This window comes from Pelophylax lessonae, assembly GCF_965119305.1.
Source record: "Pelophylax lessonae genome assembly, chromosome: 4".
Taxonomy (NCBI): domain Eukaryota; kingdom Metazoa; phylum Chordata; class Amphibia; order Anura; family Ranidae; genus Pelophylax; species Pelophylax lessonae.
The window spans coordinates 97,335,183-97,466,334 of NC_138771.1; the positions used below are offsets into that span (position 1 = coordinate 97,335,183).

General features: G+C 44.2%; 1 protein-coding gene across 2 annotated transcripts; it reads right to left on the reverse strand.

Moving 5' to 3' along the window:
• Positions 1-7,863: 7,863 nt before the first annotated feature.
• DNAAF4 (dynein axonemal assembly factor 4) lies at positions 7,864-69,761 on the reverse strand. 2 transcript variants are annotated; one of them, XM_082256958.1, is made up of 9 exons: positions 69,579-69,761; positions 66,424-66,571; positions 62,850-62,983; positions 58,800-59,007; positions 53,936-54,060; positions 50,165-50,274; positions 22,099-22,252; positions 16,006-16,111; positions 7,864-8,020 (listed from the first exon to the last, which is right to left on the reverse strand). In XM_082256958.1, the coding sequence occupies exons 1-9, from the start codon at positions 69,699-69,701 to the stop codon at positions 7,908-7,910; spliced, it is 1,221 nt and encodes a 406-aa protein (XP_082113084.1). In that variant the 5' UTR covers positions 69,702-69,761; the 3' UTR covers positions 7,864-7,907. The 2 variants fall into 2 exon arrangements, with proteins under 2 accessions (XP_082113084.1, XP_082113083.1); XM_082256957.1 differs by having other exon boundaries at positions 53,936-54,063; positions 69,579-69,760.
• Positions 69,762-131,152: the final 61,391 nt, after the last annotated feature.

Consider the following 131,152-nt stretch of genomic DNA (forward strand, 5'->3'; position numbering starts at 1 on the left):
TCTCCTTCGATTTTAATGCTAGCACTACAGGCAAAGTTTTTTCTTTTTCTAAATTGAATAAAATTATTGATCAGCTGCCTATCAATTTTATTTCACAGATAAAAAACATGTCTTCCTTCAAAGGCCAAACACCAGCTTCAGAAAGTGGCAAAGAGCTGACCAAGGCAACTTGTACAAATCCTGGTAATCCGGTATTCTCCTGTACAACAAATCCAAAGATTTCTTCCAGCAATGTATTCCAGGCCAAACCAGCGAGCATCCTGTTCAAAACAACCTCTGGTCAATATGGCGCCCTGCGTCCCACCTATGAGATGGCTCCATGTTATCACTACCCTGTGTCTCAGAAGTTTTCCGAACACCTGGGTACTTGTGGGATGTACCGAAATAACTCGTTAAACACGGCCGTCGATAGGAGCAGAGTACATGACTGTATCAACCTGCACAACACTTTATAGCAATGTGTTATAGCACAATACCAAGATTGGCGATTGTAAACCTAAATACCAAGGAGTATGAAATATAATAACCAAAGAATGACTTCTGTAATAAAACATTTTGCTATACCTCACTTAGTTTGTCAATTTGATTGGAATAGGGAATGGTTAAAGAAATGTCCCTCTTCTTCCTGTCCTGTAGACACAACAAGAAGTGAGAGGAAATCTCTGGTGTCCCCATTGGAATATAAACCTTTTATTTCTGTTCTGGTGATAACTCAAATTGTTGGATTTCTCTCACTTTTAATGCTATTATTAACAGTCACCAGGCAGGGCCGAAACTTGGGAGGGGGGCAGGTGCCCCAGATGCAGCATCTAGAGAGGCGCCACCGGATGTGCCACCCCACCCGCACTGGGTGCCATTGCTCTATGGGTGCCACTGACAAGGCCCTAGAGGGGCGCCACCGGATGTGCCACCCCACCTGCACTGGGTGCCATTGCTCTATGGGTGCCACTGACAAGGCCTGCTAGCTACACCACTGTCACCAGGGCAAACTGAAAAGGTGACTCTCCCTAGGCAAAATGTTTTGGCTTTAGTTATATTTTAAGGGGTTTACTTACAAAACAAAATTGCTGTGTGAATGCCTTAGCATTCACACAACTCTCATGAATAATCACCCTTAATGTTTCTAATTTGTGTATTTCCTATGATCCTCAACTCCATCTATTGGCCATAGAGCAGTACTTTTCCGAAATACCACAATCAGGAAAATATTACATTATGGCCACTAGATGGACGTAATGATCCTAAGAAACTTGACACTTAAACCCATTATGTGGATTATTTGTGACGGCTGTGCAAATATTCACTCTTACCTGAATGATTTGAAAAATAAGATTGAAATGTAAGAGGAAACTGGTGTTTCTGTTTGCACCTGGGAACTTATTTACATTGGGATAGAGACGGGATAGCGTTCTACTGCACCCTGCAAGGCCTGCACCCACATGAAAGGAGAAAGAAGCTGAATGGATTACGTCCGAGTTTGTTCCTTCACCAGATGGGACCCCCCCTGCAGTGTTTTTTAAAGGTAAACTTTTTTTATGCAATTTAAACAATACATACAACCAACTTTGAGAGAAAATACAGAATCCATTTCTTGTAAAACCAAGAATAGGAGCAACAAAAAAAGAACAAGGAAATAAAGAAAAACAGGAATTAAAGAAAAACCCCAGTGTTTAATAGAACCAAAAAGCATGCGCTCCTTCCTCAGGCCTATATGATATAGGCCTGAGGAAGGAGCGCATGCTCCGACAACGCGTCGCCTACGTCATCACGCCCACGCTCTACGCCCAACCCGGAAGTCCTCCGCCGGAGGCGTTGCAGGTGTCCTCGGGGTCCGGATACTGCTCACTCCCGCAGTCGGACAGATCTGTTTGGAGCACATCAGCCCCTCCTCGCCCAGGCACTGGATTAATGGATCTTTTTACATACGTTCACCATGCTTTTTAATCGTTTATCTTGTGAGTACCCAGCATTATTAGATGTCAAATAAAGTATTGGTTTTACTGCACTTAGAGTGGCGCTGTTCTTATCTTCCAGTATATTGCAAGTTCCTTCTCGTCTTGAGAATCAGCAGCCTTCTGGAGTGCACAGACCGGTGCTTCTTATGGACTTTTTGGACTTTGCCACACAACATCCAGGTCCGTGCATCTTCCCATTAATATTTTCCTAGGAGGTTATTGAGGTTCATTTTGAGTCCTGTTGCGCCAGTTTTTTATGTTTATTTTTGGAGCTCAGAAGCCTGCTGGCTTATATGTTCAATATTTACAGAATTGCCCTCTTTGCAGCTTTACCTACATATCAGGGATAAGCTCAGGTGTGATTTGAGCTATCCCACCAGGAATCTGTCACTGCATTGTACTGTCAATTATAAGCGGCATAGGCATTCTCCAACCTGCACATAAACAAAGGCGTGCATACATGTGGCTGCGGGCAGGAATGATTGGCATAGTGCATTGTCAGCTTCCTGCCAGTCCTAATACAATGGGCATGCAGGTTCTGATGATTGGCCCTTAATGCAGACAGTATATTAGGACTTTAGGACCAATGGCTATGTCTGTGCAGCTGCTGAATCCTAATAGACCTCAATAGGCTGCCTGCACACAGCATCTGGAGGCTAGAGAAGCGCTGACAAAATACAGCCCGTTCATGGTATGTGGGCCTCAGCGCCATGTGAACAAGGCCTAAGTAACCTAACCTGGTTTGGTTATTTATGTATTTTATGATCTTACAACTACTGTGTTTTTTTGTATAGTTTTATTTTCAAATCTTAAATATGATAATGAAGTCCTACAGCACAAATTGGGAACCTACTAGCTCACACTTATAATTGCGGCAGAAGACTCTGAAACAACCTAGGCCCCCAAAACGTTATACAGTGTTCACACTATCGCCCAGTAGTATATCTTCTTTCTGAAAATAGCATGCACCTTGCTCAATGGTTGCATTAAGTGTACTGACATTTGATTGCTGTTGCAAAGTTACAGCTTGCAGAAACTGTATGGGAATCCCCAGGTGTACAAATGGGCTTGTTAGATGGATCACAAACAGAAAAATCAGCGCAAGGGACATAACTTACAGTCAGTGAATGTGTTCTTTGTGCCGATTCATGTTTTGTTAGTAAAAATCTTCGTCCATACTATTAGCCGCCGTAATCTTATCTTCTGGTGCAGCGGGGGTTAATTCAACTAAAGGGCTGTGAAACGCTCTCATCAAGAGAGCCAACTATGCAAGTCATACCATTCATTGAAGCCATACTACAGGACGGAGGAAGATTGTTACTAGCAGAAGAGGAATCAGCACAAGGGATATATCCTACTGACTGTAAGTTACGTCCCTTGTGCTGATTTTTCTGTTTGTGATCTTAGCTGCACTTAGGCCTTAATATGGTTGCACTTACATGCATGTATGATCCCGTTCTACAGGCTTGTACTGTATATCCTATCTCTATTTCTCTCCCTCTCTCTCTGTTTGTTCCTAGTACAGTAGTGACCAAATCTAAAGTGGAACTAAAGTCTAACATTAAAAAAGGAATCTGCATTGGGCAAGGTGATGATGCTGGAAGTTTTGTTTGGTGCCATTCCAATGAAATGTATGAAGACGACTGCCTGAAGAAAACATGCAAATTTCCACAACCATTGATGATATGGGGTTTGATGTCAGGTAAAGGTACGGGGGAGATTACAGTCATTAAAAAGGCGTTTCAGCTGGGGGAAAAAAAATGCTGTAGCTGCTGACTTTGAATATATAGACACTTACCTGTCCAGGGAGCCCGCAATGCTGGCACCCCAGCGGATTTTCGGATCAGCTGCCGAGTTCTGCTGCCGCCATTCTTTGCAAAGGAAACCGGCAATGAAGCCTTTCGGCTTCATAGCCGGTTGTCTACTGCATATGTGCGAAGCACACTGTGCTTTCTAATTGGCCCGGCATAAGTTTATATTGAGATTTTGGACACTTTTCTTATTCCATCAATTGAAAGGATGTTTGGTGATGCCATCATTTTTCAGGATGTAATCTGATGCAGATGTTTGTTTTAGAACTGCAAAGTACATGGTGATTCCATAATATTTTCCTTTGCTTGGTCTGCAAAAACCAAAATTGATCTCACCAAAATTGGAAAATAGAAGATTGGAAAAATATTGTCTCACCAAAATTGGACAATAGAAGATTGGAAAAATATTGCCTGGTCTGATGAGTCTCGATTTCAGCTGTGACATTCAGATGATAGGGTCAGAAGGATCCATCCTGCCTTGTATCAATGGTTCAGGCAGGTGGTGGTGTAATGGTGTGGGGGATATTTGCTTGGCACACTTTGGTACCAATTGATCATCGTTTAAATGTCACGGCCTACCTGAGTATTGTTGCTGACCATCCCTTTATGACTACTGTGTACCCAACTTCTGATGGCTCCTTCCAGCAGGATAATGCACCATGTCACAAATCTCAGATCATCTCACCACTGGTTTCTGAACATGACAATGAGTTCACTGTACCCCAATGGCCTCCACAGCCACCTTAAATCTATGCCACGAAGAATTAGGGCAGGTCCGAAGGCAAAAGGGGGCCCAACCAGGTACTAGCAAGGTGTACCGAATAAAGTGGCCAGTGAGTGTGTGTGTATATATATATATATATATATATATATATATATACACACACACACAACACTGAAGAAATGAAACTTTGCTACATTGTAAAGTAGGGAGTGTACAGCTTGTATAACAGTGTAAATTTGCTGTCTCCTCCTCTCTGAGGATCTGAAAAAAAGTATTGTTGCTCCAAATAAAGATGGCCTAGGTTATAAGAAGATTGCCAAGACCCTGAAACCTGTCATGGTCTGGGGCTGAATGAGTTCTGCCGTCAATGGGGAGCTACAGTGGTGATCGAAAGTTTGGGCACCCCAAGTAAAAATTTGTATTAATGTGCATAAAGAAGCCAAGGAAAGATGGAAAAATCTCCAAAAGGCATCAAATTACAGATTAGACATTCTTATATGTCAACAAAAGTTAGATTTTATTTCCATCGTTGACACTTTCAAAATTACAGAAAACAAAAAAAATGGCATCTGCAAAAGTTTGGGCACCCTGCAGAATTTATAGCATGCACTGCCCCCTTTGCAAGGCTGAGACCTGCCAGTGTCATGGATTGTTCTCAATCATCATCTGGGAAGACCAGGTGATGTCAATCTCAAAGGTTTTAAATGCCCAGACTCATCTGACCTTGCCCCAACAATCAGCACCATGGGATCTTCTAAGCAGTTGTCTAGAAAACTGAAACTGAAAATAGTTGACGCTCACAAAGCTGGAGAAGGCTATAAAGATAGCAAAGCGTTTTCAGATGTCAATATCCTCTGTTCGGAATGTAATTAAGAAATGGCAGTCACCAGGAACAGTGGAAGTTAAAGCAAGATCTGGAAGACCAAGAAAAATATCAGACCGAACAGGTCGCAGGATTGTGAGAAAAACAATTCAAAACCCACGTTTGACTGCACGATCCCTCCAGAAAGATCTGGCAGACACTGGAGTTGTGGTACACTATTCCACTATAAAGAGATACTTGTACAAATATGGTCTTCATGGAAGAGTCATCAGAAGAAAACCTCTTCTACAGTTCAAAATCAGCCTTTGAACTTTGCAACATATAGACAAGCCTGATGCATTTTGGAAACAAGTTCTGTGGACCAATGAGGTTAAAATTGAACTTTTTGGCTGGAATGAGCAAAGGTACGTTTGGAGAAGAAGGGGCACAGAATTTAATGAAAAGAACCTCTGTCCAACTGTTAAGCATGGGTGTGGATCAATCATGCTTTGGGGTTGTATTGCAGCCAAGGAACATTTCACGAGTAGAAGGAAAAATTGATTCAATACAATTTCAGCAAAATTTTGGATGGTAACTTGATGCCATCTGTGAAAAAGCTGAAGTTAAAGAGAGGATGGCTTCTACAAATGGATAATGATCCTAAACACACCTCAAAATCCACAGGCAATTACATCAAGAGGCGTAAAATCAAGGTTTTGCCATGGCCTTCACAATCTCCTGAACTCAACATAATTGAAAATCTATGGATAGACCTTAAAAGAGCAGTGCGTGACAGACAGCCCAGAAATCTCAAAGAACTGGAAGACTTTTGTAAGGAAGAATGGGCAAAGATACCTCAAACAAGAATTGAAAGACTCTTGGCTGGCTACAAAAATCGTTTACAAGCTGTGATACTTGCCAAAGGGGGCAGTACAAGATATTAACTCTGCAGGGTGCCCAAACTTTTGCAGACACCATTTTTTTGTTTTCTGTTATTTTGAAAGTGTAAATGATGGAAATAAAATCTAACTTTTGTTGACATATTATAAGAATGTCTAATCTGTAATTTGATGCCTTTTGGAGATTTTTCCATCTTTCCTTGGCTTCTTTATGCACATTAATACAAATCTTTACCTGGGGTGCCCAAACTTTCGATCACTACTGTACAGTTCATTGAGGGAACCATGAATGCCAACATGTACTGTGACATACTGAAGCAGAGCATGATCCCCTCCCTTCGGAGACTGGGCCACAGGGCAGTATTTTAACATGATAACCCCAAACACACCTCCAAGATGACCATTGCCTTGCTAAAAAAGCTGAGGGTAAAGGCGATGGGCTGGCCAAGCATGTCTCCAGACCTAAACCCTATTGAGCATCTGTGTGGCATCCTCAAACGGAAGCTGGAGGAGCGCAAGGTCCCTAACATCCACCAGCTCCGTAATATCGTCATGGAGGTGTGGAAGAGGACTTCAGTGGCAACCTGTGAAGCTCTGGTGAACTCCATGCCCAAGAGGGTTAAAGACAATGCTGGGAAATAATGGTGGCCACACAAAATATTGACACTTTGGGCCCAATTTGGACATTTTAACTTAGGGGTGTACTCACTTTTGTTACCAGTGGTTTAGACATTATTGGCTGTGTGTTGAGTTATTTGGAGGGGACAGCAAATTTACACTGTTATACAAGCTGTACACTCACTGCTTTACATTGTAGCAAAGTGTCATTTCTTCAGTGTTGTCACATGAAAAGATATGATAAAATATTTACAAAAATGTGGAGGGGCGTACTCACTTTTGAGAGACACTGTATAAAACATTCCCCATAAAAAAAATGTAAAAATCAAATTTTTTTCATCATTTTAGGCCAATTTGTATTCTCCCACATATTTTTGGTAAAAAAAATCCCAATAAGTGTATATTGATTGGTTTGCGCAAAAGTTATTGCGTCTACAAACTAGGGGAAATATTTTAATCATTTTTATTTATTTCTTTTTCCTAGTAATGGCGGCAATCAGCGATTTTTAGCAGGACTGCGAAATTGCGGCGGACAGATCGGAACACCTGACATTTTAAACACTTTTGGGGGGACCAGTGACATTACTACAGCAATCAGTGCTAAAAATATGCACTGTAACTGTACTGACACTGTAACTGTGCTTTCTAACTGTGTGGGGGATGGACTTATGGAATGAACACAGTGACTTGTGTTCCTAAATAGGAGGAGCCCTGTGTTGATTGCTGACAGAAAGGGGGTCTGCCGCGTTTACAACGGCAGACCGCCATTCTGTCTCCATGGGGAGCGATCTCAGATGCCTGGTGGCAATCACAGCCGCCGGCCCCACAGATCTGCTTCCCCTCTGGTGAATGGGTGCAGCACGTGCCTCCACGATACGGTTACATTGTTTCGTGGGAACCTGCCGCCGCATATCTGTGCCAGCTGGTCGGCAAGTGGTTAAGATGAAACTGAAAGATTTTTACGAGCCAATGCTGAGAACAAATATACAAAACAGCAGAAGTTTTTATTACAAATTAATTAGGAGACATACAAATAAAGAAACTAGCAATTAGTAAAAAGAAAAAAAAAAAGGAAGATAAAGCGATACAAAAATTTAATTAGTCCGGATCAGAAATAGAGCCTTGGATAATGTGTCGAATCTTTTGAGCATCAGATTTCAGAGTAGGGTTGGCAGGGTCAATCTTCAGAGCAGCTTCATAGTCTTCTAGGCCTGTTAGATACAAAATGACTGTTAATTCAACTTCCTTTACTGTGTGCCTTAATCCACAATGTAACAGCAGCACAAGATGTGACCAATATGTACCCTGAATAGCAGACTGATTTTCCCCATGTATAGACACAGTTTGTGACATTAATTATTTTGCAGTCTTAGATTATCAGTGTGACCGGAGGGCCACATTCAGTCTACTGTAAGATTCTATCTGGCCCACAGCAATTCTGATGTGAAGGGGGGTTTGTTGTCATTACTCATTTAGTTTAGTTTAACCAGTGGGTACGAAAAGACTCCCGCTCTCTGTCCCGATCTACAGCATGCTGCAGATCGTGACAGAGAGCGGGAGTCTTTTCATGTTAACAAGCCAGGTAATCAACCTCTTGTTAACATAACTTGGGCAGCTCCCGCCCCTCAGTCTTGATCTGCAGCTCCTCCCAACCCCGCCCTCTTTGAAGATAACATTGGTGGCCGAGCTGGAGGCCCAGAGAACCTCCCTGGATGATTAGTGCCTCTGCCCTGCCAAAAGTACCATAGGATGTGCAGGGGAGGCTTGCAAAGTGGCACTGTGTTGTGTTAAGTTGCGCTGTGTGGTGTAAACGTGGTGTAAATGGGCGCTGTGTGGTGTAAAGAGGGTGTAAAAGGGCGCTGTGTGGTGTAAAGGGGGTGTAAAGGGGCACTGTGTGGTGTAACAGGGGTGTAAAGGGGCACTGTGTAGTGTAAAGGGGCACTGTGTGGTGTAATGGGGTTGTAAAGGGGCACCGTGTGGTGTAAACAGGTACTGCCTGGTGTAACAGGGGTGTAAATGGGCGCTGTGTGGTGTAAAGAGGGTGTAAAAGGGCGCTGTGTGGTGTAAAGGGGGTGTAAAGGGGCACTGTGTGGTGTAACAGGGATGTAAAGGGGCACTATGTGGTGTAAAGAGGCACTGCCTGGTGTAACAGGGGTGTAAAGGGGCACTGTGTGGTGTAATGGGGGTGTAAAGGGGCACGGTGTGGTGTAAAGGGTTGCTGTGTGGTGTAAAGGGGGTGTAAAGGGGCACTGGTGTAAAGGGGCACTGCAAGGTGCAACGGGAGTAATAAAGGGGCGCTGTGTGGTGTAAGGGGGTGTAAAGGGGCACTGTGTGGTGTAATGGGGGTGTAAAGAGGTACTGCCTGGTGTAACAGGGGTGTAAAGGGGCACTGTGTAGTGTAAAGGGGCATTGTGTGGTGTAATAGGGGTGTAAAGGGGCATTGTGTGGTGTAAAGGGGCTCTACGTGGTGTAATGGGGATGTAAAGGGGCACTATGTGGTGTAAAGAGACACTGCCTGGTGTAACAGGGGTGTAAAGGGGCACTGTGTGGTGTATTTGGGGTGTAAAGGGGCACTGCCTGGTGAAATAAGGGTGTAAAGGGGCACTGTGTAGCGTAAAGGGGCACTGTGTGGTGTAATGGGGGTGTAAAGGGGCACTGCGTGGTGTAACGGGGGTGTAAAGGGGCACTGTGTGGTGTAAAGGGTTGCTGTGTGGTGTAAAGGGGCACTGCAAGGTGTAATGGGAGTGTAAAGGGGCGCTGTGTGGTGTAAGGGGGTGTAAAGGGGCACTGTTTGGTGTAAAGGGGCTCTGTAAGGTGTAACGGGAGTATAAAGGGGCGCTGGGTGGTGTAAGGGGGTGTGTGGTGTAAAGGGGCTCTGCAAGGTGTAACGGGGGTGTAAAGGGGCGCTGGGTGGTGTAAGGGGGTGTAAAGGGACACTGCATCATAAAGGGGGGGCAGTGTTGTGAAGGGGAACTGAGGACACTGTGGGACTGTGATGTAAAGGGGACTGCGATGTGAAAGGTACACTGAAGAAGATGATGTACGGGGGGGGGGGGGAACTACGATGTGAAAGGTACACTGAAGAAGATGATGTACGGGGGGGACTACGATGTGTGAGTACTAATGAGATTCGGACCTCTGCTGGAAGGACATATTGCTGACCAGACCTCTATAAATTTTAAATCAAGACCCCTGCGTCAGCAAAATCAAACAAATGTTTCAAAAATGAATGGACAACTTTAAAAACTTCCAGCAACAAACCAAAGTATTTGGTTTCTCTAACAGACTATCACGACGCACACTTACTATTGTAGAAAGAATCCAATAAAATGCTTTCTCTTTAAGAGCTGTCCTTGATGTATTAGAGCTAGCAAAAAAACTTCAGATAATCAATTTATAATTACTTTGTACTGTCCTTCAGTGATTAACACATGTCTGATTCTTTTATGTGTCATCAAGTACAAAGAGCAAAATTAAAAGCTGCTATGAAAGTTTTTCAGACTGCTGAACTGTCATTGTTCCAGTGTCTTCTTGAAATTTTCTCCACTCTACTTATTGCCTTGTCTAGTGATAATGGCTCCATTGTACTAACCCATCTCGAAAAATGCAGAGAAAATTGCTTTATTCAGGAAAGGCTTGAACCATCTTGTGTTTTATTTTACTGAATGTCAAATGCTCTTGAGCTTAAGCTATTTCTTGTGTCACCACTTTCTATGACAAGGAATTCCAAACATCAAAAATAAATAAGAGTGACCTTTCTGGAAGAATAAAGCTATATAGGTGAACAATATATCCTTTAGTTGGCTCTAAAGCTCTTTTCATACTCTCTTTATCCCAGATTCAAAAAGATTGCCCACACCAATCAGACAATTCAGAAATGAAAACATATTTTAATTAAAAAAAAAAAAGATACCACTGATTGAGTATGAAGAGACAATTACTTTGCTAAATGATATTACTTTTGTGCCAGTGAATCAAAGCACCTGATTTTGTAACAGCAATGTGTATTCAGATAAATGTGAAGAATCTCTTCAATTACTTTAAATTGCTCCTAATGCTGTTTCAATTAAAGGTCATGTAACCTTATAACAAAAAAAAAAACTGTGCACATCAAAGAGAAGAATAGTTTAAAAACTATTCTTCTTCTATTCTAACCATTACTTTTATTAAGAGGACAGAGGAGACATTCCACCCATTCATCTCTACACCTGAGACAATGGACCTTACATACCAAAGAGAGAAAAACCTATCCCTAACCGTAGATAACCGCTTGGTGTTCGGCTAAATGCAAACATTGATTACCGCGGTCAGCCTGTCAACACTTTGCTGCTATTCACATGCACCCGTCATTCCAACCACAAGAATCCGCTGATTCTTGCCGCTGGAATCTGATGTATGTGGCCAGATGGCCACATGAAGGAGGCCTTAAGCCAGCCTGTAGGGAGGTGCAGCGTAGTACGGTGGCAGTAAAAACCCAGAGTCCAGTTGTAGAGTGTGACAGACCCAACTGGGATAGAGGCTTTAAGAGGGTAGCCTCTTGCCTACTGACTATGGGCCCTGGCATTTGAGAGAGCTACAAGCATTGAGGAAGATGGCCTGGGATATAATGCAAGATGACATTATAACATTTAACAGTCAAGGAAGCCATAATGGTCTCTGCCAACTTAAAACCCTGTGAGAAAATGTGTGTGAAATGAAAGCGGGTTCATGAGATTTGGACAGTCCTGGTTCTTCTTGAATACTGGTGCCGAACTGTCTAGGTGGCCACTGACCTAAGTCACCTAGGCTTGTCTAGGTGATTAAAAGCAAAACTGTAGCGCTAAAAACCCTTGGTCATGACAGTCCCACTTGAAGATGTGAATGAAGCAATATGATGACAGTCCATATGAATCCAACTCCTCATTCAAAAAGTGATTTCTAGGATAGAAAACCGCCACCAGACAGCACTCCAACACCAGTAATTCTAACTTCTTACCAGAAGCTGTTGATCCCCATGACAGAGATCAAAAATTGCGCATAACCAGTGGTAGGTGAAGGCTTCTCCAGTGTGTTCCTGATATGCTCACAGTAGAATGCAATATGCAGAGAGAGAAGGAACATCTCATAGCGTAGACTGTTTAAAAATGCTTTATTCTAAAAAGAGGTATGGTACTCACAAACATCATGATGCATCTCGCATGTAGTATTGAGCATAGAGACCTCCAGATGTCTATAGGGCGTCCTGTCCGTGGACCACCAAACCTATGGCCGTCCTGTCTCCTCCAGGGATTCCGGCACGCGCTACCCAGCACGCCACCCGACGTACGTTTCGTCCGATTGGACGTCGTTTCGTCCAATCGGACGAAACGTACGTCGGGTGGCATGCTGGGTAGCACGTGCCGGAATCCCTGGAGGAGACAGGACGGCCATAGGTTTGGTGGTCCACGGACAGGACGCCCTATAGACATCTGGAGGTCTCTATGCTCAATACTACACGCGAGATACATCATGATGTTTGTGAGTACCATACCATTCTTTTTTTTAGAATAAAGCATTTTTAAACAGTCTACGCTATGAGATGTTCCTTCTCTCTCTGCATATTGCATTCTACTGTGAGCATATCAGGAACACACTGGAGAAGCCTTCACCTACCACTGGTTATGCGCAATTTTTGTTCTCTGTCATGGGGATTAACAGCTTCTGGTAAGAAGTTAGAATTACTGGTGTTGGAGTGCTGTCTGGTGGCGGTTTTCTATCCTAGAAATCACTTTTTGAATGAGGAGTTGGATTCATATGGACTGTCATCATATTGCTTCATTCACATCTTCAAGTGGGACTGTCATGACCAAGGGTTTTTAGCGCTACAGTTTTGCTTTTATTTTATTTTAATCTGCTACAATTCGGATTAGTGTGGCTGCTGGACCCAACTATATTTGCTGTTTTTACAGTTATTTCATTTTTTCTTTAGCGCAGCAATTTTATTATTTTGTCTAGGTGATTAGTTGTTAATTAGCTTACTGTTTAATTAGATTACGGTTTATGTTTACTCTTCCTTAGATGTGCTAATGATATTACGGTTTGCAGTTTGCATTGTTTAGGGTAATGTGATCAAGTTCGTACCTGATTTTGTGTGGTATACAGTAATTCCGGAGAGCATTTACAGCGCTTCACTTTTTCCACATTTTGTTATGTTACAGCCTTTTTCCAAAATGGATTACATTCATTATTTTTCTCAACATTCTACAAACAATACCCCATAATGACAACTTGAAAGAAGTTTGCTTGAAATATTTGCAAATTAAAAAAAAAAAAAAATTAAAAAATCACATGTACATAAGTATTCACAGCCTTTGCCATGACACTCAATTGTGCTAAGGCGCATCATGATTCCACTGATTATCTTTGGGATCTTTCTACAACTTGATTGGAGTCCCCCTGTAGTAAACTCAGTTGATTGGACATGATTTGGAAAGGCACACAGTTAAAATGGCTTTTCAGAGCTAAAACCAAGCCATAAAGTCCAAGGAATTGTCTGTAGACCCTTGAGGCAGGATTGTATGGAGGCACAGATCTGGGGAAGGGTACAGAAAAATTTCTGCAGCATTGAAGGTCCCAAGGAGCACAGTGGCCTCCATCGCCCATAAATGGGAGTAGTTTGGAACCACCAGGACTCTTGCTAGAGTGGATAGCCCAGCGTTTGAGGGAGAAGGGCCTTAGTTAGGGAGATGACCAAGACCCCAATGGTCACTGTGACAGAGCTCCAGCATTTCTCTGTGGAGAGAGAAGAACCTTCCAGAAGAACAACCATCTCTGCTGCACTCCACCAATCAGGCCTGTATGGTAGAGTGGCCATACAGAAGCTACTCCTCAGTAAAAGGCACATGGCAGCCCGCCTGGAGTTTGCCAAAAGGCACCTGAAGGACTCGCAGACCATGAGAAACAAAATTCTCTGGTCTGATGAAACAAAGATTGAACTTTTTGGCTTAAATGGCAAGTGCATGTTTGGAGGAGACCAGGCACTGCTCATCATCTGGTCAATACCATCCCTACAGTGAAGCATGGCGGTGGCAGCATCATGCTGTGGGGATGTTTTTTAGTGACAAGAACTGGGAGACTAGTCAGGATTGAGGGAAAGATGAATGCAGCAATGTACGGAGACATCCTTGACAAGAACCTGCTCCAGAGCGCTCTGGACCTCAGACTGGGGTGAAGGTTCATCTTCTAACAGGACAACGACCCTAAGCACGCAGCCAAGATAACAAAGGAGTAGCTACAGGACAACTCTGTAAATGTCTTTGAGGGGCCTAGCCAGAGCCCAGACTTGAAGCCGATTGAATATCTCTGGAGAGATCTGGAAATGGCTGTGCACCGACGCTCCCCATCAAACCTGATAGAGCTTGAGAGGTCCTGCAAAGAAGAATGGGAAAAACTGCCCAAAAATAAGTGTGCCAAGCTTGTAGCATCATGCTCAAAAAGACTTGAGGCTCTAATTGGTGCCAAAGGTGCTTCAGCAAAGTATTGGGCAAAGGCTTTGAATACTTTTGTACATGGGATTATTTTTGTTTTTTATTTTAAATACATTTGCAAAGATTTCAAACAAACTTCTTTCACATTGTCATTATTGGGTATTGTTTGTAGAATTTTGAGGAAAATAATGAATTTATTCCATTTTGGAATAAAGCTGTAATATAACAAAATGTGGAAAAAGTGAAGCGCTGTGAATACTTTCCGGCTTCACTGTATATTCTGTGTGAATTTACAATAAAGTCAGTTCCAGTTTGCTCCTAAGCTAGTGTCGTCTAGTTCTCGGGTGCAATGCTCAGCTACAATACCTGGTTCCTGGTTCCAGAGTGGAGGAACCTGTATCTTGCCGAAAGAACCCAGACCGTTGCCAAGTGGTCCATTAAAAACAGAGGACAGAACTTGTATTAATGAAGAATCCAGTAAATCACAACAAACCTGGCAGGAAGGCAATCGACCAGTAACACCCATGGTATATAAACAGCAGCGTGTAGTGGGGCAGGTCTCAGATGCGCTGACAACATCTGTATTGAGGGGGGGAATGCGGCCTGGCCGATCCGTGCCCCAATAAGGAAGTTTCCAGGAAAGATTGTGTGTCCCTATCCTTTCCTTACTCATCTAGAATCTCTCCCTGTCGCTAATCACTGTCCCTGTGAGATGGTTTACCTGTCTCTACACTACCCACACGTGAAATGCGCGCCAGACCCGGGAGCCAGGGACTAAATAGACTCTGCCTGACCCAAGATGGCCACCCGAGTCCCATGGGGCGGCAGCATCCAACCAGCTTCTACGTGACCCAGGAAACCATTAAGGAGCCATGTTTCTCTTGACTTCCTCTCCACCTGCAATGCCGCTGCATTGAAGAAAGTAGACTGCACCTGCCTACAAACCATACACTGATAGTTTTTTGGGTTTTTTTGTTACGCCATCAGGCAGCAAATAGAAAACATATTCCTCTATTCACTCAAACTGATCAGTGGTCGTTGATCAAAAAGGGTTTTCCAGCTCGTCCCTCAACAGAAGTCTTTAAGATGATTGACTTCTGTTGAGCAGGGACATCTACATACTGATCAAAATTTGTCCGCTTCCTTGCTGAACCAGCCAAATTTCGATCAGTGGAAGGCCATCTTAAGCTATGCAGGTATAAAGTAGATCAAACATTTTCTACCATTTTAGACCAAGTAAGGAACAGTTACTCAATCAAAAGGAATCCAGAATTCAGTGCAACACTAACACCTAAGGTTATGAGTAAGTACTAGTTACAGCGTGAAACGCGTCAACTTTTACTGTACCCCACACTGTCTGTGATGCCTCTTGTATGAAGGATCAATAAGGATTTCTTTTGATTGTGTATCTGCAGATAAGCTGTGCTGGCACCTTCACTTATTCACTGGCTATGCTGTCGATGGATGGCTAATGTGGAAGAGCTAGCAGAAGCTATCCTGCGTAAAAGTACTTGTGTCTGGATGTGTACAGCGTTTAGATGCATAATGACCCATGTATGTTTGCAGATGTAGCTGTGTTTATTGCCCCATTGATTACTATAATGTCAGATTCAGATGCATACAAAACCATACAGTGAACACATCTAAGTGCAGCGTTTGAGATGAACCATAGATTTACGTCAGCTGCCGTCAATACGATTAGATAACTCTTCATTGATCTTTGCATCTGAGACAATATGAAGATTCTTTACCTTGCACGTAGAGTTCTAGCTCACAAAAGGCAGTTCCTCGCCTCACATAAGCCTTGAGTCTGGCAGAAGCATTGTCAGGAACAGGTGGCGTCAGCAGCTCCAGAGCCTAATATAATTCACATCAATAAGAAGTTAATTTAAAAATCGAATGACAAGTACAGTACAAATAGAAAATGACTCAATTGGTTGAGAACTAAACTCACTGTGCACAGTGGTAAAAAGATGCAAATACTGAAAAAACTGCTCTTTAATATTTGTATGACGTTTGCTGCCTGACACCCTCATATCTCATCACACATTTATGGTTTGTAAACATTCAAATCTAAAGCAAAAATTGGTGACAATCTAACAAACACTAATCAAAAAACTTTTCTTGGAATAAAATTGCCATTCTTGAGTGATGCAAACACCAGATTTTAAAGATTGCTCATTTAGATGCCGATTAGTCTGCCTGTCAGTTAACAGTCTATGTCAGGGGTCTCCAAACTGCGGCCTGGGGGCCAGATGTGGCCCTTTGCTTGCCTTTATCCAACCCTTGGTGCACTTTTCCTTCCACCAATACAAGACCCTATTTCTCTCACTGACACCAACAAACCAACAATGGGGTAATATTTCAACAACTGACATCAACAATTAGTGCAACAAATCAGCAATTATTCAAATAGTACTGTGGTCACCTAAAGTCCATCTCAAGGCACCTTGATTTTTACACTTTTTAAGCCTTTAATCATTTCTATACCAGCTGTTTAGTCTTCAGTCACATCAAATCACAATTTTAAAGCCGCATGTCAATGTGATTTCGGGTGCGACTTGGCTAGCATCTGTGCGATTTCATGCACAGATGTCCATGCACCTAAAATCGGCAAAAATAGAACTTCTTTTTCAAATTGCTGCGGCACTGCAAAATCACCATTGCACCTATTTGAACATTTCTATTACTGACAATAGGGTGCAACTTTTCATGTGATTTGGACCTGTCAAATTACATGACAAGTCGCACCGGTGTGACTGGGGGCATAATCAATAAATGTTTGCTTATTTAATCGTTTTCCGTAAGCTTCATTGAACTTCTGCCAGAAAGTACTGTATATGACAGACAGCAATTCTATTGGTGTGCCCTTTCATCTCTATGCATGAACAGAATTGTCAATCAAACAAGCCGGGAAATATACTAAAAATTATGTGCATTTCTTGACTGCATGTTTTAGCTCTTAACCATGTTGAAAGTGAATAACCGGAAATATAATCCATAAATATACTGTAAATAAGACCTATTTCACACTGTAGGAACACGTGTACAGGTTTCATGGAATGAGCAGCATATGCAAGTCATGGTTCACTGACTATATGAGTGGAAAAAGAAGTATCAACCAAATGGAGTTTCCTTTCATCTAAGTGAAACAGAATCATAATTTCTGTCACTCCAGAGACTTACAGTGGTTGTAAAGGCTGTTTTTAAAATAATATGTATACTTACCTGCTCTGTGCAATGGTTTTGCACAGAGTGGCCTCAAACATCCTGTTCTGCGGTTTCCTGCTAGCTCTCCTGGCTCCTCAGGTTCTCTGTGTGCCCCCAGCTTGCTTTAGAGCAGTGGCGGCTGGTACATTGGGGGTGCAGGGGCGCCGCCCCTCCTGTCCATGCGTCTGGCCCCCTAATCTACATGCAGGGGGCTGGACGCAAGGAGTTCAATGGGGCTTTTTTTTTTTTAACCATGTGATTAGAGCCAGAGGCTCTAATAGGCTTAAAAAAAGGGTAGGCTTGGGGTGCAGAGCGCTGCACCCCGAGTCCACCCAGTTGTGTGACAATAGCGAATAAATATTCGCTTTAGTCACACGGATCCTCCTCCTGGCCAATCAGGAAGCGGGTCCTGAGACCAGTTTCCCGATTGGCCGAAAGGAGAAGGAGGAAGAGGGAGGAGATGCAGAAGACTGAGGGGGGAAGAAGCCGGAGCTGCTGTTGCTTGCCGCTGCTGCACATGTCCAGATGTCCAGGCAGGGTAAGTGAGCCGGGGGGGGGTCCTGCTGTGGTCCTGGGGGGGGTGGGGGGAGAATGGTGTGCGGCCTGGTGTGGTTCGGCAGGGGTGTATGGTGCGGCCCGTCTGCCACCCCCCCCCCCCCAGCCCATGGAGCACCAGCCGCCACTGCATTAGAGTCCATCGATCCCAAGGTTGTGTGTGTCCATAGACTCACACAGCGTTGCTCAGCCCTGTCCCCGTCTCCCTCCTCACTGGAGTTAACTGACAACAACAGGAGCCAATGGCTCCCACTGCTTTTAGCCAAGCTTGTACGAGCATGGAAAGGGGAGAGAAGAACTAAAACCAGGCACAGCACTGGATCGATACAGGACTAAGGTAAGTGTTTAAGGGTGGGCTGGGGGGATCCTTTTATATTAAGATTGTTTTTACCTTAAAAGGGGATGTAAACCCTCACATATACCCAGTGAAGTGAACAGCCTCAGATGATATAAAGATACGATTTGTATATCTGCTGTCTTCAGCTTTCTACACTGTTTAGAAAGTAAACATCATGTTAGAATACTTTCTTCCTGTTCCAGCACTGGGTGTGAAGTCTTGGCATACACTGTGTGACAGCTGATTGGAGGAAAGGCACATTGCCCCTCCCCCCCTCCACATAGGCAGAGGAAGGAAGAAACATGCAGAGCTGTGCTGTGAATAGACAAGCTATCAGCTAATCTATTTCTATGCACTCACCCCGACGCAAATTTCCAGCTGTTTTTATCTCTTGTAGAAGAACTTGTCAGAGGTTATCATGCTGATAACAGAGAAATGGAGCAGCAGAAAGACACAGCACTTAGGGCTTTGGAGAGAGATAAGTAAACACTACAGATATAGGATAAGCCAGATTTCATGAATGGGGTTTACATCCACTTTAATGCAAAGAATGCATTAAGATTGAAAAAAACTTTAAAGTTAATTTCTGTCCAGATCCTGTACACTAAGATATTTGCATAATCTGAACAATCAGTAAAAGCACTTTAAAACAAGCCCTTATTTATCTCTGCATCTATACGCATGGTGGAGAAAATGTGATTTTTGTACTCACCATAAAATCCTTTTATTGAAGTCATAGAGTCTTTAACCTTTGATTTATACTTCAGTCTACAAGAGGATTGGACACTGGCAAAACAATATAACTGTAGGCCAGTCCAGGATCATCCTTCCAACTACCACCCTCGATTCGGTCTTAAGACAGTGCCAAGAGCATGATCATAAATATAAAGGGATGCGGACCCACGTTCTTCAATGGATTCCAACAAGAGTACAAAAAAAACTATTTTATTTCTCAACCATTAAGGGATACAGAACGTCTTTAAAGCCTAACTCCATGTTTCATTTAACTTTAAATTCCGAGCAGACTTTTTCCTTCACATGAGCCTTCTGAGAGTGCTCTATGAACTGTATGTAGCATAAGCTTCACACAGTATACAACGCTGTGTACCAGCAGTGGTGCAGGGACCTCCTGTCCCATTCCCAAAACAAAATAGAGTCAAGCTGAGCACTGCTCAGCCATTCACAGGAAGCCTTGTATTTTTATGAAGGAATACAATGCTTCCTCTGAATGGCTGAGGTGGAGAGGCGGATGGATGACTAACCCTTTAACCTTCGGGTAATACTGCCACCTACAGGAGGATTGGACACTGGCAAACAAACTGCATGCCAGCCCAGGAAAAATCCTCTTACTACTGGCATACCTGATTTTTTTTTACTAGTGTGCTAGGAGGATAGTAGCTCTGCTGTGTTAAGGACTAACCGGTTTTTGGAGTGCCATGTCTGGACTGCGATGGAATGGACAGTGCAGAGTTTGCTGGGGAGCGCTTTCCAGGTTCAGAGCCACTGGCATTCCCTCAGTGCCTGCCCTGTCTCTGAAAATTCAGCTACTTCAGTTACATAAGTCACTGGGCACCTTAAAAATTCCTTGTTTCCTGTCACTTTTTACTGTAAAAGGTTTAACCGCGTGGGACTGAGCACGGACATCTGCTGGGTGGAGTGTTGCGCATGCTCCACACTCTCTTTCCCATCACACAAAATTGAAGACACATCTCCATACTGCTGTTCCTCCTTGCAAAGAGACACATGGAACCTCAATCTTCATTCCTGCTGCCCTCCTTCAGTGGCTTTGGCCATCCAACACTAACCTGCTATTAGTCGACTGGGTTTTATGTGTACCTGAGGCATTACACTGGTTTACCACCACGTGGCTGCAACATGTCTGATTTTAGTCAGTCTGTCAATAGGCTGGCCTGCTCAATCTTTAAGTGTTGGGAAGGCCTTTGCAATGTCCTGCCATTTAAATTAAAAGTTCTGAACAAAAAAACTGCGCATGGTGCAAATTCAAACCTTATGTGAAAATAAAAATAAAAAAATGTGTATGTGTAACACCTGCACATCCAAATACCAATGTGTATAAACATATAAGAACAAAATGTTGTGCTGTATCATCAAATTGTCCTAAGTCATGCAATCATACATTTTTAGCAATGAAAAAACTAGCAAAAAAATTAGGTCACTGTGCCTGTAAAATTAAAGTCCACTATGTGTCCATAACCATATATGTGCAAAAATAAACAAATTCATAAACATCCACCAGTGGCGTGTTAACTTGATCAATAGCTTTCTGGGGAGTTATACCACCATTGACAAAAATATCTGCCTCTCACCAGAACCCAAATTATAGGAGGTCTTGTGAACGCTCAATACATCCAGGCTAATGTCAGCCACAATCTGGTCACACAGCCCTGCATAGTCCTGGTATTCAGAATGAATAAAGGGAAACCACACAGCTTACCAACAGGGAGAATGGCTCAACACTGGCAAAAAAGGATCACAAATGCTCCATAGTGTAAAACTGCTAGAAGTATTTATTAACTAAAGGAAGGTACTCACTTGGAACAAACATGAAAGAGCTTCACACATCACAGACACGTGGCCAGTCGGTCAGGTGGTGTGATAAAGTCAGCATAAGCCCCGCCCCAATGCGTTTTGTCTAAAGAGACGTTCCCAAGGGGATCGGCTCAAGCTTGGCTGATCCATTTTCCCTATTGGTGAGCTGTGTGGTTTCCATTCATTCTTTCTGCATACCAGACCTATGCTGGGCTGTGTGACCAGATTGTGGCTGACATTAGCCTGGATGTACTGAGCATTCACAAGACCTCCTATAATTTGGGGTCTTATGTTTTGGTAAGAGGCAGATTTTATTTGAATGGTGGTTGAACTCACTGGTATTCTTTGCACTTATCTCACAAATGTAACAAAGCATTGCAATCCTATATTTACCAGACCTAAGGAGACCAAATACAGGAAGTTAGCTCTTAGAGCCGGTTCACACTACCGTGACCAGAAAGTCGCCCCATGAAGGAGCGACTTTTTAGCCGACTTTGAAGAAACTTTTGAAGAGACTTTGAAGAGACTTAAATGATAGGCGACTTTGTCTGTGGGTAATGCCTGGGTAATCTTTTTCTTCTTCCTAGAAAGTCTGATCACAGTTGCTTGAAAATAGATAAGGATCCAACTTAGAGGCGACTCCCATTGAAGTCTAAGTGCACAAGTCGGATAGAGGTCGCCTTGAGTAGTACAGGAACCTTTTCTGAAGTCGGAGCGACTTCAGTAGTGCATATTAAGATGGCTCTCATTCATTTACATTGAATTTGTAATGACTAACGACTTGGGGCCATTAGAGGTTGCACAAGTCGCGTCCCAAGTCGAAGTAGTGTGAACCGGGTCTTAGGGTTTAACACTACTGGCCATTCCCTTCATAAATAAAAAAATAATAATTATAAAATATCTGGGATAAGATATTCTTTAAAACATGAATTGAAAGTATTTCTTTTAAAGCCAGAGGGGATACGTAAAGAAACATTTGTAAGAAAATCATTAGCAAAGAACCAAGCAAGAAGTTGCACTCATCAAAGATAGGAATGCAATCCATAATACAGCAGAATAAAATTAATTAAAGGTCATGAAAGGTTCACGCTACTGACTTCAGTGTTTTGTGCTTATACAATAGTTCCACATTCTCCCTGCTGTGCGCAATAAACAAACATTGAGAAATATGCAGTGTGTCGCCTAGGTTTACCTTGGAGGCATCTTCAATGGTTTTATGAAGGTTCCTTAATTTAAGATGGCAGGCTGATCGATTAAGATACAGTCCAGGGATCTTGTCATTTAATCGTATCCCCAGATTCAAAGCGTCCACAGCTGCAAGATAGTCACCCGCAGAAAACAGCTTACTGTAGCCACAAGAAACAAAAAGAAAAATGAATAAGAAAAAATTACATTGAACATCTTTATTACCTGTAATTAGTCATTTTGTAAACTCCATAATTGCAGTAGACACAGATAACATTTCAAAATTGTTTTCTAAATTTGTACGTCACAGAAACAGTTACTATATGATTTATTAATTGTGAGCCAAGTTTGAATAGCTAAAGTCACTGAACGCAAATCTACCTTCGACATGATATACCTAATATACAGTTCCTAAAACTACACAAAGGTTCACTAATATTAGGGAATTCAGTGACTGAATGAACGTTCTTCGAAAGCACTTCAAAACTTTTGTTTTCTTTTAAAATTTGATTTTGGAAAGGATGTCAATCTTTGAATGAAAACCACATATGCTGTCAGAAATTTGTTAGTTTAAGAAAAAATGTCATCCTTCTCCTTCGAATCTTCTTGTCATTGAGGTAAAAAAAAAAAGTAAAAAAAAAAAAGTGGATTTGACCAAATAATGCTTAGAAATTCAAATATGAACATCGGTCTCTGCTAAAAATATATATATATATATATATATATATAATGTTTGGAGGTTCTGAGTAATTTTCTAGCAAAAAAAATGATGATTGTAAGAGAATAATGCTAGAATTCGCCTGGTATGGAAGTGGATAATTAAATGTTAGTAAAAGTTACCCTTCCATTTTAATCTGCAGAGTTTTATATTTATTATGGAAGTGTTCTGTACATGGTGTACAGAATGCCTTCAAAAATGTAATTTGCTGCTTATGTAAATGTCTCACTGGTTTTGCCTTAAGTTTGCGCTAAAATAAAAGACAGATTTTAGGCATGCTCTGCAATAGAAATTACATTTTTGGTAAGATACTTCCTAAGGGTTAATTACTTCTAAGGAGGATGCAGACACGGAGAATCTCCTCATTTCCTAGAGTGCATCAGGTGATTATAAAGAAATAGACCCTTACATTCAGAATCAATCCCCAAAGGACATGGTCGAAATAACAGTTAGCAGAAGCAGAAAGGAATCTGCAACAATGTTTGGAAAAATCCCGAGTATTCACTAGAACTGCAACAATGTTTGGTAACACCTTTGGGATGAAATAGAGCGGAGACTGCGAGCCGTCCACATCAGTGCCTGACTTCACAAATGCGTTTCTGGAAGAATGGTCAAACATTCCCATAGACACACTCCTAAACCTTGCAGACAGCCTTCCCAGAAGAGTTGAAGCTGTCATAGCTGCATAGGGTGGGTCAACTCCATATTGAACCCCTACGGACTAAGACTGGAATGCCATTAAAGTTCATGTGCATGTAAAGGCAGGCGTCCCAATACTTTTGGTAATATATAGTGTACCTCTCTACTAGAGATAACTGAAAATACCAGTTTTCCTTTCTCTTATATTTTAGCAAAATACTTCAGAGTCCAAACTGAGACCCTTTGCTTGCTTTTATCCGCCCCTTGGGGCACTATTACTCCAACTGACACCCACAATGGGGCATAATTTCTATCACTGATACTAACAATAGGGCACTATACCTCCAGCTGACACCAACAGCAGGACATTATTCCTCCCACTGACACCAGCAGCAGGACATTATTCCTCCCACTGACACCAGCGGCAGGACATTATTCCTCCCACTGACACCAGCGGCAGGACATTATTCCTCCCACTGACACCAGCAGCAGGACATTATTCCTCCCACTGACACCAGCGGCAGGACATTATTCCTCCCACTGACACCAGCGGCAGGACATTATTCCTCCCACTGACACCAGCGGCAGGACATTATTCCTCCCACTGACACCAGCAGCAGGACACTATTTTTTACACCGACACGAAGGATAGGGCACTTTTCTTTCTCTTGATACCAACAATGGGGCAATATTCCTCCCACAAATAACAATGATGGGGAATTGTTTAATCCCATTGACACCAGGACATTTTCTACTTTCTTTAACTACAGTCTGCCCCCTCTGAAAGACAGTAAACAGGTCCTATGTTTGGAAAGTTTGGAGACCCCTGCTTTAGGTCATGAACACAGAACTTCTTACAAAATATTCATGGAAGTTCCCAACTTAAAGCGGAGTTCCAGACATTTCACTCACCTGTCCAACGGTCCAGCGATGCGGCCGCCCGAAGCCTCGATCCTCTCCCTCGGCATCACTGCTGTGGGCACCCGGCTGTGACAGTTTGCGGCTTCACAGCCGGGTACGCACTGCGCATGCGCGAGTTGCGCTACGCGCTGTGATTGGCCGGCAATCTTCTGGGACCTTTGACATGTCCCAGAAGATTGCAGGGAGGGAGGGGGAGAGGAGAACTTCCGCTCAGGGCGCCGCGGCGCTCCGAGCGGAAGTGGGAGCGGGTACATGTCAAAACTAGGTACCCGCTCCCCCCCCCAAAAAATGACATACCAAATGTGGCATGTCAGGGGGTTAGGACCACCTAAAGCGGAAGTTACACTTTTGGGTGGAACTCCGCTTTAATTTGAGTGCATGACTGACAAAATAGCAGCCGGCATCTTGTATTGGCAGCTCTTATGATTTTAAATTATAAATAAAAGGCAAGACTTTTTCTTTTTAGTTTTGAATATAGTGATGAGAAATTAGAACATCTGTTAGGGTGAATTTCAATAATGGGGGTACAGACAACAATAAAACCTTTTTCTACTTACCATTGTCACCGAGAGTGAGAGCGAGGGTAAAAGAAAATGCCAAATACTGGAGGACAGTAATAGAGGGGAAATCTTCCAATGGGGACACTAGATCTGGTGACAACCAGGGATTCTAAAAAAGGATTCCCTCAATACATAGTTATGTCCTCTCACTTCCGGTTTTAGTTATGGGACAGGAAGTGAGGGGAAATCTCTCCAATGGGAAACAGATGGTGGGTAAAAGCTCACAGGGGTTGCCAGACTCAACCACCTTACCAACCCTTTTGTGTCTGCTAATCCTGTCAGTGGCTTCTGCTCACCCAACAAAATAAATTCAACATACTAACAACTTACAGAGCCTTCCACAACTCGGCCCCCATCTACATCTCTAGCCAAATCGCAAATTACCAACCAAATCGTTCTCTTCATTCCTCCTGAGACCTTCTAATCTCTAGTTAACCTCCACCAATGCTCGACTCCAGGACTTCTCTGGAACTTCTTCCCATCCTATGGAACCCCTACCCCAATTTGTCTGACTATCTCCTACTGTCTACTTTTAGACAATCCATGAAAATCCTCTTCTTCAGAGAATCCTATCCTGTCTTGACCCAACAACTGTACTTTTATTTTCTCCATCAGCGTATCCCCCACAGTTAATACCTTTAGTATCACTTGACCCTCCCTTTTAGATTGTAAGCTCTAACGAGCAAGGCCCTCCGATTTCTCCTGTACTGAGATATGTTATGTTGTAAAGCACAAAAATGTTTGTGCTCTATAAATACAGTGTAATAATAATAATACCAACCTTCACACTATCCAAAATGTAAAAACAAAATGTGACTTTAGTTCTACTATAACTTTTAAAGTACCGTATTTATCGGCGTATAACACGCACTTTTTCCTCCTAAAAATGGAGGGCAAAACACCAGTGCGTGTTATACGCCGATGTATTAAAAAAAAAAAACAGTCCAGGCAGCGCTGGCAGGGCAGAGGAGGGGGGCAGGCCGGTCCGAGTAGAAGAAAGGACGAGCGGTTGCTGTCATAGGAAGTTCCGCCTCCTATGATAGACAGCACAGTGGCCCAATGCCGGGACGCGGGACCTGTGATGTCTATCATAGGTGCCAGGACTTCTGAACACAGCGGCCGCTTTTCCTCGCTTCTCCTCGGTCCGGTCCGCCCCCCTCTGCCTCTCAGCCTGTTTTTTTTAAATACCAGTATATCGCCGCTCTGTGCAATGGCGCTGGTGAGGATACTGTTGCTGTTACCCTGCATTGGTGGACACTGCACTGGCAAGACTGCATTGATGGACATGGCGCTGGTGAGGCTGCATTGGTGGACACTGCACTGGCGAGACTGCATTGATAAGCACTGCGCTGGCGAGGCTGCATTGGTGGACACTGCACTGGCAATGCTGCATTGGTGGACACTGCGCTGGCGAGACTGCATGAACCCTGTGCTGATGAGGCTGCAGGCTGCATGAACCCTGTGCTGATGAGGCTGCAGGCTGCATGAACCCTGTGCTGATGAGGCTGCATGAACCCTGCGCTGATCAGGCTGCATGAACCCTGCGCTGATGAGGCTGCATGAACCCTGCGCTGATGAGGCCGCATTAAAAACTGCGCTGATGAGGCTGCATTCACGGGCATGGGTAAGACTGCATTTGATAAAAAAGAAAAAAAAATGTTCTGAGTTCAATGCTGTTTATTTCAAATTTAAGCTTTTTCCTAAAATGTCTCTCCTAAATTAAAGTGCGTGTTATACGCAGATGCGTGTTATACACCGATAAATACGGTATTACAATAATTGATGGGTTTGCTCTAAAAGAAAAACAACAGGATAAATAAGGGACCTATTAATGATTAACTAAATTGTAAATAAACCCATGGATTTATTTGTTTCCCAAAAACAGTTACATTCAAGGCATCCCATGAAAGTCAGCGTGTTCCCGCATCGCATCCGCACCCCTGGCAATTCACACTGCCATATGCGATACGCTGGGGGTGTCAATTAAAAGTTAACGACACCCCCAGATCAGATCGCATATCGCAGAGCGATCTGAAAGTTCGCACAGAATCGGATTGCACTAGTGTGAACCACCATGCGATCCGTTTCTGCTGCGGACCAAAAAAAAAGGGTCCTGTGCGTGTTTTAGTGTGATTGCGGTGCAAATTCAGCCATACAAACTGTATGGCTGAATTTGCACCGCACAGATATCACATGTAATTCTAGGAGCAGTGCGCTCCGAATTACATCCCATCTCTGTGATCGCACAAATGTGAACCAGCACTGAATGAGAATGGTCACAGTTGCTTGTGCTCTTAACCAAACTGTCAAGCCATCAAATGTCATGTCATAACTTACTGATCACATGTGCAGCACCACGGCAACTGCTGACCATACAGAGGCTAAGGTGGCATATCCCTTGACTTTAACCACTTCCCGCCCGCCCTATAGGGAATTGACGGCGGAAAGGTGGTTGTATTATCCTGACACGCCGCCATCCTTGGGGTGGGTGCCACTAGAGCCACCGGGGATGCCCACCCATGACCCCAGGGAAGCCCACCCATGACCCCAGGGATGCCCACCATGGCCACCAGGGATGGCAATCAGGGCTCAGGGAGCCCGCCAGTGCCCTCCCTATCAGTGCTGCCCGACAGTGCCCTCCCTATCAGTGCTGCCCACCAGTGCCCATCATTGCAATCTATCAGTGCTGCCCACCAGTGCCCATTATTGCCCACCAGTGCCGCCTATCAGAGCCACCTATCAGTGCCCATCAGTCCCGCCTATCAGTGCCCACCAGTCAGTGCCCATCAGTTCTGCCTATCAATGCCCATCAGTGCCGCCTATCAGAGCCACCTATCAGTTCTCATAAGTCCCGCCTATCAGTGCCCATCAGTGCTGCCTATCAATGCCCATCAGTGCCGTCTATCAGTGCCCACCAATGCTGCATATCAGTTCTACCTATCAGTGCCACATATCAGTGCCACCCCATTAGTGCCTCCTCATCAGTGCCTGTCAGTGCGGCCTCATCAGTGCTCATTATTGCAGGAAAAAAACATAACTGTTTACAAAATTTTATAACCTAAACAAAAAAACTTTTTTTTTTTTTCAACTTTTCTGTCTTTTTTTTTTTGTTTAGCAAAAAAGAAAAAAACCTTGCGGTGATCAAATACCACCAAAAGAAAGCTCTATTTGTGGGGAAAAAATGACATAAATTTGGTTTAGGTATAGTGTTGCATGACCGCGCAATTGTCATTCAAAATGCAACAGCGCTAAAAGCCATAAATTGTCCTGGGCGGGAAGGGGGAAAAGTGCCCGGTATTGAAGTGGTTAAAGGTGCACTTTAATATTGTGGGTGTAAAGTCCAAAGATGTAATTATTGTCCTTCCTTCACTACATGGTAAGAACCTGACTTGGAACAAGCAAGTGCATCAGACGCCATGACACCTTACTTGTTACATGCTTTTTCCAGGCCAGTGGCTGAGTTCTTAGTCTGACAAAGGTAAAACAGTTCCAAAGCCTGAACCTTCAAAAACAAGTCAGCAATGGCAGCTTATATACATCATATATATATATATATATTTTTTATATATAAATATATGATATATTTATATATATATTTTTTTTCAAGCAAGGATTTCTTTATAGATACACACTGCAGAAGTAACAATTACACTAAACAATGGTATGGCTATAATGCGAAAGTAGAGATTAATAGGTATATCAGATTCTCATAATGCACCTCATCCCGGTTAATATCATGAATGAATAGAAAAGAAGGGGGAGGGGGGCTTTCAAGGTGCTTGCAGTATTAACAAAAAAATATATATTAAAAAAAAAATATGTACAGCTTTTAAAACTTCATATTTTTATTACAAACAAATAGTAAAAAAAAAAAAGAAAAAAAAAAAAGAAGGACTAATACCTCCTTAAGAGGATACAAAAAGAAATGATTGGATGTCAGACTGTACATAATTAGCCAGCCACCATACATCTACCCCACTAGTATATTACAGCAATAAGCTTATACGTAACCATATTCCGCTTTTTCAATGGGGAAGATGAGAGTATGACTTTGGGGAGATGTATTGTCCCAACGCGTTTCACTTGTAGAGCTTCTTCAGGGGTTCTAGGGGTGCAGAACTGAATTAATCATCCAAAGAATATACAATTATCGCATAGGTGTGCAGAGGCCCACAGGGAACGGATCCAGCAAAGAGTTTGGTAGCAAGTCAGACAAAAGAGCCTAAATACGGTCCCAGTAGCAGGGCCCCAGGGAATCTAATGAGGAGGAACACCAATTATGTCTAAAAAAAGTGGCAATACCTATACAAGCTGGGCATTACAAGAAAGAGAAAGCCTTTATTAATCCATCTAATTCCTGTGTGCGGTAAAGTGGGTAAATGTCGGATCCTCAGCAACAACCAAGCAAAAATGAAAATCCCATTCACCCTTCTTTTCTTTAATGAGAAAGCAGCGAACATGACATACTACAAAAAGCATTTTTCATATTTTGTATGAATTAGTCAGGCAAAAAAAAACAAAAAAACATCTTTTCAAATAACAAAAGAGCAGTGAAAGAACAGTTCAAAATGGACAAGGAAATGGGAAAGAAAAGGGAGGTGAAGGAAGGAGGAAAGGGCACCAGGGAAAGTAATAAGGTACCAGCAGGCCCAAAGAGAACCCATATCCAATAATTACTGAGCTGTCCAAGGCTGCCAAACCTTATAATATTTCTTAGGAAATTTCTATTAATTTACGTCAATTTATACAAAGGTTAAACAGCACTGATCGACGATTCCCAAGAGTTCACTGTGTTAGTAGGGGTGAGTTCCATCCACAAATTGTTTCATTGTTGGCGTAATACAACAAATAAGTAATCAGCAATTTAGTGTGAGGAGGTCTTTGATCATCGTCATATATACCAAGTAAAGCCAACTCAGGGGACATTAACAGGTTCAGTTGCAGACGGACATGGATAAGATCAATTATTTCCATTCAAAACTGGCACACATTGGTACAAGTCCAAAACATATAGAAGTACATACTGGGGATCACCTGACATCGGGACCAGGCCCGCGATCTCTGGGAATAGATCCTATGTCGGTATCGTGGAGTATAGTACACTTTGTGTAAGAACTTAGTCTGGATTTATTTATTCCTAGACAAGATAATAAACTTAGCTCCCATATTTTAAGGGTTCTCAGGTATGATGTGTCACAGTAATCAAGATAAGTAACTTGTCTTAGCGTAGTTTATATTTAACCACTTGCCGACCAGTCACGTTGACTGTACTGTGGCAAAGTGGCTCGTTATCATCTGGCGACGTAGACCTACGTCACCAGACATTCCCCTCTCTCGGCAGCGCGCGCGCGCCGCCGTAGGCTCGCTCCCGCTGTATTCAGTTACAGTGGGAGTCGGGCCAGGGGAGGAACGGCGGTGATCACCGCTGCTCTTCCCCGATCGTCGGGGATCAAGTGTGGAAATCCGCCCGCTTGTGTAAACAAAGCGGGCGGATCTCCTAAGTGACAGGCAGGGTCAGATTGCAGGGTTCAGCTTAGCTGAACCTGCGATCTGTCCCTGTGTCACACATTCACCTCCCCCCACACATGTTAGTAAGCACCAGGCATACATTAACTCCTCCCTCTCCAATAAAAATTAACCCCTTCCCTGCCAGTGTCATTTTTACAGTAACAGTGCATCTGTATAGCACTGATTACTGTAGTAATGTCACTGGTACCCCCAAAAGTGTCAAAAATGTCAGTCAAGGGTCCAATCTGTCCGCCGCAATGTCGCAGTCCCGCCAAAAAAAAAAAAAAAAACGCAGATCGCCGCCATTACTCGTTAAAAAAAAAAAAAAAACACAGAAATCTTTCCCTTAGTTAGTAAACGCAATACCTTTTGCGCAAACCAATCAAAATACGCTTATTGCGATTATTTTTAGCAAAAATATGTAGCAGAAAACAAATTGGCCTAAAATGATAAAAAATTTTGATTTTTACATTTTGGGGGGGGGGGGGGGGATTTCATATAAAAAAAAATTTGAAAAATATTGTTATTTTTTCAAAATTGTCGCTCTTTTTTTGTTTATAGCGCAAAAAGTAAAAATTGCACAGGTGATCAAATACCACCAAAAGAAATCTCTATTTGTGGGGAAAAAAAGGACATAAATTTAATTTGGGTACAGCGTTGCACGACCGCGCAATTGTCCGTTAAAGTAATGCAGTGCCGAATCGCAAAATATGGCCTGGTCAGGAATGGGGTAAAACCTTCCGGTCATAAAGCGGTTAAAAGTACGCTCATTGAGAATTGTTTTGTCAAAGACATGTAGCTAAATACATTTTGGCCTAAATATATGACAAAAATTGAATATATTGGATATTTTTTAACTGTCAAAGTAGAAAAATATTGTTATTTTTTAAAAATTTTCACATATTTTTTATTAAAATCGCAAAAAATTAAAAAGCGCAGAGGTGATCAAATACCACCAAAAGAAAGCTCTGTTTGTGGGAAAAAAAGGATTTAAATTTCGTTTGGGTACGGCATTCAGGGGAGGACTGGGCTAGGGGGCAGGGGGGCAATTGCCCCCCGGGCTGCTCTAGTGCCATGGAAAAAGGCTGCACAGCTTCTGCCACTGATATGCCTGAAGGATTCCTGCTGAAGAGAAGTAAAAATTCCACACTGCTGACCTACTGACTGCGGGATGAAGACAAGGACAGAGTGTAGGCCTCCCCCCCCCAGCATGGATGGTGTAAACTGTGTCTGTGCAGAGGCCGGTTCCATGCCCCACTGGAGACTCTCCTCACCCAGCCATCCCTGAGTTCGCCCAATGAGCAGAGAGAACCTGGAGTGGAGCTTCAGCCTGGAATAGGATTCAGAAGGAGGCCAGGAAGAGGGAGAGTGGGAGGGGGGCCGAGTCGCTGCACCATGGGCCTCTGGTTTGTACTTGCCCCCTGGGCCGAAAGTTGCCAGTCTGCCCCTGACGGCATTGCATGACCGCGCAATTGTCAGTTAAAGTCACACAGTGCCGAATCGCAAAAAGTGGCCTGGACGTAAGACAGCAAAATTCTCCGGTGGTAAAGTGGTTAAAATGTTCACTTTTATGCACATATATTTCTTAGCGTGAGTTTAGTCTCATCTAGCTAGCAGTGTAGCAGATGCTCTTGTCACCAGTGTCTCATGCTGCCCTGCACCTAGTTGGCAGTTGGACTTGAGCTGTAACGGTAACGGTTTCTGTTGACCCCAACCTCCATCTTCACTTCATGACCACTCTTCAGTGTCAACTGGCTTGATAAATATTTGCTGCACGTCCTCATTTTTGGGACACTCCAGTGACAGGAAGCTCGAGTATTACTGAAGAGATGCATTACTTTTCAGCGATGGAGAAGAAATCTATACTTGTTGTATTGGCTGCAATCCTAATGCTTTTTCTGCTGGCACCACTATCAGAGACTGAATTCAGCACACCAACAGCAATGGAGGAAATTTTCACCACCAAAGAAAATAATACAGCAGGAATGGAAGAGTTTTTTGCCAACATTGCAGATAACACAGCGGAGACTGAAGGCCACACTACAACTTGTGAGCTTTATATGTTCACAGCTGAAGCCATTCATCTGATACTCCTTACAGTAGCAATCTATTTTTATGGACAACCCTTCTGGGATAGATAATGGTGAATCTATGCTCAATATGGAGGAGACGACACACATCCAAAAAGGTATGAATAGTCTCATGTTCAGATTTTTCAACTTTTATTCTGTTATTGATACCTCTAACTTACTGTTTCTAACAGTAATTTATACTACTGTATATTTACTTAACCACTTAAGCCCCGGAAGATTTTACCCCCTTCCTGACCAGGCCCTACTTTGCGATTCGGCACTGCGTGATTTTAACAGACAATGGAGTGGTTGTGCAATGCTGTACCTAAACAAATTTGACGTCCTTTTTTTCCCACAAACAGAGCTTTCTTTTGGTGGTATTTGATCACCTGTGCGATTTTTTGAACAAAAAAAAGAGCGACAATTGTGCAAAAATAACAATATTTTTCACATTTTTTTATATGAAATTCCCCAAAAAAATGTAAAAATCAAAATTTTTTAACATTTTTGGCCAATTTGTTTTCTGCTACATATGTTTGGTAAAAAAAATCACAGTAAGCGTATTTTGATTGGTTTGCGCAAAAGTTATTGCGTTTACTAACTAAGGGAAAGATTTTTGTCATTTTTGTTGTTTTTTTTTTTTAACGAGTAATGGCGGCGATCTGCGTTTTTTTTGCGGGACTGCAACATTGTGGCGACAGATCGGACCCTTGACTGACATTTTTGACACTTTTGGGGGTACCAGTCACATTACTACAGTAATCAGTGCTATAAATATGCACTGTTACTGTAAAAATTACACGGGCAGGGAAGGGGTTAACTGTATTGGGGAAGGAGGGGTTAAGTGTGTCCCTAGGGGCGTGTTTCTAACTGTGCAGGGATGTGGCTTTACATGTAACAGCACAGATCAATGGTCCTACATAGCAGGACCGTATGATCTGTGCTGTTACACAAGGCAGAGTGACAGGCGGCTTTGTTTACATTACCCGCCTGGCTTTCTCCCTTCACAGCGGACGATCGCGAGTGACCGGCGGACATCAGGTCCGCCGGTCACTCGCACGGAGGCGTCCGTGAATGAGCTGGGGCGAAAGCGCGCCTCCGGCGGCGTGCGCTCACCCCCTATTGGCTTACAGGCTAGTGACGTACCCATACATCACTTTGCCTGGCCGGGGCTGACCGCCGCAGTATATGTACTTGCGGCGGTCGGAAACAGTTAAAGCAAGTGAAATGTTAAAAGTAGAACTATAGACAAAGCTTTTTTCTTTCATTTTGGATAGAGTAATGCCCCATACACACGTGCAGATTATCTGAAGACTTTTGTCTGCAGACTTACCAAAACCATATAATATGAGGTCAAACCTAAACACTTTCAATTTGTATGCAATCCGGCAGGCCCTTGCACTACATAGAAAAGGTAAGTCTGCAGATAATCTGTCTGTCTAACCCTTGTCTGTTTTTTTATCGCCATCTGTGTCCCAATGCAGAGATTTCTCTTCACCTTCTGTCCAATAGCCAAACAAGAGGTGAATGGAAATCCCTGCAAATTAAAGTAAAACTAAAGGCAAAACTTTTTTTTAGCTTTAGATAGAGTGGAGAGGGATTAGAACGCTTGTTAGTTTGAAGTGCTGTTTTTGCCCTATTTGTCCTCTTTACCGTTATCGCTAAAATTGAAAGTAAAAGAAAATAACAAATTTTGGGTTGTCCCCAGAGTAATAGAGGGGAAATCTTCCAATGCATTCTATGCATTAAGATAAAAAGCCATCTGTGTGTAACAGCCGCCCCAGCACCCCCTAATACCTATTTCTATCCAGTGATGTCCATGAGTCCCTCGGCCATCCAGGACTCTCCCTCCTGATTGGCTGAGACACAGCAAAAAAAAAAAAAAACATATAACCCTCCCTTCTTTTATCCAAAATGAAAATAAAAATTTGCCCATATAGATATAGTCCTCCTCGAAAAAGCTCCAAATGGAATTTGGCTAAATGCAGTGATGGGAGAATGAAGTAAAGGTAAGTATATGCTGCTGGGGGTAAAGCTTCACCCAGAATTAGGACAACAGAGAGAGTGGATATAGTATAAGAACAGCCAGTGATAAAGTATAGGTGGGGAGGGACAGTTAAAATTAGTGTCAGATTGTGGGGGATTAAAAACTCTGTCTCCTTTCGTGTGGTCCTGGTGACTGGTACCAAACAAAACTAGAAGTTAGAGAAACCCCCCTATAGGAACAGGGAAAGAGAGAACTAAAACACAATTGTAAATTGTGCAAGGAAGAATCAGAACCCTTGTCAGGTTTTAGCTGTTCTCTGTGTACCTTTGATGGCTGCTCAGACAGAAGAGGGGAACAAAGCAATATACTTAAACTATAACGAGCAGGGCCCTCTAATTCCTCCTGTATTGAATTGTATTGCAACTGTACTGTCTGTCCTCATATTGTAAAGCACTGTGCAAACTGTTGGCGCTATGTAAATCCTCTATGATAATAATACTTACCAAAAATAGGGATAACAGACCAGCATCATATAGTAGAGCAGGGTTTCTCAACTCCGGTCCTCAGGGCACACTAACAGGCCAGGTTTGCAAGAAAACTGAAATACATAACAGGTGATATAATTTGCTGCTCAGTGATTGCAGTATTCTAGTCTGCATCTCCCCAAGGTAATACTTAAAATCTGGCCTGTTAGTGTGCCCTGAGGACCGGAGTTGAGAAACACTGTAGTAGAGGAGGCAACAAAAAGCAGGAAAATGTTATGTGTTAACAGGATTGGAGTTATATGACCATGGGGGTAGAGGAACAGAAGAGCCTTGATACAGGAGTGGATGGAGTAGCATAGTCAAGGTTATGAGATATTGTGGTTGATTTCATAAAGGAAAAGAGGCTGTTGTTCACTTTGCTAGGGAATGCATCCTAAAGCTTAGTAAATCTAGTGAAGTTTGACTCTGTAGGAATACCCAATCATGTGCAAGGAAAATAAAAAAAAATAAAAAAAAAAACAGAATTTTTACTTGCACGTGATTGGATGGTAGATGACAGCAGAGCCTCACTTCATTAAAGTGGTTGTGAACCCCATTCATGAAAGTTGAACTAAGCATGTATAACTGCAGTGTTTACTTCTCTCTCTCTCCAAATCTCGAATTGTCGTTTCTCTCTGGTGCTCCATTCCTCTGTTATCAGCATGAGTCACTTCTGACAAGTTCTGACACATGAGATAACATTAGCTGAAAATTTGTGTTGGGAGGGAGATTAAAGTGAGATTAGCAGGGAACTTGTCAATTCAGACTACAGCTCTGCATGCTCCTTCGGTCCTCTGCCTATGTGGAGGGGTGTGTTCCCTTTCTCCAATCAGCTCTCACACAGTGTAAGTCCAGTATCCCCCCATCCACCCTTATGTACAGCTGAAAAAAGGAAAAAATTTATTTTTGTAAGAACTTACCGTAAAATCCTTTTCTCTGAATTTCATTGACAGACGCAGCTCTGCTTAATCATAGAATATAGGATTATGCTCCTCCCACTAGGGATAGGCACTAGGCGGGAAAAAGGTTTGTCCACGCCTATAGGGGCTGTCCCAGCCGGCATAACCACTCAGGCTCTGCTATACTCAAACAGTTGTGTTGCAAGCAGTGACAGAAAAAGACCCCATAACTCAAAAGTAGAGGGACGGGTGCTGCTTCTGTCGAACTTCAGAGAAAAGGATTTTATGGTAAGTTCTTACAAAAATCCAGTTTTCTCTATCGTTTATTGACAGACACAGCTTTGCTTAATCATATACTATAGGGATGTCCCAAAGCAGTAAAAACAGGAGGGGTGGGAACAAGACAGGAACAAAAAACTTGAATGCCCCAATGGCTAAAATGTAGCCAACCAGGTAAAACAGAGCTCAACCAGAAAAAACAGGAGCTCCCCCGGAACAATGAACCCTCAAAGAGAAACCAAAAAAGGAGGTTTTCTCTTAAACAGTGAAAGATATAAAACTTCCGCGCTAGTGGTCTATTTGGTTGTGAATTTAGAAGGGAGGATAAGTGTACAAGATGTATGTGCAAATGCAAAACAGGTGTATCACCTAAGTGTGAACGTGATATGTATATATATATATATATATATATATATATATATATATATATATAGGCTGCAGCCTCCCCAGATAATAGTCCGAAGACTAGAACTGTGAATGAAGAAAGGAGGGATGGTGGCGCTGCCTATGAAAGAAAACTTAATATTAAGTGCAACAATGGAATGCTAGCAATGTATCCTCAGTGTGCAAAGATATAACTTATAAAGTGATTGATGCATATAACTGATATTAAACCATGTGATGCAATGTGGAAAATATCAAACAAAATTAGCAACCAACAGTATAGATATTATTACTAGCAGCAAACAATTATAGGTGCAATATCTAAGGTGCTTATCAAAAAGGGTATAAATTATAAAGTGACTGGTGCATATAAATAATATTGAACCTTGTGATACACTGTGGTAAATATCAAACGTAAATGGCAATAAACAGTATAAATAGCAGCAAGCTATTTAAAATATTATTACTTCAAATTGTAAAGTGCTTATCAAAAAAGTGCTCTAGTGTATATAAAACCCCAACTTTACCATATAATATGGTGTGGGGTTGAAATAAAGTGCCAACAACAAATGGTAATAAATATGCACACCAAAAAAAGCCCAATATAAGCGAACAGTCTCTATGTCACATGCAGTGACCAAATGCAGGTGTAAGATTCCAAATCAATATAGGTGACAACATTCTGATAGTGGTTTGTAAGGAGTGACCCCGTGGTGGGCGGTGAGGTGCTGGTTGATCCTTCTGGTAGAAAAACACACTTACCAGAAACACCCACCCCACACAGGGGTATATAGCGGGTGTGTAAAATATATACAGCGACCCAACGCTCTCGGTATCTCCACCTATTCCTGGATAAGGGCGTCCTACAGGAAACCTGGGCGGTCCTAGTATAAGGTATCCCTTAGGGTGTTGGTGGATCCTAATAGGCTCCTAGCAGCAGGTAAGGTCCGAGGTGCCCACCGGTATCACTCGAGGTTATATGCCAGGGAATAATCATAGACAAGGGACATAGTGTAATACCGTAGGATATTTATTCATACAAAAATGTAGAGAGGTACTCACAGGCTGCTGATGACGTATTTACTACGAAACGCGTACAGCGTGTTGCGTCACTTCCGGCTTTCACCACTTGAGATCAAGGCTTGGACCGCACAGCGCTCCTTATTCATTATATGCCTGTTTGATTCTCCTTATATGTGAGTACCTCTCTACATTTTTGCATGAATAAATATCCTACGGTATTACACTATGTCCCTTGTCTATGATTATTCCCTGGCATATAACCTCGAGTGATACCGGTGGGCACCTCAGACCTTACCTGCTGCTAGGAGCCTATTAGGATCCACCAACACCCTAAGGGATACCTTATACTAGGACCGCCCAGGTTTCCTGTAGGATGCCCTTATCCAGGAACAGGTGGAGATACCGAGAGCGTTGAGTCGCTGGATATATTTCACACACCCGCTATATACCCCTGTGTGGGGTGGGTGTTTCTGGCAAGTGTGTTTTTCTACCAGAAGGATCACCCAGCACCTCACCGCCCACCACGGGGTCACTCCTTACAAACCACTATCAGAGTGTTGTCACCTATATTGATTTGGAATCTTACACCTGCATTTGGTCACTGCATGTGACATAGAGACTGTTAGCTTATGTTGGGCTTTTTTTGGTGTGCATATTTATTACCATTTGTTGTTGGCACTTTTTTTCACCCCCACACCATATTATATGGTAAAGTTGGGGTTTTATATACACTAGAGCACTTTTTTGATAAGCACTTTACAAATTGCACTAATAATATTTAAAATTGCTTGCTGCTATTTATACTGTTTATTGCCATTTACGTTTGATATTTACCACAGTGTATCACAAGGTTCAATATTATTTATATGCACCAGTCACTTTATAATTTATACCCTTTTTGATAAGCACCTTAGATATTGCACCTATAATTGTTTGCTGCTAGTAATAATATCTATACTGTTGGTTGCTAATTTTGTTTGATATTTTCCACATTGCATCACATGGTTTAATATCAGTTATATGCATCAGTCACTTTATAAGTTATATCTTTGCACACTGAGGATACATTGCTAGCATTCCATTGTTGCACTTTATATTAAGTTTTCTTTCATAGGCAGCGCCACCATCCCTCCTTTCTTCTTTCTCTTAAACAGTGGCCTGCAAAACCTTGCGGCCAAAAGAAGCATCCGCTGACACCAGCACATCTACCTTGTAGAACTATGTAAAGGTATGCACAGACAACCAAGTGGCCGCCTTGCAAACTTGTAGCACCGACGCCTGATGGCGAAAAGCCCAGGAGGCACTCAGCACTCTAGTAGAATGTGCCTTCACTGGAAAAGGAGGAATCTGACACTTCAGTGAATAGGCCTGTACCACCGTCTGTCTGATCCATCTGGAAATGGTTGAAGTAGATGCAGCCAGTCCCTTACGAGGTCCATCCATAAGGACAAAAAGAGTGTCCGATTTTCTGAAGGATGCAGTGGTCTCTAAGTAAACCCTGATAGCCCGGACAACATCCAAAGAATGTAAAGCATACTCCTTAGGATGCTGAGGTTTAGGGCAAAGGGAAGGCAGTACAATGTCTTCAATTAAATGAAAATCAGAAACCACCTTAGGAAAGAACGACTGATTAGGTCAAAGTACCGCCTTATCTCTGTGAACCACCAGATAAGGTGAGCGGCAAGACAACGCCGCCAATTCATATACTCTGTGGGCAGAAGTGATCGCCACCAAGAAAGACAACCTTCTGAGACAAAGCAAGCAGCGAAATGTGCCGCATACCAGTCCCTCCTCCAGACCACAAGAAAATGGCTGCTATACATTCTCAATGGGGAATTTCAGAAAATGGATGCCCATACAAACTAATGGGAATACAGATATACCGGCAAAATTGTGGCCCCCATGCGTGCCATGTGGTCTCCGGGACCCCCAAAAGGGGTCCCAGAACAAAAGGCATCTAAGGGTACCCATTCAAGGAACCCCTCCGGACGATCCATCCCCCGCAAATATATGCCAAAAATCGGCCGCATTATTACTGCTACCCCCACAGTGAAAACCCACAAGGAGGGGAAGCAAGGGGTACGCCAGTTAGGCTTCCGGGGATGCCAGGGAACCAAGGGAGCCTCTAAGGTCTGATAATTCCAGGGAGAGGCTGGCGCCCACCCCGCGACCTCCAGGGGTAGTGGGGGGGGGGGGCAGGTTACTCACCAAACCGCGGTACCAGGCCGGCGCCACTCTGAAACAGATCACCTCCCACCCAGGATGGAGGTGCTGTTAGCAAATCGTGACTCAGAGCATTCCAGGTCATCTGCTTTCCGGCGAGATGATCCAGGCTCGTCTCCATCCATCGGGGCACTGTCATGGCGAGGCCCAGTACTGGACTATAACCTGCTCACGCTCGCAGGCCAGGTTGGGAGACCTTAGCCGACCATTGCTTGTAGTTGCTTGTAGTTGCTCTGGATCTTAGTCCTCAGGAACTAACTAGAAAAATAAAAAAAATCACAAACTTTCCCTATTACAGCTAAGACTGAAGTCCATGCAGGGAACTAGGTCCTATACCTGTCACTAGGCAGAACAAACTGTTTGAGTATAGCAGAGCCTGAGGGGTTATGCCGGCTGGGACCGCCGCTATAAGCGTGGACAAGCCTTTTTTTTCCCGTCTAGTGCCTATCCCTAGTGGGAGGAGCATAACCCTATAGTCTATGATTAAGCAGAGCTGTGTCTGTTGATGAACGATAGAGAAAAAACATTTTTTAACATGATCTGCACTTTCTAAACAGTGTAGAGTAGGGAAGGCAGCAGATATAAAAGTAAAACTTATGTAGGAGGATTGGTTTCATCTCTGTGTATCATCTGAGGCTGTTCATTTCATTGGGTATATGTAAGGGTTCACATCCACTTTAATTAGGCTCTGGAGCGAATTGTCTTGCAAAATTAAACAGCCTACTTGCCTTTAGTAAATCAACCCTAAGGCCTAGGAGCAGCAGGATACAGAAGTGTGGCAATAATACAGTGAAATGACTGTTGTTGGCAAAGTTACCAGTAAAGTATTTCATTAGTCAATATATTACCAACCAAGTGTGCTGGCTGCTATTAGGAAGTGTTTAGGGAGAAAGGACCCCCCCCCCCTCCCCCAAACACTCCCAAACATTAGTGTACTGTATAAGTTGTTAGACAGAACCATATGATGAGACTAATACTGATATTCTCTATTGATGTTTAGGGCTTCCTTTGTATTTTCTCCAACTGAAGATGAAGACCCATCTACTACAAGCTGAATATTCAACTCACTTGAATAACGTTCAGACTGACATTTCATGTTGCTTATATTTTTGTCTGTTATAAAAAAAATTGTTCAATGATAAAACTGACTAAATTGCCTCCAGATTTATAGAAAACGACTGTAGCTCCAGGCTCCTCTCAAATACTGTAGCTGCTGACTTTTAAAAATCAGGGCACTTGCCTGTCCAGGCATCCAGCTTAACTTGGCTATTGGGGGCTGGCGCCCCCATCTTGACTAAGGGAAAGCGGCAGATAAGCCTTGCGGCTTCACAGCCAGCTTCCTACTGCACATGCGTGAAGCGTGCTACACTTTGTAATTGGACCACAGTCTTCTGGAAGGTGTCCCAGAAGGTTGCAGAGGAAGAAGGGGCCGAAGGAGGGTCAAAACCAGGTACCCGCTCCCCCCAACCATCCCCAAAAGGTGCCAAATGTGGCAGCCGTGGAGGGGAGGAGGCAGACAAGCAGAGCTATCCCTTTTGGGTAGAGTTCTGCTTTAAGCCATTTTATTATTTACTTCTTCCTATGTCGTGCCTGAATGCTTTGTGTCCAACAAATATATATATATATATATATATATATATATATATATATATATATATATTAGTCCGTAGGGTTCAATATTGAGTTGGCCCTACCTTTGCAGCTATACCAGCTTCAACTCTTCTGGGGAAGCTGTCCACTAGGAGTGTGTCTATGGGAATGTTTGACCAATCTTTTAGAAGCGCATTTCTGAGGTTAGGTACTGATGTTGGAGAGAAGGCCTGGCTCGCAGACTGCGCTCTAAATCATCCCAAAGTTATACTACCGGGTTGAGGTCAGGACTCTGTGCAGGCCAGTCAAGTTCCTCCACCCCAAAATCTCTCATCCATGTCTTTATGGACCCTGCTTTGTGCCCTGGTCCAAATTATTTGGTGGAGGGGGGTTATGGTATGGGGTTGTTTTTCAGGGGTTGGGCTTGGCCCCTTAATTCCAGTGAAGGGAACTCTAAAGGTGTCAGCATACCAAGACATTTTGGACAATTTCATGCTCCCAACTTTGTGGGAACAGTTTGGTTGTGGCCCTTCCTGTTCCAACATGACTGCACACCAGTGCATAAAGCAAGGTCCATAAAGACATGGATGAGTGAGTTTGGGGTGGAGAGCTAAAGTGAATAAGTGCAAAGATATGGTAATGTGCTAATAAGGTGCCTGCTATATAAATAACAATATCCAAAAGATATTTGATATAAAGTGGCAGGTGCTTATTAAAGTGCTTAACAGTGTTAAAACAATAATATCAATTATAATATGTTAAATAATCAATCTATACAAAACTAAAATCAATATATTCATAATAGTGTACAATCTATCAGTGCAAGTGCAGGCAGTGCAAACCAGGAGTGAAAATAAATGAATATAAATATATGACAAGTCCATTCAGTAAAAATGTGCAAAATCAGGAAGATGAGGTGCTTGTCAAATACTTCCACACTCAGTGCTCGTGTGTCCACCACCACAACTAATGGATAGCCTCTCACTTTCCCACAGGTTCAAAATGCAGTCACAATACCGGTAGTAGTAATGCTTGGTAGGGATATCCTTATTATACTACTCCATCCAGCGGATTGTGTAAGCAATCAATGATCCCAATGGGAATAATCCTTGTGGGGACATCAATGAGATACTGCTCCTTGCAAGGATATGTGGAATACCCTCATATATCCACAGTAACTCCCAGTAAGCATGGAAAAAAAAACAACCGGGGATCTAATGCTCTTTGATATGGTGACTTTAATATAGTAAACACAAGAAATACACCTACAAGGCGAGCACAATCCACAGCTTGTGCTAGCTGATCGAACAAATACACAGTGCCTCTGGAGGAGCCGTGCTGCCGTGTCGCAGCTCGTAGTCTCCTCCCCTAAACGCGTTGCGTCATACGCTCCCACGTCACGACTTCCTGTCTAACAGTATGCGTTAAAGACAAACGCATGCAATGGCTGCAGGGCCACTTCACGGCACCCTGTATTACCTGCTGTCCTAACTCCTGTAAATCAATGAGAGTCTCCACAGTGGGAGCACATGCCTTCTAATGGATAGATAGGGGGCAGGTGGGCCCTGTTTTTAACGCATTCTTTTAGACAGGTTAATTCGGTTGGTAAGCAGACTGGTTGGTGAGTTGAGCTGGGAATTTTTCTGGATTTGCCTTAAAGGCATCCCAGTCTTAGTTGGTAGGGTTCAACATTCAGTTGGCTTACCCTCTGCAGCTATAACAGCTTCATCTCTTCTGGGAAGACTACAAGGTTTAGGAGTGTGTCTATGGGAATGTTCGACCATTCTTCCAGAAGCGCATTTGTGAGGTCAGGCACTGATTTTGGACGAGAAGGTCTGTCTCACAGTCTCCGCTCTAAATGATCCCAAAAGTGTTCTATCGGGTTGGGGTCAGGACTCTGTGCCCTCCATTCCAAACTCGCTCATCAATGTCTTTATGGACCTTGATGAGGAAAACATGTAACAGAAACCTAAAACTCCACATGCTGGCTGGACATAAGAATTCAATGTATTTCTATAATATGCTTCATATTTATCCAACCTAAAGTGGATGTAAACCCTAACATATACCTAGTGAAGTGAACAGCCTCAGATGATACAGAGAGGAGACAAATCTCCATACATAAATTTTACATGTATATCTGCTTTCTTCAGCTTTCTATATTCTTTAGAAAGTGCACATCTCCACTCCACATTTTTCTTCCGGTTTCAGCAGTGGGAGGGAAGTCTGAGCATACACTGTGTGTGAGCTGATTGGAGAAAAGCACACATCCCCCTTCCACATAGGCAGAGGAATGAAGAAACGTGCAAAGCTGTGCTATGAATAGACAAGCTCTCTGCTTATCTGTCTCTAAGTCCCTTCCCTGACACCAATTTTCAGCTGCTTTTATCTCCTTTGTCAGAGAACTTGTCAGAAGATATCATGCTGATAACAGAGAAAAGAAGCAGCAGAAAGACATGGGATTAGGGCTTTGCTGAGAGTAAACACTACAGATATATGTGCATAGGTCATATTTCATGAATGGGGTTTAAATCCACTTTAACCACCTCCGGACCGCCCACCGTGTATTTACGTCGCTACTTTGATGTTAAATACCGGGCTTATGGCAGCAGATAGTTGCCATAACCCCCCGGTATTTCTATACGCAGCCAGCGATTTTCTTTCACATAAAAAGTAGTCCTAGGGATGGAATTGCCGTGGGATTTTTATGGGCGGCAGGAGAGGTGCCAACCCCCCCCATCCTTCCACCGCTTCCCGCTGTCTTTTCCCGCTTACCAGAGCCATCGGTAGCAGGGAAAATGATCCGATTCATCCATGTCCCAGGCAGGAAGTCGAGTGAGGGCAAGATGGCCTCCACTCGACTCTATGGCCTTGGAGGACTAGAGCGATGTCATACGTCGCTTACTCCAAACGGCCTCAAAGGGCCCATTTTTTTTCTTGTTTTTTTTTTTTAAGGGTAGATGTGAGATCTGAGGTCCCTTTGACCTCAGATCCCACATTCAAGAGGACCTGTCCTGCTTATTTCTATTACAAGGGATGTTTACATTCCTTGTGATAGGAATAAAAGTGATTTTTTTGTAAAGGGACAGTGTGAAAATAAAAAATAAAAGGTAAAATAAAAAAGTTTAAAGCGCCCCGCCCCTCCGAGCTCATGCCCAGAAGTGAATGCATACACAAGTCAGGCCCACATACGTAAATGGTGTTCAAACCACACATGTGAGGTATAGCTGTGATCATTAGAGTGAGAGCAATATTTCTACTCCTACAACTACTCTGCATCTCTAAACTGGTAACTTGTAGAGATTTTTAAAGCGTTGCTTATGGAGAATTTTAAGTACCAAAGTTTGTTGCCATTTAACGAGTGTGTGCAATTTTGAAGCCTGACATGTTAGGTATCAATTTACTTGTCATAACATTATCTTTCCAATTTTTAAAAAATTGGATAACTAGACTAGATCATAAGGCACGAGACAAACATTGCATTTAAATTTACTTGGTGTATAGGGTTTAAAGAGCTATATTTTTTTCGCAAATAAAGGGTTTTTGTGACCCCCCCCCCCCCCCCCCCCCAAGAATAAATTATTATTTCTCTAGTAAAAATGGAAGAAACGAATTTGATAAATAAGGAGAGGGTGATCGAGAAATCATTACATGTACTGAAGAGCAAGATTTTGAAACATTGTGTCCTAAAGGCAAAAATTAAAGTGGAGCCCATTTCATAAAGAGCATCTAAGCTATGTTATTAGATTTAAGGCTTCAAATGTCAATTTATCTTGTCAAAAAAATTAAAAGGTGAATACTGTACAACCCCACCCCACACCTCTGGACATCCACTGTACTTGTTTTTGTGGGTGATAAGCTCTCATGGCTCACGCAGTTGGTGCAGTGGTGCGTGTGTGGAGGGGGGTGGGCTTGCTCTTCTTTTTCAAGGCTTCCAGGTCAGATCAGAGAGATGCTCTGTGCCAGCACTGACCAATCAGAATTGCTCTGATCTGTCCCAGAATCCCTGCAGAAAGAAGAGGGAAAAAAAGCGTTAATTTCACATCTCCGGACCTCTGTACTGTCTGGGTGGACACTGACAGCTCATCGCCCACGGAGTACAGCGGGGAGCATTTTTTCTGAAAAGGTTCAGTAGGGAATTCCAGTAGGTATTTCAGTAGGGAATTCCAGGTACATACATAAAAAAATGATGTAAGTACTAGAAAATTGTTATCTAAAATCAGAGAAAGATGTAAGTTTACCTTATTTCTAAAGATGTACATTGGATGAGGGACTGCTGCAGGGACTCTAGATGGTAACATATTATAGCCACATGACACGACACTGCATAGACCATTTACTATCCTACTCGTGTAAAACATTTGCTGTTCGCAAAAAACAATGAGATTCTTGAAGTCATTTATCTAGTGCAGCATGGAAAATAGATGAAATCACCTGTCTAGTTGCTACTGGTAACCAACCTTTATATAGGAGCCAAGCTGGGTTGTATGCAAAAGGTCTTCCATAGGTAACTTTGTGGGTACAGCCATGGCCAAAGGTTTTGAGAATGACACAAACACAAATTTTCATAAAGTCTGCTGCCTCGAGTTTTATGATGGCAATTTGCATACGCTCTAGAATGTTATAAAGAGTGATCAGATAGATTGCAATTACTTGCAAAGTCCCTCTTTGCCAAGAAAATGAACTTAATCCCATAAAAAACATTTTCAATGCATTTGTGATGAAGGCTTCAGGGCGCCCAAGAGAGTCCAACAAGCGCCAGGACCGTCTCCTACAGTTGATTCAGCTGCAGGAATGGGGAACCACCAGTGCATTGCTTGCTCAGGAATTGCAGAAGGCAGGTGTGAGTGCATCTGAATGCACAGTGAGGAGAAGACTTTTGTAAGATGGCCTGGTGTCAAGAAGGGCAGCAAAGAAGCCACTTCTCTCTAGGAAAAACAACAGAGACAGACTGATATTCTGCAAAAAGTACAGGGATTGGACTGCTGAGGAATGGGGTCAAGTCATTTTCTCTGATGATCCCCTTTTCCAATTGTTTGGGGCATCCAGAAAAAACCTTCTCCAGAGACGAGAAGGTGAGTACTACTATAAGTCCTGTGTCAAGCCAACAGTAAAGCATCCTGAGATCATTCATGTGTGGTGTTGCTTTTCAACCAAGAAAGTGGGCTCACTCACACCTTTACCTAAGAACACAGCAATGTTTGAAGAATGGTACAAAAACATGCTCCGGGAGGAACTTCTCCCACCCATCCAAGAACAGTTTGGTGAGGAACAGAGCCTTTTCCAGCATGATGGAGCACCTTCCCATAAGGCAAAAGTGATAACTAAGTGGTTTGGGGAACAAAACCAGGGGCGTAACTACAGGGGTTGCAGAGGTTGCAATTGCAACCGGGCCCCATGCTCCAGGGGGCCTGTGTGGCTCCCCTGTACACCTGGATAGGAGGGGGGGGGGGCAGGGGCAGCATGTAGAGAAGTCACTGTCCTCCTTTTTCCTCCAGTAGCTGCAGGAGGAAAATGGAGGAGATTGGTTCCTCTGTATGCTGCCCCCACCGCCCCTCCTATCCGGTAACTTGTGTTCTGCTGTCTCTGGGCCCCTGTGTGCTCCCCTGGTCCCCCCCCCCCCCACTGTGCTACCCCCCCACTGTGCTCCCTTCCCTCTCCTGCTGCAGGGGATGTGTCACAATAGAGAACCAGGAAGGGGTCGATAAATATGTAATTTACCAGCTCCTTCCTTTTCTGAATGGACAGAGTCATAGTCAGTCACATTGTAAAAGAATAAAATAAAATGATGAAAAATAATACGATTAAAATACCAAAAAAAAAAAAAACTACCGACACCAGTGGGTGAACTTCCAGGATTATAAAGGTCACACTTGCAACAGGGCCCTGGCATTCCACCACTACCATGGGGAGGCACCAAGATGGCAGGAAGGGGGCCCACTGCCGAACTTGTGAAAAGGTCCCGCTGCGGGACCGTAATAAAGGGTCCCGCAATGAGAGTAAAGGGTCTTAGGATCAATGGGAAGAGCCCCAGGCTTAAAGGGAAGGGCCCCGGCCAGCGGTCCGGGGGGCCCTTCATGGTTTCTTGCACCGGGCCCTGAAGGTTCTAGTTACGCCTCTGAACAAAACAACGAAATTTTGGGTCCATGGCCAGGAAACTCCCCAGACCTTAATACCACTCGAGAACTTGTGGTCAATCCTTAAGAGGTGGGTGAACAAAAATAACCCCACAAATTCTGGCAAACTCCAAGCATTCATTATCCAAGAATGGACTGCCATTAGTCAGAATGGGCCCAGAAGTTGATTGCATGCCAGGGCGAATTGCAGAGGTCTTGAAAAAGAAGGGTCAACACTGCAAACATTGACTATTTGCATAAACTTAATACAATTGTCAATAAAAGCCTTTAACATTTATGAAATGCTTGTAATTATACTTCAGTATATCATAGTAAAATATATATAAATAAAATTGCAGCGCTGATAAATATTAATGAAAGTCTTAACTGGGCAGTACTCATGCCCTAATTCAAGGAAAATCCGCACATAGTCCAAGGTATATACGACTGACCAAATAGAGAGTCCACAGAAGTAACTCCGGTGTCAACATGTGAATAAAAAAACCCGGGCCGGACCTCCTCCCGGGAATGTGACACAGGAAATGCACATTTCTTTGACTGTCAGATAAAGGGCACATTAAATGCATTGTGTTATGCCCCTGATGATCAACACTTGTTGGAAACGCGTTGGGAGTGGTGGCTAATCCTGATTGCGCTGCTGTGATGCTTACAGCGGCGTGACGAATGTGAGTTACCATGTTTTTGTACTTTCATTTTACCCAATAAATGGGATTTGCTTTTATGTTAATACTGGTGTCTCCTCTATTGAATACACGTGTGAACATTTGTGTGGAGTGTCTAAATGTAGGAGATGGAGCCATGATGACGGGGATTATGATATACTGGATATGCCTTTTTGGATTTTAAATTTGTTGAGTTTGCACTACATGTGGGGAAGAAGAAGATATGCATGTGGTGTTACTCTAGGACAGTGATGGCGAACCCATGGCACGCGTGCCACAGCTGGCACGCAGGGCCCTTTCTGTGGGCATGCCAGCTATACTGGGAAGCTGATGCCTGTGCTCTTTAATTCTCCCTCTCCCCGCTGTGACAAGGGGGGAAGCAAGCGTGGACTGTCAGTGTATTTCCCCGCTTGCCTCCCTTCTGTCAAGCAGCGCTGGACAGGGACAGCGTGGCACCTGCAGAGATTGTGCCACCTGCTCTGATTCCTCCTGCCTCCCCATTGGCTGCAGCCAAGCACCAATGAGGAGTTTGACAAGTGCACCATGGGACATTTAGTCCCAGAAGACTATGGGGAGAGAGAGAGAGAGAGAGATCGAGATAGTGAGAAAGACTGGAGCAGCACACTGTGAGCCAGGGGACAGAGAGGCTGTGAGGATACCCCCTCCCCCTGCAGTGCCAGTTGTGGGCCTTGCCACGGGCAACCGAGAGTGAGTGGACATCTGTTTGGAGGAAGTGTTGCTGTGTGGGATTGACGAGAGGCGCTTGCGGGCCATTATCTATGGCTGTTATTAATTGCAGTGTTGGCACTTTGAAAAAAATAAGTTGGTTTTGTGTTGCAGATTGGGCACTCAGGCTCAAAAAGGTTCGTCATCACTGCTTTAGGACTTCCATCACTGGTGTGACCTGGTCCCCTGCTCTATATATCTGCTCATCGCAATATCACACTATTGTGGACTTTGTTGTTTTTTTATTCACATGTTGACACCGGAATTACTTCTGTGGACTCTCTATTTGGTCAGTCATTTATATACCCTGGACTATGTGCGGATTTTCCTTGCATTAGGACATGAGTGCTGCCCAGTTAAGATTTTCATTATTATTTATATATATTTTTTATAGATGAGTGTTGGCTTTATCATTACTAGCTGCTTTTTCCATTAGTGTGTGCAGATTCTTCATTTTCCTAGATCATAGTAAAACCTGACAAAAAGATCTAAAATCCCTGAGGCAGCAGATCTTGTGAAAATTAAATATTTGTGTCATTCTCAAAACTTTTGGCCACGACTGTAATCATAGCTCATCTAGTGACACTAGACTGCTTAAAGCAGTTGTATACTCAGAAAAAAAAAAACAAACCCTGCAGGAGAAAGGCATAATGAGCTAATATGCATCGCATACTAGCTCATTATGAAATACTTACCTTAGAACGAAGCCCCGGCAGAGTCGTCTGGGCAACGCTGAGGGAGCTGACATGCTCCCTTGGCGTCTCTACCTGGTTCGGCGGCTCCGGCGCCGTGAGTGGCCGGAGCCGCGATGACGTCACTCCCACATGTTTCACTTTCTGGCAAGATCCGGCAAGGAACTCTGAAGGTCCGCCGGACCTTCAGAGCGCATGTGCCGCAGACGTCAGCGGCTGCATGCAGGTTGAATATCTCCAAAACCGTGCAGGTTTAGGAGATACTAATTGTACCTACAGGTAAGCCTTATTATAGGCTTACCATGCCATAGGCTTACCTGTAGGTAAAAATCATATAGCGGAGTATACTACCGCTTTAAAGCCAATAGCTGACTGGTTGCTATGAGAAACATAATGCCTTCTAACTTTTTTTCCATTTTAACAAATATTTCTCAAAGTGCAGAATTAGTTACTCTCTAACTTTGTATATGTCACTTTTCAGGAATAGCAGCTTTCATTAATTTCATAGAAAACTGTATAATAGACATACTTTGCTTTATCCTTCAACCATTCAGGGTTTTTTTCTTCTTCTTTTAAGTCTTGAATCTCAAGGCTCTCAGTGTTAATGGCTCTTCGCGCTGCTGCCTGCTTCTGCAACCACTATAATACAAATCAGAAAATGACCATGGCGTGATCCTTTACAGACAACATTCTTTTTTTTTTCATTAAAAGTTCTCCACTGCAAAAGAACAACTTTTAATAGACATCTTGAGTTTACAGAAATGAAGTCAGAGATAAGCCAGAGATTCAAGGCTTACTGTATTATGTCTGGTGACATTCTATGAAGGTGCTGTGTGAGCAATACGGACCAAAAGTGTCTATAGTGCTCAACAGAAAAAAAAAGTTCTATAACTACCAGCCTGTTTTATTCTGCCAACAATCCCATAATTACATTTGCTGAAATAGAAGTTATGTATTGACAAAGAAGCTTTTCATTTGCATATAAAGGCTGACATTCTGGACAGACAGTAGCTCATGGCTTGATTAGGGAGGTGTCAAGCAAATCAGGGACGCTCCAGAAAAACTTCACTGTCTTTTAGTGTATCAAAACTATTTAAATAGTTGCATGTATAAGCAACAAGGAACAGTTCACAAAGGGCAGTGCAGGAAAGGTGCGTTCCGTGTGCATTTCCCCTCACTGCACTCAAAACGTACTGCCTTTGTGGGTGTGCCAATGTAATGTTAATGGCACACTAAACGAAGATCTAAAACGCAGCGCCTTTGCGGGCACATAATTTGGTGTGGCGTGTTTCCTAAGTAGTGCCACGGGGTAAACCAGTTCTCTTCTAAAAAGTCGATCAATGTAGGTCCTGTTCATGGCACACCCAACTGGCAGACCAAGACTATCTCCCAGCTAGTCTTTGAATACTCCAGTGGCACTTTGACTCCTTGGTAGAATAAAGGGAATTCTGACTGCTCAGCCTACCTCCCCCACATCCCAAGCAGGATAAAGAAGATGCTTAGGATGAAGATGAATCGTGTTTTCCAGAGGATTTAATGGCTAGCAAAATACCTGCAGTTCTATAACTTATTGCATATCTTTACCCAAAACACAAAAATCTATTACTTTGCAGCTTACCAGTCCTTAGAGGTGGCATCTAAATTAGGTTTTCTTTTTTTCAAGCTTTTACCTTTTTTTTTTTTCATGGTGATCCAGTCAGTAGCACACTTCCTTCCTAGGGTGGCAATGCCCACTGTACAGTACTGCATATTTTAGGAGCAGTGTTGTCACCCTAGACAGCTCTATGGATTTGGACTACAAACATCTCCCCTGCATCTTATTTTCATTATAGTTTCACAGCATTAAACTGAATGGATGTGGGTCTTTTTTCAACCAGACTATGTAAATATAGGAGAAAAACAGCTAGGGAAGTCAATGGTGGAGAAGGATCTGGGTGTTCTTGTAGATCATAGGCTTAAAAATAGCATGTAAAGCCAAGCTACGGTTTCCAAAGCAAGCAAAATCCTTTTTTGTATTAAGAGAGGTATAGACTTTAGACAGAGATATCATTTTGCCCCTGTACAAATCATTAGTAAGACCTCATTTGGAATATGCAATTCAGTTTTGAGCACCAGTTCAAAAAAAGGATATTGGTGAACTGGAGAAAGTGCATAGAAGGGCAACCAAACTGATAAGAGGCATGGAGGATCTCAGCTATGAGGAAGAATTAAGGGAACTGAATTTATTCTCTCTTGAGAAGAGGAAATTGAGGGGGCATATGATCACCATGTATAAATACATAAGTGGTCCTTAACGTGAATTTGGTGTTGATTAATTCACTTTAGGTCATCACAGAGGACAAGGGGTGCTCTTTTTTATATTGAATGAAAAGAGATTTAATCTTAAAATACGGAAAGGTTTCTTCACAATAGGAGCTATGAAAATGTGAAATAGACTCCCTCAAGAGCTGGTTCTGGCCAGCTTAGGAGATGTACTAACATATATAGGTAAAATTGATCCAGGGAATATCCGATTGCCTCTTGAGGAATCAGGAAGGAATGTATTCTCCTGCTGGAGCAAATTTGATCATGCTTTGCTGGGGTTTTCTGCCTTCCTCTAGATCAGTGGTCTCCAAACGGTGGCCCAGGGGCCAGATGTGGCCCTTTATTTACCTTTATCCGGCCCTTGGGACATTTTTTCTCTCACTGACACTATCGATGGGGCATTATTCCTCCCACTAATGCCAACAGTGACGCACTATTCTTCCCACTAAAACCAATTATGGGGCACTGTTTATTCCCAATGATGCCAGGGCATTTTCTACTCCCACTGGGCACAGTTCGGGCCTCCTAAAGCCAGAAGGACAGTAAACTGGCCCTTTGTCTAAAACGTTTGAAGACCCCTGCTCTGGATCAACTGTGGGTATAGGATTGTGTATACAGTATAGGATTACAGTAAACCCCCGCTCCATCGCGGTTCAGTTTTTGCGGTCCCGGTATACTGGGTTTTTTTTTGTAATGTTATTTTACTATATAAATCATGAAATCATTAAAAATGAAATATTTTTGTGTTTTCCATAGCTCTTGCTATGTCTCTCAGTATCTTTTATGTGTTTAAATGAGTTTCTATTGTTTTAAAAGTGTGTTTAAAGACCTTAAAATGCTTTTACACCTACAATGCATTTTAATAGGGTTTTTCTATTTTGCGGATTTTCACTTTTCGCGGCTGGGTCCGGAAAGTAACCCCCGCAATGGAGGGGGGTTTACTGTATATAATTTTTTCCCCTTTCTATTAGTTGAACTGGATGGACTTGTGTCTTTTATCAACCAGACTATGTAACTATATATATATAAGAAAAGATGATATCACTATTTAAAATATCAGTACGGCTCCTGGGACAAGTTCACTATCTTATGGTACAGTTGGATACGCTATTCCACTTCAGAAAAGTAAAAAAAAACAGCTCCAGTTATAGATGCCTTGTGATTTGCTGGCACCGGGGCTCCCCTTGAAGCTTAAAGCTGGTGATTTATTTAATTTTTTTTCTCTTCACTTTTCTCCTCTGCAGAAGATACCTTGGCAACCCCTTTTTACACAGGGCGCCACCCGGGCATCTTGGATGGGCTCGCCCTGGCTGCCCTTGGAATCTTATTTTTACATGCCTTTTTCTCCCCATAGTTCAGGTTCTACAAGCTTGGACTCAAAACCGGATGGACCAAACTTATAGCTCACTCATTTTCTGATCTTCCTTTCCTCACTTTCTTCCCTATCTCTCCCCCCTCTAATTCTTTCACTCCTCTCAGTCCCTGATTATACCCCTCAGACTCCAGGATATAATCTTAATGTTTTTTTTTTTTATTTTTTTTTTAATACACATCTTTACAGTATTTTACTGTTGGCAAACACTCGGCATCAGGGCCTATGTTCATTATGTGAGTCTTAGCAATATATGTATTTTATCAGTATAACTCATGTTGAATACATGCTTGCCTGATTATATGTGATACAATGGAGTTGTTGATTGCTACCTTTTGACTCCTATACATTTTATTGTATCTTAGTTAAACTTCAATAAACATATATTCAACCTAAAATATCAGTACGGCGCACAAGAAGCTGTAGTGACACTGGATATCTAGCAGGATCCACAGGATCCTTTTCTCTGCTTCTACCGTTCTTACCCTGAAAGTAGGAAACCGATGGAGCCAACACATCTGAGAACTGGAAAGCTGCCAAATATTAAATTTTTTTTCTTGGGTTTAGAAATTCTTTAATCAGTGATTTGTACAACGACATCCTTCTGGCCATCTGGCTGCTTACCTCTTCCTCCTCTGCTAGGCGAGATTCCCTGAGAGCCGTGGGGAAAACACGGGGGGTGAACTGAATTTTTATACTGCCAGTTTTCCTGGTGGGAGGCAAAACTTTTTCACTGCTAGGTTTTTCAGCTGCTGAAAAAAAAGACAGAATATTTGGTTATTTCTTTTTTCTTACACTTTTATTTTAGCGCAATGGCCACATGAACCTGTAATTCATTCTGGCCTCTTCTGTTAAATCATGGTGTAAGGCTACATTCACACCTGAGCGTAGCGTTTTTCGCGCGTTTTTTACCGCGATTTTACCGCGATTTTTGCGGCGTTTTTTACCGCGATTTTACCACGATTTTTACCGCGATTTTTGTGCAGGCGTTTTTAGATTCAATAGAGATCAATGGAAAACGCCTGTAATCTGCCCAAAAAGAAGCTCATGTACTTTTTTGAGCGTTGGGCGTTTTGTATACAGCTTCAAAACGCTCAGATGTGAACAGGGGCCATTGAAATGAATAGGATTTGTCTTGTTGGGCGTTTTGAGAGCTGATCCTAGAGCAGAAAAACGCCCCAAAAACGCCCCAAAACGCCTACATGTGAACGGAGCCTTAAAGGGTAACTCAACTTTTGTGGGGGGAAAAAATAGCAAATAAAGAAAAAATAAAATACCGTATACAACTGAGACACAAAAGTCATATTGTAATTGAATGCTATTAAAAATTACCTTTTCAATCTGCAGCTCTGTTGTAATTTTCTGAAAATGCAATGCAATATGGCTACATGGAGGTATTTTGTACACAGAACGCCCCCCCCCCCCCCCCCCCGAAACATAATTTCCTCAAGAGAGGAGAAATCTGCAGGCAAGCAATGGTGTATGTGTGTGTGTCCGTATATGTATATATATGACACACACACACACACGTGTATGTGTGTGTTTGTCTGTGTGCCTCTGTGTAAATCCAGGAAGTGAACAGGCAGCATCTTCAGCTGCCCACAGTTAAAATGGCTGCAGCCAGACTTAATGGGGGAAAGTTTCTTCAGCATATTTGGCAAATACATATGCACAGTATATAAAAAATAATATGCAAAGTGGTTGCTTCAGAATGGCAAAAATGTTTGTATTACAAATTATGTACGCAGACTGCAGTTCCTCTTTAAACCAACGTTTCAGTTGCAAAATACAGTACTTCACCCTAGATATCCAAGCACATCATGCACTTGCCCCCTGGGCAGAAAGTTGCCAGTCTGCCCCTGCTTGTCAGACACTCTCATACGTGAATGCCGCCTCATCAGAAAATAGAAAACATATGAAATGTTTCAATTGAGAAAATGTACCAACTCTTTGGAATTGTAATGGTCACTAAGAGTTTAAAAAAAAATAGCACAACAGATCAAAAGATGAAAAATATCTGAGCGCTCATTTTAGGGAAAAAAGTATTAACCACTGAAAAAGTGTTATGATCTTAGTATACGGCATTCCTTTTAATTTTTACAGCATCTTAGAATTACCATCTGTATAGGCTAACTAGGAAACAGGCAATCTTCAAAATATACAAAACTTCATGGTGCACAGTTTCCTTGTGTACAGCTTCCATTTTGAGGATGAACTCTTCCATGTTTAAAGCAGAAGTATTGTCAAAGCCCTTTTGGCCATACTTTCCCCATGAGTCCCAAGAGTACACTTAGTACTGCACAGTCCGATGTTCCAGTGAGCACTGGAGAGGCAGAGCGGAGAGCCGGACCTGGGAACTAAGTGATCAGCGGTCTTTAATCGCTCAGTTCTCGGTGGCGAGCACAGCTACAGCTCGGATTGATGCTGCAGCCATTTAGGTTTTTATGCACGTTTGTTATTTTTCACTCCCGCACTTCTCTTTTAATGATTTTACTATAATCATGTAACATTTTATTAAAGTGTTCTTGATTTCACCACTAGAGGGCAAACAAAATCTAAATCCCACAACTAACTTGCCTGTAAAATTTATATAACTGTCATGTCATCATTTTAAAAACTCTAGGTGATTTTACAAACCGCTATTTGCTACAAACATGATAGACTTCTATTTATCATGGACATTACTAAGCACATGACCATGAAACATGCTAAATTAGTTGTGAATCTTTTCTTTAAACTTTATTTAGATACATTTTATCTCATATTTCAGGGTTGGAAATGTTTCCATGAATACATCAATGAATGGCTGCTGAGTAAAAAATGAAATGTAATGTACAGTCCCAGAAATCTTAATTAAAAAGTAATTGGAAAAAGTTTTTTCATGCAATGCCATGGCAAGAGCTAATACACACAATCTTATGTCAAAGCAATAATCACAAACCAGGCGCTCCTGGGATGCCTGTAGGGTGGAGGGATAGACGTAAGCCTGTGAGGCTCCCCAGCGGTTGTTCTGCTGTTAGCCAACTAATGGCACAGTAAAGAGATTCGCACCCAGGGCAGCCATAGGAAAAAATCCAGTCCAGAAGTCAAAGCAATAATCACAAATCTGGCACTCCTGGGGTGCCTTTAGGGTGGAGGGATAGAAGTAAGCCTGTGAGGCTCCCCAGTGGTTTTTCTGCTGCTCGCCAACAAGCATAGGAAGGGTGCTGATATGGACAAAAGTACATGAGGAAGGCAGCGCATGAACCACACCGGGATGCAATGGATAAAGAAGTCAGGTGAACATCCAGTATAGAAAGGGTTAACAGTTTATTGGTATTGATAACCGAAAAACAAAGAACATAAAATGCTTACATCCCCCTGGGCTGGAGTGGACAAGGGCACCTGGCAGCAAGCAACACGGGTGCGAGGAGGTCAGTCTCCCAGGACTGCTGAGCAGTGTGTGCACAAAGCCGGAAACCAGCCGGCGCAAGGATGAAAGGACTCCGCTGTAGTTCCGTAGCGGTGACATCAGCCGGACAGGCGTCACTTGCAGGGAAATACTAGGAACCAGGGTGGACCATAAGCTATATGGTTGCCATGACTACATGTTTCGCGCTATGCGCTTTATCAAGTCCTGTTAACACTTCCTATACTGGATGTTCACCTGACTTCTTTGTCCATTGCATCCCGGTGTGGTTCATGCGCTGCCTTCCTCATGTACACAACCTTATGTACCTGCAGAGACAGTCAGGACTGTTCATACTGGGAAATGTCTTCATTACTTAGCATGCTTCTAATCTGTGAGCATGAGTACTGATATCTGTCTAGGCAAGCCAGTCATGTAAAAAAGGTGACGATGAAAAGAAGCATAAATCCGTAACACTCTTTACTGCAGTACAGGTATAGGTGTCATGGCTTGCTGTTCTAGGTTAAAAGTGACACTAAACTCCGGTGTAAAAAAAAAATGTATTAAATTATGCATTATTTTTCTTTCTTTTTTCTTTTTTGCATTCTTAATTAAAAAGGACAAAAGGAAAAGGAGAGGTTTGAGACCTCACAGAGGACTTTACTAAGAGGCAGAAAAGTCCAGTAAGAAACGATTTCCTGAAGAACAGATTTTATAGGGCCATTAACACCAGAGCACTGTTGCTGTGGGATGACGTCATATGATGTCTTCCCAGAACGCACCTCTTGTTCGGCCATGCAACGGCGCAATCTGTCCACTGGACACAGCCGATGACTGATCACTGAACTGGCACGCTGCCAGTGTCATGTGATCGATGTGACCAATCACAACAGATCACATAACAATTGTAAACAATGGATTGCTTCCTTTAATGCCATCCATTGTATATAATTGTGTTGCTAGCTGTGATTGGTCACAGTAATCACATGGTACAGACTGGGCCAATCACAGCCCATATGTACCATGTGATTAGCTTTGCCCAATTACAGCTAATCACAACAAAAGACACTGAATGAACTAGTTTTATTCAGTAAAAATGGTTGCTTATACCAATGAAACTCATTGGTATATGCAATCATTATGTGTAAAAAAACAAAAAAAAAATCCTGATCACTTCCCTGAGTAGTTACTGTAGTAACTATGGTAACGCTGTGTTGCTTTGGTCCCAGTGTGTTACAAAAAAAATGTAGAAAAAAAAGAAAAAAAATTGAATAAAAAATATATATTTCTTTTTGTTCCACACTCTCACCAGTCAGACCAAACCAGTTATATGATAACACTATGCTACACTGCACTGCACTGGTGACAGTATGTGAAAAAAAATTTGAAAACATTTTTTTATTTCTTCATTTTCCAAATAATTTTGACGAAAAATTACAGCTTTAAAAAACTTGCCATGCCTCTTGCTAAATATCTTGGACTGTCTACTTTACAAAAAGGTGTCATTTGGGAGTATTTGTACTGTCCAGGAGTTTTTGGGTCTCAAGAAATGAGATAGGCCATCAATAAATCAGGATTGATCAATTTTCAGATATATATTCCATAGTTTGTAGACTCTAAAACTTTCCTACAGACTAAATTATACATGGATTTGGGTTATTTTCACCAAAGAAATGTAGCAAAATACATTTTGACCTTAATTTATAAAGAAAGATTATTTATTTGCAAAATGTTATAACCGAAATGAAGAAAAAGGTGTTTTTTTTTCCAAATTTTCCATTTTTTTTATTTATTTAGCAAAAAATAAAAAACCCAGTGGTGATCAAATACCACCAAAAGAAAGCTCTATTTGTGTAAACAAAATGATTAAAATGTCATACTGGTACAGTGTTGCATGACCGCGCAATCGTCATTCAAAGTGTGACAACACTGAAAGCTGCAAATTGGCCTGGGCAGGAAGGGGGTGAAAGTGCCCAGTATTGAAGTGGTTAAGTAGTGAGTGTGTATGGATTATTTATGGAGAATAAAAAAATAGTTCAGTGTCACTGTAACACAACATTTTATGTAGGTGATGGTCATGTATAATAATAGCCAGCTTACCTCGTGGATGGGGTTTTTGATTATTAGTATTTTTGGATTTGTTTATAGCATTTTTTCTCTTCTCTTCCTCTCTCGTCTGCTGCTCCTCCTGGATTCTCTTCTGCTCTTCTATTCTCTGCTGCTCCCTAAATCTTTCCAGCTCTTCACTTGCTTTCTGCCTCTCCTCTTCTTTAATAGTTTCTATTCGTTTTCTTTCTTCTGCGTCAATCTAAAAACAGGTTAAAATTATTTTACCCTTTCTTCTTATTTCAAATCGATGTGAATATGACTCCCCATACTGTATACGGGATACAGATCTATCAGTATATAATAATTTCAACAAAATATGGTGGAGATAAATGCCTTTAGTTGAAGGGAAAAATTTAAAAAAGGCTTATACAGTCATCCACAAAGAGTTATTAAAAAATTATACAGCTTTATTGATTACTCATATAAAATAATCATGACCTGAGAGAAAACATTGGCATAAAACAGTAATTCATTTAGGTACCACATAAATCCCGCACAAGTTAGATGTAACTGATGCTGGCTGCAAGGGAGAGGACAGAGTGGTAATGTCACCCATAGGCTTACTATGGCCCATTTTGTTTCTGTGGATGGAGGGTAATGTCACCCATAGGCTTTCTATGGTCCATTTTGTTTCTGTGGATGGAGGGTAATGTCACCCATAGGCTTACTATTGCCCATTTTGTTTCTGTGGATGGAGGGTAATGTCACCCATAGGCTTTCTATGGTCCATTTTGTTTCTGTGGATGGAGGGTAATGTCACCCATAGGCTTACTATGGCCCATTTTGTTTCTGTGGATGGAGGGTAATGTCACCCATAGGCTTACTATGGCCCATTTTGTTTCTGTGGATGGAGGGTAATGTCCCCCATAGGCTTACTATGGCCCATTTTGTTTCTGTGGATGGAGGGTAATGTCACCCATAGGCTTACTATGGCCCATTTTGTTTCTGTGGATGGAGGGTAATGTCACCCATAGGCTTACTATGGCCCATTTTGTTTCTGTGGATGGAGGGTAATGTCACTCATAGGCTTACTATGGCCCATTTTGTTTCTGTGGATGGAGGGTAATGTCACCCATAGGCTTTCTATGGTCCATCCTAACCCAAAGCGTATATTTTGAACAGATTCTAAATGTAACATTTTTTTTTTCTTTGAAATAACGAACATGTTATACTTACCTGCTCTGTGCAGTGGTTTTGCACAGAGATCCTCCTCCCTGCCTGCACTCCTTGCTCTTCCCCAGCACCGAGTACTCCCAAAGCAAGCCTCTTTTGACACAGACAGCGGCAGTCCCCCTACTCCCTTGTCACTGGCTGTGATTGACAGCAACAGGAGCCAATGGTTCTTGCTGCTATTTCTGAGCCAATGAGGAGGGAGAGACCAGAGAGAGCCTCTGTCCTCATGCACATTGCTGGATCAAGATAGCGCTGACGTAAGTATAAGCTTGAGGGGGGAGGGGGGCAACAGGCAGCAGATCTTTTTAGCCTAATGCGGAGGATGCATTAGGGTTAAACAAAAAAAAATTAATAAAAAGGCCTCATGCACAGGGGCGGTTAGGCCCGTCTAGCGTAAACATTGGCTGTATTTCGGCAAGGCACAGATGCAGCGCCCATTGCCAGCGTCAAGACAAAGTCAATGGCAGGTTGAAACATGCAGCTGCTGTACGCCGATCTGACATGGACACTAAAAGTCCACGTTCAAGGCAAACGTCCCTGTAAGCATACAGCCTCTGAGCAAATGCCACTTGGAATAGCATACAGCAACCACATGTTTCAGCCTGTCTTTGATTTTGACTGACATCTGCTGGCAATAGGTGCTGTGCCTGTGTCCAGTCTTATACTCACCTGGCTCTGATCCACTGTGCAGCCTTCTGTCAGAAACTTCCCTGTTGGGCACTCCACAATCTCTACGCAATCCCCCTGTACTCCAGCAGAATACAAACTCTCCTTAATTTATTAGTGATAGTAGTCTGCATGCACAAGCCTGGTTGAGAAGATTCACACCCAAGATTTTGGCAGATCACCAACAGATGCAATTCCAGCAAAACATTTCTTTATTTAGTATTGGCTAGAAGAGGCAGGGCAGAAGAGTTAAACCTCTGTCAGGTTTTTATTGCTGTCTGTATCTATGTCGAGGAGAGGAGAGCTCCTCTCGCTTCCTGTGACAGTTACCACTGTGCACCAGAGAAGCATTTAAAGGAAATTGATGGCCATAAAACACAACAGGAGACATTGTAGTGAGCCACTTATATCTTTGTACTTCCTATTTAGTCAAAATTCCAGTGTGTGTAATTTGTGGTTCGGAGCCCTTTAAGACACTTACTGCCTACCAACACCATCTGTGAGTACAGTCTAAAGGCTGGTACCCACATGCCAAACATTCAGCCTGTGTGCACAGCAGCCTATCCAAGGACGGGCTTGTATCGAACGGGCATGCTGGAAAGCCAACATCTGATCAGCGCTTGCAGCCAATGTCTTTGAGTGCTGATCACTGTATTCTGGCGGGGGGAGCAGTCCCCCCTGGCATAATACAATAGCGCAGCGGAGGAGATCGCTGTACTAACATGACCTGTGTTGGTACAGCGATCTGTCTGTTTTTTTTCTTTTCAGTCTGCTGGGTTGAACAAAAAAAACCTCCCCATGTGTACCTGGAATAAGGCTGGTCACCCATGGATGCCTTCATCTATATAAATCAATGTGGATTGAGGAATCCTCGCCGCTGAGACATTGTATTCTGACAGCTGGGACTGTCCACTGTCAGTATACACTGATCAGCAGATACAGCCCATTAGCTGCAGCAGGGAGGAGCCAGGAGCACCAGCTGGGGGCCCCAGAAGGGGAGGATGCAAAACCATTACACAGAGCAGGTATGTCATGTTTGTTACTTTTAAAAAATAAAAAATGAACTGTTAAAATCACTTTAAAGACTAATACACATGGGCCGTGTACTGCAGTCAGTCATTCTGTCGAGGGGCATGACCGAAAAAAGGTCTGCCGATCGGTTCCCAATCACGCTTTCAGCCAATGGCTGAGAGCGCTGACCGGAGGGTTCTGGTGGGTAGGCCATCCCCTTGTCAAAATTCAATAGAACAGCAGGGAAGATCCCTGTACCAACATCAGATAGGTACTTCAGGGCTTCTCCTGAGCTGTCAGTTTTTTTTCGTTCAGCCTAGTGTGTACTGGCTTATCTGTAAGTCCCCATTCACACCTGAGAGTTTTGTCACACCTTTTAATAAAATGCGACAATGCTCAAGAAGAACAATCTTATTATTCCCAAAGAGTCCATTCACACTTGTGTGTTGCATCACTTGTAGTGTAAGGGTCCTTTCACACGGAGAGGACCGTTTTTTGATCCGCTTCGGCACTTTTTTTTTTTTTACAGACACGGATGACACTTGTGTCATCCGGTCCGTATGTCCGTTTATCATCCCATCCGTTTGCGGATGATAAACGGAGATAATGTATGTCAATGGGATTGCGGATGTCAGCGGTTGACACCGCTGACATCCGTTTTTGCGTCCGTTTTTTTTAAAAACGGAAGAAAAATAGGGTTCTCTTCCGTTCCAAAAAACTGAACTGATAGGAAAGGACGCACATCGGATGTCAGCGGATGGTCATCCGCTGAGATCCGCAATCCAATTGACATGCATTATGTCCGTTTTTCATCCGCAAAAAAATGGGATGAAAAACAGACATATGGACCGCCCGTGTGAAAGGACCCTCAAGCTGGAAAAAATACACAAGCTTCTTGGGGGCACAATTGCTTGTTTTTGGCCTCCTAGACTTGATAAGGAACATTTTTTAGGTGCTACCATTTAAACGACTATGGGGCCAAAAACATGTGAGTTTGCACCTGTACTTCAAGTAAGGAAGAAAAAGCCTCTAAATTGCTGTGTGTCAATGAGGCAAAGAAATATGCCTCCCTCACATTTGAGAGCAATGTCAAGCACCTCTACAGATGCATGCTTCCATCTCACTTTGGAATGTTCAGGAATGGTATCACATAGGCTCCTTTTTATTAAATCAGATATGTATGTTACTGACCTTCATCATGACCTCCAGCGAGTATTTCTCATTTTCTCTCTTCTTCATCGCTCTGGCCTCTGCATCTTCTTTAGCTTTCTCCTGCACTCTAGCAACAGCTTTCTCTCTGACTTTCTGCATTGCCTCCTTTTCCACTAGAAAAGTAAAATAAACACTGAACGTATTTGCAGCTAATAATGTTTTTCAGGGGGTTTGCATAAGTGAGCATAAAAGATCAGCATATTTTTTAGCTCAAGAACAGCTGTAATTTAATAAAACTTGGTGACCCCCCCCCCCCCCCTCCCCAGCCTTGCAGAACTAGTCTGCACCCTCCAAAAGCTGGCCATACATGGATCAAAATTCGGCCAGTTCAGGAGGGACCCACGTGTGGCCACTGCAGTTCAACAGAAGACAATCCACCGATCGTTTGCGGTTTAGCTGCTCTGTCAGAGAAGAGTGGCCTATTCAGCGCTGCAAGCAATAGGCCTCAGTGCTGATCTGTGTATTCTGACAGTGGGGGGGGGGGGGGGGGAGGAGGTTGGGGGGGGAGTCTCCCCATTGTCAGAATACAATAGCGCAGTGGGAGGGATTAGGGATTCCCCCCCATACACTTCGAAAGTGTTGATGGGGCAATCAGTTTTTTTTTTTGTTTTTTTCGTTCAGACAGCGGGATGCCGCCAGTTTAGCCCTTTTGTCTTATTTTTTATTTATTTCAGGCACTTATATAGCGCTGTCAATTTACGCAGCGCTTTACATATACATTGTACATTCACATCAGTCCCTGCCCTCAAGGAGCTTACAATCTAAGGTCCCTAACTCACATACATACACAGTAGGGCCAATTTATTTATTTATTTTTTATACAGGATCCAATTAACCTACCAGCATGTCTTTGGAGTGTGGGAGGAAACCAGAGTACCAGGAGGAAACCCACGCAGGCACAGGGAGAACATGCAAACTCCAGGCAGGTAGTGTCGTGGTTGGGATTCGAACCAGTGACCCTCTTGCTGCTAGGTGAAAGTGTTAACCACTACACACCACTGTGCCGCCTTGAATTGTTAAGTAACTCTACTGTCTCCCTTTATATTGAAAATCGTTGCACAAACTGTTAACACTTTATAAATCCTGCATTATAAAATAATTAAGATGGCTGCAGGCTGACCTGGGTAAATTTTGATCAGTTTGTGGCCATCCCTCGACTATTTGATTGACTTCTGTTGAAGAGACATGTTGGAATTTTTTTTTCCTTGCAGCAGCCAATAAGTGGGTCCTGCTGGCAGAATACAATGTTGCGAAAGTACAATGTTGCGAAAGGCGTTCGGAGGGGGGGCTTCCTCCATCTGCCTTGTTTGTGTGGATGGAGGAATCTGTTGGCTGAACGCAACCAAAAAAACATTGTATGGCCAGCTTAAAGCTAAAATTCTGCTTTTCCGCCTCCTTCCCCCCTCCATCTCCAATATTTTGAATGGGAGGGGGTACCCGATTTTGACAGATACCCTCTTCAATTTCCGTTCAAATCGCTGCGGCGATCTGAGCATATTTTCGGCCTCCTCCTTCCCCCCGCAGCCTCTTGGGACATGTCACAGGTCCCAGGAGACTGTGGAACCAATCATGGGGCGCAGCATGGCTCACGCATGTGCAGTGGGCAGCTGGCTGTGAAGCTGCAAGGAGTCACAGTCAGCTACCCGCAGTTAGGATGCCAGCGCCTGCATCTGTGGACCGGCAAAGAGGCGGGTCAGTTGAGGACATCGCTGGACCCTGGGACAGGTAGGTGTGTGTTTTTTAAAAGTTAGCAGCTACAGTATTTGTGGCTGCTGACTTTTACATTTTTGATAACAGGGCGAAGGACCGCTTTGGGATTAAAAAGAATCCACACTAAACTCCTCCACCCAGCTACTAACTTTTTACAAAGATCCTCTTCAGCGCAGGCCACACCTGCACAATGAAACTGGCCATACACGTTTCGAATTTCTCTTGTTCAGTCCAGTGGGCCGAACGGGGGAAATCCATTGATTACCCCACAGGTGTCAAACACAAGGCCCGCGGGCCGAATACGGCCCCTCAGGCCATTTCATGTGGCCCTCGCACCTCTCCTGCAGCTGCGACACACCCCTTGTCTCTGCCCCCACCTTGTCTCTGTAGTCAGCAGCAGACAGGCTCATCTTTGACCACCCCCCTAGCAATCCGCAGCAGAGAGAAGAGCAGAACTCCTCCTACAGATCCTGCACCTCTCTGTGAAGCCACAACACCACCTTGTCTCTGCCTCCCCTGGTCTCAGCATTCAGAACACTCTGGAAGATGACTCCAGCCCTCCTCTGGTTCTCCTCTAGACCCTGCACTTCTTCCCAGATCCACCCGCATCTTCTTCCTGGCAGCAAAACAAGGAAAGGGGTGCATTGTGATGTAAGGAAGGGTGGGTGACTCTTGACTTCTGATGGTGGGGGGCTCTTGACATTTCATGTAAGGGGGTAGGGTACTCTGGACATCTAATCCTACAGATCTAATTGGCCCTTTGAGGGCAACCATAATGCTGATGCTGCCCGCAATGAAATTGAGGTTTGACACCTCTGGATTACACCATCCATGCTAAGCAGTGTGGATAGAGGAATGTCAGCTGCCGGCTATTGTATTCAACAGTCACTGCTCCAGCAGCTGCAGAAAAAACTGAACTGCGCTTGCATCTGATTGGATGCCAGGGCAGTTTAGCCAAGCAATTTTGGGCCTGCACCTTTGACAAATTGCTTTTGTCGAGCAGGGGGACAAGGGGATCAGTGGACAGCTGCCAACAGGGGGCCAACCCCAGCTAGAATTTCAGCCAATTCAGCAGGAATCAGCTAAAAGTCAAGCAATGTATAGCCGGCTTGAGCCCTCAAAGGCTTGTACCCTCAGAGTGGTCAATTTTTATGTAATAAATACAGTAGATGTAACTGACATCCACTTGGCACCCCTCTTCAAATGGAGCAGTAAATTCCAATCTTAAACCCCCATATAAACTATCTCAAACAATATACTGCATAGCTGAAGTTTTAACCTCATATAGCACATAGTATTAAAAACAGAATGGTTTAAATTGGAATGAAAACAAAATGCTCATTTACACAGGCAGCCAGGGGCGGTAAAAGCAAATGACCGAGCTGCAGTTTTACTTCCCCATCTAAACACAGAAATATAGCCGCACGCATGCCGCAACTGCAATGATTTGCTTTTCAGCCACAGCAAAAATGATATTGCAAGTTGCATTCAAGCGAATGGAGCCGAACTGCAACTGCCCTGGAACCACACAGTTACAGCACATTGGATCTGCATTGTGTTTGCTAAAATAGGCGCGGAGGAGGAGACATATCACGTCTTCACTTCCTGACAAACACTACTGCGGATCGCTTTTCAAAGGGGCAGCAATAATAGCCATACATGTGAAAGATCCCCAAGATGGTTTAGTGGCTGAATTACAAGCACTTAGGAAGCTGTCATGAAAAGGCTTTATACTGGTGCTGTACTACCCTTAAGAAGCAGAGAAAGAAATGTATTATTCAACATGCAGCTCATAGCAAATCCAGTCTTACCGCTCTTGTTTTTCACAGTGGAAAGTACTTACTATTAGCAGCGGACAGGGTGTCCCAAGTCGATGACTCCTGCTTATGTAGGGTAAAGAGGATGACTCCATTGCCAATCTTTGCACTACTCTTGTCAACATCAATAGGCGACAGTGGAAATAATTCAAACAAGAATGGTGGAAAATTCACCTAAATATTAGAAAGAGAACAGAAACAAGTTATTTATTATTGTAAGATAAAGGAAAAAAGTAACTCAGCAACCACCACTCTCTACCTTTCACTGTTTAGCTCACTATATATTGCCAACCCAAAGCCTGGTTGGTAGTATTCATCTTCTTAGTATGTAGTTAAAGTGATTGTAAACCTCAGACATGAAATGTGAACAAAGCATATCCCTCTATAGTGTGTATTTGTCTCAATTAAGAGCACTAAGTGTCATTTCTGCCTGCTGCTTCCTTCCTCTGCTATCAGCATGAATCACTTCTGACAAGTTTTCCTGACACCAAGCGAAAAAAAGGTGACTGGGGAGGGACCTCCAGCTGATTGACAGCCTCATCTCTGTTCCTGTGTGAAGGAGGGAGGAGGGGGGTGTTCCTTCCCTTCAATCAGCTCTCAGAGCTCTCCTCACTGAGCTCTGCAGAGAGTAAAGCCCCGTACACACGCGCCGAAAATTGGCAGGGAATTTTCGTCCAACGTCCGATCTGCCGATTTTCAGTTTGTTACTATGATGCTTCCGACAACCGACTCCGACTTTTCGGCCAAAAAAAATCTGGTGTGCAGACTACAAATTTTTTGTCCGCTGTCAAAACACGGCCGATTTTCGTCCAGTCAGTACAGATTTCGACAGGGAAAAATCTTATGAGCAAGTCTGGGCATGCTCAGAGAAGAAAGAACACAAAGAAAGCAAACCAACACATGACATCACTTCTAAAGTAGAATTTTGTCGGGCGTGAAAATTCGTGTGCAGTCTAGGCTCATTCCAACCAACAAAACACAACTCTGGACAAAAGGCGGACGATCGGTCGGCCGATAATCGTTGCGTGTGTACGGGGCTTAACTTCAGCTCTTGCCTCCTGTTTTCTGACAGCTTAGACCAGCGTTATAAATTTTGGACTTTTAACGGCTGTAGAGAAGAGAAGACTGCAGACAAACAGGTACAATTTATGCAGGAGGATTTGTTTCATCTCCTTTCTGAGGCCAGTCACTTCACTGGGTATATGTAAGGGTTTACAACCAGTTTAAAATTCCAACTTTACCTATTACAAGCAGTGAAGGAACAGGACATCGGCTTCCACATTTTTGGGATTGCGCTCTTCCCCTTTACCATTAGTAAAATCCAGATTGCAAAATGCAGGAAAACAGTTAAAAACTCCAAGGTGAATGCCATCAATGGATATTTTATACATACAGTAGTTATATTGGTCCATCTTGGATCTATATATATATATATTTTTTTTTTTTTTAAAGCCCGTGGCGTGTGAAACACACTCAAAAGACTTACACCCGGTGCATAAAAAAGTGCACACACGCAAACGTGGAAACACAAAAAGTGCACAGAGTGCGCAAAATGGTCTTCCCTCCGAAGAGGTAGGACCCTAACCTCGATCCCCCAGGGCTCAAGACTCCTGACAGGGATTTAAGGTACTTTCTATGGTCTGTCTGGCCGAAACCAGACAAACCCCGTTCTCCAGGGGGACTGCCGAAACAGCCCACCCCAAGTACTAGGTGGGGCTCCCCCAAAGGGAGACCCCATGAGAGAGGGCGAACTAAGCCAGAAGGCCATATCCACCCCCTCCCAAGACTAAGGCTGGGCCCGAGGACCCACACCCTTCAAGTCGTGCAGGAAAAAAGAGTGATAGTGAAGTGACACAAAAACAAAGAAATAAAAACACACAAACAAAAAGGTGGGGGAAGGGGAAGTGTGGTAAGTGCTATGGTGCCATGTGAGGTACCAAGGCAGGCCTTTCGGCCGGAATAAAAAAAAATTTCTCTGGTCTATGCCAAAAGGCCTGGCCCAAGAGGCAGGTGCAGAAAAAGTGTGTGTGGTGCAGTGACCAAGGTGCCGAAAAACTCAAGGCGAGCTGCCCCTCACCAGTGAGAATTAAGGCACCCCTGGGCTGCCACCCCAGGGGCACGTACACCACAGGCTTTTTCAGTCTCGGCCCCTGGCCAGACCCAGTGTAGCCCTTGCCTACCAGGAGGCTTGGAACATGGACAGCTTAGGGCGAGCCTGCCTTCAACTGGGGACAAGCCTTTTGCAAGGCCAGATTCAACCCAGGATGAATGGCCCTCCCACCGCCATCCAAATTCCTTACCAATTACATCTGGGAGCAATACTAACTGTCTTTTCCCAGCTTTCTTGCTCCCTTCAAACTGGCAGGTGCGGACCCATTCAAATCAGAAGGCGGCGGACCCATCCGGCTTTCGTTTGGCTCAGACGTTTTTGGATCCTAGTCCCAACTAGGGTTGCCACCTCATCCCTTTAAACCCCAGGACACATATTAATCACACAGGTTCTGTGGCTGAATAAGATGATAATTATACTCAATTGGTGCTTTATCTGCATTATATCAGCCTCAGAACCTGTGTAATTATTATGTGTCCTGGATTAAAGGGATGAGGTGGCAACCCTAGTCCCAACCCACCTGAGCAATCCCACCGGGAAGCCATCACTGCACACTGCCAATCAAAAGCAGCCTAGTCGGGGGGGGGGGGGTGTATGTGCAGCTGCGGGTCAGGGAATGCCTCACTGCCTATGATTGGCGGTGTGCAGTGACAGCGGGATTGCTCAGGTGGGTGCGGACTAGGATCCTGAACACACCTGAGCCCATCCCTAACTAGGAGAACTGACAACTTTCCTGGTAGGCATGCTTGTTCCAGGTCACAAAGTATCAATCAACAGGACAGCCGACATCTAGCATTTTCAGGAGGGGGGTCTATAACAGCCAGACATTTAGCATTTTCAGGAGGTGCCTACATGCAATCTTTCACCCATGACAGCCAGACATTTAGTTTTTTCAGGAGGTGTCTAGGACAGCCAGGCTTCTAGTATTTTCAGGAGGTGTCTAGGACAGCCAGGCTTCTAGAATATTCAGGTGTCTAAGACAGCCAGACATCTGGTATTTTCAGGAAGTGCCCATGACAGCCAGGCTTCTAGTATTTTCAGTAGGTGATCAGTGTTGGCCTCCTCCCTCACCTTAATGTAGTGCTCGGTACACAGCACATTACTCTGGCACGCCTTGGCTCCCTTTAGCGGCACAGATATAAAAATCTCCTTCTCTGTCTGCTGCCAGGTGAAATCCTTCACTATGATCGGCATGTTCCCTGTTCCAGCGGTATCACCTGTTGCTATGGTTACTGACAACTTCCTCACGTCTTCCGCATTCTGTAGCGGTACTACATCCGGCTCTGTACATCTTCTCCCTGATTGGCGGAAGCGGGAATGACGTCAGTGAATGTCCTATCACACTGAGCCATTGTGCAGATGGCGGGCTCGCTCACCTGTATAGCAGAGAGCGATGTGACAGAACAGAACTCCCAGTGACTGCTGTATAATTGTACAATACAAACACATGTCCTGTGTCCCCCTACCGTACACACCTCACCTCTGTCCCCTGTGCCGGGATTCCTGGTATGGTAACAGGCGTTTCCTCCTCTGCTTATTGTGACCTATTTATTATAATAAAAGTTTTTGGTGTCAGTTATATTGGAATACATTCCCCCTGCTGATGTCACATTGGAAGTAATGGGAGAATGCATGGATTGGGGTTCTGTCAGAGAAATGGCCTATTCCTGGGGCTCCTGAGGTGGAGGCAACCAGTCAGAGCATTTACCTCACACCATAGGCATGTGCAGGGAGCACACCGTAATCACAATGTGTTTCTGATTTCCCCCATACAGTATTCTGTGCTGCCCCCCCCCCCCCCCCCCCCCATTGTTGGACCCTCACCACAACAGTGCTGCTGGCTCCTCTCCTCTGCCCCCGGCTGCTGCAGGGGATGTTTCAGGATGTAGAACAGGGAGGCTAATAAATACACTGCTCAACAAAAAAATTACAGGAACACTTTTTAATCAGAGTAGCATCAAGTCAATTAAACTCCTGGGACATTGATCTGGTCAGTTAAGTAGCACAGGGGGTTGTTAATAATTTTCAGCTGCTTTGGTGTTAATGAAATTAACAACAGGTGCACTAGATGGGCAACAATGAGACAACCTCCAAAACGGGAATGGTTTTACAGGTGGAGGCCACTGACATTTTCTTTCCCTACTCATCTTTTCTGACTGTTTTTCACTAGTTTTGCATTTGGCCAGGGTCAGTGTCACTACTGGTAGCATGAGGCGATACCTGGACCCTATAGAGGTTGCACAGGCAGTCCAACTCCTCCAGGATGGCACATTAATATGTCCCATTGCCAGAAGGTTTCAAGAGCATGGAGGAGATTCCAGGAAACAGGCAGTTACTCTTTTCCACTGCAAGTATCGGAAAGTACCGGCTCGGCTCTACTCGGCCCTGCTTGGCCCGGTTTGCTTCTCCACTGCTGGTACCGCATGGTATAGGGTCGGAACGGTTCGGTACGGTACGGTATAGGTTTGCTTTTCCACTAAAGTAGTACTAAGTTAAGTGGGTGGGATAACAACGGGGTGGGTGGGATTCTCTGACCAATCAGTGGCTAGTAGTGACTGCATGCAAAGGATTGTGGGATATGGTACCAGTTTGGTACCTGTTGGAACCACAATCGAGTAGGTACTGTTTTTTCAGAGCCGTACCGTACCGTACCGTTCGGTTCCATGCAGTGGAAAAGCAAACCTATACCGTACCGTACCGAACCGTTCCGACCCTATACCATGCGGTACCAGCAGTGGAAAAGCACAAAAGGGTGCCGAACCGGTACGGTTCCATGCAGTGGAAAAGGAGAGCTGGAGAGGGCCGTAGAAGGTCCTTAACCCATCACCAGGAATGATAGCTGCTCCTTTGTGCAAGGAGGAACTGGATGAGCACTGCCAGAGCTCTATAATATGACCTCCAGCAGGCTACTGATGTGAATGACTCTGACAAAACAATCAGAAACACACTTCATGAGGGTGACCTGAGGGCCCAACGTCCTCTGGTGGGCCCTGTGCTCACTGCCCACCACTGTGGAGCTCGATTGCCATTTGCAATTAAAACATCAGAATTGGCAGGTTTGCCACTGATGCGATTTTCACAGAAGAGAGCAGGTTCACCCTGAGCACATGTGACAGACGTGAAAGAGTCTGGAGAAGCCGTGGAGAACGTTATGCTGCCTGTAACATCATTCAGCATGACTGGTTTGTTGGTGGGTCAGTGATGGTCTGGGGAGCCAGGGAGGCATATCCATGGAAGGACACACAGATCTCTACAGGCTAGACAATGGCACCCTGACTGCCATTAGGTATCAGGATGAAACCCTACGCTGGTGCAGTGGGTCCTGGGTTCCTCCTGGTCCATGACAATGCCCGGCCTCATGTGGCAAGACTACGCAGCCAGTTCCTGGAGGATGAAGGGATTGATACCAGTGAATGGCCCCCACACTCCCCTGACCTAAATCCAATAGAACACCTCTGGCACATTATGTTTCGGGACATACGACCCCGCCAGGTTGCACCTCAGTCTGTTCTGGAGCTCAGTGATGGCCAATTCCAGATCTGGGAGGAAATACCCCAGAACCAGGGCCGCCATCAGGGGGGTACAGCCGATACAGCTGTAGGGGGCCCAGCCGTCACGAGGGGCCCATGCACAGGGTTGCTATTGCCAACTGTGTATCCGAGTAGGAGCGGCCAAGCACGGAGCCAGTGATGTCATGACACCGCTCGGCGCCTTTTATGAACAGTTAAGGAGGACTGAAAGGGGGCGTGGCCGAGCACGGCATGATAGGATCTTTTTCACCGGAGCTCCAGTCCCGCTGTAGATCTTCTTGGCCGCAATACTGCCTGGATTTGCTGCTCCATCCTCTGCCAGTCTGCCTGCAGCTGCTCTCTGTCCTTCTGTGACCTCCGGTGCAGTCTCCTCCCACCAGCCCGACAGGATAACATCCTGAGGAGACTGCACCGGAGGTCACAGAAGGACAGAGATCAGCTGCAGGCAGACTGGCAGAGGATGGAGCAGCATATCCAGGCAGTATTATGGCCAGGAAGAAGATGGAGGCGCTGTCCCTCTCTGTGGTCTGTATAAGTCCAATGTGGAGGGTCTGCAAACACTGCACCCCTATGATCTGTACAGGCCCAGATCTATGTGCAGATGTGACAACTCACCCAGGTCCTCCCTGCTTCTGTGATGTGACCAGCCTGGCAGTGGCACAGCGGAAAGACACAGTGCCAGCTCAGCACTGGCACAGAGGACACACCGCACTGAGAAGGTGGACACAGTGAGCAAACAGGGCAAGTCTGCTAAACCAGTCTGAAAATCTCCTGTACTATGTCTCTGATAATCTCTTGCACCATGTCTGCCATCTCTGACCATCTCCTGTACGATATCTGCAGTCTCTGACCATCTCCTGTACTATGTCTGCAGTCTCTGACCATCTCCTGTACTATGTCTGCAGTCTCTGACCATCTCCTGTACTATGTCTGCAGTCTCTGACCATCTCCTGTACTACGTCTGCAGTCTCTGACCATCTCCTGTACTACATCTGCAGTCTCTGACCGTCTCCTGTAGTATGCCCGCGCTGTCTCTGACCATCATCTGTAGTATGCCCGCAGTCTCCAACCGTCTTCTGTAGTATGCCCGCAGTCTGACCGTCTCATGTAGTATGCCCACAGTCTCTGACCATCTTCTGTATTATGTCTGCAGTCTCTGACCATCTCATGTAGTATGCCCGCAGTCTCTGACCATCTCCTGTAGTATGACCGCAGTCTCTGACCGTCTCCTGTAGTATGCCTGCAATCTCTGACCGTCTCCTGTAGTATGCCCGCAATCTCTGACCGTCTCATGTAGTATGCCCACAGTCTCTGACCATCTTCTGTATTATGTCTGCAGTCTCTGACCATCTCATGTAGTATGCCCGCAGTCTCTGACCGTCTCCTGTAGTATGACCGCAGTCTCTGACCGTCTCCTGTAGTATGCCCGCAATCTCTGACCGTCTTCTGTAGTATGCCCGCAGTCTCTGACCGTCTCATGTAGTATGCCCGCAATCTCTGACAGTCTTCTGTAGTATGCCCGCAATCTCTGACCGTCTTCTGTAGTATGCCCGCAGTCTCTGACTGTCTCATGTAGTATGCCTGCAGTCTCTGACCGTCTCATGTAGTATGCCCGCAGTCTCTGACCGCCTTCTGTAGTATACCTGCAGTCTCTGACCATCTCCTGTAGTATGTCCACTGTCTCTGACCGTCTCCTGTAGTATGACCGCAGTCTCTGACCGTCTCCTGTAGTATGCCTGCAATCTCTGACCGTCTCCTGTAGTATGCCCGCAATCTCTGACCGTCTCCTGTAGTATGCCTGCAATCTCTGACCGTCTCCTGTAGTATGCCTGCAATCTCTGACCGTCTTCTGTAGTATGCCCGCAGTCTGAACGTCTCATGTAGTATGCCCGCAGTCTGACCGTCTCATGTAGTATACCCGCAGTCTCTGACCATCTCCTGTAGTATGTCCACTGTCTCTGACCGTCTCCTGTAGTTGGCCGCTCTCTCTGACTGTCTCCTGTAGTTGGCCAGCTCTCTCTGACTGTCTCCTGTAGTTGGCCCGCTCTCTCTGACTTTCTCCTGTAGTTGGCCCGCTCTCTCTGACTTTCTCCTGTAGTTGGCCCGCTCTCTCTGACCGTCTCCTGTAGTATGCCCGCAATCTCTAACCGTCTCCTGTAGTATGCCTGCAATCTCTGACTGTCTTCTGTAGTATGCCCGCAGTCTGACCGTCTCATGTAGTATGCCCGCAGTCTGACCGTCTCATGTAGTATGCCCGCAGTCTCTGACCATCTTCTGTAGTATACCCGCAGTCTCTGACCATCTCCTGTAGTATGTCCACTGTCTCTGACTGTCTCCTGTAGTTGGCCGCTCTCTCTGACTGTCTCCTGTAGTTGGCCAGCTCTCTCTGACTGTCTCCTGTAGTTGGCCCGCTCTCTCTGACTGTCTCCTGTAGTTGGCCCGCTCTCTCTGACTGTCTCCTGTAGTTGGCCCGCTCTCTCTGACTTTCTCCTGTAGTTGGCCCGCTCTCTCTGACTGTCTCCTGTAGTTGGCCCGCTCTCTCTGACTTTCTCCTGTAGTTGGCCCGCTCTCTCTGACTGTCTCCTGTAGTTGGCCCGCGCTCTCTGACCGTCTCCTGTAGTTGGCCCGCGCTCTCTGACCGTCTCCTGTAGTTGGCCCGCTCTCTCTGACTGTCTCCTGTAGTTTGCCCGCTCTCTCTGACTGTCTCCTGTAGTAGGCCCGCTGTCTCTGACTGTCTTCTGTAGTATATCTAATGGGGGAGAGGCAACACTACTCAGACATGGCAGGGAAAAGTTCTGTCAGGGGAGGGGAGGCTGAGGGGATAGAGGCTATGAGGAGATATGAGGGACAGAGACTGCCTGTGAAAAGATGGAGGCTCCTGAGGCGACAGAGCTTTTATAAAGCAGTGTGTCCTACCCACAATGTCCTCATCTCTCTGAAGGTGGGTGCACTGAAGTACTCAGTGGGACAGCCAGTGGGCGGGCCCTGGGGAATGTTGGTGGTCAGCCCAGGGGGGGCCAAGGCCTAAAGCTGTGTAAGGGGCCGCACAATTTCTGATGGCTGCCCTGCCCAGAACACTATCCGTCATCTCATTAGGAGTATGCCCCGACATTGTCAGGCATGCATACAAGCACATGGGGGCCATACAAACTAATGAGTACCATTTTGAGTTGCTGCAATGAAATGTCAGCAAAATGGACTAGCCTGCTGCATCATTTTTTTAACTTTGATTTTCAGGGTGTCTTTGAATTCAGCCCTCTGTAGGTCGATCATTTTCATTTCCATCAATGTGGCAGCCTTTCATTCCTAACACATTACCCAGTCCATAGAAGTATAGATTACCAACATAATATTTTTTCCCCATTGAGATCTGATGTGTTTTCAAAGTATTCCTTTAATTTCTTTGAGCAGTGGAGTTCCTTTTCTAAATTAACACAGGGAACAACACTCACTCACTGTTTACATTCATAACTGAAGGATAGTAAACTGTTTACTATGCTTCAATTTGTGAATGAACAGGAAGCTACTCAGCACAGAGCACTTCCCATTCATTCACTGTTCTGTGCAGCTAAGGCTGCAGAGAAAGGCATTTGTGTTTGAGATTTGGGGTGCACACCCTAATGCAATAGGCTGAGCACACCTATGGCCTTATACAGATACAGTCCTCTGCAATGGCTAACAGACAGCAGTTGTGGTGAGGCAGCAGCTGTAGGGACTTCAGGGAATCCTAATTAAAGGCCAAGTTCTCACACATGCAGTTGGTGTGGCTTCCAAGTGAACAGGCACAGCATCCTATTCATTTGAATGGACTACATCCCTTGACTTTTTTTAAAAGCGCATGATACAATTTTCTGCATCCTAAAATGTGCTGCATTTTCAGATGCATGGGGTGCTAAAAACAGCTCAATCTGACTTAGGCTGGCCATACATGGGTCCAATTTCGAAAATCTTATCAAAGAATTTTCTTTCAAATTTCGCACCATTTTCGTACGGTCATCAAATTTGAGTGATCAGGCATGTTGGAAATTTTATGAAAAACGAACAATTTTCTAATCAATGATGGGAGAATCGTGCAAGAAATATATTTAAGAAAGAAATGTGCATGATTGCAAGAAAAGAAAATTCCCGGAAAGAAAATCAGATTTCCAGGCCACGAAAATCCTTTTCTGTAGCAATATAAGGTGAAATTGAAGGCTTGGTTGGTCGAATTTCGAAATCAATGGTGGCACCATCGAATCGCAAAACGCACAAAATTTCGAAATTCGACACTTGTATGGCCAGCCTTAAGCTGGATACACACTATACAATTATCTTTCGATTTTTTCCTTCCAATTTACCAAAACCATATAATATGAGGTCATACCTAAACACTTTCAATTTGTTTGCAATCAGGCAGGCCCTTCCACTACATGGTTGACGGTAAATACAAAGGAAATCAAACAACAAAAGTTGTATAGTGTGTATCCAGCTTTAGTCTAGGTTCACTATGAGGAACGCATAAAGCCAAAACGCGTCAGCAATTGTCATGTTGTCACCGCTATCCATGCTGGAATAAAGAATTTTACTTGGAAGAAGCCTTTTCCTGTGCCGGCTTTATTCATATAACATTAGTCTTGGCTCACACCTGTGTGGGTGGTCAAGCCACAGGACCTGCACAAATTCCCGCAATGGCGGGTGCCATTAATCCTAATGGTAAGCCATCTGCACTGGAAATCGCACCCGCACTGGGAACCTCGTGTCGCAGGGCATGGCAGCCATTCTAATTAATAGGCTCTTGTGCCCACACAAAACCGCAGCCTGCACAGCCGCACAGGTGTCAACCTAGCCTTAGGCTTGATTCACCATCTATGCATGATGCTTTTGAGCATTTCTGCAGTGCTTTTAGCTGTGCTTTCTACGTTTTCAGACACGCGTTTTTGGTGCATTTTGCGCTTTTTTTCTGCCCAATTTGTTGTTGGGTAGATTATATAATGTAAAACGCACTAAAAATGCACTGCATGATTGTCTTCAGCGTCTCCATTGAAGTCTATTAAACCAAAAAAGCAGCGTTTTGCATTTAAAAAAAGTCCCCGACCCTTTCAAAAAACGCAGAGGCACAAAAATACATTAATGTGAACGTGTTTCATAGGAACCTATGTTAAAAAAAACATGTCCTGCGTTTCTGCAAAAAGCATGAAAAAAACGCATTGGGGTGATGCGAGCCTTAGGATGCGGGAACAATTTGCATACTAGATGGGACACAGCCGCTGCTCCAAATATGTCTGCATGGAGGACAGATTATCAGCAGTGTTTGTGTCTGTGCTGTCACTGTGTCTCAGTTGTCCTTACTGGGCACTTTTACCCGCTTCTTGCTCAGGCCAATTTTCAACTTTCAGCGCTCTCACACTTTGAATGACAATTGCGCGGTCATGCAACACTGCACCCAAATGACATTTTTATCCTTTTTTTTTTTTCACACAAATAGAGCTTTCTGTTGGTGGTATTTAATTGCCACTGGGTTTTTAATTTTTTGCTAAACAAAAAAAGACTGAAATTTTTGGAAAATAAAAACAAAAAAAAAAAACTTTTTTCATATTTTGTTATTAAATTTTGCAAACAGGTAATTTTTCTCCTTCACTGATGGGCACTGATAAGGTGGCACTGATAGGCTGCACTGATGAGGCAGCACTGGTGGGCACTTGTCAGGAGGCACTGATGGGTGGCACTGATAGGTGGCATGGAGAGGTGGCACTGATAGGCAGCACTGATAAGTGACACTGATGACGAGGCACTAATGGACACTGATTGGCAGTACTGTAAATAATAAACATATTTCATACATAGATGAAACCCATATAACCCTCCAGCAAGGAAACATCATCATAGTTGCTAAAAACCAAAACAAACAATTGTGTAATATTCAGGCAAAAAATTTTTGGGGGAGCATACCCATGTATTTCTAAAGCTGCTGCAGCTATGAACCAAAAGACATGTATATTAAAAAAGAATAGCGCGCAAATGCAAAAGAAATTACTACCAAATCTGAAGACAATCCATAAATAAAAATGGGGGTTTGGTCCCACCATATGGCCATATCGTGCTCAAGCCCACTACTGCGTCAAAGTACCCCATTATCAGTGGGTCCTACACTATCCATGAAAAAGAGATGAATCCAGCCTTTCTAACCCTTGGAGATAATACTCCTTGCTGGGAAGGATGTGCAAATGCACTACAGGGGACTCCTCCTATATCCACTTGATGGTGGACACTGATTGTGTACAGGTGTGTGTGGGGGGGGGGGGGGGTTGCTCAACCTCGATAGTCTGGTCAGACCGAATACATAATAGACAGGCAAAACATTTTTGGGGGAGCATACCCATGTATTTCTAAAGCTGCTGCAGCTATGAACCAAAAGACATGTATATTAAAAAAGAATAGCGCGCAAATGCAAAAGAAATAGCTGCAGCAGCTTTAGAAATACATGGGTATGCTCCCCCAAATTTTTTGCCTGTTTATTATGTATTCGGTCTGACCAGACTATCGAGGTTGAGCAACCCTCCCCACCCCCCACACACACCTGTACTCAATCAGTGTCCACCATCAAGTGGATATAGGAGGAGTCCCCTGTAGTGCATTTGCACATCCTTCCCAGCAAGGAGTATTATCTCCAAGGGTTAGAAAGGCTGGATTCATCTCTTTTTCATGGATAGTGTAGGACCCACTGATAATGGGGTACTTTGACGCAGTAGTGGGCTTGAGCACGATATGGCCATATGGTGGGACCAAACCCCCATTTTTATTTATGGATTGTCTTCAGATTTGGTAGTTATTTCTTTTGCATTTGCGCGCTATTCTTTTTTAATATACATGTCTTTTGGTTCATAGCTGCAGCAGCTTTGGAAATACATGGGTATGCTCCCCCAAATTTTTTGCCTGTTAATTGTGTAATATTAACCATCCCATCAACCAGTCTCACCCCCTATAGTTCGTAAACATCTCTAAATATTACACGCTTGACACAAAAATGACCTAGGAAACTTTTTTGAAGATTACCCAAATGCAATATAGCACATGTGTCAAACACAAGGCCCACAGGCCGAATCCAGCCCTCCAGGACATTTCATGTGGCCCTCGCACCTCTTCTGCAGCTGCGGCACCCCCTCGTCTCCACCCCCACCTTGTCCCAGCAGTCACCAGCAGAGAGGAGTTCAAAACTCCTCCTACGGATCCTGCGCCTCTCTATGCACCCACTTGTCTCCACCTCCTCTGGTCTGAGCGTTCAGCAGACTCCAGGAGCTAACTCCAGACCTCCACTAGTCCTCCTCCAGACCCTGCACTGTCTGCTTCCCATTTCTGCCCCCATTTTATTCCCTGCTGTAGCACATGGTAAGGGGGGTGCACCGTGATGTAAGGGAGGGTGGAGAATCTTGACTTCTGATGTAAGGGGGACATCTAGTCTTACAGATACAACTGACCCTTTGTTTGAGGGCGACCATGATGCTGATGTGGTTCGTGATGAAATTGAGTTTGACTCCCCTGCAATAGAGGAAAATCTGTTAACCTTAAACCCTAAGGGAGCACCCATGCATGAGCAACCTCCCCTGTGTACAAAACACAAAACACCCATCAAAAAATATATATACACAGTATCTTACAAAAGTGAGTACACCCCTCACATTTTTGTAAATATTTTATTATCTCTTTTCATGTGACAACACTGAAGAAATGACACTTTGCTACAATGTAAAGTAGTGAGTGTACAGCTTGTATAACAGTGTAAATTTTCTGTCCCCTCAAAATAACTCAACACACAGCCAATAATGTCTAAACCGCTGGCAACAAAAGTGAGTACACCCCTAAGTGAAAATGTCCAAATTGGGCCCCAATTAGCCATTATCACTCCCCGGGGTCATGTGACTCGTTAGTGTTACAAGGTCTCAGGTGTGAATGGGGAGCAGGTGTGTTAAATTTGGTGTTATCGCTCTCACTCTCTCATACTGGTCACTAGAAGTTCAACATGGCACCTCATGGCAAAGAACTCTCTGAGGATCTGAAAAAAAGAATTGTTGCTCTACATAAAGATAGCCTAGGCTATATGAAGATTATCAAGACCCTGAAACTGAGCTGCAGCACGGTGGCCAAGACCATACAGCGGTTTAACAGGACAGGTTCCACTCAGAACAGGCCTCGCCATTGTCGACTAAAGAAGTTGAGTGCACATGATCAGCGTCATATCCAGAGGTTGTCTTTGGGAAACATGTATGAGTGCTGCCATCATTTCTGCAGAGGTTGAAGGGGTGGGGGGTCAGCCTGTCAGTGCTTACACCAACACTGCATCAAATTGGTCTGCATGGCTGTCGTCCCAGAAGGAAGCCTCTTCTAAAGATGATGGACAAGAAAGCCAGGAAAGAGTTTGCTGAAGACAAGCAGACTAAGGACATGGATTACTGGAACCATGTCCTGTGGTCTGATGAGACCAGGATAAACATATTTGGTTCAGATGGTGTCAAGCATGTGTGGTGGCAACCAGCTGAGGAGTACAAAGACAAGTGTGTCTTGCCTACAGTCAAGCATGGTAGTGGGAGTGTCATGGTCTGGGGCTGCATGAGTGCTGCTGGCATTGGGGAGCTACAGTTCATTGAGAGAACCATGAATGGCAACATGTACTGTGACATACTGAAGCAGAGCATGATCCCCTTCCTTCAGAGACTGGGCCGCAGGGCAATATTCCAACATGATAACGACCCCAAACACAGCTCCAAGACGACCACTGCCTTGCTAAAGAAGCTGAGGATAAAGGTGATGGACTGGCCAAGCATGTCTCCAGACTTAAACCCTATTGAGCATCTGTGGGGCATCCTCAAACAGAAGGTGGAGGAACGCAAGGTCTCCAACATCCACCAGCTCCGTGATGTCATCATGGAGGAGTTGAGGAGGCCTCCAGTGGCAACCTGTGAAGCTCTGGTGAACTCCATGCCCAAGAGAGTTAAGGCAGTACTGTAAAATAATGGTCGCCACACAAAATATTGACTTTGGGCCCAATTTGGACATTTCCACTTAGGAGTGTGCTAACTTTTGTTGCCAGCAGTTTAGACATTTTTGGATGTGTGTTGAGTTATTTTGAGGGGATGGCATATCTACACTGTTATACAAGCTGTACACTCACTACTTTACATTGTAGCAAAGTGTCATTTCTTCAGTGTTGTCACATGAAAAGATATAATAAAATATTTACAAAAATGTGAGGGATGTACTCACTTTTGTGAGATACTGTATGTATATATATATATATATATATAATTTTTTTTTTTTTTTTTTAATTTTTAGATAGAGGTTTTTTTCACCATCTGTGTCCCATTGCGGATATTTCCCCTCACTTCCTGTCTCATAGCCAAACAGGAAGTGAGAGGAAATCCCTGCAATTTAAGGGAATTCCTTGGGGACCCCCAGCTTACCAGAACTAGTATCCGCATTGGAAGATTTCCCCTTTATTACTTTTCTGGGGACACCCCAAAATGTGGGATTTTCTTTTACTTCCACTTTTAGCCCTGGTTTACATTGATGCTACTTTGAAATCGTGCTACTTCACTTCAAAACAGCAGGTCAGTGCGATTTCACGTGCTACTGGAAAGAGATCCGTCCAGTTTCATGCATTTCTATTGAAGTTGCATCTGAAATCAGCAAAAGTAGGAACTACTTTTGCAAATCTGCAAACCACAAAGTCGGCGTCGCACCGAATGGAACAATGCCCTTGCCGGCAATTGACCTGTCAAATCACACGACAATACGCTCCAATGTGAACGAGGGCTTAATAATCATGGTAAACAGGTCATATAGGGAGGGTGAATCTCTCTAACGGGGGCACAGACAACAATAAAAACTGACAGGTGTTCTAATCCATCTCTACTCTATCCAAAACGAATAGAAGAGTTATACCTTTAGTTATATTTTAACAGGATCCACAGATGTGAGCAGATGCGGTGCCTAACTATTTTGCGCCCTAGGCAAGACTAACACTCCCCTGCATGACCCCTGACATGAGAGATATAATTTTGCCCCTGTACAAACCTCATATGGAATATGCAGGTCAGTTTTGGGCACCGGTTCTTTAAAAAAGGATATCGGGGAACTGGAGAAAGTGCAGAGAAGGGCAACCAAACTGATAAGAGGCATGGAGGAGCTCAGCTATGAGAAAAGATTAGAGGAACTGAATGTATTCTCTCTTGAGAAGAGGAGATTAAGGGGGGATATGATCAACATGTATAAATACATAGGGGGTCCATATAGTGAACTTGGTGTTGAGTTGTTCACTTTAAGGTCAACACGGGAGCACTCTTTACGTCTAGAGGAAAACAGATTTAATCTCCAAATACGGAAAGGTTTTGTTCACCGTAAGAGCTGAAAATGTGGAAAAGACTCCCTCCAGAGGGTGTTCTGGCTAGCTCACTAGATTGCTTTAAAAAAAAGTCCTGGATTCTTTCCTGGGTGAACTTAATATAAGTGGGTACTAATATTTATAGGTAAGGTTGATCCAGGGAATATCCGATTGCCTCTCGGGGGATCAGGAAGGAATTTATTTTCCTGCTGTAGCAAATTGGATCATGCTTTGCTGGGTTTTTTTTCGCCTTCCTCTGGATCAACTGCAGGTATAGGATTGTGTATATGGGATTGAATGATTGGGTTTTTATTACTATTTTTTTTTTTTATGGTTGAGCCAGATGGACTTTTTTTAACCTGACTAACTATGTAACTATGACCCTCTGTCTGGACAGTGCTGATTGGCCCATTGCTGATCATATACACACTCCAAAAAAATAAAAAAAAAAACCCTCTAGTAATACACACCAAACTGAGCATGTGCAGAGTGCCCCCAAGACTCTGTACTCTCAGCAGATTGATTGGGGACAGTAGAAGAAGGGGAGGATCAGAGAAGACAGGATCAAACAGCCTTATTACACAATGCAGAAGATTAACCCCTTAGGTTCCACAGTGAGTATGATAAGCATGCTTTACTGCATATACAGACTGATTTTACAGTTGTGGGTTTAGGAACACTTTAAGTCACAAAATGGGTTGTTTAGCAACTATAGGTTATAAATATTTTTAACAAAGTTAGTGATTTTTTTTACCTAAAAGGTTCATGAACTGTACCTTATCACTGAACTTTCCATTACTTTGCAATGAATGTACTGCTGAAGTCTAATATCCTAATTGGAAGCAGCAACCACCAAAAGAGGTCACACAGGTAAGAAAGCAAATATGTATGTATGCTACAAAAAGCCGGCAGCACCGCCTACAAGAAATTTGTGCATGCTTCTCTATTGACAGGATTGTCAAATAAGTAAAATACTGCACCGTGAAATGATCATTATTTTATTTGGAAATAAATGATTCTGCATGCAACTAAGTATCTTATTTACACCACCAATAACCAATGAGTTATTCCAAAGTTGCATAGGCTTACATTGCACAGTTGTTAAAACAATTTTAAGTGAACATAGAAGAAGACAGGTTACCACAGGCCCAAGGACAGAATAAATTACCCGCAGATGAACTCAGAGAAGTGAAATAAGTGTTTACGACAGCGATCACTGGAATACATTATTAAACCATGTCTGTTTACTCAAGTGAAAAGTAATACCAGTTATCTTGTCACCAGGATATCAGTCTCTATACTTCTACGCTGGTGAGAGCTTATGTGACGGACAGTATAATGTGCTTCCCTTGCCAAGAGTAGAACAGTAAATAGATGGACGAAAGATCCTGATTGACATCAACAGATGGACTGACAGCAGAGAACACATCTATATTCAGATACATTTGAGAAAGCGTTTCTGCAAACTGACAAGTCTTGTTTTTTTCTAACCCATTTAGGACTTAGGCCATCATGGATGATGGAATGGGGAGTCCCATACATGAGAAGACTAACAGGAACAGTAGATGTTTCTTAAAATGTTACACCAAGCTTCACATTGACAAGACCAAAATATACCATACTGGAGCTGTTCAGGTGCATTTAATGAACTATGACCCGGGGGGTGTCACTAGGTCCAGATGCTTAAGCCCCTTCAAGTATAAGTGCTCTGGAAAATTGAAGTCATATTACATATTAACACATCCTTTGGACTAAGGCCAGCCATAAACGGAGCGATTTTATTTCCTGCAACTGCGGGTTGCAGAAAAGAAAATCTCTCATATCCCCATCAACACAGTCATCGGTGATCGGGGAATCCATCTCGTGGAGCCATTGTGTTCAGCTGCTAGCAATATTCACATGAAGAATATGACAGGCTGGTTGTACCCAAATTGATTGATAAATCAACTTGGTCACATTCAGCCTGCAAATACATGGTTCGAATCCCCGATGGTTCCTGCTGAACCATCCAAAACCAAACCATCTATGGCTGGCTTAAAGCTGGCCATTCACAAGTAGGATTTTCTCTCGAGTGTTCATAGAAAAATCATCCATTCAGAACATTCTGTCTTGACATCAGTGAGCCAACTAATTGCATTCGAATTTCATCCAGACTTGCTATTCAAATGGAAACAGGTTTCATTACACTATGTACAATTGTTCCCGAACAAAAACTGCATTTACAGTTCAGTTAGAATTGTGTCTGTTTGAGAAAAATTCTCCATTCTGCTACTTTGAATTTTCTTATCACTAAAATGAACAGTGATTTGACTTCAATAACCATTAGAAAATCAAACAGAGGAGGCGCATGCGCGGAGTCTCCCAAGATGGCCGCTTAAGGCCGGAGCTCCACGCTACCCCGGCACCCACTCCCACTTCGAGCCGCTGAACACTCACCCGGGCAGGACCTGACCACTGCACACCCGAGAGGAAGTCCTTAGCGACTGGTGCATGACCAAAAATTGAGTCCGGAGGGACCTCCGGAGCTAGTATCTATCCACAGCAGAGGAGGCCGCTCCTAAAATGGCGGTTCCGGCACATCTGAGAGAAATGATGGAGGAGGGGGAGACGGAGCAATCAGCCCAAAAAACCGGGGTGCTGCCCATGTCGAGCCCACAGGGATCAGTAAGTACCAGTCTTCTTCTAGCACCGCCTCCGGCATCCACAGAATCCCTGGTGGTCCGAGTTATTGACGATTATGCACTCTCCCCACTAAGCAATTCCCCTGCTGTCCCCCCAAAGTTCACTAGTGTGGCGGGAACAAGCAGGCCTGAACAGCTTGACAGTGAAGACCTAATATGCAGACTTTTCACTCTTCTGGATAAGGGTTTATCGCAGATAGCCACTAAAATCACCACAAACCTGAAAGCTGACTTTCAAAATCTGGGATCCAGAATGGAAGCAATTGAAAAAAAGCTGGATATGACCGTGGCTAAAACTAACCAGCATACAGGGCTCATCCAAACACTCCAAGAACAACTAGACTCAGCACTGCTTAAAGTGGAAGATCTTGAAAATAGATCCAGAAGGCACAATTTTAGGCTGAGAAGACTCCCACATTCAGTCACTGATATCCCATCTGCTGTCCGGGGGTTGATTAAAGACCTCATTCCCACCATACCAGATCCTAAGCTTGAGCTAGACAGAGCCCATAGAGCTTTAGGACCCCCCAGGAAAGACGGCAAACCCCAAAGATGTGGTTGTTAAACTGCACTACTACTCGGTTAAAGAAGAAATCATCCGTGGAGCCAGAGATGTGACACAGCTAACTTGCCAAGGCCATCAAGTACAAATATTCGCTGATCTATTTCCCTCAAAAATACAAAGAAGTCGATCCCTCAAGCCTCTTCTCTTAATCCTGGCTCAAAGAGAAATAAAATATTGGTGGGCGTTTCCGTTTGCACTCAAATTTGCTCTCAAGAATAAAACAAACATACTCCTTCTCCAACTTCTTGGAAGGGGAAAGACTGCTCTTACATTTGAAACTGCTCCCTCAATCACCGGACCAGCAAGCTCCCTCCACCAGCTTGGGATCTACCAAACGCCAAAATCCTTCTAGCCCCATTCCTCCACTGTGGAATAAAGTGAAGTTTTTGACCCCCCTCATGACCGCTCTAAACCAGCAGAAAAAATTAAAATTTCCCTTCCTTTTTTTTTGCCCTCCTCATGGATACAAAGAGACTAGAGTCCATCCCGTTTATTCTTCTTTCTCTTATGGGCAACCTCTTCTGTGCAAGGACAGCACCATTATTAAGGAATAGGTGACCTCAGGGCCTTAGAGTTTAAAGGGCCATTATGACTCCCTTTTGGCACGGATGGACTTGAACTGTTATTCGGAGGGCATCCTTGAAATAGTCGTAGACTCTCCAATATTTGATTTTAACTCAGCTCCTTTTGCTTCTCCTTCCCCTATATCTTGTTCCCTATCCCCCCCCCCCCCTCCATATCTTTTCAGGACCTAGTACGTTTTTCAGGTATTACCAGTTACTCTAGCCATGGTTACATAACTTTGAAATCGTGACTTTCTCAGTCATGGGTATACTTCTGCATGTTGTTTTGCTATAGGTCAAAATTACAACTATATTTTCTTTTCATATGTTCACATTTTTAGCATATATACTGTTCTTGTTTTTTTTCTTGGGTGGGAGTTCTGCCAGGGTGGCCAGATGGCGCCTCCACTTGTCAAAGGGAAATGCCTCAGTGCTTCCCATGTGGCAGCTTCCTGCCCTTCCGGACGAGGGACAGGAAACTTGTTACCTGTGTGCAGGGCTGGCCCAAGACATTGTGCTGCCTGGGTCCAAGAATGAAATGCTGCCCCCCATCCCCCCCCAAAAAAAATTCACGCCCTCCAAAAGGCCACCACATTCTATAGGACTATGAAAGCAGTCAGAGGGGTGTGAATGTGCAGGGAGTGACAGAAGGAGCAGGACAGAGCAGTAGACACTGGGCAGATGAGCGCACCAGGCTTTCTACTGTCTATAGTGCCACAGTGCCCTGCAGTGCTGCGGGCATGGTACAGGAGAATGCAGTGCTGCGGGCATAATACAGAAGAATGTAGGGCTGTAGGCATGGTACAGGAAAATGCAGGGATGCGAGCATATTACAGGAGAATGCAGGGCTGCGGACATGGAACAGGAGAATGCAGGGCTGCGGACATGGAACAGGAGAATGCAGGGCTGCGAGCATGGTACAGGAAAATGTGGAGCTGCGGGCATGGTACAGGAGAATGCAGGGCTGCGAGCATGGTACAGGAGAATGCAGGGCTGCGAGCATGGTACAGGAGAATGCAGGGCTGCGGGCATGGTACAGGAGAATGCGGGGCTGCGGGCATGGTACAGGAGAATGCGGGGCTGCGGGCATGGTACAGGAGAATGTGGGGCTGCGGGCATGGTAAAGGAGAATGCGGAGGCGGGCATGGTACAGGAGAATGCAGGGCTGCCGGCATGGTACAGGAGAATGCGGGGCTGTGGGCATAATACAGAAGAATGCAGGGCTGTAGGCATGGTACAGGAGAATGCGGGGCTGTGGGCATGGTACAGGAGAATGCGGGGCTGCGGGCATGATACAGGAGAATGCGGGGCTGCAGGCATGGTACAGGAGAATGCGGGGCTGCGGGCATGGTAAAGGAGAATGTGGAGGCGGGCATGGTACAGGAGAATGCAGGGCTGCCGGCATGGTACAGGAGAATGCGGGGCTGTGGGCATAATACAGAAGAATGCAGGGCTGCGGGCATGGTACAGGAGAATGCGGAGCTGAGGGCATGGTACAGGAGAATGCAGGGCTGCGGGCATGGTACAGGAGAATACAGGGCTGCGGGCATGGTACAGGAGAATGCAGGGCTGCGGGCATGGTACAGGAGAATGCGGGGCTGTGGGCATGGTACAGGAGAATGCAGGGCTGCGGGCATGGTACAGGAGAATGCAGGGCTGTGGGCATAATACAGAAGAATGCAGGGCTGTAGGCATGGTACAGGAGAATGTGGGGCTGTGGGCATGGTACAGGAGAATGTGGGGCTGCGGGCATGGTACAGGAGAATGCGGGGCTGTGGGCATGGTACAGGAGAATGCAGGGCTGCGGGCATGGTACAGGAGAATGCAGGGCTGCGGGCATGGTACAGGAGAATGCGGGGCTGTGGGCATAATACAGAAGAATGCAGGGCTGTAGGCAGGGCCGGATTAAGAGCATCATGGGCTTGGTGCTGAGGATTTTGAAGGGCCTTAAGGGCTGTGCCTTGGCATGCACCCAGAGGAGGAAGGGTGCAGCCATGCATGCCTAATTCAACATGGGATGCTGTCTCTGAGGCCCATAAACACATCCATGCATCGGCAACTGTCCCTCCTTGTCCAGCCTTCGTGCTGTGTGGGGAGGTTCTGAGGGAGCTGCCTGGGGAAGCGAGCATAGAAGCCAGACTTCTGTGTTTACAAGTGACAGAAGAGCGGTAACAGTGAATATGGCCAACCCGGGGCCTATATAAAGGTAGGGGCCTGGAGCTGCAGCTCCAATAGCCCCTACGTTAATCTGGCCCTGGCTGTAGGCATGGTACAGGAGAATGCGGGGCTGTGGGCATGGTACAGGAGAATGCAGGGCTGTAGGCATGGTACAGGAGAATGCAGGGCTGCGGGCATGGTACAGGAGAATGCGGGGCTGCGAGCATGGTACAGGAGAATGCGGGGCTGCGGGCATGGTACAGGAGAATGCGAAGGCGGGCATGGTACAGGAGAATGTAGGGCTGTGGGCATGGTACAGGAGAATGCGGCGGCAGGCATTGTACAGGAGAATACAGGGTTGTAGGCATGGTACAGGAGAATGCAGGGATGTGGGCATGGTACAGGAGAACGCGGCGGACATGGTACAAGAGAATGCAGGGCTGCGGGCATACTACAGGAGATGCAGTGCTGCGGGCATTGTACATGGCACTGCATCTTCTGTAGTATGCCCGCAGCCCCGCATAACAGCAGGTAGTGTGGCTGTGGAGGAGTGTCACTTACCTGTTCCTGAGGCTTTAGGTTTGAAAATGGCGCCGCCCGGCGCCAACACGTCACCCGCCGCTTGGGAAAGCCCGTACATGTTCGGCTATTCCCGGAATTAGCCGAACATGTACGGGCTTTCCCGAGCGGCACATGCTCAGTGTGCATGTCGGGCCGGCCGCGGACCTTTTTTTTTTGACTCGAGCCGAAGAAAAGAGGCGGCCGGGGGCCGCCCCTCTCTAAGTGCCGCCTGGGTCCCATGGTGCTACCGGGACCCATGGTAGGGCCAGCCCTGCCTGTGTGGTTGAGGTGGTGCAGGCCTCAACTGTTGGAGTCCCTATTGGACACTGGTCTGCTACTTTTCTATCTTCTTTCTTTCTTATTTTCACCTCTGTTCTCCTCCTTCACAGCCAAGATCCAGTCTCCCGTAAGACACTAGCGTACCAGATTAGCGGAACAAGGGATTTTTCTGGACTTCCTACAATGAGCTGGGCATGGGTAAGTGACGTTAGTTTCTAGATGCACACCACTCCTGGGCATCATGGCATCCTCTAAAGTTTCCACACCATACCTTAGAGTAGCTACCCACAATACACAAGGTCTAAACTCACCTATAAAATGGAGAAAAACACTTCAGGAATACCACCATCGGAAGGTGGAAGTCATTCTGTTACAGGAAACACACTTCCCCTAAGAAGTGCAACCCTTCCTTTTTACATGCCAAATAAATCCTGGAAATTCTCATTTACTGTATATCTGAACTGAAAGACCCAGAGGGCAGATTCATATTAGTTAAGGGTACCCTGGATGAGCAGCTGTATTCATTTATATCTTATTATGCTCCAAATCAAAACCAAACCCGGTTCTTCCAAAATATGTTCAAGACGCTACTTCCACTACTGGAGGGTCACATTATTTTTGGTGGGGATTCTAACACGGCATTTGATTACAGTTTAGACAAATCTAAACCACATGGGTCCCAAACGATCAGACCACCCAAACGAAGTGCGAGAATAGGCAAATTAATTAACTAAATGGGATTAGTGGATAGCTGGTGGGAGATGAACCCCACCCAAAAAGATTATACACATTTCACTCATCCGCACCAGACTTATGCTCGCATTGACCACTTACTAGCTTCACAACCCTTGCTCCCGTCCCTACACTCGGTATCTATAAGGGACGTGGTCTGGTCTGACCACTCCATGATAATTGTGTCCTTAACTCCTTACAGTGCTCCCACGGGCTCTTATCACTGGAGGCTTAATTAATCCATCCTAAGCGAACCACACAGAGTAATAGAAATTGAAGGAGCCATTACAGAATATTTCCTATTGAATGACCTAGAAGGGACCTCCCCAGAAACACTTTGGGCAGCCCACAAAACTACAGTCAGGGAAAAACTGATTCAGCTTGCTTCTAAAATCAAGAAAGAGAGACGCACCCACATTGAAAATTTGGAAAAGGAATTTACATCCATAAGTGCCCAACACAAGAAAGATCCTAAATCTGTCCCAATGCATCTCCGACCTAGCTAGAAGGAAATTGAATCTAGCCTTAACCAGTACGGCCGAAAAGTACGCCAGGTGGCAGGGTGCCAGGTATTATCACCACAGGGACATGATAGGTCCCATGCTAGCCTCGAAACTCAGACCTCCTATTAGAACCCATTCTTTTCCTAAGATCATGCTCCCTGGAGGCAATAACACTCAAAACCCGAAACGCATTATGCAAGCATTCTCCAATTATTTCAAAAAGCTTTATACCTCGGACATGACTGGGAGGGACTCTCTCATATCGGCATTCCTGCAGGACTTGCCTATTCCTAGCATCACCACACAGCATAAGGACATACTTAAAGCGCATATTACTGAAGCTGAGGTTAACCATTTAAGCCCCAGCCCTATTTCAGACACTTTTTGTTCACAAGTTAAAACCAGTATTTTTTCCTAGAAAACTACTTAGAACCCCCAAACATTATACATATTGTTTTAGCAAAGACTCTGGAGAATAAAATGATGGTCATTGCAATATTTTTTGTTACGCGGTATTTGCGCAGCGGTCTTTAAAACGCCATTTTTTTGGGAAAGATTCTGAAAAATCAAATTTCACTGCATTTAAAAAATACTAAACAGTAAAGTTAGCCCATTTTTTTTGTATATTGTGAAAGAGGATGTCATGCTGAGTAAATAGATACCCAACATGTTACGGTTTAAAATTGCGCCCCCCCGTGTGATGGCGACAAACTACGGTCAATAGAGATCTCAATAGGCGACGCTTTAAATTTATTTAACGGTTACCAGTTTAGAGTTGGAGTGTAGCTCTTTTTTTAAAATTATTGCCCACGCTCTGGCGATCGTGGCGATACCTCACATGTGTGGTTTGAACAGCGATTTCATTCGCGGCTCGACTTCCGTATACGTCTTTTTTTTGTGGGTGAGCTAACGGTGACGGGGGCGGCTAAAATTTTTTTTTTTTCCTATTTATTTTATTTTTTTTAACTTTATTACAGGTTTTTAAAAAAAAAATAAAATCTGATCACTTTTATTGCTGTCACAATATGTAGTGACAGGTACTCTTTATGGAGGGATCGAGGGTCTAAAAGACCCTAGACCCCTCCACTACACTTCCATGTATGCAAAACTCCGAAAACTGCGTTTTTGCCTACAGACGTTTTTCTATCTTTTTGCAGCACAGTAACCCGGAAGTGACGTCATGGACGCCGCCTCCGTGTTACGTCATCGGAGACCCAATCGAAGCCGTTTCCGGCATTGATCGGGACTCCATCCAGCCGGCGGACGTGCCGGCTGGGTGCTCGGGGCTCCCGGTGGGATGGGAGCTCCGAGCAAAGTCAGGGAAGGCGGCGGGAGGGGGGGGGGACGTCCCCTCCCGCTCACCCGGGTAACGATCGAGCGGCTCCCGATCCGCATCGGTCGTTACCGACGGAAAGCCGACCGTTGGCTGTTAACCACGGTACCGGGATGCTAGAAGCATCACCCTGGTATACCCCCGCAAAGTCTGCCGACGTAAATATACGTCGATATGCGGTAAGTGGTTAAACAAGTGATCAAAGATCTTAAGGTGGGCTCGGCCCCTGGCCCTGACGGCTTTTCGACATTATACTACAAAATGTTTTACAAACTTCTAACCCCTTATCTGGCTACATTTTTAATGCTATCAGGACAGGAAATCCCCTTGATAGGCACATGAATTATGCCAGTTTTCCGAAGCCAGACAAGGATCCGGGCGAGATTAGCAACTACAGGCCAATATCACTAATTAATAATGATTTAAAGATCCTAACTAAACTTCTAGCTAACAGACTAGCATCTTTCATCAACCAATACAATCATAAAGAGCAAGTGGGATTCATCCCAGGGAGACAAGGGCCGGACCAGGTCAGACGAGCGTTTGAAATAATATCCTTACTATAGTCTGGGTGGGATGGCAGTGGCCACCAGGAGAGACTTTTGTTGTCGGTGGACCTCCAAAAGGCATTCGACTCTGTCGAATGGCCATATCTGTTTTCAATTATGGAACGCTGGGGATTTGGTCAAAACTTTTTGGGAATCCTCAAAGCTCTCTACTCATTCCCGAGACTAGAATCAGATACCAGGGCTTTTATTCAGACCCCTTTCCATTTCTAAAGGGACTAGGCAAGGCTGTCCCTTGTCCCTGCTCATTTTTGCTATTGCCATGGAAACCTTGGCAATAGCAATACATACAAACCCTGATATTAAAGGTGTAAAATGCGGCCCATATGAACACAAATGCGCGTTCTTTACTGATGACGTCTTGATGTTTGTAACTTCACCTTCTACCTCCCTCCCAAATATTTGCTCCTTGTTGGATAAATTTGCCACAGTATCCGGCTTAAAGGTTAAGCTTTTAAAAATTTCCATCTTGAATGTATCTGTTAACCCCCAGGAAGCACAACGTCTACAATCCTCATTTGACTTCACTTGGAGTGAATCACACATTAGAAACTTGGGAGTTAATCTAACACCAAAAGTAGAAAACCTTCACAAAGCCAATTACAAAACTCTCTATCAGTCCCTAGAAAGAGAATTACAGGACTGGTCTATTTATAATATTTCTTGGTTGGGCAGGATAAATACCATAAAAATGAATCTGCTCCCTAGGGTCCTATATCTCTTCAGATCTTTACCAATCCCGCTGCAAAGAGATCAACTACAAAAATTTCAAAATAATGTAATTAAATTTGTCTGGGGAAAAACGGGCCATAGGCTATCCCGTCAGGTTCGACTTAGCCCAAGGAAGCAAGGGGGTTTGGGAGTACCCAATCTCTGGTAGTATTATCAGGCCTCCAGACTCGCTCAACTTTCTGTGTTATACTCATGTTTTGAAAAAACCGGACTGGGTCAATATAGAAAGACAAGCTGTGCCCTTGTAAGGTTCTGGCACTCTCAGTGCCTCCTATCACATCATTTCCGGGTGCTTTCAATCTACCTAGATAGATGAAGCACATATAGGTGTGTTTCCCTTTAAGAGTGCTGACATCATCACTGAGCGCCGGACTGAACAGCTATTTAAATCACCAGCTCTCACTCACATGTGTTCGTTCAACCGTCATGGTTGGAGCGTCCTGATCTCTGAGTTCAGCATGTCAAATCTACACGTTCCTGTATCTCGCTACCTGAACCTCTGTTTTCGGATCCTGTGTCTCGCCACCCGATCAACCCTGGCATGCTGTTTTCACCTTCACCCTTCTCATGACTAACCTGCTTTGTGCCTTGATGCTAACCTGTCTTGAAGCTTTCATGCTTGCAAGCATACCTCGCTGTCGGAACCACGCTGCGCTGATCCCTGTATCCCGCTACCGGATCATCCGCTCTTGCCGAACCTCTCCTCTGCTACATTGCTACTAGTGATAAGTACCCCACAGGGGAAACCTCTATAACCTTCATACTAAAGCTTACACTATCTAGCTCTGCATACTAAGGACTATTATTATATCTGCATTATCTATGATTGCTAACCTATCTGCATCCCATCTGCTACTATCTTACTTTCAAGAACATTTCCTTTCAAGTGTCTGTCATCTACCATCTCTACCCAACCTGTCTCTTCAGCCTATCATCACTGTGTTACTATATACATAAGTCACTCTAGGAACATCTTATTGAGTGTGTGTATTTGCTTGCTGAATTGAGATCATCCACACATGATGAGTCTTGGGGAGTTGGGATTGGTGTCTCAGCGTTTCTCTACATGACTACTGAAGTGGAATATTTCTGCAGCTGTAAATCCACATCATACATAAAACGCAGGAGCGTTACAGCCCTCCTACACACTTGATTTTCTCCTTTGGTGCTCTGCCAAATATAGACCTCCGATTCTATCACCAACGCTGTCCTCCTCCTTTGCCTTGTGGGATACAATTAAAACATTTCTCTCTTTCACTTCCAAATTACGCCCGTCAGCTCATATCTTTAATAACCCTGACTTTCCCCCAGGACAAGATATTAAAGCCTTCAAGTGGTGGCTTGACAAAGGCCTATTTCGCATAGGCCACTTCTTTACTACCAAAGGCCCCTTTTCCTTAAAACACTGTTCTGACAAACTCAAAATAATGAAGTCCGAAACATTTCGGTTCCTACAGATCTCTCATTTCCTAAAATCCATATCGACTAATGAATTATCTCCTCTAACTTTTACCAAATACGAGGTATGGTGTGGTAACTCCATGGAGCAGAGAGGGGGCATCTCAGTGATCTACTCGTCACTGACCTCAAGCCCCAACAAACTGCCTTATATGAAGGCTTGGGAAACAGACTTAGCCGAGGCATGGGAGGTGGAGGAATGGGGCAAGGCTTGTTCCCGGTCCTATATGGGGATCAGAAACGTATCACTGATTGAAGCCGGGCTGAAGGTTATTACATGTTGGTACTTGGTGATGAGATTAAGTAAAATGTATCCTTCCTCCTCACCCCTTTGCTTTCGAGGATGCCAAATGACGGGCTCTATGCTACACATTTGGTGGGAATGCCCAAGGATTAGAGGCACTTGGAACAAAATCTTCAATATGATTTACAAAATTACGCATCATAGGATTTCTAAAAAGCCCTCCATAGCCCTTCTTAATTTGCAAATTCCCAACATACCCAAACATACTCAACAATTGATTCATTTTATCCTATTAGGAACTAAAATTTCCATAGCAGGTTCCTGGAAACAGCAGAAGGTTTCGATAAGAAAAATCAGGAATAAGGTAACATGGATTATGACTCAAGAAAAAAAATGGTTCGCATTCTCACTAACACAGTACACAAATTCAAAAAGGTCTGGGAACCATGGGCTTCTTATATAGGAATTTCTCTGATCCCTGGGCTGGATCAACACTAGCCTGAGATTCTGTGTGTTGGCAGGGACCGGCTCCTATCCTGATCTTCTTTCTTACCTTTCCTTTTCTTATCTCTCTCTCTCTCTTTCACGCTCTCTCTATCTGGCTTCTTGGCCGCTAATTATATATCTCTTAGGGTATCCCAAAGTAAATATGGCACTTTGTTCCTTCTTTTTTGGATACCAACTTTGCATTATCTTGTTACTCTAAATGGAAGATCTCTTATGGGATACTGCTTCTCTTTTTGTATTCTTATGTAATGTTTTGTTATACACTAAAACTTCAATAAAAATGTATTGAAAGAGAAAATCAAACAACAAGATGTTTACTTGGAAGGCTTCTTCTATGGTATCTTGACAATTTCAATGGCTTCACTCAGCTCCATTAGTTTCCTTTATACCTTGATAATATGTGACAGTAGCTAACATGTTTTAAATGTCCTTGTACTCTGATTTCTCTGTGGAAGTTTTATTATTTCCTGATAACATGATTTTTGGCCTTCAATTGAGTCTCATTGGCAATCAGCTACAGTGTGTACATGGTTTCTGTTTTCTGTATTGAAAAACACTCAGTAACAATTGTCGTAGGAGGTCTTTGTCTTCCAGGTGGCCAACCACACACTTGTCAAGGCCTGGCACCAGCAATTTCTTCATCTGAGGTTAAACATCACCTCATGGGGACCATAGTCCACATGAAGCTCACCTCTATTTTAAATGACACGCATTCTCAATTCATGAAGGTTTGGGAACCATGGGTGGCCTATAATGAAAATCTGAATTTGGACCGCTCCTTGCTGTCGACCTGATGACACTGATGTGGCTCTCCATCATGGACTTCCACTTGTATCCCTCAAGTTCCCCCCCCTCCCACCACCCCGCCCCTTCTTTTTTCCCCTCTCATTCTCTCTTTTCTTTTTTCCTTCCTACCACTTGTTGTTTGCTTTTGGGCCTCCACAGGCTCTCCTTTTTTGGACTACCGTTTCCCGTTTTGGGTGTCTCTGATCATACATGACGTACAGATTCTGTGTAGTTGAGCACCTTTTTGTGCTGTTATGAACCTATGTCCTGGTAGTGACTGTCTCATTGGTGGTAGTTGTGGTCTTTGTAATTGTAGGCCTATGGGCCCATTCGCTTTTTTACTTTCCTCTTATTGTCTCACTGGCACTTTTTACTTTTGATACCATTGTCTTTTTGATGTCTGCACTTTGACTTCTTTGAAAATTGGATAAACACTTTGTAAAAGAAAAATTATTTATATAAAAAAAAAAAAAAGGATCAAACAAACATGCTGAAATCAAAACATTTTAACAAAATTAACAAACTTTTGATGTATGGCCAACCAGTGCATGATATGTACTAGCCAGTTCTTTGAATGAATGAAAATTCGTAGCTGTCACACACTTCCAGAGATTAGCCCTGGTAGTATTGCTGGAGCTGAGCGCAGATAAGCTACCATTACACACCAGACTATGGGCTGTGTAATATTTAGATACTAGTGGTGCACTTACTCTTTACTTGGAACATATGCAACGGTGACCTTGTCACAAGGCCACTTTTACTCAATAGGTCACTTGTAAAAGAAGCACGAATATACTTGCCTTTCTGGTGGTTGGTGCTTCTCTGCTCCCCAGCCACTGTATGTGCTCAACATCTCCAGCTGTGTAGAATACCCATTGCCCCATCAGCTATTTTGGTTCCTTCACCTGGATCATATGTCACTACAGGACACACAAGTCATAGGGGGATGAAGCAAGTATTTGTCTCATCCGATGGCTGAATATGATTCAGTGGTTTCTCAGTACTCAGGTCACCGGACGGTAGGTATATTCATGCTTCCAATTCTTTTACATGCAAGCTGTTGGGTAAAAGTGATTCTGTGGTGACCAGGTACTTTACCACGAAAAAATAAATCTGTTGCCAGGTCCACTTCAAAGTGGTTGTAAACAAACATGTTTAAAAAACAACAAATGTGTTATACTTACCTGCTCTGTGCAATGGTTTTGCACAGAGCAGGCCCAATCATCCTCTTCTGGGGTCCCCTGGCTCCTCCTCCTACTGTGTGCCCCCATAGCAAGCCACTTGCTATGGGGGCACTCATGCAGGCTTGATCCCAAGCTACGCTGTATGTGTCCATAGACACACACAGCATGGCTTGGCCCCAACCCACATTATCCTCACAGGCTATGATTGACAGCAGCAGGAGCCAGTGGCTATTGCAGCTGCCCACATGTCCAGTGTGGAGAGCACAGCGAGAGCCACGGTTCTCAGAGACAGGTAAGTAGGGGAGCTGGGGGAACTGCACAAAGAAATTTTTTTGTACCCTAATGCATTAAGAATGCATTAAGGTACAAAACGTTGGAGCAGTGGCGGAACTACCAGAGTCGCAGCAGTCGCAGCAGTCGCACTTGCGACTGGGCCCTGGCGTTCCACCACTGTGCGGGGGGCCCGCCGCCCCGCCCGTTTGTCTCTCGCTCTGCTGTGAAGGGCCCGCTCGTTACGCTCTTCAGCTGTGAGCTGCCCGTTCCTCTCCTGGCTCTGTCAGTGTGAGTGTGTTTGTTCCACCACTGGGGGAGGGAGCACCTGCCTGCTGGCCGCTGAGTGGAGGCTGAGCAGGGACTTTCATTGTAGGGAGGTGGACAGTGACAGGCTGAAAGGCAGGCGTCATCTAAGCTGCTGAAGACCAATAGATTTAAGGGGGAGGAGCTTTCTCTTCTGAGAGGCGACCCCAGGCATCCAGAGGCATCCCTGACTTGCGACTGACTTAGTAAGTGATTATTTGCAAGATGTCAGTGCAACTGATCCCATCCTCCACCACTGCTACCTCTTACCGACCCCTTTACCACCACCATATATCTCATCCCTATTGCCCCCATCACCTCTGTCGCAGAGGTGATGGGGTGGGGAGAGGGATGAGATCTGTGGTGGTGGGGTGGGATCGGTAAGAGGCACAAGTGGGGGGTGGGGGGGGAGGATGTCACCCCCACCACCATTACTGATCCTCCCCACCACCGCTGCCACAGATCGCACCCCCCCACCCCCCTCACCACCACCGCCGCCACAGATCCCACCCCCCCACCACCACCGCCGCCACAGATCCCAACCCCCTCACCACCACCGCTGCCACAGATCTCACCCCCCTCACCACCACCACTGCCACTGATCCACCCCCCTCACCACCACTGATCCCACCGCCCCTCACCACCACCACTCCACTGCTGCCACTGATCCCACCCCCCCTCACCATCATTACTGCGGTTACTCATCCCACCCCCCTCACCACTACTGCTGCCACTGATCCCACCACCACTACCATGGATTCCACCCCCTCCCACCACCAGCACCACTACTGCCACTGATCCCAAGGGGGCACTCAGGCGGATATAGGGGGCACTCTGAAGGTACGGTTTTAGTTCCTCCAGAGTGCCCCCTTATATCTTCCAGAGTGCTCCCTTACATCCTCCAAAATGCCTCCTAGTAATAGTAAGGTCAGTGGCAGAACTACCAGGGTCTCAAAGGTCGCACTTGTGTCTGGGCCCTGGTGTTCCATCACCATGTGGGGGCCTCAAGAAGGCAGGAGGTGGCCTGCTGCAGAACATGGGAAGGGGCCCTGGGGTGGGGTCGGGGGGGGGCCCTTCATGGTTTCTTGCACCCGGGCCCTGAAGGTTGTAGTTACGCCTCTGCGTTGGAGAAAGCAGGAGACTAGTTCCCCAAACTATAGTCTCCAAAAGCACAGGGGGAGGGGGAAAAAATCAATTAAGACTTTTAAGTTCACCTTTTGAAAAAAATAGCATATGCAGTCAAGGGGTCTCGGTGGATATTAAAAACCAGTGCCGCTTTGTAATGATCAGCCATCAGAAGCCTGTCTAATAAACTTCTAGTTAGTAAACTCCACGCCCTTAATGGAGTTGGGACTTTATTATTGTAATTGTTTTTAGATTTGTTTTAGGTATAATGAATCATTAGATTTGATTGCTGTAATTTATGTAAAGATGGCTTAAGGGTGGCTCTATAACATGCTGCAGGCTCTGGGTGATTCAAGCATATGAATGCTGGAATTTTAATTCATTTTTTATATTTTATTTTTGGTTTTGAAATTTGGGGTGCCATTTCTGTATGATAATTGTCCCCGATCACCATGGTTATGTATTCCTGGCGTGTCTCCATTGAGAAATTCCGGAGTGTGAACACTCCCTGCTAGGGTAATTAGCCTAAATATCAGCTGTGAAGCCGGGAGGCACATAATAAGAGATGATGTGGCGTAACTCCACTAACTACTGATGCAGTCCACACCCCTCGGACGTAACACGTATAGGGAGCGGAGCCTGGAGCAGGAGACATCTTGTGGCAATCTGTATCTGTGATTGATGTAGGATATATGCGAGATACAGCTAACACGGCTTAAGTGCTTTTTATGTGAGTAGATTTCTACGACTTCTAGTCCAATAAATACTTGATACAGAGAGCACTAGATTGGCTGTATTTTATTCCCATCTCTACATGTGTAGTGGTTCACTTGGAAGTTGACACTGAGATAGAAGAGATTTGGAGGATTGAGGACGCCATATTCCCACCATCGAGTCCATTAAAGGGAATCACTGCTTGTTGTGACCTGACAGGTAATGTAGGGGTCATGACGTAGAGGTGAGCAGCTAGTGGAGCACGAGTGGTGGTAGACACTGAATACTGAATACCGCAAGCATTGTCACTTGGTGGTGGATTATTTAAATTTCCCGAATGGGTTCATTTATTAAACACATTTTTTTTTTATTATCATCTTATTTCATTTGTATTGTCACTTCACAATTTTATCACTTTGTTTGCTATATGGAGATTGATGCATAATCATTTATTTGTTTTCTAGCACATTGTTTTATATTGTGAGATTTGACTCACATTAGAGGTTACGCTACACTGTATAGTTTTCTTTGTATAAACCCCACGTCCTGACTTGTAGCACATGAAAAGTGAAGGATGCTCAGTTCCAGCATTGCAGAACTTAAAACCAATGTCATAAGAATCGTGGCTTGCTAACGAGAAGTTTTTTAGCCAGGCTTCTGCGGGGAACCAAATGGCCTACAGGAAAAACAATAAAAATGAATGATAACTTTACAAAGTGGCACATATTTTTAATATCTACTGGGGCCCCATGACTGCATAGGCTTTCTGTAAAAGGTGAATTTAAACTTTAATCTTACCCAAGACAAGCTGTAATCTATGAGCATTGTTGTGACCAAATGGTAATAAAAAATGAAACACATTTTAACCGCTTAAGGACTGAAAGGTTTTACCCTCTTAATGACCAGGCCATTTTTTGCGATTCTGCACTGCGTTACTTTAACTGGCAATTGCGCAGTCCTGCAACGCTGTACCCAAATAAAATTTATGTCCTTTTTTTCCCCACAAATAGAGCTTTCTTTTGGTGGTATTTGAGCACCTGTGTGATTTTTTTTTTTTGTGCTATAAACAAAAAAAGAACAATTCTGGAAAAAAAAAAAAAGTTCCCAATAAAAAAAAAAAAATTTAAAAAATTTTCATAATTTTAGGCCACTATGTATTCTGACACATTTTTGGTAAAAAAAAAATCCCTATAAGTGTATATTGATTGGTTTGTGCAAAAGTTATCCTGCATACAAACTAGGGGAAAGATTTATGTCATTTTTATTATTTTTATTTTTTACAAGTAACGGCGGTGATCAGCGATTTTTAGCCGAACTGTGACTTTGTGGCGGACAGATTGGACACCTGACACTTTTGGGGGACCAGTGACATTACTACAGTAATCAGTGCTAAAAATATGCACTGTTACTGTACTAATGACACTGGCAGGGAAGGGGTTAACACCAGGGGCGATCAAAGGGTTAAATGTGCTCCTAGGGGTTGTCTTCTAACTGTGTGGAGGGTGGGCTCACTGGATGAACATAGAGACCTGTGTTCCTAAATAGGAGGAACACAGGATCCGTGTTTATCACTGACAGAACAGCAGTCTGCCGTGTTTACATTGGCAGACCGCTGTACTGTCTCCATAGGGGGCGATCGCGGGTGACACGCTGATTGAATCCCATTTTAGCCAATCGGCGCATGCCCGTGGCTCCGCGCCCACACAACTACTACATGAAGTGACGTACATTTGTGCCTTTTCCCGTAACAGAGCCGACCTGCGGCAGTATAACTATGGCGGCTGGTCGGCAAGCGGTTAACCACAGTTTCAACATTTTTAAATGTGTGCAAATGGCATTGGAACTGATTAAAAAAGTGTTGATTTACCCAGGACTATTATTTTTCTATTTTGCAAGAAAGGTGCCTCCTATGGGACCTGAACTAGGGACTAATAATTCTCTGTGCACATTCTGCCACTGATTGATGCACACTGTAACTGGGTGTTACTTATTTGCCAATTAACGGAATTTCTTTGCATCAGATAAACAATGTATTCCTTAGAGTGCAGCCAGCTCAAAAGATAATGTCATTAATATCTTGTCCCATTATGTTGCATAGCAACAAGCTGCCGTTGGCAAGGAGTTCAGTGTCAAGGGTGGTTATGCAAATGTCTGGAAAGCCAGATCAAGTATGCACTGTTTGCAGAAATGGATACATTCATATTGTAATGCGGTAATAGAAATACCGGTCATTGAAATAGCCATTCAATTATCAACTAAAATGGAGTTTTTAGAAAAATCCTCTCACTATTAAAATATTGATGCAGCATGGCAAAATCCATGTCACAGTACAAATGTTTTCTTTTTAATTCAAAAACAAACTAAAAAATACCCCCCAAAAAAAGGGGGGGGGGGCAGAACTGACTGACCACTTGGTCTTTTTCTGCCATTGCATTTACCGGCCACTTTATTAGGTACACCTGTTCAATTGCTTGTTAACAAATTGCTAATCAGCCAATCACATGGAAGCAACCTAATGCATTTAGACATCTAGATGTGGGGAAGATGACTTGCTGAAGTTCAAACTGAGGATCAGAATGGGGAAGAAAGGGGATTTGTACGTGGCATGGTTGTTGAGTGCCAGACGGGTAGGTGTCAGTATAGTGATCAGGTAGGTCAGTGTAGTGGTCAGGTAGGTCAGTGTAGGTGTCAGTATAGTAATCAGGTAGGTCATTGTAGGAAAAAGGTAGGTCTCTGTAGTGGTCAGCTAAGTCAGTGTAGTGGTCTAGCAGGTTTGTGTAGGGGGCGCAAATTACTTACCTTGCCCCGGGCGCTGACAACCCACGCTACGCCACTGCGGGTTGGTCTGAGTATTTCAAAAACTCTGCTGATCTACTGAGATTTTCACACACAACCAACTCTAGGATTACAGAGAATGGTCCAAAAAATAGAAAAGATCCAGTGAGTGGCAGTTACATAGTTACATAGTAGGTGAGGTTGAATAAAGACAATAGTCCATCCAGTTCAACCTGTGTAGGTGTGTGTGGCTGTAATCATCTCACATACCCCTGAATGTTCTGATCCTTGAGATGCACGTCCAATAGTCTTTTGAAAGCCACCATACTACCCGCAGAAACCACCTCTTGTGGTAGAGAATTCCACAATCTTGTAGCCCTAACAGTAAAGAACCCCTCACGTCGCCTGAGGTTAAAACGCTTCTTCTCTAATCGCATTGTATGCCCCCGAGTCCTCATGCAATCCCTTCGACTGAACAGCTTTTTTTCTAAGCTGAGATCCCCATTGAGATATTTAAAAATTGCTATCATGTTCCCCCTCAGGCGTCTCTTCTCCAGGGAGAATAAATCAAGCGATTGCAGACGCTCTTCATAATTAAGGTCCTCCAATCCCCTAATCAGTCTAGTTGCCCTTCTTTGGACTCTCTCCAGCTCCAGCACATCCCTCCTGAGGACTGGTGACCAGAACTGGACAGAATACTCCAGATGCGGTCGGACCAGAGTTTTATAAAGTGGAAGGATTATAGTCTTATCTCTGGAATACATCCCTTTCTTTATGCATGCTAATATTCTGCTAGCTTTGGCAGCTGCCACTTGACATTGCATGCTGTTGCCTAGTCTATCATCAACCAAGACTCCCAGATCCTTCTCCATTTTTGATTCCCCCAAGGGTTCCCCTCCTAACGTGTATTGTGCTTTTATGTTTCTAGTCCCCAAGTGCAAAACCTTACACTTCTCTACGTTAAACCTCATTTGCCAAGTCGTTGCCCACTCCGTTATTTTGTCCAGGTCATCCTGTAGGATATCTGCTTCATGCTGTGCAGTTATTGCCCTGCCCAATTTTGTGTCATCTGCAAAAACTGATATTGAACTACTGACCCCGACCTCAATGCTGTTTATGAATAAATTGAACAAGGTTGGTCCCAGGACTGAGCCTTGGGGGACCCCGCTTACTACCTCAGACCAGTCTGAGTATGCGCTGTTTATTACCACCCTTTGGACACGCCCTTTTAGCCAGTTCCGTATCCAAAAGCAAACCCTGCTGTCGATACCTGCAGACCTTATTTTATAAATTAAGCGCTTATGGGGAACTGTATCAAACGCCTTAGCGAAATCTAGGTACACCACATCCACTGGTCTGCCCCTATCTAGCTCACAGCTCACCTCCTCGTAGAATGCTAATAGATTGGTTTGACAAGAACGCCCATTTGTAAACCCGTGCTGGTTATTACTGATGATGCTGTTGTCTTTAGCAAACTCTACGATATAGTCCCTTATCATCCCCTCCAGAAGTTTACATACTATCGATGTCAAACTGACAGGCCTATAATTTCCCGGGACATGTGTAATGTTCCGGTACCTTTGGTACCCTAAATTACACTTTCCACAAGTGTATGCGCCCTACCATTTACTTTTGGAAAGGTGCGCATACACCTTTAAGACTGGAGCTGTCATCACTCAGCGCCGGACTAGATGGCTATTTAAGGCGTCGGTTCTCACTCACATGTGTTCGTTCAAACACCCTTATCTGGATGCTAACCTTGCTTGAAGCTTCCATGCTTGCAAGCTTACTTCGCTGACGGAACCTCGCTGCGCTGATCCCTGTATCCCGCTACTGGATCATCCGCCTCTCCTGAACCACCCTTCGGCTGTATCGCTAATAGTGCTAAGTACCCCACAGGGGAATTCTCTATAAACTTATACTAAGCTTACACTATCTAGCTCTGCATAGTAGAGACTGTTTATCACATCTGCATAAACTAGATTGCTAGCTCTTGAGACTACTGCTACTTTTCTGCACTGGGTTGATCTCTTTTGTATGTCCACCTGCTATTCTATCATCTGCTATCATACAACATTGCTAAACCTTCCTGCATCCATCTGCTACTGTCTCACCTTCAAGTGTCTATCACCTACCACCTCCACTCAACCTATCCCTCAAACTTCATCATTGTGTTACCACATGCATAAAGTCACTCTAAGAACCAGCTTGCTAATTGTGTGTATTTACTGGCTGAAATAAGACCTTCCACACATGATGAGTCATTGAGGTTGGGAATGGTATCTCAGCATATCTCTTACATGACTGCTGACGTGGAACTATTTCTGCAGCTGAAAATCCACACCATATAAAAACGCAGGAGCGTTACAACATGCCTCTGACCCTTTTTGAATATCGGAATCACGTTAGCTTTCCTCCAATCTCCTGGTACATCTCCTGTCCTAATACTGTCCGCAAAGATCAGGAACAGTGGTCTGGATATAACCTTACTGAGTTCCTTGAGTACTCTCGGATGTACGCCATCCGGGCCTGGTGATTTGTTTGTGTTAAGTTTATCCAGCCTTTCCCTGATTTCACCCTCTGTTAGCCATAGTGGCAAGTCCTGTGTATTACTACTAACCAAACAGTCATGGTCAGTGTACCCCTCCGTTTCCTGTGTAAATACTGACGAGAAAAAAGCATTCAGCACGGTTGCTTTTTCAGTGTCCTCTGTAACCATCCTCCCATCATCGCTAATTATGTGTGCAATATGCTCTGCCCTAGTTTTTTTGCTGTTGATATACTTAAAGAATTTCTTTGGTTTTTTTTTACTATCCTCCGCTATTTGTCTCTCAAAGTCTATTTTAGCCATCTTGATTTCGTGTTTACACTTCTTATTTGCCTCCTTGTATTAGTCGAAAGCCAATACTGTGCCTTCTGATTTATATTTCTGAAGGCCAATTTTTTTCCCCAATAAGATTTTTAAAGCTACGGTTTAGCCAGCCAGGTTTGGCCTTGTCTCTTCTAAATTTATTTCCCATAGGAATGCACTGCAAGATGCCTTTGCTTAATATGTTCCTAAAGCATTCCCATTTTTCCACTGTGGTCAGGGATCCTAGGGTTCAGTCCCAGTTTACCCTTTCCATCAATGAGTACAATTTTGGAAAGTCTGCCCTTCTGAAAATAAGGGTTCTTATGTTCCCCACTTGCCTTGTTCTATTGTTATTTACACTAAATGTGATCATCCTGTGATCGCTAGAGCCCAGGTTGTCCTGGACTCCAACCTCCGAGATTATGTCTGGGTCATTAGTAATCAATAGATCCAGGATTGCGTTTTCTCTAGTAGGAGAATCCACCAGCTGTGAAATGTAATTATCCTGTAAGGTTTCCGTGAATAGACGGACCTTATGTGAGTGTGTAATCCCCTCTCCCCAGTCAATGTCGGGATAATTAAAGTCCCCCAATATGATGACTGATCCTAGCTTTGCCATTTTACCCAAAAGTGCTAAAAATTCCAGCTCTACCTCCTCCCCTTGTTTAGGTGGCCTATAGCAAACCCCCACAATTACTTTTCCCTTTACTCCTTCCCTAAGGAGTTCTACCCACACGGATTCTAACTCCATACTCATCCCTTCCGTAATGTCACTCCTCTCTATCACCCTTACATTGTTCTTGACGTAGAGACATACCCCTCCCCCCCTTTTTCCTACCCTGTCCTTCCGGTACACCGAATACCCTTGGATATTTGCATGCCAGTCATGTGAGGGGTCGAACCAAGTCTCCGCTATTCCCGCAAGGTCTATGTCATCCTCATGAACTAACATTTCCAACTCATCCATTTTATTAGCTAGGCTCCTGGCATTAGCATATACCCCTCTTAGTTTTATGGAAGTTAAACGTGATTGGTTATGTTTATTCCTGTTTGGTCTGAGGTTCTCCCGCACAGACCTACCGATTGATGTTGTGGACCTACTGTCGCTGCTGACCCTACAACTGCCTTCAGTCCTTTGCTCCCTCCTAACTGACTCTACTTCTGAGCCCTCCCCCCGTCTCCTAGTTTAAAAGCCCCCCAACTTGGTGGCCATCTTTCTCCCCAAAAGAGCTGTACCGTCCCCATTAAGGTGCAGCCCATCCTTACTAAAGAGCCGGTAGCCGACTGAGAAGTTGGCCCAGTTCTCCAGGAACCCAAACCCCTCCTTCCTACACCAGTTGTGTGGAGGATAATGCCTTGTTGATGTTAGAGGTCAGAGGAAAATGAGCAGACTGGTTCGAGATGATAGAAAGGCAACAGTAACTCAACCACTCATTACAACCAAGGAATGCAGAATACCATCTCTGAATGCACAACACATTGAACCTTGAAGCAGGTGGGCTACAGCAACAAGAGACCACACCAGGTGCCACTCCACTCTGAGTGCAGCTGCAACAGGACATGCATGGATGATACATTTTTCCTGAAAGAGGGTGTATCAGCACAGGAGATATATATTTCTTTGGTTGCATCTCAGTAGCCCTTTGGATGGGATGCTCATAGATGAGCGCCTATGGCAGGTCGACCCCAATACAGGTGGTCCCTAGATTGCAATATGTTTTTTTTACCTCATACACACCCGTCTAGCACCCCCTCCTTGTTGAACACAGAAAATTCAGTGTGGTGGTTGTAAAAATATGTTATTCAGGAAATGATCTGGTTGATATTCATGATGACAATGGCTCCCCCAGTGGGTCTGTGAAATTTGCCCCATGCACGTGTTCTCAAATGACGAATTTAAACAAAGACTGATCTACAGCCTGGTCTTGATAAAGCGAAGGTCTGTGAAAACGCGTCAACCCATTGGCTGTATCAACTTTCTGTCACTGGAACGGAGTACCCTCATGGTAATCAAGTGGGGGATATAGGATCATCCCTGTCTCCCCCACCAGGAGCAAGTGTCCTATTTGGTCTCTTGGTCGTGCCAGTAAAGTCCGCCTTACCAAAGGCAGAGCTGGGGTTCTGCCATTTTTTTGCAAACCAATAGGGTAATTTTGAAATGAATGGCAGCAACACACCTCAACAAAGTTGGGATAGGGCCATGTTTACCACATTTTAGCATCCCCTCTTCTTTTAACACTCTGCATACATATGGGAACTGAGGAGACCAGTTGTTGAAGTTTTGAAAGAGGAATGTTGTCCCATTCTTGCCTGATATAGGATTCTAACTGTTCAACAGTCCTGGGTCATCTTTGCCTTATTTTTTGTTTCATACCATGCCAATTATTTTCAGTTAGTGAAAGGTCTGGGCTGCAGGCAGGCTAGTTAAGCTCCCTGACTCTTCTACTAGGAAGCCATGCTATTGCATTAGATGCAGTGTGTGGTTTAGTATTGTTCTGCTAGAATATGCAGGGCCTTCCCTAAAAAAGATGAAAGCATATGCTGCAAGGTTTTATTTTATTTATTTATTTTTTAACCACTGGCCGATCAGTTGCGTACCTGTAGGTTGGTTGCTGGATTGGAAGGGTGATATCTTGGTAATCACTGCAGCAATGATCGATATATCATTTATTTCAGCCAGTGATTCTGAAGGTAGTGAAAGTAATCCAATTGGGTAAGAAGCTGCTGGATTACTTTTTATAGGTGGCGGAAAGAGGTCCATCCCCCCCGCCTTTACTGGCTCTGTGGGGCCCAGTTAGAATGCATCCACTTCCTGAGACACAGTAAGAGGAAGGAATGTCGTTCCTCCCATGGTGTGATATCAGAAACCAGAAGTGACGAAGATATTAGGTATTGGTTTCATGTAAACAAGCAATTACCGGCTAGTACAAGCATCAGATCAAACCGATCCTGATTTGATCTGATGCTCTGGAGGCAGAGCTCCATAAAGGAGGACCTGTCATAGTCCATGCTATCACAAAAAATGTTGTTCATCCCTTGGTATAGCAATAAAAGTGATCAAAAAAAAAATTAGGCAGTGTTAAAAAAAAAAAAAAAATGTAATTAAATAAATTATAACATTAATAAAAAAAAAAAAAATACATTTACTGTGTCAGTCTCGCAAGCATTAAAATGGCGACCCCACCACACATGTAAGGTATCGGTGTGAAAGTCAGTGTGAGACCTCCTGTGTAACTCTGCAAAGGCTTTTAAAGCGTCGCCTAGGGAGATTTTTAGGTACCGTACTTTGGCGCCGCTCCCTGGGCATACGCAGTTGCAAAGCATAATATGTTTAGTATCTGTTTCCTCCGGGTAACATCACATTTTATGTTTTACCAAAAAATCTGGTAGTATATAGTGTCTGTGTGCACTGAAATTCATTGGGTTTTTAAAAAAATTGCGTTTAAAAAACCGCTGCACAAATACTGTCACATAAAAATTTTTAAACACCCACCATTCATTCTCCAGGGTCTCTGCAAAAATAAAATAAAATAAATAAATACATACACACACTATATATATATATATATATATATATACACATATACATACACATACACAGGGAGCACAGAATTATTAGGCAAATGACCACATCATCCTCTTTATGCATGTTGTCTTACTCCAAGCTGTATAGGCTCGAAAGCCTACTACCAATTAAGCATATTAGGTGATGTGCATCTCTGTAATGAGAAGGGGTGTGGTCTAATGACATCAACACCCTATATCAGGTGTGCATAATTATTAGGCAACTTCCTTTCCTTGGGCAAAATGGGTCAAAAGAAGGACTTGACAGGCTCAGAAAAGTCAAAAATAGTGAGATATCTTGCAGAGGGATGCAGCACTCTTAAAATTGCAAAGCTTCTGAAGCGTGATCATCGAACAATCAAGCATTTCATTCAAAATAGTCAACAGGGTCGCAAGAAGCGTGTGGAAAAACCAAGGCGCAAAATAACAGCCCACGAACTGAGAAAAGTCAAGCGTGCAGCTGCCAAGATGCCACTTGCCACCAGTTTGGCCATATTTCAGAGCTGCAACATCACTGGAGTGCCCAAAAGCACAAGGTGTGCAATACTCAGAGACATGGCCAAGGTAAGAAAGGCTGAAAGACGACCACCACTGAACAAGACACACAAGCTGAAACGTCAAGACTGGGCCAAGAAATATCTCAAGACTGATTTTTCAAAGGTTTTATGGACTGATGAAATGAGAGTGAGTCTTGATGGGCCAGATGGATGGGCCCGTGGCTGGATTGGTAAAGGGCAGAGAGCTCCAGGCCGACTCAGACGCCAGCAAGGTGGAGTACTGGTTTGGCCTGGTATCATCAAAGATGAGCTTGTGGGGCCTTTTCGGGTTGAGGATGGAGTCAAGCTCAACTCCCAGTCCTACTGCCAGTTTCTGGAAGACACCTTCTTCAAGCAGTGGTACAGGAAGAAGTCTGCATCCTTCAAGAAAAACATGATTTTCATGCAGGACAATGCTCCATCACATGCGTCCAAGTACTCCACAGCGTGGCTGGCAAGAAAGGGTATAAAAGAAGAAAAGCTAATGACATGGCCTCCTTGTTCACCTGATCTGAACCCCATTGAGAACCTGTGGTCCATCATCAAATGTGAGATTTACAAGGAGGGAAAACAGTACACCTCTCTGAACAGTGTCTAGGAGGCTGTGGTTGCTGCTGCACGCAATGTTGATGGTGAACAGATCAAAACACTGACAGAATCCATGGATGGCAGGCTTTTGAGTGTCCTTTCAAAGAAAGGTGGCTATATTGGTCACTGATTTGTTTTTGTTTTGTTTTTGAATGTCAGAAATGTGTATTTGTGAATGTTGAGATGTTATATTGGTTTCACTGGTAAAAATAAATAATTGAAATGGGTATACTGTATCTTTGATTTTTGTTAAGTTGCCTAATAATTATGCACAGTAAGTCACCTGCACACACAGATATCCCCCTAAAATAGCTAAAACTAAAAACAAACTAAAAACTACAAACTACCAAAAATAGTCAGTTTTGATATTAATGAGTTTTTTTGGGTTCATTGAGAACATGGTTGTTGTTCAATAATAAAATTAATCCTCAAAAATACTAATTTGCCTAATAATTCTGCACTCCCTGTGTATGTATATATATATACACATATATATATATATATATATATATATATATATATATATATATATATATATACACACACACACACACACACACACACACACACACACACACACACACAGCGGGTATATAAAATAATCACCCTCCTCTAAAATAATCACATTTTGTTGCTTTGCAGCCTGAAATGAAGAAAAACACAGTTTTTGTTTTTATCCAGCAGTATATACTACTTATAACATCAACATGTCACAATTTTCTTTTCAAAAACAGATCACTGAGTTGGAAAAAAAAGATCACCCCCCTTATGTCAGTATTTTCTTGAACCACCTTTTGCTTTAATTCCAGCATTTAGTCTGTTAGGTAGACTTTGCAGAACTGCTCAAGTTCAGTTAAATTTGCTGGTGACTGTTTGTGGACTGCAGTCTTCAAGTCATTCTACAGAATTTCAATGGGGTTTAAGTCTGGGCTTGGACTAGGACATGCAAAGACATTCACCTTTTTCTCCTTCAACCACTGTGTGGTCACTTTTGCTGTGTGCTTTGGGTCATTGTCATGTTCGAAGGTAAACCTTCTTCCCATTGACAACTTTCCGGCAGAGGGCAGTAGATTTTCCTTAAGAATCTTAAGGTATTTTTCCCCATCCATTTTTCCTTCTATCCTGACAAGTGCTCCAGTCCCTGCTGCAGGAATGTTATTTGGATGGTGAGTTGTATTGGATTTCCACCAAACAACATATCATTTGGTGTTGAGGCCAAATAATAGCATTTTAGTCTCATCTGACCATTACACATTTTTCCATGTGGCCTCAGACTCTCCGGAGTGCGTTTTAAGGTGGTCATGTGAGACTAAAATGTAATTATTTGGTCTCAACAAAAATGTGTCTGCAGGAAATCCAATACAGCTCACCATTCAAATAACACCATTCCTAGATATAATGTTTGGGGGTTCTAAGGAAGGAGTTCTAAGTAAGGGGTTCTAAGTAATGGAATATGAAAAATGTATCCCAGGTCTCCCCACAGGGGGAAGAGGGTTAGGGGGCAGACCCTGGGGATTCAGATCAGAGGTCTTGGCTCTGGCTGGGCCAGTCCGAAACTTTAATCTTCTTTTGGTGAAGCCGTTCCTTTGTTGATTTGGATGTATGCTTTGGGTTGTCATGCTGAAAGAGGAAGTTGCTTTTCATGTTCAGCTTTCTAGCAGAAGGCTGAAGGTTTTATGCCAATATTGACTGGTAGTTTGAACTGTTCATAATTACCTCTACCTTGACTAAGGCCCCTGTTCCAGCTGAAGAAAAACAGCCCCAAACCATGATGCTGCCACCACCATGCTTCACTGTGGGTATGGTGTTTTTTTGTTCATGTGCCGTGTTTTTGCGCCAAACATATCTATTGGAATGATGGTCAAAAAAGTTCAACCTTGGTTTTATCAGACCAGAACACATTTTCCCACATGCTTTTGTGAGACTTCAGATGTGTTTTTGCAAAATTTAGCCAGGCTTGGATGTTTCATCACAGAAATCTGACATTTTAGCAGGGATGTGTAGATTTTTTATATCCACAGTAAAAGAGGAGAGAATTAGTGAAGTTAGTAGGTATAACATTTTCCATAACTCCTAGTTTCAAGGTCAACAAAAACTAGCTACATTCCCATTTTTCACTTGCAAAACATAATATGAGGAGACTCCTTGAAAGGCAAGTGTATCACTATATGTGAAGGTGCACTGAATGGAAATTTTGGTGCCAAAACAGAAAATTCAGGATGCACTTGGCCGAAACCCAAAATGTCAGTAAAAAAAAAAAAACAAAAAAAAAAAACAAACAATTATATAAGACCCCGTTCACACTGGGGCGACTTGTCAGGCGACCTGGTCGCCTGACAAGTCGCCGTGGGTCACCTGCCATAGAGTAGCACAGGACCCGTTCTAATAGGAGCGACACAAGTCGCTCCGACTTAGAAAAAGGGTCCTGAGCTTCTTTGGGGCGACCGGGAGCGACCTGCATTGACTTCAATGATATGAAGTCCGTGCCGGCCGCTCTGAGGTCACGGCAAGTCGGGTCGCGCCTGTAAGAGTTATATATATTTGACTTTGTAATTATTGTTTATTTTAACATATCATGATTTGAAATGAAGATGAATTTGTCGGCCATTATCGGCACCTTTAGCGCAAGAAAAGCTCAAGAAAACTGCATCCCTTTAAATTTTATGCATATCTTCACAATGGTCTGTTGCGCTTCTGTTGTGGTGTTAAAAATCTTGCTTGCTGCATTTTTGGTCAGTTAAAAAAAAAACCATGCCAAAAATGCACCTTCCCGTTGAAATGCATTGAAAACGCAGCAAGAACTTCATAACGCACCCTTGTTACATTTTAGATGTGGTTTTTGACCTTTGAAAAACACACCATAAGCACAGTAAAATTGTGGTAAAATTCCAGCAAAATCATGCGTTTTCGGCGCCATTATCGGCATCATGTCAAAAACACCATTTTTAGCTGCCAAAATTTTGGTGCATCTCCCACTATATGGGATTATTACAAATGTAGTAGTTTGTTTCTCTAAGTACCTGTATTTTATTTATATTTATATTACAAGCTTGGCTAAAGGTTAAAGCAGAACTTTACCCAAAAGGGGAAGTTCTGCTTGTTTAACGACCCCCCCACCCAGGTACCTGGTTTTGACATGTACCCACTCCCACCTGTATATCCGCAGTGATTCAAGCAGACGTTCACCCCCCCCCCTCTTCTGGGATACATCACAGGTCCCATAAGACTGCAGGATCATTCACAAAGCACAGTGCGGCTCACGCATGCGCAAGGCTTCACTGCCAGTTTCTCTTAGTTAAGATGCCATCGCCTGGACCCGAAGCCCATTGAAGAATCAGCTTGGGTAAGGACTGTGTTGGATCCCTGTAAGTGTCCTTCCATTAAAAGTCAGCAGCTCCAGTATTTGTAGCTTCTAAATTTAAAAAAATGTTTTTGGGAAGACTGAAGTTCATCCTTTATTTAAAAAAAAATAATAAAACACACATATTCCTGCAAGTAACAAAATGTGCATTTATTATTTATTTTCCTGCAAAGCATTGGACCCATGATCAGTCGATCAAAGGTGCAATGTCAGGCTCCTGCAGACACTTCCTACTTTCTAGCTATCTGTATGGGATGTCTGTTTTTAGAGCTACAAAAAGCATCAATGGACTATGTGGTCATTGATCAGCGCTCCCGTATTTCATTGAGAACTTGTAGTTCAATCACAGACTGCTGTGAATGAATGACGTGGCTGCGTGGGTGGAGCCCTGCACAGCCATGCTGATTTTAAATATGACAGCGGCTGCGGGGCAGGGGGGGGTTAACCCCCAATTTCTGTCACAAGGGCCTCTAAATATCAAGGTTTCTAAAAGGTGACCTATACAAGGGACTTTTCCAACCAAATCCAAAGCTTAGTTCCTGCAATAGAAGAATCAAAAAAGTCTTTAAGATCCCCCAAAGCAGTTTTACTGCTACAGGGCGTCTCTTCTGTGCAGAATCATGTACATATACGTGGTTCTGTTCTTCCTCCTGCAGGGGGTACACGCTAGGGATCGATTGATATCTTGGTCATTGTGTAGTGGCTGATATTTTCGTACATTAAAAAAAACTGAATTTTTGTAAAATCTTACCTGTAAAATTCCTTTCTCTGAGTCCTTCGACAGTCGCCGCCTCTTCATATTCGTCACTAATGGGGTTATTGACCTTTGCTCCGTAGGAGTAGCTAGGCAACAGAATATATTAATATCAAAGCTTTTAGCATATCCCACCCCCAGGGGGTGGTCCCCTCAGTCAATACCTCCCTGCTTCCTGCATTTCCAACTCAGTTTCAGTAGCATAGCAGTAGAGTACATAAACAAACCCCAAAAGAGGGGCGGGGGCGGCGACTGTCGGAGGACTCAGAGAAAGGAATTTTACAGGTAAGATTTTACAAAAATTCAGTTTTCTCTTACGTCCTCCGACAGTCGCCGCCTGTTCATATTCGTCACTAATGGGGACATCCCATAGCAGTGTAGACATGAGGGGTGGGAAAAAAGCAGCCGAGCCTAAAGCAACGCAGTACCCACATCAGAGAAAGGAACCTTACCAAAGTAAGAGAACCAACTGGGCAACAGGAAAACGTGCTCAACAGGAGCAACAACCCAGGAAAGAACAAGTAACCTAGGGGTAAAAACCCCCCAACAGCCAAGGGCCCAAACAAGGGACCCTAAGGCACTGCCGCACTAAGAACTTTACGGCCAAAGAAAGCATCTGCCGATGCCTGAACATCCACTTTGTAAAACCGCCTTACACACCTGGGCTACAGAAGCCTGATGACGATAGGCCCAAGACGTACTCAGAGACCTGGTAGAGTGCGCCTTCACAGGAAAAGGAGGAACCTTCCCCTTCAAAGCAGCCGACGCCGCCATGCCCTTCCGAGGTCCCTCAGGAAGGACAAAGAGAGAATCCGACTTGCGAAAGGATTTAGTCGATGACAGGTAAACCCTGATCGCCCTAACAACATCCAAGGAATGCAACGCCACCTCCTTTGGATGCTTAGGCTTCGCGCAAAGCGAAGGCAGAACAATATCCTCATTGAGGTGAAATTCCGAGATCCTCTTCGGAAGAAAAGACGGGTTAGGTCGCAAGACCACCTTATCCAAGTGAATCACCAAATACGGAGATTTGCAGGACAAGGCCGCCAGCTCCGACACTCTGCGAGCCGAAGGGATCGCCACCAAGAAGGCAACCTTCTTGGACAACAAAGACAACGAGATCTCCCTATTCTTTTCAAAAGGAGCATGTTGCAACACGGACAGAACAAGGTTCGAATCCCATGGAGGCAAAGGCTCCCTCCTAGGAGGGACCAAATGTCTCACCCCTTGAACAAAGGTGCTAACCAAAGAGTTAGACGCCACAGGGCGTTGAAAGAGAACGGCCAGCGCAGAAATCTGACCCTTAATCGTGGCCAACGCCAAACGCTGGTCCACGCCCGTTTGAAGGAAAGCCAACACTCTCGACACCGAGTACGAGCGAAGGGAATACCCCCTGGACTCACACCAGGCAAAGTAAGCCTTCCAAGTACGGTAGTAAATCTTCCCCGAAGAGGCCTTCCTAGCCTTGATCAAAGTGGGAATGACCTCAGGGGAAAGACCCCTATCCTTCAGGACCTGGCTTTCAACAGCCAGGCCGTTAAAGCCAGCGACTGTAAAGCAGGATGGAATATCGGTCCTTGAGACAGGAGATCTTCTCGAAGTGGCAGACGCCACGGAGCGTCGACCACCAGATTCACGAGGTCTGCGTACCAAGACCGGCGAGTCCAGTCCGGTGCCACCAGAATCACCGTGTGCGGTTCCGAGGCCAACCTGCGAAGGAGCCTGGACAGCAGCTGAATCGGTGGAAAGGCATACATCAGGCGATACTGATGCCAGGGCGTCACTAACGCGTCTGAGGCGTCTGCCCGAGGATCGCGCGTCCTTGCCACGAACCTTTCCACCTTGTTGTTTAGACGAGACGCGAACAGGTCCACATCTGGGGACCCCCACTTCACGCACAACATCTGGAAGACAGCCGGGTGAAGGGACCATTCTCCCTGGTCCAGGGTCTGGCGGCTCAGATAATCCGCCTGCCAGTTCTCCACCCCCGGAATGTGAACTGCAGATATCGCCGGGACGTGCGTCTCGGCCCAAGACAGAATGTCGGCTTCTTCCCGCGCCGCTCGGGCACTCCTGGTGCCCCCTTGGTGGTTGATGTAGGCCACCGCTGTGGCATTGTCCGTCTGTACCCGAACTGGACGGCCCTGAAGCCTGTCCGTCCAACGCAGTAGACAGAGATTTATCGCTCGCAATTCCAGAATGTTGATCGGAAGGGAGGATTCCTCCTCCGACCAAGTACCCTGGGCGGACAGAACGCCCAGAACACCACCCCAGCCCGACAGGCTGGCATCCGCGGTGATCGCCGTCCACGACAAAGGACGAAAGGACTTGCCCTCCGACACCGCCGGGGACTGGAGCCACCACAAAAGACCCCCGCGGGTGAGACGGCTCAACGACAGCCGCAGATCCAGAGATTGGCCACTTGGCCAGGACCTCCGCCTGAAGCTCCCGTGTGTGAAACTGGGCGAAGGGAATCGCCTCGAAGGCCGAAACCATCAATCCCAGACACCTCATACACTTCCGGAGGGACGAGCACTGATTGACCCTGAGGGACCTGACTTCGCACTGAAGTGTCCGAAGCTTGTCTTCCGGCAGGAAGACCTTCGCTTGAACAGAGTCCAGAAACATCCCCAGGTAGGGAAGACGAACCGACGGACACAACGTTGACTTTGGAAAATTTATTGTCCAACTGAATTCCTGCAGAGTCTGCATCGTGATGGACAGGTCGTTCACCAGGCCCTGACTGGTCGCGGACCGAATCAGGATATCGTCCAGATACCCCAGGACAGAAATGCCCTGGGCCCTCAATAAGGCCAATAAGTGCGTAGCCCACCGCACCCACTGAATACACCGACCCCTATAGGGACAAGAAAATGGGCAAGGAATACAGGAAAAAAGGGAAGATAAAAACCTGGAGAGATCACACAGGCTGCTGCCACCGATCGCTGTCCCAGAGCAAAAGGAAGTGATGCAAGACTGACCGCCCCTATAAAGCCTATGCAAGGCTACACAAACATGGGCGCTCGGCTGAGGATTCTTTGGGCAAATAGAAAATGGCGCTGACATGTGGCCTGATCGATCGCCGCCAAAATGGCGGCGTTTGGCGCCAAAACGCCGTGCATTACCACACAGGCCCGGTCACCATGATTTTGCCGCAAAAAAATGGCGGGTCGCCGCAGCGATCGCTGCACAGCATGCCCAAAATCTGACTGCCTCATGCTGACACCCAGCAGAGCGGGAGAGCCCCCCCCCTTCACAGCCCACAACAGGCAGCAGGTCCACACAGGAACTGACAGGGAGCACAGCAGCCACACAGACATGCAGGGTCACACAGTCCCAGACTGACACCCAAATAGACAGGTCCCCACATAGAGTTACACTTACCAGTCCGGATGGCGTGGGGAGCCTGCTCCAGCGACCAAACTGCTGCACTGAGGACAGGGAGTGTCGCAAGCATGACGCAGTGGAACTGCGGTGCGAAACCGCAATGGCGTCCAGTGAGGTAGCCACCTCACCGATAGCATCCCTGCAGCGAACAGGGATGGGTCGTTCAATGTGCCAGGGTAAAACCTAAGCTGAACGCTCGATGGCAGGCTGGGAAGCCCCTGGCCCTGAGCCCTGGGAACCAGGGTGGCCAGACTGAGACCCAGCTCCGCACGATCATCTTCATCAGAAGAAGCTAACTAACGCTGAAATAAACAGCTAAGTAAAAGAAAGAGAAAAAAAACTTCAAATAAAATCAAAAAGAGAAAAGAAGCTGAGACTAAGAGCCCCAGCACAGGAACAGCCAGCCTATTCCTGAGCTAGGCATTAGAAACTGAGTTGGAAATGCAGGAAGCAGGGAGGTATTGACTGAGGGGACCACCCCCTGGGGGTGGGATATGCTAAAAGCTTTGATATTAATATATTCTGTTGCCTAGCTACTCCTACGGAGCAAAGGTCAATAACCCCATTAGTGACGAATATGAAGAGGCGGCGACTGTCGGAGGACGTAAGAGAAAAATGTTTTTTACTTTTTTTTTTTTTTTTAACTTGACAAGTACTCTTGTGGAGGGATCTGGGGGGTCTAAAAGACCCCAAACCCCTCCTCTGCACTTAAAAGCATTCAAAAAATGCCAAGTTTGGTTGTTTTGAATGCTGTCATTTTTTTTAATCTGCCGCCAGTACCCGGAAGTGATGTAATGACATCACTTTCGGGTTTTTGCATGGAGACCCGATCAAAGCCGCCTTCGGCAGCAGTGCAGCCTGGTGGGATGGGAGACCCAGGCGAGCCGCGGAAGGCGGCGGGAGGGGGGGGGGGACGTTCCCTCCCACTGCTTTTAATGACAGCCGAGCGGCTTCTCAGCCGCATAGGTTGTTATTACAAGACAGCCGACCATCGGCTGTGGACGTCGGTACCGGGGTGATGCCTCTAACTGCAGGCATCTCTCCGGTACAAGCACTTTCCGAAATATCGGTAACCAAGGTGGCCGATTCCGATATATCGGGGGAAAGTGCATATCGGTCCTCGATATATCAGCTTTGCCGATAATCGGTCGATCAGTAGTACACGCACGCCACTTCTGCACTGGATGTCAGCTGGCACCCGCTGATCATCTGTAATATACACAGAACTGAGAGCTGCCAAAAAGTGCCTTGAAAAAAATATTCATACCCCTTAAATTCATACCCCCCATTTTTGGGGATTTTATGTGACAGACCAACACAAAGTGGCAAATAATTGTGAAGTGGAATGAAAATTCTAAATAGTTTTCAAATTTTTTTAACAAATAAATGTGTGAAAAGTGTGGCGTGCATTTGTATTCAGCCCCCCTGAGTCAATACTTTGTATAACCACCTTTCACTGCAATTACAGCTGCAAGTCTTTTTGGGGATGTCTCTACCAGCTTTGAACATCTAGAGAGTGACATTTGTGCCCATTCTTCTTTGCAAAATAGCTCAAGCTCTATCAGATTGGATAGAGAGCATCTGTGAACAGCAATTTTCAAGTCTTGCCACAGATTCTCAATTGGATTTAGGTCAAGACTTTGACTGGGCCTTTCTAACACATGAATATGCTTTGAACTATTCAATTGTACCTCTGGCTGTGTTTAGGGTCGTTGTCCTGCTGGAAGGTGAACCTCCTCCAGTCTTGTCTTTTGCGGATTCTAACAGACCTTCTAAGATTTCCCTGTATTTGGCTCCATCCATCTTCCCATCAACTCTGCCCAGCTTCCCTGTCCCTTCTGAAGAAGTGATGGGGATGGTGTGTTCGGGGTGATGTTCAGTGTTAGTTTTCTGCCACACATAGCGTTTTGCTTTTAGGCAAAAAAGTTCAGTTTTGGTCTCATCTGACCTGAGCACATCTGCCACATGTTTGCTGTGTCCCCCACATAGCTTCTGGCAAACTGCAAATGGGACTTCTTAGGCTCCATTCACAGCTGAGGGTATCGTTTTCAGGCGTTTTTTCTGGGCATTTTTTGCAGGTGTTTGGAAGCAGCCATTGACATCTAACAAAAACGCTTGTAATCTGCCAAAAAAGAAGCTCATGTACTTTTTTGAGCTTTAGGCGTTACGCTTTAGGGGACAAAACGCTAATATGTGAACAAGGGCCAATGAAATGAATGGGATTTTGCTTGTTGTGCGTTTTGAGACTTCAGAGATAAACATTTTACGAGCTGAAAAATGCTCAGGTTTGAACAGAGCCTTATGGCTTTCTTTCAACAATGACTTTCTTCTTGTCACTCTTCCATAAAGGGCAGATTTGTGGCGTGCGTGTATAATAGTTTCCCTGCAGACTCTCCACCTGAGCTGTGGATATCTGCAGCTCCTCCAGAGCTACCATGGGCATCTTGGCTGCTTCAACAGATCAGGCGCTTATGCCCATGTTTATATATATATATATATATATATATATATTATAAGACATCACACATTCCACATACAGAGTTTCCCTTTTTCCTGCTAATATCTTCTGTAAATATTGACAAAAAGTTATGCAAATAGAATGGCATCCATTACACTTTAAGGCCTCATGCACACAGGGCATTAGAAGTAGCTCTGCAGCTCATTTTTTTTTTTCTAATGCCAGAAAATAGCAGCTGTAAAAACGGGCTTTTAATAGCTTTTTCTATTGCCTGTAATGCAGTTTGGCCATGTTTGCTTTTAGCAGCGTTTTTCTGCCTCCATTCAAAATCAATGGTTGCCTATGAGCCGTCTTTGATATGTCTTTCAGCCCATTGATTTGAATGGAAGTCGCATCACAAGTCAGATCAGGATGAAAAAAACAGCGTGGGGGTGCCCCCCAGGTTCCAAACCAGGCCCTTTGGCTCCCATAGGGAACCATTGATTTTCACATATATTAAAAACAAACAAAAAAACGTATAAATGTGGCTTAACGCTGTATAAGCAACGTTAAGCAGCCTTTAGCAGCGTCAGACATTTTTACAGCTCTGACGCTGGTCCTCAGAACGCACAGGCCCTAGGTTTTTTTTGCAACTTGAAAACGCATATGTCACTTACAGCTGCAAAACGTCTGTGTGCGCATGAGCCATAAGATAACAGAGGGGCGTTTTTAAGCAGCAGAAGAAAAAAAAAAAAAAAAAACAACGTCTGACGCTCCTAAAAGCAGCTGAAAAAATGCCCTGTGTGCATGAGACCTAATGGTCATAATGGTGTTTAGATCCTTAAGCAGCTGTTGCTTATATCACCAAGATCCTCAGTGTCTCTTCAAATGTATATAAGCCAAAACCATATTAGGTTAGGCTATGTACCTGGCTGAGTCTAATGCCTAGTACACATGGGCCGAATGTCGGTTCAATAATAACCAGGAGACATTCAGCCTGCGTGTGTCAGCCCATCTGACAGAAGCAGCCAACATTCTCCTGATCAGAGCACTGACCAGAGTGTTCCTGTCGGGGGTGGGGCATCCCGCTGTCAGAACAGCTCAGCGGGGGAGTTCGCTGCACTATCGCTGCCATTCTGCCGGTTATTGCAAAGCGCACTGCAATAGTGCCAAAACTCCCCATGTGTGTTTGGGTGCCATTCATTTTTAATGGCACCTACCACAGTGCAGTAATGCCACATGATAAATCGCGCTGCAATTGCTGAAAACCGCATTGAGCAAAGCTGGTTGCCCAGAAGAAGCTCCTGCTTATTTATCATGCGACATTCAAAGCAAAACTGCACTGCGTTTAGGTGCCATTAAAAATGAATGGCACTCAAACATATGTGCTATGTTTTGCCACTATTGCAGTGCGATTTTGGGATCATAGGCAGAACCAAAGCGATGCGGCCGGCGATCCCAAAAAACGCCAGATGTGAACATGAACAGGGCTTTAGTGCTTCACAATGCTTTGCAGCATTACATTTTATGGGCTTATATGCATTTATACACTATGGTTGCTTTTCATTCCGACTTTATTCCTAAAAAGGACCATCATTAAGCTTGAAAGCTGATCTCCAGCCCTTCGTGAATTTTAAATAGTTCTCAGCACTGTATGGGTAGCCTCAGGAAACAAAATAGAGTTGGGCTGAGCATGCTGTGATTTGTAGACCACAGGACAGTACTTCCCGTGTACTTGTTCCCGCACAGATGGTCAGTGAGTAAGTGGCCACCAATTTGGTTAAATTTAGCAACAGATTTAAAGAGGTTGTAACCCAAAAAAAATAAAAAATAAAAAAGAGATCTTGTTCCTTTATAGCAAGTTAAACAGAACAGTGGTTGCGCTGTATAACCAGTCCTTCTCAATGCTGTAAAAAGAAGAAGCCACGTGATGCGGAAGTGGCATAACGCGTAGGGACGCTCGGACCGGAAGTGACGCACTGCGATCCCACTCCGATGCTATTATATGCGCTTGTCTTGTTCAACAGATGTGAGTTTTTTTAACCCTATCTAAATAAAGCTGCCCGTTTTCCATGACATACTTGCACTATTTCGAGCCTTTGTTTTGAGATCCACTGGGACCGCTGGGAGCCTGGAGAGGGAGTAGGGAGCCAACCCACCCGCAGCAGCCCAGATATCTGGCCCTAGTGGAGCACGGTACAGGATTGGAGAGGAGCCCCATGGACAAACTATAAGGCCTTTATCCTTAGACCTTGAGGTGAGCTGCTAGGACACTTAGAGGGGTTGAGAAGAAGCACCCCACCACCCTAAGCACGGTGTTAGGTGAAGGAGCAACACCTGTGGAATTCCCCCCACTTGAACACTCACTTTAACCATTTTGGACTATATTTCACCCAGCCTGCTGTATTTTTGTGGAGCACAGAGGACACTTTAATTTTGTCTAATATATTTGTTCACATTTTATATGCACCTGAGCACTTTATCTGTCACTATTGCATTATCAGCACTATAAGTGGTTTTCTATTCTCTTATCCATTTTATACTTTTTAGAGTGCCGTGTCAGTATTTTAGCACTGTAAGATTATTTGAGTACGGATGAATTTTGCATTTTTTATACATAGCACCTTATTTATATAAACCACCCACACATGTTATAAGTTACCTTCATCCATTGGGACAGGCATTTATACTGAGCACAGTTCATGCACTACCAACCCAGAAGCGCAGTACCCCCCACCTTTTATGATTTTGACACTGTATGGTTACCAGTTCTGGTACTAGCAGCATCTGGGATCTACACCAACCCTTAAAATCGTTCTCCCTAGACAGCGCAGGACTCACCACACTACTCTCTAGAACAGTGGTTGCGCTGTATAACCAGTCCTTCTCAATGCTGTAAAAAACCTGGTTGATCCTGCCTGTTCCTGTGTCCCCCTGTGTGTGCTGACCACGGTAATAATGGCTGCTCATCCATGATTACAGTGGTCTCCTTTCTCTCCCTCTCCCCCTGCTTGTCAGAGCCTGTGAGTGGGAGCTGTCTCCTCACCCCCTGCCACTATTAGTAGTGTGTAGTAAAGGCAAAGAAATATTACTGCCAGCCCCTCTATCAATCCATCCCACACTGTGTACATGTTTGTATAAAACAATGCCTGTAAATACCTTCTCTCAGATCTTTCTGGCTGGTCACATGACCTCCAGCCCCTCTCCTCCCCCCATCCAAGAGCTACAGCGGGAGTGGCTGAGTGGCCAGCACAGCAGTCACGTGACCTCCCAAGCTGACAGAGGGGGATCTCTGCTCCTCATGTTGTAGCCCTTAGATGAGGGGAGGGGGGGTGAAGGAGAGCGTCCAGAGGTCACGTGACTGGCCAGAAAAGATCTGGCATTGTTTTATACAAACATGTACACAGTGTAGGATGGACTGATAGAACAGAGGGGCTTGCAGTAATATTTCTTTGACATTACAACCACTTTACGTTAGGGAAACCATGGCAAAAGTCTCTGTGTGGGGAAAAAGGGTATAACATTTATATTGCATATTTAATACTTGTACTAGGCTCATTACAATATTTATCTTTAAAACAAAAGGTGCAGTTGTCTTTTAAAATTACTAGAGTGGTAAAAAAAAAAAAAAAACAACACAGGAGGAGTTAGGTACCTGGTAACTCTTTTTCTAAGAAGTCTTCCAGAGCAGAACCTGAGAGATAGGCTCCTCCCACCTGAAACAGGAAACACAGTCCACCATTATAAAAAACAATTCAGTCAGTCATACCTTCAGCCTCAGTAATATCAAAGTACCGACGGACCCCTTCAGTAAGCTCTTTGAAACCTTAATGCCCTTTTATAATGTTTTTTTAGGGCGGGAAGGGATGCTGCCCTGGAAGACTTCTTAGAAAAAGAGTTACCAGGTACCTAACTCTTTCTCTAATAGTCTTTCAGAGCAGCACCTGAGAGTATGTCTCAAGCAATACTTACTAGGGAGGGGAAAAAGTCTGGAGCACTTTGCGACCAAAAATCTGGTCTTGAGTGGACAGCTGTTTTGAAACTCGACCATGTTGCTGCCCTGCAGATCTGCTCTGGTGTCGCCCCAGATCTTTTTGCACTTAATGATGCCCAAGCCCTAATTGAGTGGGCTGTGACACCGCTTGGCAGGGCGAGGCTTAGTGCTCGGTAAGTGGTTTGAATAGAAAGCTTTATACATCTGGATATCATACTTTTCTAAGCCGAATTCCCTTTGTTCACTCCTGCATGAAGGATAAATAGCTTAGCGAGAAACAACTGCGCTATCAGGATCTTTCTTACATCCAGTGACTCTTTTCCAACTATCCATAGAATTTGGAATTGAGGGAATAACTACCAAAATGGTGTAGGATTGGAGGGGATATAGAGTTCCCTCCAGGAATGGTTGCAATGAAAGGGGCTCACAGGGATACTGGTGCAGACAAAAACTTTATTGGTGAAGATGCACACACAAAGAAACATGGAAACAACTACCTCCTGAGTTCTGTGGAAAGTTGAAGAGACTTTCGGTAGGATAGAAGGGTCAGGTGTGAGAATAATTTTATCTGACAAAATGAAACAGTAAGGTTCTATCATGGATAGAGCCTGAATTGCACTGACTCTTCTTGCTGATACCAACGCCACCAGGAATACTGTTTTTAGTGTAAGAGATCTATCCTGCAGTGGTTCGAAAGGTGCCAGGAAGAATCTCTTGAGTACCGTGGCGAGGTCCCATGTTGGTGTTCTGCTGCACCTCATAGGAGAAGGAATCTTTTTATGAGTGTCTTCCGCCAGCCTAATATCTAGGTGGGAAGATAGGGCTGCCACTTGAACCTTCAAAGTATTATGAGAAAAGCCCTTGTCCGCACCTTCCTGCAAAAAATCTAAGATTGCCGGAATAACCCCCTTGACGGAGTTTCCTTTGTTCTGGTACCAGACGACAAAACGTATTTCTCACTTTCTCATAGATGGCTCTAGTCACCGGTTTTCTTCTGGCCAAGATGGTGTCAATCACCCGGTTAGACAGACCTTTGTTCTGGAACCTCGTCCTTTCAGGCACCAGGCCGAATACTTCATGTCCTTGATGATGTTGATCCACCCTTGCGACAGGTAGTTCAGTATTGCCTGGAAGTATTAAATGAGGCTATATGCCGAGTTTCCCTAAGTGATTGAAGCAAGATCCCCTCTGGCTAACGCTTGTATGGGGTCTCAGGGATAGTAGTGGTTTTACTTTGTCCCATGCTCTGCCCCCGCAAGCAAGATATGATTTTTTGAAGATTGGCATTTTGTTCGCCTGCTGATTCGCAGAATAGCAGCTTGTCTGGACCTGGCCCTATGACTAGCTGTCTTAAGTATCATAGGGTTTTGGACGTTAGCTATGAGCAGATCCTGGGTACTGATGAGATGCCAACCGGCAGAGCTATGTATGGAAGATGTGGAGGGGAAGCCAGCCTTAGTCCCACGAATGTTAGGCATCTTAGATAGCTTCTTCCTATCAGTACTTGTGGATGCGCCTCCTGCCGATTCACTGTGGCTAGGAAGATTCTCTGGTAATTGGTTGGGGGGTGGGGTCGGGGGCGAGAGGAAAAAGGCTGGGCAGACCAGCCTGGAAGAACTCGGGCCATAACCGGTCTTTCGATGGGAGGGCATCCTGACAGCTTGGGGGATGGTTGCATACCTCTCAGTAGGAAACAGGGGTCCCGACTGGGTGGGGTTTAAATACAACCAGCACTAAAACAAAAATGTAAGAAAGTTTTCAAAAAGTTTATTTTACATATCTAAAAACAAACAATTCAATTAAAATACAGACATGTTACACCATACTGGGTCAGTTATCTGTGCTATGACAGTTTACCAAAATATGCCAACACCAAAATATGCTAACAGGCATAGAGCGAAGCCACAAGATAGCACTTCGGAACCAGTAGTCCCAACATGTTTCAGAAAAATGAGAAAAATATAAATATTTAGAGTCAAAATTTTTACATAGTACATGCAAAAATTAACATCACAATGATCCAATATGAGACTATAATGAAAAAACAAAGAAACAGTAATTTTAATTTATTTTAATGTTCTTCTAGCCCCTTGGGGATTTTTCGGACTGACCTCAATTGCAAGTGATCCTTGTGGGACGGCGTTGCTTTGCCCAGATAACTTTTTCTCGGAAGAGTCTGATGATTCTTTGCAGACACTATATGCCTGGTTACCTTGATTGAGTGACCTTTTTCAATTTTTGGCATAATGTTTTTCTTTCCCTACAAGGGGACTTTGAGGCCATCTCTTGGTAAATTATGTCATAGCACAGATGACTGACCCAGTATGGTGTTGTAACATGTCTGTATTTTAATTGAATTGTTTGTCTGATTGTTTTTAGATATGTAAAAAACTTTGAAAACAAACTTTTTGAAAACTTTCTTCAATTTTTGTTTGAGTGCTGGCTGTATTTAAACCCCACCCAGTCGGGACCCCTTTCTTCCTGTTTCCTATGTAATTGGGGGGGGGGGGGAGACAGCCTGACACACAACCATTTTCCCTGTTTTTTTCATACCTCTCAGTAGGGCAAAACCTCAGGTGGGGGGGGCCTGCTCACCCCACTGTGCTGCCCCTGACCCGCACTGCCCAAGGCTCGCTGAGCTGTATGGGAGGCTGGTCAGGGAGCCTACTGCAAATAGCACAGAGACTGAAAAATAACAGACTGTTGCAGCTCTCGTGGGTCCAGAAGAAACACAATCAAAACTGAGGCTGAAGGTATGACTGACTTTTTTTTTTAGAATGGTGGACTAATGCATTTCCTGTTTCAGGTGTGAGGAGCTTATCTCTCAGGCGCTGACCTGGAAGACTATTAGAGAAAATTATTTTTCCTGCAAGTGAAGAGCACATAGTGAGCTCATTATGACAGACTTTCCTTGAAACAAAAAGTTCTCCAGCAGCGCACGGTCACCGCTGACAGGGCTTCCATTTTCAACTGGTCATCCTTTCGGCTTCAGGGGCTCCAGGTGTTTTGAATATCTGAGCTGCCATTATATCCCTCCCACACATGCACATAGCCATGGCTGTAGCACAGTGCTCTACAGGGACAGCATGCGCGGGTAATGTCACCGGTGCAGAAGTAGCGAATATCACTTTAAGGGCCTTTCACACTTGTGCAACTTGTCCTGTGACTTGGGGCTGCACACATGACAAGTCACACTCCATGATTTCCAATGAGTACCGTTCATATCTGTGCAACTTCAAGTCGCAACAACTTCAAAATAGTCCCTGCACTACTTGGTCCGACTTTGATGCGTTTTGAGGTTTATAGACCTCAAGATAAACAAGCATTGCTTCAAGTCCAGTCAAAAATTGCACGACTTTTAGGTCACACAAGTGTGAAAGGGGCCTAACAGTGCACATTTAGCAAGTGGCACACTTTATTATAGGCTTACCTATAGGTACAAGTAAGCAAGCAGCGTTTACTAGGCTTTAAAGTTTGGAAACAGGTCAATGGATTCATTTTAACAAAACAACCATTCTTGACCATCTACAAACATGGTGTAGCATAGTTTATATTGTCAGATTCGTCTACAACAAACACTACCATAGCTGGCCAAATCTCTTTATCAGAAAAGGCTCGTTCACACCAGAATGAACTGTGGGAAACTCGCATTCTGTGCTTATTTCCTTCACCGGGTTCAAAACACACAGTGTGTGATCTGCTGCAGATGTCAATGTATTCCTAACGACACCCTAAACACAGATTGCAAATGCAGTTTGTTTGCCTGCATCAGATTGCCTGGTACTGCATGCAACATCATGCAATCTAGTCCAGTGTTATTTTTGAAAAGTAGTGCATGCACTAATTTTGGTATAATCCAAGTGAAGAGGCTGAAAACCGCACAGAATTGCTGACAGAATTCCTGTGCAATTCAGGTTTGAAATATCTACGTTCTATCTAAGTTATCAAAACCTACAAAGCTCTTTATTCTGCAACTCATCCAGCAGGTACAGTACTTGTTTACCCTTTCTAAATGAGGAGAGAGAGGAGTCAGCCAAGTCACACAGAGATTTCCCAAGTAGTATGAAAATGTTTGTGTGGAAAAATAGTGCATGTTTTCCTTATAAGAATTGTACACTTTGAAATGTTTGCATTGTTTTAACTAGGTATTAGTGAAGTTCTATTCCCTGTCTTTATCTTACCTTGTAATGATGGGCTTGCGTTCTGGTTGCAGTTTGTAGTGTTAGGGGAATCGATCAGCCATAGCGCCCTATAAGAAGTGGATTGTAAAGGTTTTCTTTTTTTTTATTAACAAACATGTTATACTTACCTGCTCTGTGCAGGGGTTTTGCACAGACCAGCCCCCATCCTCCCTTTCTGGGGTGCCCTGGCAACGTTCCTGGCTCCTCCTCTTCGTCGGGTGCCCCCACGGAGAGTTGTTTTCCATGGGGCACCCGTGCGGGCGTGCTCACAAGTCCTACTGCTGCATCCATTGAGACAGACAGCAGGACTCGGCCCCACCCCCCGTGTCAGTTAAATTGATTGACAGCAGCGGGAGCAAATGGCTCCTGCTGCTAACAGTCTATCCAATGAGGAGCCGCTGAGCTTATCACTGGAACCATCGGGTTCAGGTAAGAAAAAGGGGAGTGGGCTAAAACACAAGGTTTTTCACCTTAATGCATTAAGATGAAATACAAATGAGACTTTTTAACTACTTTATTTCAGCTTGCTTGTCCCTAGGTACAGGTAACTTTCTTCTTTCGGCTCATACAGCATCCAATGCATGCCTTGCAACTTCCTTTCTGTAGCATCACAAATCTGGGAGTGCTAATATGCTGAAACACTGCATAGTTAGCTCTGTTAAATCACTCTGCCCATTTGTTTCAGATCTGTCACCTGCAGAGTAAATGGACAGAGATCCAGCGATATGCAATTTCTTCACTGGAGATGTCAGTTCTCACACAACAGGCAGAGGTCATACAAAAACTCACGTAGTACAATCTGGCACGTCTAATATTTGAATACAAAAACAGAAACATTTTTATTTTTGGAACAAACAAGTCATACCTACTCTGTGCAGTGATTTTGCACAGAAGTGCCCTGTTCCTCCTCTTCTGGGAGCCCTCGCCGAGTGCCCACAGAGCGAGCAGCTTGCAATGGGGGCACCCAAGTAGGCTCGTTCCCGAGCCGTGGCTGTGCGTGTCCACAGCCCCCACCCCCTCTCTCTCCTCAGTGGCTTTGAATAAAAAATAGCCCCTGCTGCTGTCTCAGCCAAAGAGTTGAGAGTCCTCAGAGAGCCGAGACTCTCGTGCACATCGCCCGATCCTGCATGGAGGTAAAAACATTTGCGCCTTTAGAACCACTTTAGGATTTACTCCACTACAGGCTGGGTATCCAGGGCAACACAGGACACCATGAAAATACATGATCAACATCTTATGGAGTAAAAACACAAGGTGCAAGTAGGAAGTTTAAAAAAATAACATGCAGATTTGATGAAGTTTGAAAAAGTTTTATTGTTGATCAAAATTATTGGAAAGTAAATAAGCCTTCTCATAATCACTCGTACTGTAAATCATTTCATCTCCTTACCACCATATGTATGAATCCATTGCTGGTGACCTTTAGGAGTACAGTAGGAACTGTGATGGCTTTAGAATTTTAAAAAGTGAAACACACTACTAATCTCATAAGCCACTGTGTACATTATGTCTGGGCGTACATTCAGAACAGGGACTCAAAAGCTCTATTCCTGCAGGGTTTTACAGTATTAGTACAAGTTCTGAAATGTCCAAATGAAAAAGATCATAAAGCATTATATGATGATGCCTGACAATCACAACTAAAGTCATTTATATACAATAGCAGTGACACACACAGATACAGGCATCCCCCTTCCCTGCATGCAGCCCAATCCTGAAGAGGACATTTTTGAAATGGGAATAAATAATTAATTATTTGGATGGGCTACAAGCTGGTCATTCATTAGCCTTCAGACTGGGAAGATGGAATATTATAAAAATAATCACGTATTTAATATTAATCTGAGAACAATATAGCTGGATATAAGCTTCTGTGTGACCAACATACATCTTCTTCATTTAAACATTTAGCAAGGTGTAACTCAACAATGAATAAAAAAAACCGAGCCAATAAAAATTATTTCTACTTATTGGTCTGTCTTTCCATGCTTTTTGTGTCAGAGAATTTAAGCTCCAGTCTGGCAGAAGGTTTTGGTAAAAATCAGCTTTACCAATGAGGACAGACAAAAGGATGTTTTTCCACAAATCTCTATTCAGTACTGGGACTGTACATGTCAGTAACTCCTCGAACGACCACGCTGCCTTACTCAGAAGCAAGGCATGGATCTTACACAGCTCTCTGGAGATTAATGACAGCAAGGCTGTACATCACGGACACGACCCACCTTGTAAGTGCCAAGAGTTAAGGCCCCAGCTTAGGGTTAGGCCCCGTCACATCTGCCATTTTGGGATCTCAGGCAGAATCACAAATTCTGCCTGAAATCACAATCACACTGCAATAGTGGCAAAATGCACCACGCATGTTTGGGTCCCATCCATTTTTAATGGCAACCTACATGCAGTTTTGTGACAACTGTGGCGTGATAAGTCGCAGCAAACCGTATCATACAAAGCTTGTCACCCAAAAAGCAGCTCCTCCTAGCTGGGTGACAAGCGTCACGTGATGTGGTTTGCTGTGATTTATTAGGCAACCAGCACAGAAAAATTGCACCATGTTTCAATGCCGTTAAAAATTAATGGCACCTAAAACGCGCATGGTGTGTTTTGCCACTATTCCAGTGCAATTTAGGATCGCAGGGAAAAATCAAAGAGATTCTACCCTAGATCCCAAAACCCCAGATGTGAACAGGGCCTTCGAGAACCGTTTCAGATATATACAAAATGCTGTGGATTTGGGACTTTGAGACCCTATGAACCTCCACTTGTGTTTTACACTATATTCAATTTGGACATCTGCTCAGAAAATGTACTTTGAACAAAGACCATGACCACGAAATCATCCAGATTTGGTCATGAAGGTGCATATTCCAGTCCAACTTGGAAATATAGAAGTATTATTGTGGTGTTTTATCAATCTATAAGACCAAACCTGTGGTCACTAAAAGCACACAAAAAAAAAAAAACATAGCATTGAAGAACAAACACCACATGATCAGAATTTCAAAAAGTTTGTATTTGCATAAGCAGTTTGGGGGCACCCTGGAAGTCTGGCCAGAAAACCATGAGG

Bases quoted from the DNA above. Each gene is read 5' to 3' on its own strand.
- DNAAF4 (XM_082256957.1), bottom strand. From the start codon at position 69,701: ATGCCGATCATAGTGAAGGATTTCACCTGGCAGCAGACAGAGAAGGAG. The intron at 22,253-50,164 runs GTATGTCTATTA...TTGTGGCTACAG, and splicing joins TGGTTGAAGGATAAAGCAAA to TAAGCTGTTTTCTGCGGGTG. The intron at 16,112-22,098 runs GTAAACCTAGGC...GAATTATATTAG, and splicing joins CCATTGAAGATGCCTCCAAG to GCTCTGGAGCTGCTGACGCC.